At 43.7% G+C, this 144,179-nt stretch overlaps 1 protein-coding gene across 1 annotated transcript; it reads left to right on the forward strand.

The window, feature by feature from the left end:
* Positions 1–24,083: 24,083 nt before the first annotated feature.
* On the forward strand, positions 24,084–120,191 carry ADAMTS5 (ADAM metallopeptidase with thrombospondin type 1 motif 5). Its single transcript, XM_069204079.1, has 8 exons — positions 24,084–25,327; positions 48,438–48,570; positions 64,563–64,730; positions 79,352–79,635; positions 84,519–84,702; positions 88,971–89,146; positions 94,639–94,814; positions 114,264–120,191. Exons 1-8 carry the CDS (start codon positions 24,398–24,400, stop codon positions 114,826–114,828), a joined length of 2,616 nt encoding a protein of 871 aa, XP_069060180.1. The 5' UTR covers positions 24,084–24,397; the 3' UTR covers positions 114,829–120,191.
* The last annotated feature ends 23,988 nt before the right edge of the window (positions 120,192–144,179 follow it).

Here is a 144,179-nt window from a genome sequence, read left to right on the forward strand (position 1 = left end):
TGTGAGTGCTTGTGGGATGGGTGGTGCTTATGTTTGCCAGAGCCACCCTTGTGTGTTGAGGTGTGTGCATGCTGGTCTGATGGTGTGCTTGGGATAGGCTGAGGTACTGGGGATTGGGTCTGGTTGGAGGAAGTTGGAGGGGGAGGCTCGACACAGGGACAATGGCTGCCATCAGTGCTGAGGCCAGAGCCTGAAATGCTCGCTGTTGGGCTGCCTGGCCAGAATGAATGGCCTCCAGGTATGCATTTGTCTGTTGCAACTGCCTCGCTACACCCTGGATGGCATTCAGAATGGTAGACTGCCCAACAGTGAGGGATCTCAGGTGGTCAATAGCCTCCTCACTGAGGGCAGCAGGGCTGATTGGGGCAGGGCCTGAGGTGCTTGGGGCGAAGGAGATGCCCACCCTCCTGGGTGAACGGCCACGGGATATACACTGAGGGGCTGCTGGGAGGGCGGTGCTGGTAGGGGGGGTGGCGGCTGTACCTGTAGATGCAGTAGGCACAGAGGGGCCTGCCACCGCAAGGGCGCTCCCATCAGAAGAACAGTCGGTGTCGCTGGTCTCAGCTCCTGTCCCCGCCGTGGAGCTCCCCTCGCCCTCCATCCAAATGGTTACTTCAGATTCCGTTGTCTCGCCCTCCAGGGCCATGTGGGATGCAGCTCCCTCCTGCTCCGGTGGCACAGCTCCTCCACCTGATGATGCTAATGCACACATGACCAGGGAGACCACAAAAATGGGGGGGAGAAAGAAGAAAGACATGTTCAGTGCATACAATACCGCTAACGTTGGCGGACACTACAGACACAGCAGCACTCTGCACTACGCCATGCACTTAGAGTTACCTAATTAATCACAGGGACATGGGGTACATGGCCTATGCCCCATTGCTGCACACATGGAAGTCACAGGAGCCTGACTAGGTGTAGATGGCTCTTACCACTGGTGGGGATGGGGTGCCACTTAGCCTGCCTCACAAAGGGTCCTTGCTTACAAAGCTCGCCCTAGCCTAGGGGAACCCACTACCCAGCTCCCCCCACCCAGACACCTCCAATGCACGCAGAGTCAGATGGATGTGATGGTACTCACCCCATGTGGCTGCTGTGATGCCCTCAAGTGCCCATCCAACTCTGGATATGCCACCGCCAGGATCCGGAACATCAGTGGGGCCATGGTGCGACGGGCACCCCTCCCACATTGGGAGGCCATCCCCAGCTGGGCCTCCGCTGTCTTCTTGCTCCATCAGCAAATGCCCTCCCATCTGTTCCGGCAGTGGGTGCTCCGTCTGCGGTGGACCCCCAGGGTCCGGACATCCTTGGCGGTGGCAGCCAAATGTCCTTCTTCTGGTGGGCGTTGACCTAGAAGAATAGTACAGGGGAAAATGTTTAACTTTAACCGTCCGGACCGTCACAGTCATTGTCCCACGTTCCCACCCTTGCCCTGACTCACATACACTCACCATCCGATCATGCAGGCCTCATCTCCCCCCCATCTTCCATTGACACCACTCCAAACAGGCATTGCCCATACAGCATGCTCACAGTGTACTCATCTGTTTGTCTGGAGGACCGTAGAGTAGCGTGTACTGGGGAGGACCCCATCCACTAGTTTATCCAACTCCTCCGATGTGAAGGCAGGGGCCCTTTCCCCAGGCACATGAGCCATCGTCGCTTCCAGACTGAGGTCACAGCAGCACTTGCAGTGTAGGTCCTCTCCTGTCAAAGATCAGGTATCAAGTGAGTGAACAGACAGAAAATGCCGGTCACGTCCGCGGCGGTGCGTACCGTCACCACCGGCGTATATCATCATTGGCTCCTGGAACCCATAGGGCCCAATGTTAACCAATGCAGGATTGCACCGCGGTCTTCGACCGCCTACTGCAACGGTGTAGAACGCCAGCGCAGTTACCTCATATCCCCTTGTCCCACATTACAGGTCAGGCAGCCGCCATTTCAGGGGGCCACGTGGCATTAATTTTAAATGCGTCACACATATATAGGCCTTGCATATACACAGAGACAGGCACATAGCGTATTGACAAATGGGTGCAATAAATTTTTTATTTTACTACCTCAGTGTTGGCTGACTCTGTGCTCGCTGTTCTCATCCATAGGGCACCTCCACTGGGGCAGGTGAGGAGATGTTGGCATCCTCCAGTGTACAGGCCACTGGTGGACCTGTTGACAATGGATTAGAGACATGTAATAGTCACCTACAGACTTGATCGTGCCACAATCCAGGAACTGTGTGCTCAGTTGGAGCCAGACCTGATGTCAGCTATCCACCATCCCACAAGAATCCCCCCTCTAGTGCAGGTCCTGTCAGTACTCCATTTCCTGGCAAGTGGGTCTTTTCAATCAACAGTGGCCATAGCATCAGGGATGTCCCAGCCTATGTTCTCAAAAGTGTTGCCCAGAGTGTTCTCTGCCCTGCTGAAACACATGCGCAGCTACATCGCGTTCCCTCAGGTGGAGGATTTGCCTACGGTGAAAGGTGACTTCTATCCCCTGGACATATCCCCAACATCAATGGTGCCATTGATGGGACACATGTGGCCTTGCCCCCCCGCAGGAGTGAACAGGTGTACAGAAACCGGAAGAGCTACCATTCAATGAATGTGCAGATGGTGTGTTTGTCCGACCAGTACATCTCCCATGTGAACGCCAAGTTTCCTGGATCAATGCATGGCGCTTACATTCTGAGGAATAGCAGCATCCCTTATGAGATGGGGCAAGTCCAGAGGCACCGTGCGTGGCTAATAGGTGAGGACAAGGATCCTATACCCTGTGAATAGATGTCTGGGTCTGGGGTTGTCCCTAAGGGTTAGTGTGTGTCTAACAGATTTCCCTTGACGTTTGCAGGTGACTCTGGTTACCCCAACCTGTCCTGGCTACTGACCCCAGTGAGAAATCCTAGGACAAGGGCAGAGGAACGTTACAGTGAGGCACACGGGCGAACTGGGAGAGTGATAGAAAGGACCTTCGGCCTCCTGAAGGCCAGGTTCCGGTGCCTCCATATGACAGGTGGTTCCCTATACTACCCAGCAAAGGTGTGCCAGATCATCGTGGCCTGCTGGATGCTGCACAACTTGGCTTTGCGATGACAGGTGCCTTTTCTGCAGGAGGATGGTCCAGAAGGAGGTCTTGTGGTAGCTGTGGAGCCTGTGGACAGTGAAGAAGAGAAGGCAGAAGAAGAGGACATAGACAACAGAAACAACGTGATCCTGCAATACTTCCAGTGAGACACAGGTAAGAAGACATCACTGCCTCCTGCACCTGATAAAATTGTTAGACCTATAATCTGTCTGTCACTTTCACCCAGTGTATGGACGCTGACTTGTCACTTTGCCTTTCTATTTCACAGATGTGGGTCCCACTGTGTGACCTCTGCTATGTTATCTCATGGACTAGAGCTGTGTAACATAGGTATGTTGACAATAAAATGGACATTGCTATTTTCCTCAGTTATTGCAAATGCACTTTTGTGAAAGCACAGACTGTCTCCAGATTGTTTGGTGATTCAATTGTGTTTATTTAAGTGCAACATAGTGGAGGGGGTTGTAAAATGGTCAGGGGTGAAGGTGGAGGAATGTCCATGGCAGAGTCCAGTTATTAACTCACAGGTGCATTGTCCAAAGGGGCATAGGAAGTGGAGCTAGGGCCGTTTAAGGATGGACAGGGTGTCAAAGTGTGACAGAAGGATGACATTCAGGTTGGTCTCATTTCTTGGTGGGGGTCTTGGCATTGTTCTCTCTTTGTCCTGGATCTGAGTGACCGCTTGCTGGGTGGTTCTGCATCTGCAGGGGGTGGTGTGCTGGTGTCGTGGTCCTGTGGCGGTGCCTCCTGTCCACTAGTGCCGGCGGAGGTGGTGGGCAGTTCATCGTCCAGGCTAGTGTCAGGGGCCCCTTGTTGTGCCACAGTGTCCCTCCTGGTGTTCACAATGTCCTTCAGCACCCCTACAATGGTGCCCAGGGTTGTGTTGCTGGACTTAGGTTCCTCCCTGAACCCCAAATCCTGCAGCCGCTGGGTCTCCTGAAACTTGGCCAGTACCATTGCCATCATCTCCTGGGAATGAGGTACGCTCCCATGATGTTGGAGAGGGCCTCGTGGAGAGTGGGTTCCCTGGGCCTGTCCTCCCCCTGACACACAGCAGACCTCCCAGTACCCCTGTTTTCCTGGGCCTCTGTCCCCTGAACCGTGTGCCTACTGCCACTGCCACCAGGTCCCTGCTGTTCTTGGGGTGGTGGGTTTGCCTGGGTTCCCTGTAGTGGTGGACACACTGCTGATTGACATGTCCTGGGGACAGAGGTATGGGCCCGCTGGGTGGGTGCTGTGCTGGTGTTTCCTGAGGAGGGAGGCTCTTTTGGTGGCCTGTGACTGTGTAAGGGGAACCGACTGTCCCACTATACCAGATGGGCCGGGCTGATCATCTAGATCCAGTTGGACAGAGCTGCTGTCATCACTGTGGGCCTCTTCTGTGGGGGGGGGTGGACATGTCTGGAACCTCCTGTCCGGGGTAGGGGTAGGGGTCCTGCAGGGGTGTAAAGGCATGATTATTGCATCTGTGTGTGCCATGGTGTGCAATGGGTGGGTGACCCTGTACCCCAGTGCTTGCATTCCTGTGTAGGACCTAGTGTGATAATTGTTTAGTGGTCTGTGTGGATATCTGAAGTGGACATGCTTTGGTGATGGGTGTCCATGCTTTGTTTTTGCATGCTTGGTGTTGGGATATGTGGTTGTGATAATGGGACATATGTGAGGAGTTGGAGTGATGGGGTGAGGGCGAGGGTGGGGTATGTGATAGCATGCAGGTAGGGTGGGGACTGTAATAGTTAAGATTTGAATTACCAGAGTCCATTCCTCCTGCTACTCCTGCGAGGCCCTCATGATGCAGTACAGCCAAGACCTGCTCCTCCCATGTTGTTAGTTGTGGGGGAGGAGGTTTGGGGTCCGCCGCCAGTCCTCTGAACTGCAATGTGGTGTCTTGAGACCACGGAAAGCACCTGCCCCCGTAGGTCGTTCCACCTCTTCCTGATGTCATCCCGTGTTCTTGGATGCTGTCCCACTGCGTTGACCCTGTCCACGATTCTGCGCCATAGCTCCATCTTCCTAGCTATGGAGGTGTGCTGCACCTGTGATCCGAATAGCTGTGGCTCTACCCGGATGATTTCCTCCACATGACCCTGAGCTCCTGCTCAGAAAACCTGGGGTGTCTGCGGTGCCATGCGGTGGTGTGGGTGATGTGTGAGGTGGTGTGTGTTGTGATGTGTGAGGGGAAGTGTTTGTGTGTGTTGTGTGAGGTGCGTGGATGTTGTGTGAGGGATGATGTTGAATGCCTGTGGATGCTAGTTTGTTGATGGTGGTGTCTCTCTCTGGCCTTCTGTCGCAATTCTGGTCGTAAGAGTTTGTGGGTGATGTGTGTGTGTGTTTTATATTGTATTGAGTGTGTAGGAGTGGTGTGTGTATGTGTATCAGGTGTGTGTATTTCGAATTGTCCAATGTGGTTGTGTTTTGTAAATGTGTGTGTATTTTGAGCGTGGCGGTGTGTACTGCCAATGGTTTACCGCGGTTGAAAGACCGCCACATGGATTCATGGGTTGTGATAGTGTGGGCGTATTCCTGTTGGCGTGACGGTGGAGGTTTTGGTATCGCCAGTTTATCACTGACCTTTGGTGTGGCAGACTTGTGTGGGTGTCTGGATTTTGGCGGATTCCGAGCTGTGGGTCGTAATAGCTGTAGCGGAATTCCCCGGCCGCGGCGGTGTGTTGGCAGTCTTCTGCACGGCGGTAAGTGGGATTTACCGCCAATGTTGTAATGAGGGCCTATATGCCCTACCTTAACCATACACTGCACCCTGCCCTTGGGGCTACCTAGGGCCTACCTTAGGGGTGTCTAACATGTAAGAAAAGGGAAGGTTTAGTCCTGGCAAGTGGGTACACTTGCCAAGTTCAATTTACAGTTAAAACTGCACACACAGACACTGCAGTGGCAGGTCTGAGACATGATTACAGAGCTACGTATGTGGGTGGCACAACCAGTAATGCAGGTCCACTAGTAGCATTTGATTTACAGGCCCTGGCACCTCTAGTGCACCTTACTAGGGACTTACTAGTAAATCAAATATGCCAATCCTGGATAAACCAATCAACCATACAATTTACAAAGAGAGCATATGCACTTTAGCACTGGTTAGCGGTGGTAAAGTGCTCAGAGTTCAAAAGCCAACAGCAACAGGTCAGAGAAAATTGGAGGCAGGAGGTAAAAAGATTGGGGATGACCCTGCATAAGCAAAAAAAGTCCAACAATGACCAAGATGCATACGGGAAAAAGAACACACAATAACACCCAAGAAAGGAAGAACACACACTAGTGACATGAATGATACAGACATTGTGCCATTGAGACATCTAACTGGAAAGGATATATATATATATATATGGTGACAAGCAATATGTGGACACTGCTACGTGAGGTCCACAGACACAAAGACACTGATAGCTTCTATAGAACAAAAGGCACATACCTTAGATTGAGAAGACACACACCATAAAAGGTGCACAGCGAAAACTGCAGCATGGAAGCCTTAGCCACTATGATAAGGACACAGAGTCAAAGACCACAGTGAGATGGTGAGAGGTAGACTGCACTGAGACACGGAATCCACAGATAGTGACGAGATTCGGGGACTGTAACCCATCTTTCCTTTTTTTGGTTTCCACTTCTTGCCCTTACCCAAGCACCTGGGCAACAAAGAGGAGGCTATTTAGGAACTAAGAACGGGAGAAGAGGTCAACCTTGTGAAGCCTTCCATTGCCAACGGATGTGCGATGTCACCTTCATTACTCTATGCATTTTGGTGAGTAGATGTCCAGAATCACCAGGTTGAAGACACGTGTTCATGTTTTTCGTGTTTCAAAAAAATGGTCCCTTTTGAAAAAATCAAATAGAGAACACAAGATACTGTGTAGTTGTGGCACAGAAGTAATTGTGCGGGTATGGGTTGGAGTGTGGGCCAAAGTGGACATCGCCAAATTTTTCAAGTTTTGTATAAACCCAAAAGCCTGGAAAAGAAGGCTAAAATGACCTATGAAACTGTTCAAGAGAAGTATGTTTTTATACACGAATCGACGTTTTAGTTAAAGGACAATTGAATTCAAAATAACATCCATAGTTCGGTTCGGTCTACCTTACTACGACATTTCAGACTGAATGGAGAGATTAACTTGAACCTACGTCGTAAAATAAAATCTGAAAGCTTGGTCGAACATTTTCAATACATGGGCTCCATCAGGTCCCTCACAGACATTCCATTTCTGTATGTACCCAACACTGCGAACCCCTATAATAATGTCCAGCAAAAGAATGTTAGGATTGCCTAACCTGAATATGATTTATGTAGCCATCTGGGGTATAAACAGATAATTTTCACAGCCGCTGTATAATGCATTGCACTAGTGCAGCCAGGAGCCAGCTTCAGCCAACATTATGGCAGGGTTGTGAGTTATAAGAGTATTATAATGCCATGAATCAGTACATCTGATGTAATGTATGTTTAGTGGGTGAGTTTAAGTGAGGGTTCAAAGATATGCTGTGGTCAAAGAGCGCACACTCTGGCTTTTGACTTTCCAGGCAAATCAGGATACACAGGAACCATTCATAGACATCTTTTTGGCAATTTAGTACACCCACTGACAATAATGGGAGAGGTTTTTCAACATCAAATCTTGTGCAGGGCATTTTCTAAATAGCCTTCAATACATAGGCGAGATATCCCCTCTGAACTCAGAGTGATAGGTGTTCATGCTACCTTGCAAGGACGCAAAAAGTGCTGCTGAGTAAAGCGTCTACCTCACCAAAAACACCTCTGCATCTCTAACTGAAATGTGCATATGTGTTAGCTACAAGTGGAGTCGACATATTAGATAAATAGCAAAGATATATCATATCATTTTACTCTGTTGATTCCAAGGCTGGGGCTACGTTACAATCCCTGAGCAAACTCCGGTTTTGGCAGTGGTTGGAACCATGACTATTGCAGAGTTTTACGCATGAGCTGGTTACAGTTACCAGGTGTAATAACCACCAAACTACCACAATTTTCCAACTATAAATCTCTTCAGATTGAACCTGACAGAATTTTCTGGAGGAAAAATGTCGGAAGGTTACTAAAACATGTAGAATTTGGTGCAGTAGTGTTGTGTTCCATTTTCGAGTTACAATCAGAACTGGGGTTGTTTACAAGAGCGGGTTTGTACCTCACCTAGCTTTCTCATTTTTCTTCCAAGTCTGTTAAGTACCTCAATGTACTCCAGGACACTTTTAATCAAGGCCATATGGCTCTTCTTCAAGAAAAGGACAAAACATTGTGGGAAGTCGGAGGACTTCATGCATGCTTTTTCACAGTGACATGACGCATGCTAGCAGAGGTATTTAACAATAGACTGCACATCAGTCCAGCCCAGCCAATCAGTGTACTTTCAAGGTGAAGGTCGCGGTTTTACATGCAGAGGGAATAGCTGTCTATCTTCTCTAGTTTGCATATATTTTTATGACTCTCTTTTAAAATATGTTTAAGTAACTTTTCATGGACAAAAAAGTTTTAAAAAAGGCTGTAAGGCGTGCCAGCGCATGCTAGGCTGTGTTAGTCACTAAGTACAGGCCCAGAAGCAGAAAGCTGTTCAAATGCTGATGTCATCATTTCGAAGTTGATCTGCTACTGTGAGTGGTGCTTGACAGGGGCCTAAATCACGTCCACTTTAACTGGCAGACAACAAAAAGGATATCCCTAGGAAGCTCACGGTCTCGGTCACCATTCTGATTGGGGACCTTTATTGTGCATTAAAAAGTCTGTTCTCATTGTGCCCTGTCTGGAAACACCCAAAGGGCATGGATGCAGGAAGTGCAAGTGAGCGGCCGTCCACCCTCACTCGACTTTATTTGAGGAGATGTTAAACACCAGGATGGGGCTGGCTGGATTTAAAACTTGACACCACACGTTTTTAGTATGGACAGCCTGCAGCTTTGGTTATAGCGAGGGAGTGTTAACGACTCTGCTAGGATACAGTAATAACGGTGAATGATGGCAGGACAAGTGTGACTCCTATGAGGTAGATGCAGTGTGGAAAGGCATTGCACATTCCCTGTATGTGTAGAAGGGGCGTTTGTATCACCGCTCTAGGTGCAGTAAATAAGGTGCATTGTGGATGCATCGAGGACCTGTGTACCACCTCTGCTGTAGGTGAGTTGATAACAGGGGTACTAACTCCTTTGTGCCAAACTGGGTGGTGCACCACTCTGGTTGTATTTACAGAGATTTGGCTGAAAGTGCAGCGAAGATGTGGTAGCACTTCGGCTGGACTGAAGCAATGTATATGAACACCTTCACCATATAGGCAGGAGGGCATGGGTACCCCATCTCTGGTCGGTGCATTGAAAGCAGGAATATCAAATCTGTACTGGATACCAAGGGGAACGTATACCACCTAAGCAGTACAGCCAGAGAGGACAGATTTAACAGGTTCACCGCAGGTGCAGTGCAGATGCATGCTCCCCCGCCACTGTAGGTGCAGTGTGGAAAGGTATAACACTTTCCCGGTAGGTACAATCAGGGTATGTGTGTGCCCTTGGCTATAGGTGCATTGATAACAGGGGTACCAGCTGTATGGTTAACGGAGATGAGGTGGGTGTACCACTCTGCTGTAGCTGCAGTGAAATCAGTTATGCCACTTCACCTGTGGTGCAATGAGAACAAATGTAACAACACCACTGTAAGTGCAGGGAGGACACATAAAGCACTTCTACTTTTCTGTAATGGAGGCAAATGTAAAACCCTATTCTGCAGGTGTGGTGTGGTCACGTATAACAACTCTGCTGTAGAAGCAGACTGGAAAGGTCCTCCATCATTGTTGGTACAATGAGGGCAGGCCAGGTAACCCCTCAGGTATTACACCTACATTGTAGCTACAGTGAGGAAAGGTGTTACACCTTCAGTATAGGTGCAGTGAGGTCAGCTATAACACTCTCACAGCAGGCTATGGACAGGTATAGTACATCTGGGTTGGACATTGGACCTCTCTGAAGGTTCACCCTAAAATTGGTGCCTTCCTCTTTATTGTTTTCTGACCTCATCTTTGTTGGCTTTAGGATTCTGTGCAATTTACCACTGCTAAACAGTGCTAAAGTGCTGGTGCTCTCTCCCCTTAACATGGTAGTATTGACTCATACACAGATGATAGATTTAATTTACTTATAACCCCCTAGTAAAATGCACTAAAGGGGGCAAGGGCCTGTAAATGAATGTTACTAGTGAGCCTTCAGCACTGATTGTGACACCCACATAAGTAGCCCCTTAACCATGTCTCAGGCCTGCCAAACCTTAAACTCCCCTTTTATTACATATGTCACCCCAAAGGTAGGATTTGGGTAGCCCATTAGGCAGGGTGCTGGGTAACTAAAAGGTAGGACATGTACTTTTAAGATGGACATGTCCTGTTAGTGACAAACAGCCAAATTTGTTTTTCACTACTGTGAGGCCTTCTTCTCTCAGAGGCTAGCATTGGGAATTCCTTGACATCCATTTAAGCTTTAATCCCTGATCAGAAAGGAGTGGCTGCCTTATGTTTCATATCTTTGGAATGGTAACAATACATTCTCTTAAATGGTAAAGTTAGATTTAACATTACTATTTTAGAATTGGCACTTTTAGAAAGCAGGCATTTCTCTGCTCATACATCCGTGTGCCTGGAGCCTGCCTCTAGTACACACCAGGGGTAGTTGACAACAACACTTTGGGCATTTCCTCTAGACAGCTAGGAAGATTAGGTCTATCTAAGTACTCATATGCATTCAGATGGTGGTTCTTCCTGGGCTTGAAGGGTGGGAGGGTGTGACACTTACTCCTCAATAGGCAGTGCCTGTCCCCACACAAGGGGCTGATTACCCCCTACTGATAGTCTGGACCCGGAGCTGGGAAGAAAGGGCCTCTGTGCACTCCAAAGACCCTTCTTTGAAGTCTCCTCCACTTCAAAGGCACAACTGAGCATAAGTACTGGGTCTCTGACCTCATAAAACCAGACACTTCTGTGCCTGTAACTGGACTCTGTCAGAAGAACTGCTATGCTGCTTAAACGACTCATCTGCTGGACTGCCAGATCTGGATGCCTGCTTTTCTCTTGCGTTGCCCTCCTGACTGCTGTACTCTGACTCTGCTGAAGGAGAGACAGACTCTGCCTTTTACCTGGAGTGTTCCCCAAAGGCTTGTCTTCAGAACCGAGGCATCACCTTCACTGCGTGGAAAAGACCACCTCCGCACCATCCCCGTGAGGACCTGATTGATGCATCTCCATAAAGCATCCTACTATTGAACCAGAAAAGGTACTTTGTTCACGGGGCCTGGCTGGGTCCTATAGCTGGCCTGTGCTCCCTCAAAGTCAACCTGAACTTTGACTTTGCCCCGGTCCAGCATGACCTTGAGTAAATCCTAAAGAGCTATTTGTTTCTATGCACTAGAACTCTTTTATTCTTCTAAAATTCATAACTCGACTTTTACTTATTGGATTTTTGTCATTTTTGTCTTGATTTATTTATAAAATTGTCTATTTTGCGAAACCTGTTTGGAGTCTTTTTTCTGTTTTCATTGTGTTACTGTTTGTGTGTGTTGTACAAATGCTTTACACATTGCTTCTTTAGATAAGCCTGACTGCTCTGTACCCATTTACCAGCGGGTGAGCACAGGTTATCTTTTAGTGTGTATGTGCCTTACCCTGACTAGAGTGGCGGTTCTGCTTGTATAAGGTGCAAACTATGACAACCAGAAACCCCAGTTCTAACACTCTGCTATAGATACAGTGAGTACAGGAGTGCAATCTCCACTGCAGGTGCAATGAGGATAGGTTTCTAGCCTTTGTTGAACACAGTGTGAGGACTGGAATACTAACACTGCTGTATGCTCAACGATAAATGTATCACATCTACTGTGAGTGGGGCCTTGAGAGGAGTGCCATCTCTGGTGTACATGCTCTTTAGATATATGTACAATGTGTGCTGTGGATGCATCGTCCTCTGAGGTAGCACTTCAGCAGTAGATATATGTAGGCAGTGGTACTACCTCTGCTGTCTGTGTTGTGTGCTCAGAAGTACTCTATCTGCTGTGCATGCACTGTGGACAGGTGTACTACCTCCACTGTAGGTTGCTGTGTGCACAGATATACCACCGCTGTTAGAAGTTGTTGGAAATGGCCCTTTTGGCAGGGTTTTGCTTCTGACCTGTTTTTGATCCTGTGCTGAATTTCGTTTTTGCTGGCTTTAGGACTCTGGGCACATAACCACTGCTGACCAGTGCTAAAATACAAGTGCTCTTTGTCTAAATTGTATTGGTGATTGGTTTATCCATGATTGGCATATTTGATTTACTAGTAAGTCCTTATTATAGTGCACCATGTGTGACCAGGGCATGTAAATCAAGTCCTACTATTGAGCCTGCAACACTGATCACACTGAATATGCCACCCGCATGAGTAGTCCTGTAGACACGTATCAGACCTGCCACTGCAGTGTCTGTGTGGGCAGTTTTAAACTCCATTTTGACCTGGCAAGTGAACCAATTTGCCAAGTCCAAACCTTTTCTTTTACTACATGTAAGTCACCCCTAAGGTAGGCCCAAGGCAGCCCTATGGGCAGGGCGCAGTGCATGTAAAAGATAGGACATATACTGGTGTGTTGTATATCTGCTGATAGTGAAATACTGCTAAGTTCAGTTTTCACTATTGCAAAGCCTATCTCTCCCTTAGGGTAACATGGTATTGCCTTGAAATAGCTTCCAAGTGTAATTTCCCATTGGGAGAAGATATAGATGCTGAGTTTGGGGTCTTTGAACTCACAATTAAAAAGTATATCTTTTTGGTAAAGTTGTTTTTTACATTGTAAGTTTGAAAATGCCACTTTTAGAAAGTGGGCATTTTCTGGCTTAACCATTCTGTGCCTCTGTCTGGCTATAGAATACACGTCTGGGCCAAGATGACAATTGGGCTGTTTGTACATTCACTCTAGACAGTCACACAACAGGAGCTGAGGTGTGCCCTGCATATTCAGATGGGTCTTCCTGAGCTAGGTTGGTGGGAGCAGCTAACACTTTCACCTGAATAGCGCCGTGCCTGTCCTTAAGCAAAGCAGTCTCCAACTCCCTGGAGTGTGTCTGGGGCCAGGGCAGGAAAGGCAGGTTTTTGTGCACAACAAATACTTTTCTTTGAAGTTTGCCTACTTCAAAGGCTGAAATGGGTATAAGTACTGTACCTCTGACCACACAAAGTTGGAATCCTCCTAGCCTGAGAACATTCTGCCAGGAAGAATGCAATAGGGGGTACTGCCACTCTGCCTGTTGCTTTGCTGTGCCGGCCTGGTGTCTGCTGCTTTTGTCCTAGGAGTGAAAGGATTGGACCTTGCTTTCTACATCCCGCTTCCAAAGGTTCTCCACGGGCTTAGACTGAGCTTGCCTCTTGTTAAGAAGTCTCACAGACATCAAAGACTTCATCTGCCAGCACCTGGGTTCTCTTGCTGAGATTCCTGACTTGCCAAGTGGTGCCAAATCCAGTTCCTGGGCACTTGGGAGTGAGTTCTAGTCTAACCAAGGAGAAATCAGAACATAGACTCCATAGAGACTTTGGAACTGGCACCACTGTCTGACTGTGCGCCACTGCCTGCACCGGAGCTGTGGTCCCTGCTTAGTGCAATGACCGCCACCAACGATGCTGCCATAGTGCCCTGATGTCCCGCCACAGTGTGAGTCACGAGTGCCATGTCACCGACATCTGTGACACCTGACTCTGACTCCACCGCAGCCCCTGTGGCCCTGTGGTGTGATCGCAACATCATGAAGCCGATGCCTCACTTCTTGACCTGCTGGATTCATCTACGCGGCCTTGTTGTTAGGAACCGATGCCTCACCACTGATGCTGCATCACCTCCTCTGAAACTGTAAGGAACCAATACCTCACCACTGATGCTGCATTACCTCCCTGCAACTGTCAGGAACTAAAGCCTCACCTCCCCTGCCTAGTATTAAGGAACCAATGCCTCACCCCCCCCCAGTAGCAGTAAGTAACTGACGCCACACCAGCTCCAAGGACGCCTCACCTCCCCGAATCCAGGCAAAGTCTTTGTTTCCTAATTTTCCCGGGTACTGTAACTAGGGTCTATGCAACTCTGTTACTGGCCCCCATTCCCTCACTAGAGGCGCTGGACTGTTGGGGATAACTTTGTCAAGATGTTGTGATAGCCCCAGCTGCAGCTATTGTGTTTCCAAGCACTATACTAAGTTTTAATCTTTGAAAATGCATATCTTTGCTTGTGTATTTTTGATTTTTCTCGTTTTTACCTTGTTTGTTTGTTTTTTTAAACTGGTGTGGAGTACTTTTGTGGTGTTTTCACTGTGTTACTGTGTGTGTGCACAAATATGTTACACATTGACTCTGAGAAAAGCCTGACTGCTGGTGCCAAGCTACCAAGAGACGTGATCAGGGATTATCTTAGCTGTGTGACTCCCTTACCTTGACTAAAATGAGCGTGCCTACTTGGACAGGGGGCAAACCACTGCCAACTAGAGACCCCATTTTTAACAGAAGTGTTGCTTGGACAGGTGTATCATCTCTGTTTTGAGTGTAATGTGGAAATATGTGCCACCTTTGCTCTGGGTGCTGTCTTGATCTGTGTACCACTTCAGGTACAGATGAATATAGAAATGGCTGGGTCCAAACTGGGGTGGCATGGTGAGCAAAAGAGCAATGGATTTAACCCAGAACTGTGGCTGGGTGTGAGTGCTTGAAAAGTTTCAGCACTCTGTCCATCATCTTGGTGTGTTGCTATTCTTGCCCTGTTAGACTTGGCATCCTTGGCGTGGTTCCCCTGACTTTTTGTCTCTGTTTTCCAGGTTGTTGATGTGCGCTGGACTCTGTTTTTGTTATTTTTGTTATTGTTGGCACTTTACCACTGCTATCCAGTGCTAAAGTGCAAGTGCTCCTAACCAAAATGTGTATGTAATTGGATCATCCATGGATGGCATATTTGATTTACTGGTATGTCCATAGTACAGTGCACTAGAGGTGCCCGGGGACTGTAAATCAAATGCTACAAGTGGGCCTGCAGCACTGGTTGTGCCACCCACCCACATTAGAAGCCCTGTAATCATGTCTCAGACCTGCCACTGCAGTCTCTGTGGGTGTGTTTTAAACTGTCAATTTGACTTGGTAAGTGTACCTACTTGCCAGGCCTAAACCTTCCCTTTTCTTACATGTAAGACACCCCTAAGGTAGGCCCTAAGTAGCCTCATGGGCAGGGTGCAGTGTATGTTTAAGGTAGGACATATACTAATGTGTTTTATATGTCCTCACCGTGAAATATTGCCAAGTGTGTTTTTCACTGTTGCAAGCCCTATCTCTCTCATAGGTTAACATGGGGGCTGCCTTTATATATGATTAAAGTGTAGATTCCCTTTGGAAGCGGATTGACATGTGGAGTTTGGGGTCTCTGAGCTCACAGTTTAAAAATACATCTTTTAGTAAAGTTGATTTTAAGATTGTGTGTTTGAAAATGCCACTTTTAGAAAGTGAGCATTTTCTTGCTTAAACCATTCTGTGACTCCGCCTGTTTGTGGATTCCCTGTCTGGGTCAGTTTGACAGATGGGCTGTTTGCATCTCTCTCTAGACAGTGATACAAAGGGAGCTGGGGTGTAGCCTGCATATCCTGTGCTAGGAGGGAGGGGAGGTGTGGTCACTCACATCTGAAAGGGCTGTGCCTGCCTTCACACAATGCAGTCTCCAACCCCCTAGTGTGTGTCTGGGGCCTGGCCTGGGCAAGGCAGGATTTCACAAACAAGAGAGACTTTCCTTTGAAGTTAGCCTACTTCAAAGGCCAAAATGGGTATAAGAAGGGCACCCAAAACCACAGACTTTAGATCACTTCTGGACATCAAGAGGAACCTCTGCCTGGAGAAGAGCTGAAGAGCTGAGGAGAAGTGCTGCCCTGCCTCTGACTGTGCTTTGTGGAGCTATCCTGCAGTTGCTCCTTCTGCGAGATGAAAGGGGACAAAGGCAGGACTTTGTTGTGCACTCCTGCTTCTGAAGAAATCGCCAAGGGCTTGTCCTGAGCTTGCCTCCTGTTGTTGAAGTCTCAGGGCCATCAAAGACTTCCCCTGCTAGCACCTGGACTCTCTGCTGAGATTCCTGCCCTGCCAAGTGATGCCCTATCCAGTTCCTAGGGCCTTGACAGGTGAAGCTGGCAGACCAAGCCTGAAAATCCTTGCACAGACCGCCGTGCGGGGAAATTTTCGATGCAACCTCCGAGAGCGGCTGAAGAAAAGACACGCCGCCAGCTCGGCAGCTGAAATCGATGCAGCACTTGCAGCGCGGCTGGGAGATCGACGCACATGGCTGGAGAAACGGCAAGCTGCATCGCTGACAGAGGCTGGTATCATCGCAAACGACAAAGCGCGGTTTTGCTATCACCATGCAGCAGGATTGCTGGGTGTGGAAAAATGACACAACGACTGCCCGGACTCGAGTACTGCCCGGATCGACGCATTGCTTCCCTGTGGGAAGGAAAAATTACGCACGCCGGTTTGACCGTAGAAGGAGAAACGACCCACGTGCTCGCTTGCGGGTGAGAAATCGACACACTGCTTACCTTTTTCGACGCACATTCACCTGTGCGTGTTATTTTAACGTGAACCCGGTACTTTTCCACACTAACAGTGCTTTATCTGTTTACCAAAGGATTTTAGACTCTTTTTTCTTTTTTAATTAATAACTTGACTTGTGTATGTTGGACTTTTGTCATTTTGGTCTTGTTTTGTTTAGATAAATATTTTCTATTTTTCTAAACCTGTGTTGTGTCATTTTGTAGTGTTTTAATTAAGTTACTGTGTGTGTTGGTACAAATACTTTACACCTAGCACTCAGAAATTAAGCCTGCCTGCTCGTGCCAAGCTACTCAGGGTGTGAGCCGGGGGTCAGCTGAGGGTGATTCTCTTTTACCCTGACTAGAGGAAGGGTCCTGCTTGGACAGGGGGTAACCTGACTGCCAACAAAAGACCCAATTTTTAACATGCCCTAAGTGGCCAAAGTATGCTCAGACATGGGTCTGTTGCATACTGTGCCACTGGATTCAAGCTAGCCTGGGTGCTGAGGTGTGAAACCCTGAAACCAGTCCTAGAATGATTGTTTCTGGTCCAAGGCAGATCTGGCCTGGCAGTTCGGTCTGAACTGTTACCATGGGGAACAGGGTCAAGACTGATTTGCACATGGCTGGGTCCAAACTGGGGTGGCATGGTGAGCAAAAGAATGATGGATTAACCCAGATCTGTGACTAGGGGTGAGTGTCTGAAAAGTTTCAGCACTCCATCCATCTTTTTGTGCTGCTATAGAAATGTGTACAATCCTGATGTATTTGTTCTGAGACTGTGTGTACCACGATTGGTGTAGAAGCAATGTTCATCTGCGTAACACCTCTGCTGTAGGGGATATGTGGACTGGTTCACCAACTCTGTGGAAAGTGCTATGTGCACAAGTGTACCACTTCTGCTAAAAGCATTGTGTGAATAGGTGCACCACCCCTGCTCTAGGTGCTCCATCTAAAGTTGCACATCTCGGCTGAAGGTGTACTGTGCACATGTATGTCTCCTCTGCTTTTGAAGCTGTGGGGTCAGGTTCACCACCTCTGCTGTCAGTCCCCCTGCTGTGACTTTACAAGTACCACCTCAGCTACATGTTTTGCGTAAATAGATGCTCCATCCATGTTGTAGGTGCAATGAGTCAGGTGTACCAGCTAAGATGTAGTTGATTTATGGAAAGATTTACCTTCCTTGGTGTAGGAACTGTTTGGATGTGTGTATCCTTTCAGCTGTAGGTACTTTGTAGACAGGTGTACCCCCTTCCCTATAGGAGCTTTGTGGACAAGTGCACCATTTTAATTCTAGACGCAATGTGGACAGGTGTAATACCTCTGCTGCAGAAAGGACAGGTATACCAGCTCTGCTGTATGAACATTAAGGGCAGGTATAACAAATTTGCTAAAGGAGCAGTGAGGGCAGGTGTAGCCCCTACACCAGAAGTGTAGTAAGGACAAGAATAACACCTTTGCTACATTAGCAACAAAGTAATATATATCACTTCAATTCAAGGTGTATTGAACACAAGTGCCCTCGCCCACCTGTCTGCAGTACGTAGAGTGAGGACAGGTATAACACTTCTGTCCTAGGTTAACTGACTACAGGTATAACACCTCTTTAGATTTTTATGATGTCATGGGGAAAATCACTGCTGTTTGTGTAGAGTAGAGTGGTGTAGGTGGTAGGAGGTTGTGTGAGAAACCACTGCAAAACATGTTGAGGGGAAGGGCGTACCACCTTTTTCGCAGGGGCAGTGTAAAGCGGTGCACACAAGTGCTGTAGAATCCGTCTGAACAAGTGTGTTTTCCCTGCTGCATGGATGTGTGGACAGGAAAATCATTCCTGCTATGAGGGGATTGTAGACAGGAGCGTGGTCTCTGCAGTATTTGAGTATGGATAGGTGTAGAATCTCTATTTTAGATTCATAGCTTGTCATGCTGTGCCGTCTGCACTAAACAATACTATGTACCTTATTGCGATGTTGAAATAATACAATGCATTGAAATATCAAGAGTGGCCCTGTGGAATGGTAAGTTCTTTACTATTTTACCTGATTGGTGTCTAGATCTGTACATACATTTTACCCACAGAACAATTGTTTGTGCTCTGATTACAAATCCAGTTTCTTTACTGGACATAAGGGTCTGCCCTGTATGTTTGTATTGTAGATTCAGTGAAGACAGTTGTGCCACTTCTACTATGAAACCTGTCTGGAGAGGCACCACCTCTGGGTGGGTTCTGTATGGCCAGATAAACACCCTCTGTTATAGATATACTGATGACCAATGTGCCACATCTGCTGTATATGCAGTGTTGCCATCTGTGCCACCTCTGTTGTAGTTGCTGTGCAAACATGTATACTGTTTCTGCTGTAGATAAAATATGGGCAGATGCAACAAGTGTGCTACAGATGCATTGAGGGATGAGGTGTACCTCCTATGCTGACAGTGCTGTGAAAACAGGGGTAAGACTTACGTTTTGTGTGCTGTGCTGACGTGTTGAAACTCTGCTTTGCTGGTGTTTGGCAGGTGTGCCACCAATGCGGACTGGTGCTCAACCTCTAATGTAAGTGACATCTGTTTTGCTGTGTCATCTATGCTGTGGGTGCTGTAGGGGCAAGTGCATCACCTCCATCTACAGCAACTTCGGCGCACAGCCGAACACCATCAACCTTGCAATAAGTCTCCTGGTATTGGACAAGGTCAAAATCTTGACCACGTGGAAAAAAAAATTCTCGGAAGAAACCTCAGCAACCATGAAGATCATCCACTCCAATGCACTGTGAGACCTTTGCCCCCACCACACCTTCGACAAAGGTTCAGCCCCTACCAGCAAGTGCTCACTCCATCCTCAATACCTCCATCAACACAGACACGTTCCCAGAAACCTGGAAGCATGCAGTCATCAATGCTCTCCTGAACAACCACTCAGCTGACCCAGTCAAGCTCCTGAATTACCAACTGATCTCCCTCTTACTATCCACAGTCTTAGAAAAAGACATCAACAGATGTAGATGCTCACTGATAACCTTGACAACCACCAGCTCCTTTATGTCATGCAATCAGGATTCAGACCAAACCACAGTACAAAGACTGCCCTCATCACAGCTAGAGATGACATCCAGAGGGTCTTTGACTGGGGGAAAATCGCAGCCTTCATCCTAATCGACCTCTCTACGCCCTCCGACATAGTCTCCCATCCCATTCTTCTGTCTTCATGAAAATGGCACCCGAGGACCTGCCCTCCAATTAATCTTCACATTCATCACAGAAAGTTTCCAAAGAATCAACATGCCACCATACTACTCCTGCAGAGCACAGGAACTAAATTGTGGAGTGCTGAAGGGTTCCTTGCTCAGTGCAACCCCCTTCAATATCTACATGACACCGCTGGCAGATGTTATCCATGTGCACAACATCAACAAACTCACCAATGCAAATGACTCACAAATGCTACTGTTCCTCTCAGACCAAACGTCCAGCACCAGGATCAACTTAAACATGTGCATGACCGAAATGTCCATTTGGATGAATTCCAACTGCCTCAAGCTGAACACTTAGGAAGAGTTGCCTCGCCATGGGACTCTGCCTGAAGGCCTACAGATCTTTAACCCACTCCCATCACCAGCACACAAACAAGATACCTCAGAATTATTATTAACATCAGATTGGACATTTCAGCACATGTCAATGCAGCCTCCACGTCCTGCTTCCTCACCTTGAGGTTGCTGAAAATGATTTTCAAGTGAGTACCGAACAACACCAGGAAAACCATCGCCCAAGCCCTCATTGCATGCAGACTGGCCATGGGAATGCTCTCTACGTGGGAATAACCAGCCAACTCACAAAAAGACTTCCGACTGTTCTGAACACAGCAGCCAGACTGATCCTCAACCCCCCACGCCGGTCTCACATCACATAACACCACACGTGAGGGTACTTCACTGGCTCCCAATACATAAGCGTGCATAACTCAAGCTCCTCACTCACACATACAAAGCAATACACAACACAGGTCCAGCCTACCTGAACAGCTGTGTGCCTTCACTCAGCCAGAATCTCACTAGCACAAGTCCCACGCTTGTGCAAAAGCTGACTAGGAAATCATGCATTCTTGTACATCGCTCCTAACGCATGGAATGAACTCCCATGCCACGTTAGAGACTCCTTCCTCTACCTTCTTGAATTCTACAGGAAGCTGAAAACCTTTCTCATCGACTCCCCTCAAGGCTAACCTCATACACCTGCCAAAGCACCAGGATACCATCACAGATGGTAGAGAACCATAAAAATACACATAACATAGCATAAACTCTGCTCCAGATAGAATGTAGACGTTTACCACCCTGGTATATCTTCTGTGTTGACAGATATATAAGCTCTCCTGTACACAGGTGTAACATCTCTGCTGTAGTTGATGGCAGGTGCACCACCTCTGTTTATGTGGACCCAATGCGGACACAGTACCTCTTATGTAGGCACAGTTTTGTCACGTACACCACCTTTGCTATAGGTGCTTTGTGAACAGGTGTGTCATGTCTGCTGTATGCGCATTATGGAAACGTGTGCCACCTTTGCTATAGGTGCAGAGTGGACATGTGTACAACCGATTTTGTAGGTTCTTGTGCTGTCAGTATGAGGCCAGGTGTACAGCCACTGCAGTAACTGCAATGTAGGCTGGTGTAGCAGCACATCTGCTGCTGGCACTGTGTCAACAGATGTACCACTTGTGATGTAAATATAATGTATACAGCTGCTTCGTAAAATCTACAAGTGGATCCCTACCGAAGCCAGAACAGTCACCCAGGCCCTCATCAGAAGCCCCCTCGGCTACGGCAATGCACTCGATGTCGGAACCACCGCCAAGACCCAAAAATACTACAATACATCCAGAATGCCTCCGCCAGTCTCATCAAGAACGCCCCTTGACACAGCCACACCTCCGCCCTTCTGAGAGACCTACACAGGCTGCCTTTTGACAAGAGAATAACCCACAAGCTCCTGACCCACGCCTAGAAGGCCCTACATGACGTTGGGCCAGCCTACCTCAACCACAGACTCTCCTTCTACACTCCCACCAGACAACTCCGCTCCGCCGACCAGGCACTCGCCAATGTCACCTGTATCTGGAAAACCACAGCCGGAGGAAGATCCTTCTCCCACATCCCCGCCAAGACCTGGAAAGCGCTACCCATCCACTTCAGGCAATCCCCCACCCTGTCACATTTCAGGAAGGACCTCAAAACCTGGCTCTTTGACTGATCCTCAGCACCCACCCCACCCTTCTACCCCTGCGCCTTGAGATCCTCACGGGTGAGTAGCTGTGCTTTACAAATCCCTGATTGACTGATATAGCTGTACAACCAATGGGGTGAGTTGTATGGACATGTGTAACAACTCTGATGTAGCTGTTGAGGTGTATCACATGAACTTCCCATGAACCTCTACTGCATGTGTAGTGCGGCCGGGTATACCACCTCGACTATTTGAGCTGTTGATGTGTGAGGAAAGTGTTCCACCTGTACAGTCATATATCAAGATATATTATTTTCAAGCGTTCTGAGTACCGCTGGGGCCACTCGCTGTGTGCTGGAGAATAAGTTTGTATTAGGCTTGTGTATACGGCATTTTCGTGGTTCAGCACTCCGTTTGATTTTTTCCACGGCCCCTCAGCCCTTGCCAAGATCTGCATTCATGTTTTCACAGCTAGGAAAAAAGGGAAACGTTGAGGCGACGAATAGAACACCTTTTTTAATTTCAGAAAGTTTACAGCTGTTTCGAAACAGGAGTCTAGCCAAAGGCTGACAGGTGACACGAAAGTGCAAACTTCAGAAAGTGTACAGATTTACGACAAGGTTTTCTGAAAGTTATTCGCATGTGAAACAAACACGAGCGCCCCGCGGTCTTGCCAGATAAAGAGCTACTTTTTTGACAAAACACCATAAAGTATTCTACCTAAAGCGCTAGGACTCTACGCATAGGCACGCAGCGCTATAACATGCACGAAACAGTACTGAGAACAGCAACGCACTGCAATGGCACTTCGCAATTAATGTGACATAGAGGGATAACTCCTAACAGCATTAAAAACTACCATGTGGCTGTTTTGTTTATTACGTTTATTTTTGTTTGTGGGGCACTACATGCGGACAGGCTGCGAAAACAGACCACATCGTTCGTTGCAGGAGGGAACCAGCGGTTAGAGACATCAATGCACAAAATATCACAGACCCCGGCAAAGCCCATACATCACCGGCACGCAAGGTCCAGGAACGTTCGGCGAGAGGAGAAACAAACACTTCGTTCTGCAGCAACTTCCTCTCTATAAAAAAGCTGTAAATCTGTCCGAAGTGCTGAAAAAACACAAATAAAAAAGGGCCGAAGGAGGTGATGTAAGCAAGGTTAGCCAACGGGTGGCTGCTTGTGAAATAGTCAGCAGACGCGGACACTGTGGCTTTAAGACGTGATTCAAAGGAAATCTCATTTTTCCTACCCAAACATTCGCCCCCCCCCCCTCTCTCCCGCTCTCTTCTGTCTGATTAAATAAGAAGGAAGTGTGGGAGTGGTGGTTTCGAGGCTCTCCCTTTAAGAGGCAGCCTGCAGTGACGAATTGTTGAAATTGCCATTCCAGGATGGCATTCCAGTATAAATTCATTGTTCCACCTCCTCTCATCTTCATAATTCTCCCTCTTCTGTTCTGCTACACATCGACAGACTGGGGTTAGGTCTAACAAAGTAACGAGTCCGCGGAAAACCAGGATTATTTGGTCTTTTTGTGCTTTTTTTCTTACCCTGCTCAGCGAGGATTTGTGTGGGTTTTTTTTTCCCCATCCACGAAAAGGAGAAAAGAAATACTGCAGGCAGGGTGTTCTGAAAAGTGCCGCTGACAGCCGGTAGGAGTGATCGATGCAATAAAAAAGTTGCTGGTTGTGGAGCCGGGCACCTGACCTGCCGGGTTTCGCGCACTGTCTCCCCGTGGCCACCGGCGGGGTTTGGTATTGACTTGTCATATTTACTTCTGAGGGAAGATCAAACAGAGGAGAAGCGAGGGCGCCGGGGAGATTGGGAAAAGTTCAGACACGGTCTCTCGTCAGCGGAGCCTGAGATATCCCCGTCCTGAGCTGAACCGGAGGACTTTGCCGCTGCCAACCCCTCGGCGGTCCGCCGACTGCACTCGTAGGCAGCCTCCTGCAGTCACCTACCGCTGCCTGTCCTTTCCCTGACCCGCCCGCGTCTTCCCGGAACACTTCCGTGCCCTCTGCACCATCCTGCTCCCTGCCTCCTGAAGCCACCTGCATGCGCTCTCCTCCGGGCACCTGGCCCCTCCTCGCCTCCACCTCTGCTCTGTAACCCGTGACCTGCCCGCTAGAGTACCGACCGGCTAATCGCCTCCATCCTCTCTCATGTGCCCTCCTGTTTCTGTCGTGATCTCCTCCTGCCCCTCGGCCATCCCACCCGTGCCCCTTGCAACCCCTCGTGCACCTGTCTGTCTCCTTGTTGTCCGTGCCTGCCCCCTCTAACCCTGCTGGCCGCTTGTGTCCTCTGCGGTCACTTATCTGCCCCGGCCAACCCTGCCTGTCCACTGCCCCCTTCTGCATCTCAGATGTCCCTTTCTTGCCCTTCCTTGACAGTTCCTGGTCATTGATTCTTTTCTCCTCCTTCCCGCCAGTCTCTCTCCTGGCGCAGGCTGCCCCCCTAGGCTCCTTTTGCACATACAGTGCACCTCTCCGTCCAGCGGTCCCCAGGATGTGGCTCCTTGTGCTGTTCGGGATGCTGCGCTTGAACTTGGCCGCCCCTCCGCCGGGGAGTCCGCAGACTGCACCTGCCTATGATGATGAAGCCCTGGGCTCCCTCGGCCCCTCCCCGCGGCGCGGTGGCATCGTGCAGCGCATAGACCAGCTGTACGCGGGCGGCGGACGGGCCGGCTACCTGCTCTATGCCGACGGTCGCCGCTTCAGCCTTGAGCTGGAACGGGACGAGTCCCTGGCGTCCCCGCACTTCAGCACCGCCAGCCTGGGGCAGCGCCTGGCGCCCGGCCGGCGGGGGCGCTGCCTCTACCGGGGCACAGTAGATGGGAGCCCGCAGTCCCTCGCTGTCTTCAGCCTGTGCGGGGGCCTGGACGGCTTCTTTGCAGTGAAGCACTCCCACTACACCGTGCGCCCCCTGAGCAGGGCGGCGGACAACGGCGTCTATGGGGACCGCTCTGGGCCGGTGCTGCACGTCTTTAGCAAGGAGCGCTTCAGCTTCCAGACCGTGCCGCCCCCGCGGGAGAGCTGCGGGACCCCTGGCCAGCGAAGCAATGCCTCCACCGCCGCCCCTTTACCGCTGGCTGTAACCCGGAGCCGCAGCCGCAGGTCCGTGTCCAAGGCCAGGCACGTGGAGCTGCTTCTGGTGGCTGATGAGTCCATGGCCAAAAAGTACGGCAAGGAGCTGCATCACTACCTGCTCACCCTAGCCTCCATCGCCTCCTCCCTCTACGGGCACGCCAGCATCGAGAACCTGGTGCGCCTGGCCGTGGTGAAGGTGGTGGTGCTGTCCGACAAGAACAAGGGCCCCGAGGTGAGCAAGCACGCCGCCACCACCCTGAAGAACTTCTGTAAGTGGCAGCATCAGCACAACCAGCTGGACGACGAGCACGACGAGCACCACGACGCTGCCATCCTCTTCACCCGAGAGGTAGGTCAGGTTGGAGCGTGCCCCCGCGTGCTGCCCTGCTGGATACCCAGCCACCTCTCTCAATACCCTGTTCTTTGCTACCTTAATGGTTGCCACCTTACTAACTATCCAGGTGTACACCCAGCTGCCTCCTGCCTTACAGGTTCTTGGCTATGTTACCTGCTGGAGGCACCACTGCATTCTTTTAAGGACATACCCCTGCATGCGTCCTGACCAGAGGCCACACCGTGTGTTACCTAGCTAGAAACCCTCCTGCATGCTCTGCAATTAGAATTGCCAGCTTGGTAGGCCTCCCATTGCATGTTACCTGTCTGAATAGCCTGCTTCATGCCATCTAACTTGATATACCAGGCCTACTAAACCACACCTAGTTAGATATCTTGAGTAAAGCTACCTGGCTCATAGCTCACCAAATGCTCAGTGCTTGCGCACCCTGCTCAGTCCCGTCTGGTGGGATAATGTACTGAACGCTACCTAGCAAGATACTTGATGGAAAGTTGAATAGTCTAGTGAAGTTTACCTGGCTAGATGCCATAATGAAGGCATTCATGCTACATGTCCTTCTGTATGTTAGTTGGCTAGATTCTTTACTAAATTATGTATGCCTATACATCCCGCTGCATGCTACCATGCTAGATACCCTGCAGAATATTGCCTGACTACATACACTCCTAAACTGCATCAACCAAAATATACTTATTCATGTTACCAGGCTCCATATTAATTTTCAGATTACTCACTTACAGCCTCATTACAAATCTGGTGGTCTTAGGACCACCAGCCTCATGGTGGTGGTTGGACCGCCACACTCCATGTGGTCTGAATCCCAAATTACAATCTTGGCAGGCCATAGGGAGGCCCCTGCACTGCCCACGCTGTTGCAGGGGTCCCATGCCCCATACCGTCACAATGCGCACTGTCTTCTTAGCAGACAGTGTGCATTCCGACGGTGCTGGTTAGCCCCCTCTGTGCTACAGTATAGGACTCGGCTCCCTCAAGGGAGTTGAGTCCTATATCATAGCACTGCTCCCGGCAGACTTGGCGGAAGCAATGTAATTCGCTCGGGGGGCGACTTCACCGCCATGGCAGTGGCGTCCTCCCCATGAGTTTGGCGGTCCCTCTGTGGGACTGCCAAACTCATAATGAGGCCCTTAGATGCCTTACTGAACACAACATGAGTTGGTACTGTAGGAAAGGAAATGCTACCTGGTTAGTTACTTAACAGTGTGTTACCTGGACTAATACTTGAAAGCCTGTTGCCTGGCAAAATGCCACACTCTTAACTCATGCAGCTAGAAACAATGTCCAGATACCTTAAGCAATGTATCCTGACTCAGTAGTGCATCAAATACAACCTGGCTAGATGTTCTATTGAGAGCTTCCTGGCTAGATCCTCCAACAAATGTTTTGTGGCTGGGTGGTCTAATGCCTGTATATTCAAATGGATTCTATGTGGCTGGGCAACATAGTGTGTGCTACTTGCTTAGACTTCCCACTGAGTGCTGTCTTGTTAGACACCCTACTGTATGCTACCTCGCCACATATGGTAATGTTAGACCCCACACCTTATACTCATTACTACCGGATACCAGAATGCTTCAAAGTCATATACTTTGCTGTGCAAAGCCTGGCTTTTTGCCTGCTGTGTGTTGATAAACTGTTTGCCTACGTCAGTCTACTTGGCTAGGGACCCTATCACAAGGACATCAACTGCTTTTAGGTACCAAGAGGGAGGTGGGGCACTGAGAGGGGGACTCACCAATGAGAACTAACTATTGCCTGACGCAGAGGAATGGGATGGATGAAAGAAAACAAGACAAGCAATGTTGGGAGTGATACATTCAGAGATTGATAAGGTAAGTCATCATCAACAAAGCCCACTTCTGCTCTCAGAACCCAGCTTTCCCTCAAATCACTAGTTCACTGTAACTTTCCCTTTGACTATTTACAGTGCTCGCTGCCTATTGGCTTGGTTTGCTCTATACAAATACCACACAAATATATGCATACATGCAAAGTGCCTAATGCATTGCTCAGCTCAAATCCTATTGGAAAAGCATGGATCCCCAAATGGTAGATGTTTTGTTGCTGTCTCAGCATAGGTAACAGACTGTTCCAGACCTCTTACACAGAAGGCGAGCACCCTTCTTTAGTGCTGTAGCTTTTGTGGTTAAAGGAAACAGCCTTCTTTGGCACCCGATCTCAGCTATGGGGGGAGGGTTTTGGGGAGTAGGGAGTCAGCCTACTTGAACATTTGGGGCTGCAGCATGAGTACACCTTATGTATTGTGTACAGAATCTTCTTGACTGTAACTTTCTTCTACAAATATAAGAAATGCAGTGGCTTAAATTAGGATGTGCTGTACATAGCCCATCACAAATTCATACGAGTCTGGCTGCTGAATCGTGGATCATTTGTAGCTGCTTGAGGGTGGCAGGTGTTCATGCTGTTCCAGTAATTCACATGTGACGTAGCCAGCCTTATCATTGACACCAGCAGTGAGCACTTGAGACCCTCACAGGTGAGTAGTGCGCTTTACAAATTCCTGATTGATTGATTGATTGAGCACTGGGACTCTGATGTTTCTGACTTTGTAAAGTGGTATCTTGCAGTTTTCAAGTGATGAGGACTCACTTCTCACTGTGGATTAGCAATATACCAGACTGTATGGTAAGTGACTAGAACACCCACACATCCTACCAAGCTGCAAAGCCTGCTATTTCCTAAATAGTAAAGGCCCCACTGCTAGTTATCAGCTAGTCAAACATCTGATCTCGTGAACCTACTATATGTAATAAAAAGCACCCTAGCATATGTTGACTTTTAGGAGGCTTTAAATTCTAATGCAGGGGCCAACTAAAACATCATAGTATATCTCCTAGCTGAATTTAGCAAGCCTTAAAGTCTAGAGTAAAGAACAACCAGAGATCAGATGCAGCGAAAATGTGGCTTCTTCAGGGACACTCCCATAACCACAGGACTATGCAATAACCTCTCAAGATAGAACACAATTTACCTTTACATTAATCTACACAAACCACTTCTAAACATTGAATATAATTCTTACTAATCTCCCACAAGCATCAAAAAACCTCAGACACACCAAATTGATGGCTCTCATTAATCTACACAAAAGGATAGCAAGTTTGATAACGCGCTAAAAGCCTTGGAAATGGTGGTTTGCACTAATTAGATGTGATTCACATATAACATAAATCAAACATGTGACCTCATTGCATACATCTTGCCCATATATACTATATTATGAGTTGCATTTGACCTTTCAGCTTAATTTTCTGATTGTACATCTGACTGCATGTTTCAAAGCTAGAAATCACATCCCTGTCATACACCTGAAGCATAGCAGAAGATCCCACTCTATCTTACACGATTCAAGACCGCTCTTCATGTTACACGCCCAGAGATCCAAAGGTACATTTTATGGCCGGACACCCTATTCACATAAAACAGAACTGCTAAGGAGGATGTTCATGTCCATGTACTGTACCAATTGACAACAAATAAACCACCTACCACCAAATTAGCAGACATTGAATAACAGAAGAGATCTTCCATGTGCCACTGGTTACTTCTATTCCTACTTTCCTGTTGCGTGGACCGACACATTTGAGCTCATCTTTGGCTTATCACGGCCCTTTTCTTTACTTGACTTCACATCCATGATCTCAGAGACTCCTTGCTCGGAAATTAATAATTTTCACTACTACATCAGTACATGGTACATCCTTTACCAGATTTACTACATGAACCTTTTTGGATTCTTGGAAACTATTCAGTTTTCTCCATGAGAACTACCCACATTTAGAATCCTGCCTTGAAAAAGTCCTTGTGAGGAAACACGTGTCGGCTGTTTGCAGAATGTACTTTATCCACGAAGAATAAAATCTCTTCAACTTCTACACTGTGCTTGGACTTTGGACTCTTCTTTCCACTTTGGAATTGGTTTTCGGACTGCTTATGGTGTGCTCTGGCATTCTTTGATACTGCTAAGGAGGATGTTCATGTCCATGTTCTGTACCAATTGACAACAAATAAACCATCTACCACCAAATGAGCAGACATTGAATAACAGAATAGATCTTCCTTATGCCACTGGTTAATGGAGGATTTAAATGTAGTCCATCACTGCAGGTCCCAACTAGCTATATACTACAACCACTTCTTGACATCTCACAAAGGCAGTCAGATATGGGATGATATTAACTAAGTCCATCCCAGCAGATCTCTCCACCATTTCTCCCTCCAGTATATACCTATCAGGACCATTAACCTTAAACTAGGTATCTCAGAATTGACAACAATGCAGTTACCAGTTAAGTGAACTATGAACATAACAAATACCATTAATGCACCTGCAGAGCTGCTCAATGCTTCCAGCTTATTGAAAACCATAAATTGCTCACCTATCTCTCACACTTCATCATTCATAATGCTGCTAAGTGCTGCACCCCATTTCACAATAACTGCATCCCAGAGGTCCTCACACACAACACAGACACATTTTTCACTCAGAATCAGAACAATTACAACTCACTTCCAACTACACACCATACACAGTATAACCAGCTACCCATGTAGGCAATATTTTTAGCATCCCTCATAGGGTTAATATATGGTATATAAATATTACAGTGCAATTCAGTACTTCTTCATGAGTGAATGTGTGTGTTGGTTGAGTGAGTGAGGGATCATGCAAGTGAGACTGAGAGTTTTGTTATACAGTCTTGTCATCTGGTTCTATGTACAACCTGACCAGCAGGTGCATTGCCAAGATATTTCTAAAAACACTGTAGGGTATGGTCGGAATACGTTTATAATACACAATTGGAGGATGACAGTCTGACAACCTGTGACATGAGGAACCTTTTGTGTGCTCTGTATTCTTGAAATACCATGGAATACATCCTTGAAGGATGCAGACGGTGACATGACCTAAGGTGATGTGTGGTCACATGCTACATACAGTGCCGGAGATGGCCCCTTTCTGTTATGTCTTCTGAAATTCTGTGGTAGAAATGAGTTCTTGTAGATTCTTTTGCATAATGAACATATTAAGATGCCAATACATGACTGGCTTGGGCACCTGCATGTCTGATGACCTGCAGTACTGCTGCATTAAACACTCCTTGGAGAGAGAGGCTGAGGCTTCTTTCTCTTATCGTAACCTGGACTGAGAATTCTGGAACACGCTTTGGAAGCCACTCTTTACTAAACTTGACCTCAGATGTTCTGACAAGACACACAACTTCGGAAATGTTAATTCCTAAAATAAACTCAGAATCTCTAAGAAGCCTGGTCAAGCTTCTGTGTGTATTGAAACACGAGCATGTGTTTTTCCATGGGAGGCAGATGATTCAGGATCCAAGGAGCCAACTTGTAAAGTTTGCTTTCTGCCAGCCTTAAGAAAGGAGAAGGCCAATATACTGTCAAGGGATTCATGACAGTCAGCCTGCTCACAACCTAACAATTCCCTGTTTTTTAGCCTTTGCACTGTGGTGGTGGCTCCACTTCTACGTTCTTTTTCAGTATTGTCACACTACATACCTTTCTGTAAACAATATGACTGCATTTTTTTGCCTGGTGCTGATCTTTTATTGCTGGTGTGGTGGCTTCACTGGATAGAATTTGAACATATATCAGCAATAGAAAATAGAAGATAGTTTTTGTTGCAAGGTGTGATCTGTAAAATTTTTAGCATGAAAAATCATGGCCCGTTCCTTCAAATTGCAAGACACTTGACTAGATTGTTTGGACTTTTGAAATAATTTTCAGATATTTTGAAGAAAGTATAACTTTCATCAACGCAGCTTTGAACATTCAACAAAGATTAATCTAAAAGGTGAAGTTCATTGGAAAGGAGAATGAGACTGGTTTGGATAGCTTAGGAAGTTCAAACAAAGAGCAATTTGTGATTTCTCAAGATATTGGCAACAAAGCCCACTTGAGTTGAGGTTCAGCCCCCAGAGTGGACTTTTCAGATTCACTGACATTGCTGCAGGAAGAAGGTAAGCAAGTGAATCCTATCATCTCACCTAGGTTCTGACTGTCCCAAAGATGGTCAAATAGGAGAAAAGCACTATTATCACAATTAGTACTTATAATAATAATTCTTGAACTTAACAAACTGACCCAACTCTGGACGCAGAAACTAGGCAGCATTATTGCGCAGCTCAAGGTTACTCATTTTGTCAGTATATGAAAGATGATAAGTGCAGCCATCAGCATATTGACTTGTAGGCTCCAATTTATAAAAAAAAGTCTCTGCGTTGGATGCATTAGTGTACAGGGCTATATTGTAGGGAAGAAATTTCAACATCATAATAAGTAATACCAACTGCACTAGAGGGAAGTGGATTATTCCGCCATCCTCTGAAATTAACAGACATGTATAATGTACTTATGCTGAATCCTTCTACCAATGGAACTTAAGATGGATTGTAGGCTGGAAAATTGAAGCAGGAATATTGAGCGATACCAATATTGTGATCAAAATATTGAAAGCCACATATCACTGAGGTAAGTGCACAGAGGGAGTTATAGATTTACTATTCGTAATTCTAAATCTATGTACTTTGAAGGTATATATCATCAAGGTACATGTATATGGAGTTAAGTGTAGAACATTCATACATTCTTGCTTGTTGATATTTTGGTTTTCAATGTTCTGGTCACGATATTGTGACCATGATATTCCTGCTTTGATATTTAGGACCCACACCCTTAAAATGTCAAGCCAGTTACATATCTCCAACCATGCTATATGGGGTTTACAGCCTAGGTAGACAGTCAAGCAGTAGTGATATGGATACATATTTTATAGGGATGTTTTGGGCTTTGAAAGAGCATGGTAGGCGTTTGCTATGCCATCCTAGGGGAAGGTATTTTATGGCTATGAATATGGAGATCCAGAATGCATCAAGAGATGGTAGTTGAAAGGCCAGTGTTGAGAGGCATGGTTAAAAGCTGATTCTCAATGTAAGAAAGCGTACAGCATTTCTGGTTGTTTGGCATGGGAACTGGTGTTCCGAGGCGTAAGGTAACTACTCAGGTTTTTTTTGTTGATAGTTTTATAAATGATGTTCAAGTATTTGAAGCATGTACTGCAATCCTGGGCAACAAGCTGAACTGATCATTCATATATAAGCATTGAGGTAGCACTTCAGGGCAGGCAGCTCTTTAGAAGCAGAGATTTGGTCTAAGATGGAGAGCACCTGACTGTTCCCTTAGGTGTAACACTTGGTGAGAAGCCATGCAACTCCCATAGTGGAGCATGGCAAGGTCTCCCTCACACTTGCTTTTATACAGTTCTTCACTCAGAGTGACACACATTACAAATGTGTTCTATGTTTCTTGATGTCCTTTCATGAACATACACGCACATAGCTTGCCTTTTCCCTACAACGATGAAATGTTCTAGGCTTTTTTTCAGTGCAGAGTGAGCCTAAACGCCTTATCATAAGACAGTACAAGTGTTATTCTGTCAATAGACACACCTCTGTCTGGGCACAGCATATTGGTCTACAATAACTAAACGGTAAGGAAGAAAAGTACAAGAACAATTCCCACATAGGTAAGTATTAGCTTAACATGCTAATACATTCAAACTCAGACCTGCATACATGCTGTTTGTATGCATTATGTGCAAAAATAGAATTTTGTACATTGAAGCTCGACCTATTAGCTTTGCTAGTGCTGGAGAAAAATGTAATTAAAAATGTTGCATTTTCTATGGCATGCACATAAGATAAATATGTGATTGTGACAAACAGTGTGATAACTGAGTATACTTTTTAGATGTTGAAGGGTCCTTTATATATTGCCATGGATACACTCCCTATAAGGCTTAATGGTGCAGCAAACAGCTGATAGGACGAAGTGAGAATGACTGCTGTGGGTAGAGCCAAAACACACACTATGTATCCTTTAAATAATTGGTAACAGCAGGTTTGCAGATAGATCTGCTTTCAAACCAGACCTAAAAATGAATGCAAAAGCTAAAGCCTGCATGTAATAGGGGCCATAGAGTGTTTGGGTGTAGACGCTGGGTAAAGAGGAATGAGCAAATTTGATAGGCTGTACATTTAGAATTAAATCCCACCATGCAGCTGAACTGCGGACCTTAACTGGAACGTGGGCAACTGGGCGTGGACTTTGAGTTGTGGCTAGTGGCCGGGCATGAGAGGGAACAAGGCTGTGTTTCATCACTCCATAGTTATCAACAAAAATACACAACTCACCTTCGTAATGTTGTACAAAGTGCACAGATTTTCTTTTTGGTTTGCACACCACCTGATCTAAAGCACACCATGAAAAGTCAATATAACAGTCCTACAAACGAGGCCCTTCTACAGGACCCTGGAGACTTGAGACGCCGCCTGTTGTATTTGCAAATGCTGAAGAGACCAAAGAAGATGACAGACGTAAAAGTAAAAAGAAACATGCGACCAGTACAAAGTTCAAGAGGAGAATTTAAATATAAACCACATGCCCATCAATGGTGGTTTGCTGGTGTTGGCGGGTGGGGTAAGGAGGGCGGGTAAATTGAGTTTGTTTTTATTGCAGAATGGGTCATTTGCAAAGAACTTGGCAAGTCTGCTCAAGTCATTAATGGCTGTGAACTTTAAAGAATGTTGTCCTATGTCGGTATGTTCACAAATAGGAAAATACTCCGTGGGGAGCGGCACTTCGAAGAGCCCCTGACTGCTAAAGTTAAACATGGCCCGGTGTTGTTTTACTGCGCTCGGGTTCCCTTGTTGACCCTTTCAGGTAAGGATCAGATCATTGCTTGTTTAACAAGACCATGGCTAGGGCAACATTCCAGTCAGTGTCTGAAACACATTAAAAGCATAATATTATGCAAATATGCAGAGTACTATACTTCATGAAAGTTGTTGTTGACAGGCAAGCAGAGCTAATGTAACATGGTGATTAAAGTGAATGCACAATCCAGAGTATTTTATTATAACGTTTATATAGTGCTCCATTCCCAAAACAACGTCATAAAACACTCAGGTATCTGACTCCCACCATAAGTGCATGGTTAATGGGGTGTTGGATGTCATTTGGCTTCTCTGGGATAAGGCAGGGTGCAGAAAGTGCGGTTGAAAGATGCTGACAAACATGGTGCACTGAATGTCAGTGCACATAAGCATAACATATTGCAAAGAGAACCTTTTCCGTATAGCATCTTTGATAAGTTACATAGTCAAAAATCAAATATAAGTGTTTTTCTCCGATAGTTGTGAGGCTATTTTAGCTGTATGGAACAAATAAGGTGTAGGGTAGAACTTAAGTGAAGATCTTCAACTGTCAAACTTAAACTAGAAGGATTAGCCATCAGTGTGCATCAAACAAGCCAAGGCGAGGAGAGGAAGCGCACAGTTCATGAGCGCACATGGAAGTCAAGTGGCATGATAACAGATGCTCTCTCCATGGTGCTACCAGCTGACTCGCGCTTTGACTGGTGGACGGGAGCATTTTGCAGCAGCGCAATAGTATTTATACAGAACACGTGTGTCCAGGCATAGTATGTTGGTCTACAATAACTGTACGGTAAGGAAGAAAAGTACCAGAAGAATTCTCAGTTAAGTAAGCATTGGCAAAATCAATAGCTCTTGCTTTAATATGCTAATGTGTTAAAACCCAGGCATGCATAAATGCTGTTTGTATGTATTATGCAGCTGCCACCTGTATTGTGGTTGTGTTAGCTAACACCGCATGATAATCTAACTATGTGTTATCTAACCACTCACTTTAAACTAACTACCTAGTGTCAGATGAACTCAAGGAGCTTCTTCTAGTCCACTAAACTTGATGGAATAACTGGTCTTTTTCATCGAAGTTAATCACCAAACTAAGGTCAAGCATATTCAAAGGCAACTTACATTGATTAATTTTAAATTTATATTTTTGAAATGTGGAGTCAGCAGAGGTTAAAATGTAGTGTTGTATTGTGTACGCTGCAGTGAAGCAGGAACACACACTTCTGTATGTCTTGTGGGAGACTCAGCCCATAAGACCTATAAAGACCATTGCTTATTTCACAACTTTAAGGACTCGTCGGGTTTCCCAATTCCTATCCAGCCTGTGCCTGCTCCTCTGGGAGTAAAAGGTGAAGGCTTTGACAAATGTGACTCAGAAACATGAACTCCGCAACATCTCTGGTTATATGTCAGGATACCGAGCACACAAATGTCCTGTGGAAATAAAAGTAGCTAGTCAGAACATCGACCACCAAAATATTGTGAAGGAAAGTAAACATAGGTGAGTATGAATATATTATCATGAACTCCACATCTATGTTCCTTGATCAGATATATATTTTGTGATGGTACAGACAGGTGTAGTTAACCATACAAAACCTATTCTTACCAATATATACTCATTTGAATGAATGAATGAATGAAAGAGGGTTATAGAGCGCACAGATGCTTCTAGGAGTATCCCTTGGAGGCTAATAGTACAAAGTGAAGCGATTATGCTCGAGACAAAAAAACAGATTTTAAGCTTTTTCCTAAACAGAGACTCCGAGGAAACTGAACAAAATTCACTTGCGAGCTGATTCCAACCCTGCGCAGCAAGAAAAGAGGAAGAAAAATAACTATTTTCATGATACTTTTGTAGTTAATACTCTGGTGACAGTTTTGCAGCACAGTATTATTCATGTCAGCCATTCCCCTGCCACAGCCCAGCTGCTCTGTAATTGACGGACATGGACGGTGGCAGGTCTGGTTTGTGAATGGTAGGTTGGTGGAAGGGATGATTTCTTGAAGAAGGTGGTGCCCCTGTCCAGAACTAAATAAGCACCTCGGTGTACCAAAATAATGGCGTGGTTATGTACGTGAGTTACATCAATGCAGACATCTGGGGCAGTTTCATGCCCTTCTGAGTTAGTGAGAATAGACGCTGAAGGGCGGTGTGTCATTGTTTTCTACAGAAATCTTACTGTCTGTAGCCCATGCTCTGCAAGTAAGTTCATTCGCTGCAGAAAGAATTGGGCAAACCCATGAAGCAACGTTTGCTCCTCTGTGGCTCCTGGCGGTGCTGTCTATATTGCATTCATTAATTCAGGAAAGAAGCACAATAGTATTGAGTGTGCATAGACCTCAACAAGAAAACACGGTCCCATATACAGTGGCATAATGAAAAATGATGGCCTCCACTTGCAGAATGTGAAGGCTAGCCCCTTAGTGTCCCACATCTCACAAATGTTAATTGGCCTTGGGCTGAGTGAGGCCCCCTAAAGGTAGAAGTGCTCTGAAGAATTAGGGCCCCCCTGCACCACAGATGCTGCAGGGGCCCCCGTTAATCCCCTTCCCATATGTAGTAAAGGTTTGTACTGGCACTTGCGCAATGCGAAGGTATGCAAACAAAAGTGGTGATCAACTTTCATTCTCAAAATCTATTTAGCCCTAAAAGTTAATATTTGTGCATCCCAAAAATGCTTTGTGCTAGCCCCCTATTATTTTTTTGCAAAGGAGTGGAGTGTTGCAGAGGAAAAACAGTATAACCATATGTTTTGGTGCAATGCTAAATTTATTAAAGTAGCATTATCTGTTTTTTTTTTTGCCAAATCTTGACGCCAAGTGAAACCAGGTGCAACTAAAGGTTGAAGTGATATATTCACTGATACATCTATGTGTAATATGATTAATTTATGTTGAAGCACACATCTTACTCATCTGACCCATGTGCGGTTGCCTACAAATAGGAATTTGTTTTGAAGGTTGTACTCAAGTACAACTCCTATGCTAAACACTGATGCTTCACCTTTGGGTCACAATGCAAGAATTAGTGTTATGTAGAACAGCCATTTTTAGCACGAGCTAAATTATCAGCGGACAAAAAAAATTGTTACAATTTTTCACGCAGCACTCTGTTGCATGAAGAATTGTAAATCAGGGCCAATGAGTAATTGTTGCTGCTCCTCCATTTGTTTGTGCTGTCCTGGCTGCAGTGTGGCAGTAAGTCATACAGCGGATGCCAACCAGACATTTTCTTTAAAAAATACCTCCCTTTAGGCATGGGCGTCAATTCACCGAAACACCAGGGGTATCGGAAGTGACATCATATGCCCTTTGACCTCCAGTGTCCCTAACACACCTATACTTATACATACACACACAATCACATACACACACTCTGTCACATAAACACACTCACCCACAGGCACGCACACAATATACATTTAAAAGCATTTTTTACTTACCTCAGCTGTCATGTAAGAGCATATTCCAGCTATGTGTACAATAATATATTATTCACCATTAGTGGAATAACATTTTGACAAAAAACAAAAAGAATGCAGCCCCTACTTACATTCTTGAGCAGCCCTTGTGTTCCTAACAGTGATTTTGCTAGTTCTAAGGCCAGGGGTCGCACAGACAGTGCTAGAGGACGCAAGGAGCAAGCCAGGGGTCCCAGCTGAGACCTCTGGCGACCCCTAAATGACGTCCATGCCTTTAGAGTCAATGACATCTGTGCACATTGCCATAAAACCACATTTGGCCTCTGACTCCTTTTCCAGTTTCCCATATTCTAATAGGGTTCTGATAAAAAATGCTTAGATTAGGGTACCCCAAGAAGATAAAGCAAAGGAACACACATTAATTTTGTTTCTGAAGGACCAAGCGTTTTTACATGGGATTAGCATAATAATGAGTGACAAACTTTTAAGCAGTTTTTGGGTCATCCACTTACTTTGCTTAAAGGCATGGATTGCTTCTGATGATAGGCCTATTAACTTCAAGCAGGCTGATGCTCTCCGTGAGAGGCATGTCTCAGAAAGCACTGCACAGAGAGGATTTGTTGTCAAACCGTGCCCATATGGGAAGTATTTTGTTGTTAGCTGTGAATATGTAGCGTGGTTGGCAGCAGTTCCACATTACTGCACACGGGCAGCCTTTCAACATCCTGCTTAATCCCAGCCATTCTGCTGAACAGCAGCCTCAATGTCATTTTCAAATCAAAGTTGAAAGAGGTTTGGATAATTGTGGGTCCTGGCTCGGGATTGTGACTCGCCTAGAATTTGCTTACTGAAGCAATTATTTTCTTTGTGGCTATTTTTGTAGTTTTACATTATCTGGTTGCCAAGCATGCCCAGTCGCCAGTCACAATTATCAATTATCGTCATTTCTTTTGGAAGCAAGCGCGCCAGAGGCAGCAACATTTTGCATTCCTTGCTGGCATGTACATTTTTAATTTTATGTTTTAGAGGTCGCAGTACAAACATATATTTGCCCAGTTCGGCCACACATTGGGAAAAAAACAGTTTGAAGCCGGAGGCATTTTCCCAGGAAACTCACAGAAATCATTGCTTGGCCACTGTGCCTTACTGATGTGGGAAACTGCATGCATTTTCTTAACAGACACACAAAAAACAGTCCCGGGAGGCAGGCCTCTCTTTTAGTGAAAGAAATTCCACATTAACTGGGGAACCTCTAGGTAAGTCGATGCACCTGAAGTAGACTTTCTTAGTTTTTCGATGCCACATCAAGGCTCAAACATTTCGCACCTACAAGAATCCTCAAAATGTGAACTATGTAAAAATTTCCAGTAGAAATAAATGGCAGAAAAACGGAGCATTTCAGTCCAAAGTAAAGACCGCTTTCCTGTTTTTTTCAATGAGAAGTGAAGGAAATTGGCAGGTAAGTTCAGCTTTTACAACTGTGTTGTTAATGTATGAAGTAAGCTGCTTAGCAACTGGACGCCAAGCCACCGGCTTCATGTTTTGATGGGCTCTGAATGCTGCTCAACGTTCTTTTGCACATCCAGATGTCTTCTAACTGGCCTGTTTTTCTGCCACGGAGCGAATTGTGTGAGGTAGTTTTTCCATGCCTGTTTACTAGCTAATACCACCTTGAACTTTGTGTCTGTGTGTTCGTAGAATAATATTTGCGCTTCTTCTGTCAAGCCTGCACATTGCTACGAGTTTTAGTAACCCTATACTTGTCATGAAACTCTGGGGGAGGCAAACACAAGACCACATGGATGGCTGGCACAAAAACTATTTTCATCCTGGATTGTCAGTGATGCTGAATTTCTTACACTCGCAAGAAGACCTTCCTAGCGTATGAATGTAACCATCTCTTCTCAAACTACTCAGATTTTTTTTTAACTTTTCACAAATGATTAAGTGCCAGATGTACAACGCGATTCCGCAATCACAAAAAGCGAAAATCACCGCTTGCGACTGCAAAATGGCCTTGTACAATGTCCAGTTACCGACTCGCAAAATAAGGATTGTGACTCGCAATTAGGAAGGACACATCCCGAGGGCGTCCCTTCCTAATTGCGACTCACAGGGGGATGTATCATTGTTTTGTGACCATGAATGCTGTCACAAAACAATCACAGTTAACATCAATTTCAAATTGGTGTTAACCCATTCTCAAATGGGAAGTGGTCTCTTAGGGACCCCTTCCCTTTTGTGAATGGAAGCAAAAACATTTTTTTCATTGCAGGCAGTGGTCCGACTGATCGCTGGGTATTCCCTGAAAAAATGAAAAGAAGACTTTCCATTTTTATTTTTGAAACGCATCCCATTTTCCTTTAAGGAAAACAGGCTACATTTAGAAGAAAAAAAATGCTTTACTGAAAACAGTACCTGCCATGGTGGTCTGCTGACCTCAGCAGGTCACCATACCTGTGAGTGCGGCCATTCCCAAGTGGGTCGCAAATTGCGACCTGTCACATGAATATTCATGAGGCAGGTCCCTTGCAACTCTTTTGGGAATCGCAAACAGTGTGGTTATTCCATAGACTCATCATGCCCAGTGCCACTAGAATTATGTGACATTTGAGAACCGAATTATGCGGAAAAGAAAGACTGGTTCATGTAAAGCATAGTTTAAGAGTACATTCTGTGGTAGTATACCATTTGTTATAGTGACACACATTGATACATAAGAGATCCCAAGTCTTTGAAAAATAGAAAGTTTTAGTAGTAAAAAAAATCATCTTATTGATAACGTTATTGACAAATACATAATGAATTTGTATGCCATGGAAGCAGAGACACTTTTTTAAGCTCCTAACTCTTGTGCACAGGTGAAAGTGTTGCACTCAATGGAAAGCAAGCCCACGTTCACACTTTATATGAAAAATGTGTGTCTTTCTCATTCTGCGTAACCCATTTATGCCTTTGAACAGGTTTTCAGTTGTGGTTTCCTCTTTGTCCACCTTTCTTTGAAAGGAGAAGCATTTGTTTCCATTAGCAGTTAGGCTTTGTCGAAGAGCAGTTTGGTGTCACATTTCATAATGTAAGTAATGCTTTAGGAGTCAATGGAAAATGCAAGACATCACACCTTGATTTGAAAACTCAAATCTATTTGATACTTTGAGTATCTGCTGTTTTGACAATAGTGTCTTATGTGTAACACGAGTGTGCAGAAATAATGAAGCAAATATTTATATTGCCAGTAAACAATCATAATTTACACCCTCCGTGAATTACTTTTAAAAACGTCAGTATGTTTTCATGCTGCATACAGAAGGCTTTCCCCCAGTTCGTGAATTGAGGACACAAATAATGTCTGGTAAGGGTTTCACCTGATTGGAAGTCGTTTCATACCTGAACCTATGGCCAAATTTTAAGACTGTACTACACTGCAAGTGGCATGTTTTAGTAACTTCAGGTCAGTTTGTCCTGGAAAGAATCTTCTTTTTGCTGAAATATTCAAACTGTGCATCAGAAATTAGAACATATGTTTAGTACAGTACGCAAATACATATAACGAAAACACAACATGTAATCACTTTTGCCCAGTGGCCCTAATTATACATGACCCAACTACCAGACCTTTTTCCCTAAAATCGATATTCAGTCCACAATATATTGCCTGACGCTCGGAAGCGAAACATATGTTTTACATTCTTGTTTCCACTGTACCTCACTTCCGTTCCTGTCCCCACCTGGTATTAATCCTTATTTCTAATTCCCCTTTTAACTTCCTGTGCAATTTCACAATCCTCACTTTCAGATGGAACAACAGAATGTCTCAAAGGACATGCTGAACTTCCTCCTACCAGGCACGTGCACTGCCAAACAGAAAGTTTGTAATTTGTTCGTTAATGATGAACCTACGGTCAATGTAGTGCGTCCTCCTGTTATTCACATGTACTTGACTGACCTATAATCAGTCCTCAATCTAAACTTCATGCCCTACAAGAACACATGAACATGAGAAAGTGCTCAAGTGCACACGAATGCCTTTATTTCCTCATAGTGAATGTTCATGAGGCAGACACTAGCATCTGATCAACTGTACCTCACCTAGGAGACACAGCTCTAATTCCAGATTCACTCATATCCAGTCATTACACAATGATTTCCCATCTCAGATGCAAGAATGTTGCTTTCGTAGGCTATTCCTTGCGTTCCCTGAATCTTTCATCACATCCAGTTTGTCACGCAAACAGTGTTCCTTTGTTAAATTACTCCTTTGTTGCCTCTATATTATCATTACAATTACTCAAAGGCTTTGTCCATTACTTGTCAAAGCTCAGAAAAGAAGCAATTCATTCCAAATTTACTGTTCTGACTTCAACTAATGCAATCTTTTTCCAGTGCTATAGCCCAACAGATTGTGCCAACAATATTCAACTTCACGCTGTGTGAATGTGGACTTTTACTTATTCAATATGGTCAATGCTTCTATAGCTTACTCAGTAAAGCTCTTAACATTCTACTATGCTCTGCCTCATTTATTCTCGAACTTGTTAATAAATTAATATTTCTGGAATGCTACACGTTTAACATAATTCCTCAGAAAACAACAACAAGACTAGATAATAAAAGCCACGTACACAAAAAATAATACCCATCCTTTGTTACTAGGTTGGCCATAAATACTTTCTATTCCTCAGCCAGAACCAGATGAGGGCGTACACTGATAAGATATAGCATGATAAATACAGGCGTCATTGGAACTGTGAAGTCATCAATAGATGTGTAGTTATCCGAAATTCCACTTACACTTTGTTGTATATCAGGGGTACGTTTATTAAATTGTGCCTCACAATGTTTCTTCTTTCTCTTTGCCGACTTGTAGTCTAAACAGCAGTTTGCTCTTGTCAGCTTTTTTACTTTTATCATCTATTATTGATTTTGCTTGAGGCATTGGCCGCTTAATCACACGTCATTTTTAACATCGCCTGGTGTGATTTCTCAGTATGGTCAATCTCTACTATTAATTGCAATTTACAAAAAGACAGTTTCTCTTCCCCCTATTGCACTAATAAAAAAAGAAATGTCATACTTCATAGTCTCAAAATATTAGACGCTTATCACTTTGACTCAGAGGTTCATAATGCACTCACGATATACCATTTTCCCTGAAGATTTCATACGTTTGCAATAAGCAAATGATCTGTATTCAATAAAATGTTTATTTTGATTTGATTAAATGTGAACATTTATAACTTATCTTATTGTCTAAGTGCTGACTACGACTCTTTGGGATTAGTCTAGTTATAGTTAGGTCAGACTTTCTGGAGGAAAGGCATTTTTAGCTTTCTTAATAACTTCAGTGCTGTATGACAAATCTGCACAAAACTTTCCACAAAACATTCATGGAAGGGTTAGGTCTAATCCGTGAAGCGGGGGCCAAAAAAAGGAGAGGTCCCAAAAGTGATGTTTCCCATTTTAGTTCCCATAGGAAAGTTTGCTCTCTAACACAGAAAAAAAGCTGAACGGAATACACCAAGTGTGACACACATTTAGAACTTTAGTCAGAAAGTATGCATGCTATGATTTGGCGTTAATCCTTTCAGCCATTTCCAAGACGGAACCGTAGTATGGGATCATTCTGATTGGCCATAGAGCATTTTTATAGCAAGCAGAACATGTCCAATGAAGCATGGTTCATCACGTTTTCCTCATCGACATGTGATAAGAATGTTTGTGTGTGCTTAGCCAGTGTGTCCTCCAAATGGCCATTCTTTCCTCTACTGTGGTTCTCGTCTAGTATAGTGCCCAAATTATTTTTGTTTCTAAGGCGATTTCCCAACAAATTGAGACATGCGTATTAAGTCCCATATATTTTCCCTATTACACTGGTACTATGGATTTTACTATTATACTCTACTTTAAGGAACTACTTTAATCATCAACCTCACAAAAATTGCACCTTTTCTGTGCACAGCTGTTAGTTTAAGCTTTTTGAAAAGAAAGCAAGTCACCCACTGTTAGCTTTTGCTGCTGATATACAAAAGAAAGACTACAGTGTCTCATATAAACAGATGGGGATTTTCACAGTGTAATCAAATAACATTTATGTTCTTTTTTATTTTTCAGAGGGCTAAACTTTGATGGCTTACATTGATAGTAAAGATGTACACCCTGTGGCACTTGTCTTGTAGGGGTTTGAGTGATGATAAATCAGGCTGTTTATCATAGGTGGTAATGGTTAATTCTTTGCAGTAGGAATATCTATCCACAATTTTCCTTGATCATTTTATTACAAATCACTTGCTAGGTTGAAATCACACCACACAATCAAGTTCTCAGTCAATTAAAAAAAAATTGGATCCCAATCCTTTTGTTCACCTAATACTTTATTGTCTATTATAGTTTGTTTAGTGCTATTTATTTGTACATAGCTTTTACAACGCTGGTGGTCAATTCAGGTCAGTCTCTCTTGCAGTTAATGCAGAAGAGAGTATGCTGTAAAAGAAACAACCTGCTCAAAGTTGGCAGTTACACCATGGAGTGTTCTCCATGTTTCCCCCTTTCCCTTTCCTGTCTTTTAGCAAGATAAGATTCCAGAAATGTTTTTTGTTTAAGTGTGTCTTTTAGAGGCACTTTTATCTTGTGTGTCCATTTGTCCAAGTGCCAATTAAATACTATATATGTGGAGAGGCCCAAATTGTTTGTTGGAAATCTGCAACCAATGCTGCCGCATGCTGGGGTTGTTGAATATCAAAGCTTCCCAGTTTTGATTCCGCTCCATGGTTCCTTCTCATACTACAATGCTCTTTCTATCTTTTTACTGCATTCTTGCAGATTCTTCTTCATCCTTGAATTAGCTCGTCATCCTTTTTTTCATGTATTTCTCCTCCCGCTGTTATATGCCTTTATGCTTTTACTCTGGCTTTTACTCTGATAATGAAAGACGAGTTGTGGTCAACCAAAATGAGGGCCAGTGTCTACAACCTACAACAACACCACAAATTAAACACTCGTCTGCCCCATCAACACCCACTCACCAAATGTATACTACACTGCATTTACCTCCAGCAGAAGTTTAGCTCTTTCAGACTTGTTCACCTAATTGTGTTTTCTAAATTAAATTAGATTATGTCACGGCAATGTACTATTTCTGCAAACTTATTTAAACTCTTCAAGACGCGTGTAAATGTTTGTCTATTTTCAATATTTCTGTAGCATCTCCTCACACATATCACCAACTCTACAATTGTCGAGTGTCATTTACTGTTTGAATGCTTAGAGCTATTTGATATGTGTATGCGTGAAAATGTCAAATGAATTTTGAACAGCCGCCAAAATAAATAGTTACAAAATGACACAATATTTCACACAAATCTAAGCAATGTCAACAAGTAAAATCATAGGTCTGCAAATGTTCCGGTGCTATAATTTTCTTTAATTTACAAAAGTGCATCTCGACATGATGGTAGATGCTAGCAATCATCTGTAATCAAAATGGATAGACATGCATTAATAAGCAGATTATGGAACTTCTGGCCACCAGAATCTCACATTCTGGTTGAAATTGCATGTTTACTATATTGCAGCACACATTCTGTCCAGTGTATCTGAACAGGAGCGATGCTTGGTGTTTCATATTTTAGAAGCCTGCAGGAAGAAGCATTAGCAAGGGCTGTGTGTCTGGGTTTAATATGGGAATACATGCATCATTACCATCTAAGAGCGAGCCAGAAGGGAGAGCAGGCAGAGGACAGAGGGAGCAACAGTGGTAAGGTGGCCCCTCTTGTAAATCAAAGCAAGCCCTTGCTTGGAGGTAGTAGTGGCACCTCTGGGTGTGCCAAAACGTGACTGACAAATTCTTAAGTGAATTCCTGAAAGAGACTGGTTAGAGCAACCCACTGGTTTAAAGGGGCTGATCTAAAAGCCCACTTATGTGCGTTGTCAGCAATATGTCTGTATCACACATGTACTGTTGTGACAGGGCAAAAGCAGACCTCAAATAGTGCACCACATTGTATCTAGTGAAGTATCCTAACTTCTCAAGCACTGCTGACCCTAAGGAATCACACAACAGTTTGAGATGTATTAGAGATTTCTTGCACACACAAACACCATAATGCAAAATATGATCAAAGACAACAATATTTGTTTCCCATGTGCAGACGGTATGTTTTTTTCAGAGAGGTACTTAATGGCCACCTCTACTCCATTTCTTTTCATAAATTACGTTGCTTGTTCCTATTATTGCTGTTTGGCTAAATCTCTTCCCAGACTACTGAATCACCAATAAGAGTCCGGGTATGTAGACCAGTCCACTCAAACTTACTCCTTTCTACTAAAGGGATTCTCCTGCAGTGAATTTGTATATTTTAGCTGAAAGATGAGCAGGACTTTTTAGGAACTTTAAAAAATATATATATAGATGTTTTTTAGTGTATCCATGTCCTTATAAGCAGCTATTTATAGAAAAGAAAAATGATGGAAGTTGGGCATCCATAAATGCCTATTGCCCTTAGTACGAGTGCCTAGAAGGTCACTCGGTATTTATCAGGTTCAGAATTTATTGGGTGCGATAAATAGCATTTTTTTCAGAAATGTTCCCCAATAATAGGGAATTTAGTGCTGGGTTTGATGGTTACCACACCAAAATGTGCAGGTCCTCGTAATTGCCAGCCCTTTATTTAGAAGTGATTTCTGCCAGGTGTGAGTTGCCGAAATTAAACCAAAGTTGGGGTGAAGCCTTTATCGCACCTGTAATTTACCAGTTGCAATAGAGCCTGTACAACTTGAAATTCTGAGCCCGGAACAAACAGGAGTTTGCTCATGGCTCAGAATTTTCTGTCTCAGTCATAGTAAGGGCCTATATAATCTGATGTGCCTCTAAATGAGACGTGAATTAAGTTTAAAGTCGGGTGCATAATTTACAAAACACTTCATCTCAACACACCATTCTATCTTTCTACCCTCTTTATTCTATTTGGTAGCAAAAGCGGGTTTTAAAAGTAAAAACACTCTTATACTTAACGCCTGACATGCAGGACGACCCACACAACAACAGTCATTCTCTGGTGCAGCCATTCCTTCAAGAACCCCTTTGGCTGCAGAATTGAGTCATTCAGAAAACAGTTTTTTTTACATTGTATGTAAGCCATGATTACTAGCTGTCAGCATTGGGTATGTCATGAGGCAGTCTAGACCTGACCCTCTACTCAAGTGCACTCAAAAATACAGCTCATGTTTTATTTAGAAAATGCTAAAATTAGTTTTGGTACAAAAATGTAATGTCCTTAATCTGTTATTTGAGAAATATCCTTCACTGATCACTTATCAGTCCTTATCACCTCTCCAAATGTTCCATGGCTTTGTTGACCCTGTTCAACTTGTACTGACTATATGAATAACATATAGGTTTTGATGCAATGCACAGGACCCACATACTTTGGTGAGTGATTGAGCTCTATTTAAATTGTTATATAAAAAGATATTGAGAAAGGATCTGAGGAGCACAGAGAAACCAGGCTATACAACATTTCTCTGTTGTGTTGGAATCATGAGAGCTGTTCTTTTGAATGATTTGTGTGTAGCGTGTATATTATGGAAGGGTGAAGTTGGTGGAGAAATGTGATCTCTGTAAAAGTGTGGGGCAGCAAAGAAACCTTATTTGAACACACCTTCGGCTTACAAAGTGCCACAGGAAGTTGGGACAGTCAGGGTGAAGCTGTAGACCACAGACACCCTACATGGGCAGGGCTAGAATAGAAAAGGAAAGCAGCTCACTAAATGGGGCCGGTGGTGTTTACTTACTATCACTTACAATGTATTTATGTGTTTTTGTTTAAATGAGATTTGTTAGCCAAACTGTTAAGTCCCCTTAGCAGTGCTATTATAAAATGCCTTCCATAGACTTTGCCTATGTTTATGCCCCATGGTCACTACAAATCTTAACAAACATGTTCCTCCTGTTACAGTGCTAGCCATTAAAACAAATACATATGCCATGTAAGGCTAAGACACCATTATGTGCTTATCACAAATCACCAGAGGTTACTGATTAAATGGTTGCAGCAGAAATATATCAATTCAACTGGTTGTGTTTGGTTTTATAGTACAATGACTCTTTCTCTCGACATTAACTCTTCGGCGATGCGAGAATCATGTAATATAATTGTGGGTCTGTAATACTAGTATGACATGCCCATAATGTAATTGATTTGGATAATACCTTTTAGTTATATTGTATTTAATACAGAATGCCCTTCAAGCCAATCGGTGTCTTCTAGGAGGTCCTCGTTGTGTGTTCGCATTCACCTAGCAGCAACTGCTGGTGTATAATACTGTGTGTGTGTTGGTGCAGGTATTCCTGCTCTATGGACCTACATACAGAGAGCAGTGCAGGTGCAGTACGTCTGTTAGTGGTAGCTATTAATCATATCCTCAGTGCCCTGGGCCACTGGATCCTGAAAAGTGTGCCACATAATAAAACTCACCTAACTAGACCTGATATTCATGAAAGCCAGTGACTTGCTTGGTTACATCCCTGATGCATGCTTGTCACACTAAGGTAAGTACACATTGATGCTGCAAACATAGTACTAGTGTTTGCCCTGATGCCAATGGGCACATTCATCCTACATAGAGAATGGTACTACCACGTTTTTGGTGTGACAATACCACTTCACTCTCAATATAAATGTCCTGCTAAATGCCTGGATAACCACAGCCCACACATTTAGCAGGATGTGGTACACCACCTGGTCCCGCTCTACGTGAGGGCCTAAGCAGGTCTAATGCCACATGCGCATTCTCAGTCTAAGCTATCCAAGACCCTTCTCTGCTGACTGCAGGCGACATAATTTTGTTGCTCCCTAGTGGTGCAGGATTTGATTTTAATCATTTCGTTTTGGCCTCCTACTTCCACAGGACTTATGTGGGCATAATTCGTGTGATACCCTGGGGATGGCAGACATTGGAACCATATGCTCACCGGAACGCAGCTGTGCAGTAATTGAAGACGACGGCCTCCATGCTGCTTTCACAGTCGCTCACGAAATCGGTATGCTCCAACTTTTCTGTTCCTTTGCCAAATGAAACACTTGTAACAGCTGCACTAGTAACAGAAACACTGCTCAATTAAAGCCAGGCCCCATGGTTGCAGATAAACGCTCAGAGATTCCTACTTTCATATGCACTATGGGCAGGGCCACGGGACTTCTGTGCCAGGGTAGGACCAAATTATGCGGCGTAATGTAGGACATTTGGAGATAGTATACTCCGTAATTCCGTCGTTTTTACACATATTAATAGTGTCTGGGCAAAGGTTTCTCCTCATTAGTGCTAGATCAACATTAGATCCTGCAATAAACAACAGAGAGGCGATGCCCTTCCTTTGCAAAGGGCCTTCCATTGCGTCGTAACACGTCACAGTGATTTAAGTATCTTTTTATCCGTTTGGGCAAGAAACATTTCTTTTTGTTTTTGTTAAACTGCGCAGATTAGGCAGAATATGATGTATATGCAGCAAATATGGCAAGTCTATACTCCTGCAGAAAACGTCACAGCTCACGAATCCCATAATTCCAGTTGCCCTGACTACAGGTTACCGAATAAGGGTAAATAATTATATTAGTGCAGGTGGGGAAGATCTCCTGTAACATCATCTGATATGAGATTGACTGCTTCTGTCTGAAAAATGACAGTGCAGAAACCTTGCATTGAAGTTCTAGTGTAAAATCTATGCTTGCTTCCTTGAAATTTACATTACAAAACAAGAGTGGTGCAAGTTGGTTATCCTGAATCTTTTTGATGCAAAGACTTTTTAGTCCTTCATAGCTACATGCTTAGTGCAAGTTCAAAAGTGGACTAAATTACACATTAGTACTGCATGTGTAATTAAGAGAATCACGAATCTATCTAGTAGGACTGACAGATATCTCAATTAATATTCGTTTCGATGTTATTTACCCCAAAATGCACATTCCTAAACTATGTACATCTATTTTCAGAAATCTTGCTTGGCAAAAATAATAGAACACCAAACCTATTAAGAATACTTAATTTGTTCAGGAAACCGCAATACCGTGGAACAAAATAAGTAATATTAGATAGGTACAAATTGTTTACCAATAAATCTATTGGTTTAGTGGAAACTAATCTCTGTTGTTACCCCAACTTTTCAAACCACTCAGTGTCTGAGAACATTAGGAGAGTTTCATCCCATCCTAACCATCTTAAGCGAACCGCACCTCCTGTTCTTGGCAACGTATCTGGTATTTTTGATAAACTCTTTCTCAGACATCATGGATTAGTCTTGTGCTTTGGCAATTGTTAGAGTTGTATAGATTGTCAGCCTAGTCCTCATTCGACAGGTAAACTATGTGCAAAGATATGCATTGATTATATTTTAAGTGTACATTTATAGGATTAATTTTGACAAATTTGAGAAAAGCATTCAAAATCTGCTCATGTGAAACTAACATTCAGAGATTCATTCTGGTTTGTATTTAAATTACATTTAAATTACACGTCCTGGGGTTTCTCCGAAGCTGACGTAAGTCATCACGTCATCATGTAGCAACAACAGGAGAGGAATGATACTAAGGATAGGAGCTCAGGTGTGGATGTGAATAACATGAAAGCTGACTTAAAACAGCTTGAAGAGACCCTGAAATATATCAGGCAACCAACACAATGAAATATGTGTGGCACAAACTGGCCAGTCCAGCCCGGGCTTCAATCAATAGCCATTCGAACTGCTCCCCAAGGGCACCTCTTAATCGTAAACGGCCATCAGCGTGCCTATAAAAATGTAATCCAAAGTACTGGACAATGAAATCCAAAGGTTGGACATAAACATTAAACAGGATTAATGGCAATTCTGAGCCCTAAGGAACGACCTAGCGAAAGCATGAAAATAGTATGCATCAGTAGAAAGATAGATGGTCTAATGCTGAACAGAATTTACACAAACATCCAAACAAGATTGTTTCTGTATTCAACAGCTGCCAATAAGCCAAGGAACCTACAAAACGGAATACAAAACACCACCCTTGATTACCACCCTGATGTACTCTAATACAGAAAGCATCATTTTCGATTGATAATTAATAACTGATATCAATAGTACCTGTAATTGAAAGGTTACTTCACAAAGCCACAATCTCTTAAGACAGTGGAGCATAGTAAAGACATCGGGCATGTTTTAGTACTCTCTTTAGAAAGCAGTGCTGCACCACCAGTATGAAAGTGAAAAGGCAGTGACATAAGAATATCAATACCCACTCTAATAGCCTCTGCTACTCTGGCTGAGGACTCAAACGGGGTTCCACAATAGCTGATACCTCAAAGTCATCCATCAAATCAGATCAAGAGACTTTTGCAAGTGTTTCGATATAATTTACATTCATTAGCATAATCCCATATTTCTTAGTGATTGGTTCCCCACACTTCTCTTAAAAGCTTTGGGATTCAATAGCATGTGCTAGGAAGGTGTGCGAGGCCAGAGCTAGAACGATGCTCAAACTATACTTTTCATGATGCAATGCACTTACAAACTTAAGATGAGGGAAAGCCTGCATAAATACTGGAATCCAAAAGTGTTTCTCAGCTGTATCTAAGAACAACTAAGGATAAAGATGCAGTATTGGTCTAAATGCTAAAATGTGCAACCATCTTACATGGCATACATGCTGCATGGCCACACACTGGCCAGACCTAATAAGCCAGAAAGAGTGGTTTTGTACAGGATTGCTGCTAATGGAACTATAGTTTCATAAACAGAGTGGGGTTTTGCCACCAAGGGAGATATAAAAAACAAAAGGCATAAAATAAAGACTGGCATAGGAACTATATGGAAATGTTAAGTAACCTAGTAAAACAGATGATAAAATGAATGTGGGTATCATAGGCCATAAGAAAAAAGGCATGGAGAAAGATGATTAATTGAAAAACTATACAAATCTCACTTTCTGAGTCATACAGTGTCTTTCAGTGGATAGCATAGAGATTCCTAGGGATAGAGAAATGTTCCTATCATAACAGGGCTAGATTAAACTATGACTACAGGCTCAGACTTGGAGCAGCAGTTGATCAGAATTAGAGCAGCAGTTTTCAATTAATATTCGTGTGTGTGTGCATATGTCATTATACGTATACCGTACAACTGCAAATACAGATTGTTGCCAAAATAAGGGTCCCTAAAGTAGTCAGCAATGTCACTTAATTATTAATTTGAGCTGTTTTGTAAAAGAAGCTCACTTTATCTAAAAATATCAGCATGTCATTTCCACTGCACAGCAAGTTATTGGGGCCTGATTACGACCTTGGTGGGTGGGATGCTCCGTCACAAACGTGACGGACATCCCACCCACCGTTTTCAACATTCTATAGGATATAATGGAACTTGCAATACGGCGGAAAGGATATCTGCCACATTTGTGAAAGAGTATCCCATCCGCCAAGGTCGTAATCAGGACCATTGTCTCTAGCAGTAGTATCGGTTGCCCATTTTTTCAATTTCTAAAATTGCACTGTGACCCCCAAATACCGCAAATTCCTAATTCTGACCATTCTATATTAGCAATATTTGTTCTCTAATTAGAACATACCTCTAATATGTATGCTTGCTATATTCATACAATACACTAATCATGTCCCTAACAATCAGCTTTTCATTTATGAAAATGCTAATTTTGCACTCAAATTATGATGTTTTATTTTTGAGAAAATACTTATAATCTAGTTGTTGCTGTCATGTCCCCAGGTATCCGTAACATTTGTCAGTTGATGCCACCTTGTTCTAAGGTATCCCTATATGCCACTCAATGTCATAATGGAACTTGATATGACCTATTAAATAGCAGTCAATCTCATGATTCCCAGATTCACCTCATATTGCAAACAATGCCAAGTGGCCTTTTTCCCCAAGGCCACTCAACACAAATTAGTGTGGAGTTATGACTAGTGGTCAGATTCACATAAGCATTTATGAGTATGGGAAGTAGTGCCACAGAAGTACTCTTTTATGTACATGTATTAGAGTAGAAAGGACACAATAATTTCTATTTGTGCTAACTGTATATGAATAATCCAATGTTATTCTATTCTATTTCAATTTTAGATGCTTTGGGGGCCTATCCACAAAGACGTATAGTACAACAGGAATATTACTTAACATACTCTAAAACGCCTTTTTGTCTAAGTCCCTCAAAAAGTATACATACCCATGTATACTTACCATCACCTTATCATGGTAATTGATACCTTAGCAGGATGATATTTACAACTCAACATTGTGCTAGAATGCTGCAGCAGGGATCAAGTAGAGGCTGAATTACAGTCGCTGCTCTGTCCTGACTATGTTCTAAACCCCTTTGTTAGATTCAGCCTCTGAAGGAGGGAAGGCAGCCTCCTCCATGGCCAGACACAGACAGTTGGCACACTTAGGCCCTGATTACAACTTTGGAGGAGGGTGTTAATTCGTCCCAAATGTGACGAATATACCACCCGCCGTATTACGAGTCCATTATATCCTATGGAACTCGTAATACGGTGGGCAGGATATCCGTCACATTTGGGACAGATTAACACATTCCTCCAAAGTTGTAATTAAGAGCTTGGTGGACTGGATAGCCTGTCCGCCAAACTCCTGATAGGGTGGCTGCCACCATAGTGGCAACCACCCCTCCAGACCTATTTGGTGTTTCCCACTAGGTTGACGGGCCAAAACCTAGGTTTCTGCCTGTCAGCCTAGGGGGAAACAGCTGGCAGCATTGTCTCCGGCTCGAAATCGAGCTGGCGTCAAAGCTGTCACCTGCAGGGTGCACCAGCACCCTCACAATGTTCACTGCATTGCGATGGTGCTGGGCAGGGGGACCCCTTTACTGCCCATGCCAAGTGCATGGGCAGTGCAGGGGCCCCCCTTTGGCCCCTTGCACCTGTTCTCCACCAGCCTTTTCATGGCGGTTCAACCGCTATGAAAAGGCAGGCAGAGAACAAAGTAGTAATCTGCAGGGCAGCACTGCATGTAGTGCTACCCTAGCGAATTATGACCTCGTCCCGCCGTCAACCCATCGGGGTCTTAATGTGGCGGTCGGATGGCCACAACAGCGGCGGTCTTGACTCTCACCTTGAGGCTGGTGGTCTTAATGAGGCCCTTAGTTTGAGTGATACTTCTGTTTAGTCCTTTCCACTCCACCTACATGCAGACCATACCTGTGGATAGAGCTTCCTGCTCAGATTGCCTCCATTCACAGCCATGCACTGGGCACAAAAGCCAGTATCTGAGATCATGCTGTCAGCTTACTTAGCTAGCGGCAAGCATGAAGCCTTGTGGGTCTCTACTCCATGCATCTTAACCAGCCAGTTACCACTGAACATGTACTTTTATACCTCCAACACAGAACTGTGTTTCTCTTGATTGTAATACTTTTCTATTTGTATCTTGATGGTCCTAGTCTACATAAGCCTTTTTTATTATTTGATAAATTGTTGTCTCTCTTCTGCACTCATCTTTTAAACTTGACCGTGTTTGTAAAATATGTTCATGCCCCTTATAATTGTGTTGTGCTTCTTAACTACCTTAAAGAGACAAAATAAGGAAAAATTCAACACTTCAAAAATGTTCTCTTTAGAGAAGGTTAATTCTATTGTATTGTGTGCACTACTAATAAGCCAGGAATCCTGTGCACTTCAAAGGGGAACCTTTAGAAGCTTCTCCCACTTCAAAGGAGGCACCTGATATACATATTTGACATCAGACACCAACTCATCAGTACACATCTGGACCTGAAAGAAGTGCCACTCTGCTAGACCGCTACCCTGCTGCTGCTACCTTGCTGGACTGCTGCCTTTCTGGAAAGCTGCCCTGCTCATCTGCTACTGGATACAGAGGGATGGAACCTGCACTTAAACTCAGGGCTCCATGAGTGACTCCAAGTGCTAGTCTGCTGGCCTCCTGTTCCGAGCCACAGGGACATAACAGGCTCCCAACCTCCTGAACCAGAACCCAGATCCACCTGGAGTAAGCCTCTGACTCCCATGTGGTGCCTATCAGGTCCTAGACCCTTAGTGTAGCCTCAGTGCAGCTGAATTGGAGGACTCTTTGTGATGGCCAAGAAGCCTGTTAGCACTAGTCTGCCAACGCAAAGTTGACTCTTCACGCTACAGCGTCGACCACTCACAGGGAGCATCATCATGAAGCCCTGGTTCAGCTGTCTGCAATGAACAAGAGGATCTTTGTGCTACAGCGATGACTTCCTGCAATGCCTAGCCTGCACTTCGCACTACAACAGTGACTGTCCACGGTGCTTCCCTGCTCCTTAAGCCCACTTTCACCAAAAACTTGACTATTTGCACTGGACCGGGAAGGTAACTTTTCAGCAGGACTTACCGGGACCCTGTATCCAATCCACATCCATCGTGGTCAGCCTGAACTTGTTACTGTTTCCTGGTTTCACACAACCAGATTTATGTGAGTGGTGCTCTGGGCTTTTTGGTGCTATTTACTTACATATTTTTAAATTGATATTTCCTGTTCTACTGATTCTATTTTTGTAATTTTCATCTTGATTTATTTATTGAATTCTGCTCTTTTTGCCTAAATTGGTGTGGAACCTTTCTTTTGTTGTGTTTTCACTTTACTACTATTTGAAGTGCTCCATAAATACTTTACACATTGCCTGTAAGTTAAGCCTGATTGCTCTGCGCCAAGCTACCAGAGGGTTGAGCACAGGTTAATTTGATGTTTGCTTGTGCCTCACCCTGACAAGAATTGCCCAAGTAGCGCCGTCAACCAGTAACCCAGTATCTCACACTCATTCACTCCTTAAGGGCAGGGGTGATCTTGTAGGGAGCAGTTACCCATAGAATCAGCAACATGCAGGTTTTCCTTCAGTTTAGGATTTTTTTTTTTTTAGAAACAGATTGTATTCACTTGGCATGGCATGATATGCTGCATTTTTCTAATACAAGGATTAACTTCTTCATAATATTTACAGTATTTGATATTTCTATTCTCTTTGAAATATTGGTATTGTTTTCTTCTAATCATTGCAGAGAGATTGCAAAGATTCAGGCAATTAAAAGACAGTTGAACTTTAGGGGCCTTCAGGCTTCTCTTAACTAAATTATGCAACATTCTCATCATTCTCATTAAAAATGTATTGTTTTTTCCAAGTAATGAAGGAACGGTTTCGTTATTGTGTCAGTTAGCAAAAGGGAGGGTAATTATGATTTATGGTCAGGCTCTGATCTATAAATAACAATTAGAAGCACATTATATTCCCTCCTATTCATTTTTCTTTCAGACTCCATATGTAAGTTGCTTTTCTTTCCGTGTTATTTCTGGTGTGTTCTTAAAAGGGCCATCTAAGCATATCATTGCTTGTACACTGACAGAGCACAGAAGACTGGTTTGCAGATGTTAAGCATGCAAATTGGCAATTTGCATTTGTGACACCTTTACAAACAAGCAGAAAAAAAGTAAAAGTTCCCTTAATGTGTTTTTCTAAAATGCATTCCAAACATCTGTTCCTAAAACCGCAGGATTCTGGATCCAACATTAGCACATACCTTTCGAGAGCAAAGGGAAGTGCTAAGCACAAAATCCCTGGGGTGGGTGAGACATGGGACAGAGGGGGTTGGGCCTGCCCTCTCAAAATATAAACGCGACCTGCACGAAGATCGCTCACTAATGCTATTCCATTTTTTTTTTTTACAGAAAATTCTTTGCCAGCTCGTGAATCTTTTTATTAAACTGTTAGACAGAAAGCGTTCCACCTGCTGCACACGTGTGTTTAAAAATAACTGGGTTTATGGAGCGAGGCCAATTTGTAACTGATCCTGTGGGCTGAAAAGGTACAATGTCAACAAAACAACTTGATTTAGAATAATTTAACTCACTCTTAAAGGTGTCTACGTTTCCTTTTCTCTAATTCCCATTTCTGCCTGGTGTAACTGGAAGCCAAGTGCTTCCTCCACGGCAGCTGGGAAAATGATTATGAAGCAAAAGTGGGGTGATCTGAAATCAAAGCGAAATGTTCAGCCAAAAAGGCTTAGGAAGCGTCCCAGACACAACAAGAAACGTTGCTTTAGCTGATGCTGTGGTTTGGGGGTTTTCTGTACTTTTGCTGATCTCAGTGCAACTGTGCCACCCTGGACGGTAGAATAAACAATATCTTATTTTCAGAAGCAGTAACACATCCTGTGACCTTTCAGGTGCAGGATGTCAGGCAAACCGGAGTTGAAGGTCAAGGCCGCTGAGAGTCAGCTGGGAGCGAAAAGCCACAACTTGGCACTTTTTGCTCTGATTATCCCCTCGAGCAGGATGTCGAGTACAGCTGCGTTTGGAGCCTCTATCCTCTAACATTTCAAGTAACGGGGGCTGACACGTTGTTGCCATGCGACTCTTGCATCATCACTATGCTTCTGGGAGCGTTCTTGTGTTTGTGGCTTCCTTCAGGCTGCAGTGGGGTGGGATTCTTTTGCAGGCCTTCTGTTTCAACGAGCACGAAAAGAGGACCAACCCCGGAGTGCTGTGGGATCTTTCCAACAGTGACTCTGCACCCCAGAAGGGGACTGCTGTTAAATGGAATTCACAAAGAAACCCTTTTCTTGCCACTTCTTCATTTCGAAGCCGGAAACAGTAAACACTGTTGAATGTGACAGGATCCTGTTTGCCTTCTGTTAATTAGTCTTTTCCTACATTCATAATGTCGTTCATGTCTCTGCAAATCCAGGAAAATTAGAATAAATGTTCTTTGCCAAATACATCAATTTTCAGTTCTGGAGTACCTGCCATTTTTTAGACAAAAAATAATAGAGAGGACGTTTGAGTCACCCCTCCTTTAGTCATTGTTTTTTAGAAGCGTCATTCCCATTTTGAATCACCCCATAGGACAGCGTATATAGGGCCAGATTTACAAGGCCTTCCGCCCCTTCGCACCACATTTGTGGCAACATTTTGCCACAAATGTGATGCTAACTGGCCACTACCATAGCGCCGTGTTTACAAGGTGGTGCAAACTAGGTTTACGCCATCTTGTAAACACTTTGCGCCACATCATGCATAATATATGCATGATGTATGCAAAGGGGGGCGGGCGTTCCCTTGTTAGAGGGTCACTAAAAATGGTGCAATGGAATCTACAAGATTCCATTGCACCATTTCTAGCGTAATTTTTAACGCCTGCTTTAAGCTCCTATTGATTTCAAAGGGCCTTTTAACACTATACTGGATTAGCGTAATTCTTTTATGCTATTCCAGTATAGTGTCATAGAAATGACGCTATTCCCCCTAACATGCACCATGGTGCGCCATATTGTAAATACAGAGCTACCATGGTGGGGTTAGGAGACGTAATGGGGACACAAGAAAAGTAGTGAATCACTAGCGATGCGCCACTTTCTTGTGAATATGGCCCTCAGTGCCTATTCTCAAAAGCATTTAGGTGTACTTAAAGTAGCACTCTTATAGTATTCTTTTATGTACTCTTAAATGCCTTTGTGAATTGGCCTCAAAGAATCTAAAACTGTAAATGAGCTGCAATACTCACAGAATTTTCAAATAAATTATTACAAATAGAAAGGGCTGTGCCTTTTTTGTACTTTTACTACTAAAGAACTGCCTTACGAAGGCATGTAAGAGTATGCAACAAAGTATTACTTTAGTACCTTTTCCAATAATCATAAATGCCTTTGTGAATCGATCACATAGAGAGGGGCAGTGGGTAAAGCTCCTTCAGCCACTAGATTTTTGGAACTGTTATTTGCACTTTGAATCATCCCACAGGACGGGACGCAGCCTCTACCACGATGGCTGAACCACACGCTGCAGTTACAGCACGGCTGTTACATGGAATGCATCTTTACCATGCATTCCTTTAACACGCATGTTGTTACAACGACATGCCTTAGGGAAAGCAGCATTGGAATTTAAAGTCGAACACTTTTTCCAATGTTGTGCAGACTGGAGCTGTAATAATAAATTATGCCGCTCCAAAATGTAGCACTTTCCCCTAAGACATGTCATTGTAATGATATGCATGGTAAAGGAATGCGTGGTAAAGACGCATTTGTTGTAAAGACTGCAGAGTAATGGAATGCGTGTAAAAAGCTTGTGTTGTACGACATAAAACCCACAGGACAGGCATTTTGGTGTTTAAAGTGTCATCCATTATGAGTGATGGCCTTTTGCCTCTTTATATGTTTAGTGTACATGTTGAGGGGTGAATATTGTAAGGTGGAGTCCATCTACAGCCACCACCAAGGCGCACCACACACTGCATGCTTTTTTTGTGAGAATGTACCTTTCAGCAGGAGTAAATAGATTTTCACAGGGTGTCAGTGGTCAGAGGTTTTTGCACATACATGCAGAAACACTGCTGTGTATGTGGGTCTTCGTATTTCATTTTCCAAGCATGTCCTCCTTGCTGAGTCCTCTGGTTGTTTGCTGCTTGTCCCACCATACTAGGAGTTTGCCTTAGTTCAAGGCAATGCCAACCATCTGTAATCTTCAGGGTGTCATTCTGAAATTATATAGCAATAGCAGGATGGCCAAAAAGTTGAAATGCACATATGAAACCTGCAAAGTAAATGAAGTATAGTCTCACTATCATTTTTCTCAGTTTTTCTGCTGTGCACGCCGAATTACTTTTTATGTGACAATCTTAAGGACTGTGTGTTGTTCTAACTTAGTTAAAATGTTTAGCCTCCTTCAAACAACAGTCCTATAACAAATTGCTTTCTAGCAGAAGAAACAATTTGACCTCTGTTGCCATAATCAATTACCTTCCTAGCTTAGCCAATTGCGTATCCCTCCTTGCTAAATGAAAGTGTGTCAAAGATGAGTTATGGCGTTATTCCACGGTGACAATGTAATCAGACACTGCCTCCTCAGATTGTAATCTGTGCTCATTCAGTCTTTACCACAGTTCAGCTTGGCAGAATACTGGAAGTACAGAAAGTGTTAGCAGGGTTATATAAGCTATCATGGTGTAAAATAACATAGACACATGATATTTGAGGTTCTCGAGCAGCTCTGAAACATGATCGATGATGCCTTGGACAGTTTAAAAATCACAAAATCATATGCTATGGCACCGTATTAAAAATCATATTCTATGGCAGTGTACATTACAAAACTGTAAGATTTGGGCTATCCTTGTGCATGTTTTCTCCACATTAAAGTTGGTCAAGCAATGGCGTTTATGGCCAGAGTTCTTTTGAAGTGGGACTAAAATACGATGAAAACAGCAGGTTAGTACATTCATATGTAACAAGAAACGCCACTAGATCAGAAAAAAATAGATTTTTGTATGAATTACAAAGTTTTAACTGCAAGTGTCTGATTTATTCATCATGATAAAACATTTTAATATGATTGACAAGAGCAGGGGGATAGTTGCCATTGGTGCAGAAGGGGCAGTCCCACCGTGCTCAGGGAACTGAGGGACCCTGATTAATGCTATTTTTTACTACCCCAACAGAGGTAAAAGAGAGAGCAGCCAGTGAATTAACGCTGTAACTGATATCTTCCTGAGTCTGACAAAATGAGTACTGTAAAATTTGGTAACTGCTACTTTTTATATTTCTTACAGTAGAAATGTGGTATGAAGAGCTATTTAAAATTCACATTATAAATATGTAGTCTTTTCACAAATGATTATCAAGGCTAATACTGATTTTTGCAAGTGTCACAAAAAGGTCATGAAAAGTTTGCCAGCATCATTTACAAGTGCAAGTCACACCACTTCACAGGTCACAACTATTACTAGAAGAGTGCTGGCATTGTGCAGTTGGCTCCCAGATATCTGCCGGTCTGCACTTTGCATTCAGAACATGCTCTTTTTTATATTAGAACATTGGAATGCTGGGGGCTCCATTGAAAACAATGGAGTGCTGCAGGCTTTTACTGGCCGGTAAAAGCCCGCAGCGCCAACATTCCAATGTTCGCTTTGTTCACAGCAACAGCTGTGAACAAAGCCTCACGGAGCCCGAGGGGATTTTAATCCCCTCGGGCTCCGTGAACATTTTTTTTTTTTAATAGAACATTCTGCCCTGAGTGGCAGAATGTTCTAATAGCCTTAGAACCCGCCGTAGCGGGCTCTACCGGCTATTAAAGTCCCTCTCCCTTGTTAAATGCCCTCGCCTTTGGCTCGGGCATTTAACGCGGGGAGCGGGCCTTTAACATAGCCTTAGAACCCGCCGTAGCGGGCTCTACCGGCTATTAAAGGCCCGCTCCCCGCGTTAGATGCCCGAGCCGAAGGCGAGGGCATTTAACAAGGGAGAGGGACTTTAATAGCCGGTAGAGCCCGCTACGGCGGGTTCTAAGGCTATTAGAACATTCTGCCACACAGGGCAGAATGTTCTATTAAAAAAAAAATGTTCACGGAGCCCGAGGGGATTCAAATCCCCTCGGGCTCCGTGAGGCTTTGTTCACAGCTGTTGCTGTGAACAAAGCGAACATTGGAATGTTGGCGCTGCGGGCTTTTACCGGCCTGTAAAAGCCCGCAGCACTCCATTGTTTTCAATAGAGCCCCCAGCATTCCAATGTTCTAATAGCCGGTAGAGCCCGCTACGGCGGGTTCTAAGGCTATAATATCCCCGGTTTCTTGTGACAACCAGAGGTGGTCTTTCCTTTACTATGTTAGCTGCCAAGGCCTGGAACAAGCTCCCTTTAGCACTACGTCGCCTATAAAAAGCCTGTGTAGATCACAACTGAAGACTTCGCTTTTTGACCGGGATTAATACTTCTGTTCTAGCCCTAGTATTCATGTTAGCAGCTGTGCGCTCTATAAATACAATCACTGACTGATTGATTGAGTGATAACATTTTTAGATTCAGTTTTACTTGGTAACTTGGAAAAGTCAGTAGGTATAATGTTTTAAGACACAGCTGACAAACCTCTCCATCCTTTGTTGAAAGGTCCAACTGCCCACTAGTTTCTGCTCTGAAAACATGAGCAACATTTTGAAGTCTAAATTGACTTTTGATGTCAGGTGTGCAGGAACCACTGCACACAAACATTCAAGCAACCGAATTTAGAAAGTAAGATAATGGACAATGCATTGGAGGTGTATTATGATTTCAATCTTAACCATACCATAACTGGCTATGGTAAGAATATCATTTCAAACAAAGTTGGTTAAGATTTTTTAATATCTAAATATTTATATATATATATATATATATATATATATATATATATTTTACAAAACTTGCATTAAGAAAAATTATGGTTAAACATAAAATGTCAAAAAAATTGAAATTGTATAGTATTTGTCGAGTTTGATGTTTAAGCATACCATTTCTTTTAAGGCAGTGTTTGTTATGTTGAATATATATACAGTATATGTATATGTATATATATATATATATATATATATATATATATATATATATATATATATATACACACACACACATACTTAGAAAACCAAAGGTTACAAGGATGCTATAGTTAGGCTCACATTTTAAACATACAAGATCATCGAAATACACCTGTTAGAGTTATCTCAAGTATATATAACTTGTGCCCTAAGGTAACTATACCTCGCACACCCGCCATGCACAGTTTTTTCGTCAAAACTTTTACTGTAATATTACATTGATATTATCAATGATGTTATTAAAGGTGTCATGGGTGCCATAATTTGTGGGTTACTTAGCAGTGCATGGTGAGGGCGCAAGTTATAGTTACCTTAGGGTGCGAGTTATAGTTACTTGAGATAACTCTAACTATAGCAGATTCATTTCTGTGTTTTTTTATGTTTAAAATGTGATTATAATTATAATTATAATATCCCTGTAACCTTAGTTTTTTTTTTTTAAGTGAATTTCTATGCTTCTTAAAATTCTATTTCCTAACTATAATGTTCTTGTAACCTTTGGCTTTTTCAGTGAATTTCTTTTTTTTTAATGGATAGTAATTTTCATTACTATCTGTTAATACAAGCGCAGCCACACATGGCCGGCCGCAGGACCTGACCTGTGGCCAGCCCTGCAGCCATCCCTCCTAACCACCCAACCCTCAGAGAGAGAGAGAGACAGAGAGAGAGAAAGTGAGACATTGAGAGACACAGTGTGATTTAGTCTTTGATGAATGATGTATTTAGAATAAGATATTTCTGGACAACAATAGTTGAAAAGAAACTAAAGCAAGAAATGACCACAGACTCACCTAGACTAGAACCCTTAACCTTAAAGGTGTGCACGCCTGGGACCTTAGTCACTAGGCCAGAGGTGACTCCTTAATGTGCTGTGTCTAGACACACCTGTGACAGTCAACCCACAGATTTTGAGGGTAAAAATACTTCAATGTTCCATCACCTGGAATGTCTAACAGTGAAAACACTACAAAATAAAGAGACACACTGCCAAGGGATACTAGAATGTTCTGTGGATTGAGTGACAGCAGAAGACTTTGACCATTAGGCCAAAAGTGACTCTGTTCTGCTCTGCCTCCAAACGTAACTATAACATTCATACCAAATTCCTTGCTAGACTTAGGACCTGATTACGATTTCGGCAGAGGGAATTTCTATGTCCCAAATGTGGGTGATATCCTGCCCGCCGAATTATGAGTCTATCATATCCTATGGAACTCATAATACCGTTGGCAGGATATCTGTCACATTTGGGACAGAGTAATCCCCTCCGCCGAAGTCGTAATCAGGCCCTTAGTTTTTTAAATCATTGTATGGAAAGACCATTACAATAGCAATCTCTCTCTCTCTCTCTCTCTCTCTCTCTCTCTCTCTCTCTCTCTTTCTCTCTTTCTCTCTCTCTCTCTCGCTCTTCAATCAGTTTATGGGATGGAAGAGTGAGAGAGAGTGACAGAACCGCAGGTGGGAGCCTCAAGGCCCCTGTGGTCCTAGCTGGCTCCCTGCATCCTGCAGGAGCCGCCATTGCTACCAGAAGCAGGGAGCTGCTTTAAATAGCAGTTCCCTGCTTGTGGGAGCAATATTTTAATGTGTTACTCTGCACGCATATTTGAGTGCAAGGAAACACATGAAAACTTCACTTTCTGCCAGTGAGAGCTGTTTGACAACTCTCACTTGCAGAAAGTGAAGTGTTCTGTCTAATAACTCAAGGCTGCTTAGAAAAGTTACTATCAACTACATAGACATTTTCTTTTGTTGGAAACTTTTTCTACTTAATCAAAAAGTTGTGTTGAGCATAATGAATACACGTGAACTGTAACTTGCTCACAGAGCTACTCTTGAATACAAACATTTATAACATGTGCAATATACCTCTGCACAGCTATGTACAAAATTACGTCGAATTTATATGGTAGTTACTCGCCACTGTGTAAACTGTAAAATTAACTTGCATACTCATTGGATGATGTCATCAGTGATGTCATTTGAAATGTCATCAGTAATGTCATAAATGATGTCATAGAGCATGTCAGAAGTGATGTCATATGTGAGGTCAAAAGCAGTGCATGGTGTGGGTGAAAGTTATTGTTAGTGCTGCTAACTATAACTAGTGAATTTCTGTGTTTTTTAAAGTTCAAAACGCAAACATTGTCACTGAGAAATTCACCTGACTATAATCTTCCTTTAACCTTTGTTTCTTTTGGTAAATACATATATGTATATATATATATATATATATATATATATATATATATATACACACACACACACACACATATATATATGTATGATGCCCAACTTTGATTGGAAGTCCACGTACATTAAAGTAAAGTTGCGTTAAAGGTGGGTAAAGGAGTAGCAACATATTGCCTGTAATGAAAAGCAGTGGAAAGCATGATAAAGAGTAGGAGACTAAAAAAAAAACACCATTCATCTTTCCCCTAGATTTCAGTTGGTTCATAGTCAATAATATTTGGGATAATCAAAAGTATTGCAAAACATATACATCAACAGCCAGTAACCAGAGCCTATGCCTTTCGTACAGTCCATATGAAGAAACAACATATGTAGAATAAAGCTGAATGAAATCAAATAGCTGCAGCCAAATTAAAAGTAATTGTACATTATCTGACATTTATGATTTTTATCTTCATTTTACTTTCCTAGGGCACCTGCTTGGCCTTTCCCATGATGACTCTGACTTTTGTAAAGAAAACTTTGGCCCCATGAAAGATAAGCGTTTGATGTCTTCAGTGCTTACCAGCATCGATGCATCTAAGCCCTGGTCCAAATGCACGACGACGACAATTACCGAATTCATGGATGATGGCCATGGTATGCATGATTATTTTTCTTTCTGTAGAAGTGAATCATAAGTCATATAATGCATTTATTGATGAGCATATCATCCACACTCAGGCCCGTATTTATACTTTTTTTAGCGCCGCATTTGCGCCGCTATTTGACGCAAAACGGCGCAAACCTACAAAATACAATGGCATTTTGCAAGTTTGCGCCGTTTTTGCGTCAAAAAACGACGCAAATGCGGCGCAAAAATAGTATAAATACCGGCCTCAGTATTAGTTCATATTTCAGCTCAGGGCACTTTAACAGAAGTTATAAAACGAACAATTATCTCAAAAACAATTTGATTATATAGGTCAGGGATGTCCAGGATTGGTTCAAGAGAGCCAAATCTATGCCATGTTTTCAGGATACCACAAAGGACACATTTACGCATATCATATCTAAATATATATAATTTACATAGTCATTGATTATGCAGCACACTACTCATGGATTTAACACTCAGAATCCATCTTTGGCTACCCTGAGATACATACAATAGAGATATCTGCTGCTTGCTTCCTGAAAAGAACCTCATTCATAAATCACCACAATCTCTGCAGGAAGTCTTTCTAAAAAAAACAAAAAACATTCACATGATTTTCTGCCTTTGTGTTAAATATTCCCACCAGTTTATATGCTGTGATTCGCTTATTTTAGGGAAAATTTAAAAGGTGAAATTTGAGTTCTGTTTAAGAATTCTCACCAATTGTGAGCATTTTTGAAAGACTTCATTCAAAATGGCATAACACTGTATTCAATTCTGAAATTTATAAAGGTATAACCTACCAGGGGAAATTTGAGAACTAGGTATCTCCTCTTCACTGGCCCTAATGGAGTCACCTTTCAAGCATTTTACAAAAGATGTTGGAGCCAAAACAGATGACTGATACCCACATCAACTATACTGGTCAGTGGAGGGTTAAAGCATGGAATTGCTTTTGCAAATCTCACTAGTGGGAAACCTCAGAAACCATACTTAAGAATACCTCCATGGCAGGATGAGCAAGCTGGTGCAGGAAACTGTTACTTGTGAATTTCCCTGTCTGCTCACACTGGGTCAGATGTATCAAAGAGTTGTACCCATTCTGTGTCTATGGGAAAATGCGTTGGTACATATGGCCCACTGACTCGTAATTCAAAATAGGAAAGGTTCATACGAAAAAAAGTATAAATATAGTACTGCTAAACCAGTTTATTCGGAGGACTGACTTCATTTCAAGTAGAATTTTCTTTCTTACAATCTTGGTATTTAAAACTTAGGGCCAGATGTATCAAAAAAGCCTTTTGTGAAATTTAAGAAATCGCTATTTTTGAGACGCAAAATGCTATGTATCATATTTGCGATTCAGTAATAGTGATTTCTTAAAAATCGCAAATGCTATTACCGAATCGCAAATTGCGATACAGCCCCCATTCGCACCTATGGGCCTGTTGGCCCATATTTGTGAATTTTTTGCATTTCCCCAATTTCCGAATTCCTAACTGGAATTCTCAATTTTGGAAATGCAAACTCCAGGGTGCTGGGGGCCTAAGGCCCCCTCTGCTGCACCCCAAAACAATTTTGGAAGACATGTAAGGTGCACACATGCCAAAAGGGCATGTGTATGTTAAATGTCAATTTTAAAAATGCATTTTTAATGCATTTTTAAAATTTGCACATTGTTACCATCAAATTCAACTTGGTGGTAATAGCGATTCCTTAATGCCCAATTCGCATTAAGGAATTGCTTCATACATGTGCTTAAGAAATCGCAAATAAGGATTCCTTATTTGCGATTTCTTATTTAGAGAATCGCAAATTGCGATTCTCTAAATGGGTTTGCAATTATAAGGAATCGCTATTTTAGCGATTCCTTTAAATTGCGTCCAGAATGCCTTTCATACATTCTGAAAGGCCTTTTTGCATTCGCAAACGGGCATTTGCACCGTTTGCGAATGCAAAAAGGCTTGATACATCTGGCCCTTAGTCATGAACCTCCCTAACCTCTATACATTTGCATCTGCCCAGTGAAATCACTTTACCATACTGATTCTGATTCACAGAGTTTTGTCTGTGAATAGGTGTATCTTATTCCCCTAGATCCAAGAGTATATTATACCTACCTCTGTGGGAAGTCTCATCTACTCCCAGAAAGAACTTTGTGAACTAGGGTCCTTATTTTGCATTACTATACACACAAGAAAAGTATCCAAACCTATTAGCACAAAAAGTGGTAGCGTTTTACTTTAAGGTCTATTGTTTTGATTGTCAGTATCAATACAATATTCACTCCTGGGGTAGATTTAATTTCCATTCAGAGACCTACCGGGTCCTACGAGATCAGGACCTACAAGACCTACCAGGGATCGTGGTCCTGTTTTGCAAATTATAATGGAAGCTAAATGCATGTAATCATTAATTCATTTTATATGATAAAACACATGATGAAAAATAAACAACGTGATGATGTGACAGAATAAGAAAGACGGATTCACATTTGTGACGTATTAAAAGAACCGAAATCCACTTCATTGTCAGTTCGAAGCAGATCTTAAATGAAGGTAACACATCTTGGTCGGTTTCCTGAAATAGATTACCTGTTCCATTGTCAGGGCAGGCGGGAAAGGATGCAGACATTTATTTACTTTGTGAAGTCCCAGTGGCATGGATGTTATTATGTCTATCAACCAGTCGATCATTATAAACGTCTCGAGCATGAGATGACTCTCTTCTACTTTGACGTATTCTTTAATCAGTATAGAAGCCCTCAGTGACTTTCAAAGCAAGGATGAATGCACATTGTGCCTACTTGCTGTTGAGCTTAAACTCCACTGTACATCCATTCACTTGATATTTATGCAATTTCCATTTAGACTAAAAGTCTGTTTAAGTTAAGTGAACATGCACTTTTGTTGTGGGTTAGCTAAATGCACTAGTATTTTGAGTCAGATACCCACGTCACTTTACATTCTAATAATCAAACTACATTGAATGTGTCCTTGCTATCTTCAGGTCATTGTTAACTCTTGCTGTGTGAGAAAAAATGCAGTAAAATGTGGCTGTGTGTAAGCAAAGCATGAAGTTAAAAATATGAATCGACTTGCTCTATTGGGTGGGAAATCTTCAGAGGTGAGATGTACCGGGGATCAGGCAATGTATAAAGTCACCATCACACCTTGCTGCAGTAGCAGATCAGTTTGGAAATTAAATATATAGACAAATCAATAGGATGACAGAAATAAAACCTTACTATCGCTGCCTTTAACATTCACAAGTACTGCGTTCCTCAAAGGAATGCAGGCAACGGGTGTACTGCAAAATTCCTGGGCTATTGCTATTACATTTCCAAGGTTTGTTCTTGTGCATTCCCGAAGAATGGGTAGGTTGGTTGCGCTCTTGACATTGTCTAAGACTTACATAGTTGGGGTAATTGCTGTCCAAAGGACCTAAGTTTCAGTTTATGCCCTTATGGATTTGCATAAAGATGTGCCTGTGCCTGGCATAATCTCTGGCTTTTAGACAACACGTAGGAGCTTTCTAGTTTCTGGAAGTATTAAATCACTAGTGTCATGGTTTTAGGCAGATTCTGTGTGTTATTGTTTCCCCAAGTTACAGAACACCCGTTTCTGAACTCCTCCAACTTCTGGTTATACTCTCTGAGTTGAAAACTGTGTGGTATCGTGCTCTTATGGCTAATCTATTGGCTCTGCGGTATAGTTAAGGGTTTATATATACATATTTATAACACTCTTAGAAAGGAAAGGGACATTACATTTACCTTCATTGCACTAAGATCTTCTGAAACAGACTCTGTAAAGTACTGATCAAGACACAGTTCAGTGAAGTATAGTGTAAGGAACCTTACTAAACTAGAAAATATATGCTAGCTTTAGGAGGTCCGTGGGGTTTTTGCACCAGAGAAAGCATTTTATCTTTGAGGCTCATTGTGTTCATGGTGTATGCTGGACAGACACCAATAGTGCTCGTGATCTGAGGTTTATAAGTGAGACTTAAGAATATACTCTCCGTCCATACATATTGGTGTGAGTAGCCCCTGTAAGACTGGTTGTTCTTGGTTGTGGGCAGATTTTGGGTAATACCTAGGGGACACACTTTACACACGTTCACAAAAACAAACTTAAAATGCAAACTAGCAAAGAGTGGAAAGCATTTTGGTCTGTTCCAATTCACTCCTATAAATATAATGTGCTAGCTGTTACTTTGCACCACTTTTCAGAGCCCACTGTGCCTCCTCAGGGGTGCATGGCATATATTTAAGTGCTCATTTTCTTCAGGCAACATAGAAGAAAAAATATTAGCATCTGTATTCATTTTCGTGTGTTCGTGTTTAAATTCACTGCACTTACATTTAATTTATTTGTGTCATGAATGTGGGGATTATTTTGGTTAGGTCTACTTTATTATTTACTCATTAATAGGAGACACAGTCATGCTGTCACCCTGACACATTTTATGGCGCCCAAATGGCAACAGATGGCACACACATTTCCATAAGTGGGATGAGCACTGGAAATGTCTGGCTGCATCAGAAGAGTCCATGGGATAGATGTGATCATGATGTTTGAAATAAGTCACTGGGAGTTTTGTGCACATATCCTTCGTTCTTGACTCTGTTTAGTCAGTGGTCTTCTGTTAAAACATTCAAAACAGCAGTGCAGCTTCCTATAATATAAACATCACAACTCTACATCAGAAAAACCCTATTATTATACATGGAAACAAATAACTCTAAAAAGTGTAAAAAGAAGTTAAGCTGCCAAGGAGATCTAACTCTAAACTGCAGAAGGTGTACAATCAAGCTGTACTGAAGTGTTTGGAGACATTTCATGACATTTAGTAAAACTGAGATAGTGTTCTGCTGAGTACAGGGCAATGGCTTCAGAGTTTCAGAGGTGAGACTGAAAAATGTCAAGCCATATCCTGCAACATCCAGAGTGTACCTGCTTCTACTATTTCAGGCAAAATGTAGGCGATTGCATATCACACTGTAGTATATGGTAGAGACTTACGGAGCAGGACCAAAACACATTTTCCAGAGATGAGTTTTACGGCTAGGTATAGTGGGGGCCCAGGTGTAGTGGGGCCATTATGGCACACCTCAATTTGTTGATATTCTGGTGATAGCGTTAGGCATACAAATATTACTGACAACCTTATACACCCAGTCACATCTAAGTTGGGCCATTTCCACTTCTAATAGGCAAGCCTCGTGGAGCAGAGTGATGTCAAAGTGTTTGGCATTCCAGTAAGTGAGGATCTTCTTTCACTTCACAAAGTGAGCTAACTTATAAACATTCAGGGAGAAGACAGTCAGTGTCCCCGTCCAGGTTGATGTGGAGACAGTCTTGTGAATTGTGAGTCATGGTATTGGGGTACATCTCATCCCGGATCTTTGGGTACTTGGGTTTCAGTACAAGAGGGCATCTGAAGTTGATAGGATGATAGGATAGCCTTAGCAGTGAATGAAAGGGGCCTGGAAAGTGATGAAGGGGGAGCAGTGGTAGGAGTTGGAGTGAGCTCAGGGGGTGATCCCTACCAACATTTGGTGATCTACACTACACTTACTGTAGCCTATGGGTGTTTCCCCATTACTACAACTGGCTGGGTCAGGGCCATGAAGCTCAAGAGAAGGAGTCTTGAGGGAAGGGAATTTGGCACCTACCCAATCCCTAATGTCCAGTCAGATGGATATGTAGGGACCAAGGCAAGGGAGGCAGAGAAGTGTGGTCATGCAAAGGTTGCAGAAGCTTATGAATAATGCAGTGATGTCTAGTCACATATGTAGTTAGTGCAAAGAAAGAGACAGGGAGAAGTGAGATTCCCTCCTATTACTAACTATTGTATCTATGAGTCTAGCAAGTATAAAATATACAAGCAGATACATGCAGATATATAGAGCCCTATGAACAGAGAACATGCAAACACAATTCAAACTTTGAACAGAAAACACAGTAGTTCCGAACTAGGGCTCTACGGTATGTTGATTATTGCTAAGCTATGTACAGACATTCTTAAGTCAAAGATCAGGCAAAGCTCCATCTGTATACTTTGTGTTGCATCCCATTCCAAAGCAGCAGTTGTGGAAGCTTGGTACCTTGCCGAACCAGCAGCTTTGGTCAGAGCAAGTGGCATAGTTTAGTTAACGTTTTGAAGTTCAGAACTGACCTATCTTAGTGGAGGTGATAGTCCTCCTAATTCTTGGGTTTCTGTATTTGCTTTGTACCTGCTGTGGCATTGGCAGTGGGTACTTCCATATGGGGGAAGAATCTAGAAATCTCTTTGAGTCCTCAGGATCATCAACTGCTGTCGACTGTGATAATTATTGTAGCAGGATCCAGCAGGCCATATTTAATATCACAGAATTCTAAATATGGATATAGCACCAGAAAGCATTTTCTCCTTACATAAGTATAAAGCGAGTAGTCTGCCAAGACTTTCGTTGTGAAGCCTTTGAGACGGAAATGGCTGCTGTTTTCCTTGCCGCTTTCAGTACTGCATTTCCATCGTCATGCATATGAGATCAAAAGATTACAGGGTGGAGCACACTGGCCCTGTTTGGGCCCTTTGGATCACCAGAAGTTCATAAAAGTTGGTGCCCAGATGCCAGGGAATGATTGATGTCATGTAGGTCACCATTTCCTCTTGTTCTACTTTCTCAGGGATGCTATAAAATCATACCTTATGCCTGGAGCATTTTTTCAAGTCTGTCAACTTGCGTCACAGGAACCAAATCTCCTGGCCTCAGTCTGGTGCAGAGATTAATTTATTTTCCGCTTCCACCAGTCTTCCTATGCCTGATGCGTGAACCCTGTTGAGTTCTTTATTATTCCATTTTATTTCATCCAGCCTTACATTTCGGTGACTTTGGGCTCCACTTTCTCTATGCAAGAGCTGATGTTTGAGAGCTCCTTCATTTCAGTGTCCAATGTAACTTCCAGGGCTTTGGACATAGTTGCGTGTGGTCAGGGTTTCTCACCTTTGTAACCTTGGAGAACCCCAGCTGCCTCGCTAGTCTAAGCATAGACAATATTATCAAAATATTCCAGTGCCTTTGTGCGACTATACCATGTCTTCACGCAGTGAGTAAGGTGATGTATATATAGAATTCACTGTTTGCCACTGTACTCCCCTGAAGCTGCGGTCCAAATGAAAAGCTCCACTGAGAAGCTGCATAGTCAGTACCACTTGACTAATTTGGGGGTCACAGGATGGGATAGGAGGACCAGAGAGGCTGGGAGCAATGTGGGTGGGTATCTGTGCTACACCGCACGGGCACGTGCAGCAGGTAACTGTTTCGTCGTCAATTAATGTCAGTGCTGCCATTCATTGTAGGCCAGAACCCCGAGTGAAATGGCTCAGCCCAGATACTCTTTCACCCTCAGTCAAGGACGGACCTTCTTGACTAGCCCAGACTTAGTGGCGTAACAAAGGCCCCCGCAGCCCCCACGGTGCGGGGGGTAGGGGGGCTCCGAGCTCAAAGGGGCCTTCATCAGCACAGTACACTGTCCTTGGGTGGCAGGCCCCTGACTGAGTCCAGGGGAGAGGGGTGCCCTCAATGTATTTTGCAAGGGGACCATCACAGGTTCTCTTTACGCAACTACCCAGACTCTGCCGTCCAACTTTCACTTTGGAAAACCGCGTTTTGTGTTCTGGCAGTCTAGAATTAAGTGATTTAAAACAGTTAATTCAGCAACTGGTAGATTGCCTTATCAATTAGTGATTACATGTATCACAATGTTGGCAAAGGCAATGAGGCGCATTTGGATCAAAACAAAGTGCAATGAAGCACTGAACCCTATAATGATTAATCAGGACAAGCAGACACATCAATTAACTTGTGAGCTACGGTGTTAAACTTTCTTAAAGTGTTGAACTCTAAGGTCACTTGCATGCACACATGTAGTCACACCTATGTAAAAGGTAAATAGCAACAGCAAAGTTCCAGTTTCGTGAGTGGTGAGTCTTTTAAATAAATTGAACAATGATAAAGCTCATAAGCCAGTTAATCCACTTTAGTATCAGTGATGACAGACTGCTTTTATAGACTTGTAGAGGGTTGAGGGAAAACCTCTAGATAAAGGTTTTTGTCCCTTTTTTGCACCCTGGCCTAACTTTAGTTCTGATAGCTAGGAAAGACCACGCCCACACTATTTATTCTCCGAAAGCACACTGGCATTCACTCTAGCACGAATAGTTCTTCCATCACAATGAGAGCAGTGCACAAAGGCCTTTATATATCACGTAAAACAATCACTCCTCCCTCTGTCCACTGTTCCATGAACGAAATGCATTTTGATCTTTAAATACCATAGTCCATTTACTTCTTACAATAAAAACAGCCTTTATGTTACACATTGTAATTCTGTGTTTGATGTTAGCCAGTCACCTGTGTCTGTATTTTAGAACTATGTGTTTCTTCCTTTGCAAGATCACAGCACTTAATAGCCCAGATTTTTAACAGTTTAGTAACTGCAATTTTTATGTCTGTCACTAGGTAGACCCATAAAAAGGTATATGTGCTTTCAGTGAGCCTTCTTTATCCACTGGTCTGTAAACTGTGTCATCCATTTTGCTTCCTCCCACCATAAAATACATCATGAAGGAATGGACCAGTTTCCTTCAGCTATTGTTTCCCCTCACTGTTAGTGACAGGATTTTCCTGGTGCACAATGTGTATATATTCCACAAGTGTTGTACCCCTCAGTGCCATGGACTGGGGGCCACTGGGTAATTTTTTTAAAGAAAGATTATTTTTCCCCTTTCGAGGTTTCTTTATACATTTTTTATTTTGTGATGGCCTAGCTGTTAACCAGAAAATGTGTGTGCACTCAAACAGCATTCATCTTTAAGCGGGCTTTAATACTATTCCAAGAGGACATCCCATGCATGCCTATGCATACATACAATCAACCCACAAGATACTTGAGAAGTCCATTTCAATAATCTCTTCTCAACCAGGACCACAGTACCTGGTAGAAATTATATATCTTTTTTTCAAGACAAATGCACTGGTCCTGTTCAGGTTAAATAGATTAAGATTAACTAGGGGGCATACCCAAATAAATTCCATTATTGAGAGTACCCCTCCTAATAGTTAAAAAAAGAAAGCCTGGTCTACAGATCCAATGCCATGAATCATCTGACCATTTAGAATCCTTAGAATTCCCACATGTTTCGACCTGTACTCAAGCCCAAAGGGTCAAAGATCTTCATCAGGGTAACAGAACTCACTAGTATGATAACCATTCATGCCACACAGGAAAATCATTTTAGTTTCTACCAGTCCATCCTATAATAGGGCAAAACCTAGGGGAATACAACAAAAAAACATACCAATCACTATTGCTGTTGGTCCAACCCTAAACCATTACACGATCAGTAAATGGGGAGTGAGGGAAAGACCATGATGCTGTAAATCCCAAAATCTAACATTTATAACCTATGTTAAAAAACACAACACTGCCAAGTGACCACCATCAGAAACCCATGTCTTGCCTCTAGAGGATATCTACCGCTACATATAAGTGTCTGCTACCCAACATCCTTATACTAGTATTTCCTAGCAAAAGGTACTAGCAATATCATATGCTGGTGATTGGAGTATATAGCTATGCACTTACCCGAGTTTTATTGAACTACAGGCTTTATAGTACAGTATGGGGGAATGTCTCCTTTGTAGTCATACACTTGAAATATGCATAGAATATAGACCATAATGGAAAGACCGGAACAAAATTATGCCTCAGCACACTGCTCCCTTAAGTGCGTATACCACACATGAGTGTCTATAAATGTTTCCCCATGTCCTTTGTTCCTCCATCTAACCGCTTTAATAGTTTTATAATGGTGAGCAATTATTTGTGCACGCATGTCCAGAAAAAGATGCTAATTTTTTACTTTAATGCCCTTTATATCAAAACATTAATGTAGTCTTGACACTGATCGTAATTCACCCTTGTGCCCGTATCAACCATCTGACGTCACCATACTTTTGTTATAGAGACAACGTGCTTCTCGCACACATGTTAGAACAAAATGCTCCTTATCGACTCTTATGCCACTTCTGTAGATTGTCTATATAGTCATGGTTGAGTTCATAAATCAGCTGCCTACTTACACACACATGCCTTCATTGTGGCATTAAAGTCTCACTCGCCCACTTCCTTTATCAAAATGCCAGCACTAACTTTGTACATAGTAATGGACCCCATCCATTGCTGCTGTACATAGTCCGATGGGGTGGCATTGTTCCTACCTTAGGGTGGGAGGTTGAGGATGAAGCATGCCATGATAAGTTGGGGATGAGGCGACCTCTCTTTAATGACCCTACCCTACTTCTTCTTGAAAGGGATAAGATAGAGGGGTTATTAAACTGACCTTCTCAAGTATCTTGTGGGTTGATTGCTTAGCTAAAAGGAGGATATACATGAGACAACACCTCCTTCCCTCCTGTGGGTATTTGTTATATGATCATACACACACACTGGTAACCATCTTTGAATATTTTTTGTTACACTTTGCAAAAAGAAAATTAAACAAGGCTGCTTGGCTTGGGCGTAGGCATACACGGATGACCATCTTTGAATATTTTTTAATAAATTGTAGATCTTGTCATGATTTTTGTCATAGCTTATAATTAAAAGAAATTCCAAGATACCTCGTAGGTGCATACGTGTGCATGTGCACTTAAAGGCAGCCTTCTTAGAATGTTTTGCTGAAGTAAAACAGAAACCGTTAAAAGGGTGCCTCTAGTGTGTTTGATCTCATGTGCATATACGAACACCCATTTGTATGTTTGTTCTTACTTTAATTAAAACCAATCAAAAAAAATTTTTTAGCAAAGCCAAAACCAGAACTATTGGACTTTATAGTGATTGATAACAAAGCTGTGTTCCAAATCCGAACAAACGACAAGAGCTTTGTACGAAAGAGAGGCGGGGGCATCAGAACCTTCACTTTAAAAATAAATTAAGGGATAACATATCTCAAAACAAAAATAGATGAAAAATGCAGGTTAATGAACTAGGCCCAGGCCTAAGCTTTCTTCCTCCTCTCTCCTCCCGAACCATTCTGCACCTCTCTGCCCATTTCTGAGGGCTTGTCTTTCTCATTCTTGTGCGTTTTTTGTGCCTTTTTGTGTCTTTCCGAGTTCTTGTTTTCTCAATTTTTTTTTACCCCTTTTGTGCCTTTCCTAGTGCTTTCTTCCCTTGTTTTTGTGCCTCTTAGTCCATTCTGTGTGCCTACATGCTTGTCTTTCTCAGTGTTTTCCACCTGCTTTTGCTCAAGGCTGCTCCTGCCTTTTTCGCACTCCCGCCATTCTTTTGCTCTCCCATGCCAAGGTCCCCTTCCACCTCCCAGGACCTACCCAATGGAGCTGCAAGCTAGCCATGCCACTGGCTATAGTCAAGCCAGTCTATGCCCTTCCATGCTTGGACCACTCCCACCGCCAGGAACCCAGGATCCCCAACCCTTACTGCTACACTGCCACCAAACTCCACACCAGCAGCCCTGGATGCCGCAGCGAACACTGCTGGTGTGCTACCCCTCATACCTCAAAAGGCTCCTTCACCTGCACACATTACCACTTCACCTGCCACAAAGGGCACACCACTCACCACCACCCAGCAACCCACTCCAGCGCAACAACACCTATCGCATGAACCCTACTCAATACATGCTCAATATGTAAACATGCCACCAAGCTTTGGGACTTCATTGTCAGACTCATCCCAGACATTGTCTTCCTCACAAAACATTACTCAACTCAGCTTTGGCCCCTGACATTACCACTGTAGTACCCAAAGGTTTCAAGGCCATCCACTGTGACCGCACCTACAAACCAGGCAGATTGATTGCCATTATCCACAAAGTAACCATCCAGTGCACCGCAATCATGGATAACATCACAGTGGCCATGTAGCACTTAAACTTTAAAATCCAAGCAGGTGGCAAGTCTACCATCAGGGCACCCTTGCCTACTGACCACTAGGACCGAAATTCAGCTACTGTAACTTCATCACAGATTTCACTCCCCTTGCCATAGATTCCAATGACTACATGCTCCTCTGGGGACCTCAACCTTCACTTCGATGACCTCAATGACACAAACACCTGCACCCTCCTCCACAACATGAACAACAGTGGTCTCTGCCAACTCGTCCACAACCCCACACACACCATATGCCAGACACTGGACCCCATTTTCACCTCAGCAATTGAGCCACACTACTGAACTGACCTGGTCTGACCACTACATCGCCCACTTCAACATTGCCAGCTCCCAGACCACCGCCCGGACACCATCCAGCACCTTACATTGCAGATGGAGCAAAATCTCGGGGACCACATGGACATCAACACAACCCACAGCAACTCCTCCAACAACCTAGACCAAGACGTCAGACACTTCAACCACTGGATCTTGAACAGTACATACATCATCACTCCCATCGGTAAAAAGAACTCAAAAGAGCCACCAAACAATCAAGCTGGTACACCGAAGACCTCAAGACTGCCAAACGCTGCTGTAAATAACAGGGAAATAACCTCCTTCAAAGCAGTCCTCAACATCTACCACAGGCAGCTACCAAGAAAACAGCACTAGCCATGCGCATCGAAGCAACAGTAAAGAACTTTTCAAAATCATCAGAATTCTCCAACCCCACAACTGCAGAAAAAACCATCATACCCTCCCAGGAACTCTACAACAACTTTGCCCATTGTGCTGAGTGTGGTTGGGTTGAGGGAAGGATAAGAAATGTAAGGGAGGTATGTTACAGAGGTAGTGTACTGAGTTGGGATTTTGGAAGAAGGGGGCCGAAAAAAACAAGCCGGAAAGATCCTGTATGGAAGTAACAATGTTACATCAATGACTATTTACCTAAACTGTCAAACAAAAGGGCATTAATGAATCACATCAGAGCTTTCGAATAGTGCAAATATATGTCTGTTATGTTTGCTAGTTTTGTGTTGAATAAATGCTTTAATAGATGTGCTTAAGGAACTAATTGCTACCTCGAGCATTCTAATGGAATGGACTACACCATGTGTCAATCACAAGAACAGAGGCCATATTGGTCGCAAACAAAAGGCACAATGATAGAAATACAATATTTATGCATCCATAAGCTAATTTTCCAGCTTTCACATAAGTGACATTAGCTACCACTCAAGTTAAACTTCTACCAATTTTTCAAGTTGACAGTTCTTGCTGTCTTTCATGAATAAGTGCCTCCACGCCTCTTTAAAAAGTTCAAGACCTAGGTGTCCCTGCAGTAACGATCTGTTAACCAATTATAAGCAAGCTATTACAGCAAATGTTTGGCTCCAAAATCCAGTCATTAGAGACAAGAGTTCATTTTTAAACAGTGTTATCAAACTACATAGCAGGTAGCACAGTGCATCAGTATTGGATGTCTCCTTATTCGACAGCCACAAAGCATGCACTTTCACATGTGCATCCATATTTCTCCTTCTTCGTTGTGTGGTCACGTGCTAAGGCATTGTTTTTCACTAAGTCTAAAACCAATGGAACATAGACCATTCTTAACCATGACAAAAATGCTAGGGTGAAAATTATCTAACTCAAAGTTTAACTTCTTTGTGGAAAAAAATGTTTTTTAAATACATGGTTCTTTATCCATGTCACTTATTACTGCTTTAAAAGCAGAATTCAATTGTCATGTTTTGGTATAATACAGTATAATTAGCGATTTGGCAAGTTATTTAAGTAAAACTAGGAAAACTAGGAAACTCCCGTAGCAGAGTTTTCGATCTGTGAAGATCTTGACAGATTTACGAAATATAAGAAGATTGAGGTTTTAACATGTGATTCGTGACTATTTATGTGTTGACTTAATGTAGACTAGATACACTCGTGTGTGTGTTTTCTAAGTGCAGAGGCCAGTTGGGCAGCTTACTTCATAATACTAATTCTTAACACTTTCTTTGAGTGTACAATAGTGTAACTACTATGTTGATGGCCAGATGTGTATGTAAATATGTGAATGTGGAAGCTGTCCTCTGTCACAGCTATTTACAGACTGCAACATCTGGTTAATGTAGACAGCGTTGAGGAAGGTGCTTGAATGAAATATAAACTTGTTAGTAAATGTTGGAAAGTACAAGTGGACTTGGTTTTGTTGCATCTGGCACACACGGAGTGGCAGTGGCAGAGAGAGATGAAATATTAATCTAGCAAACTGAAATTGACAAGGCAGCGCCTAGTGAGAAAGTGAGTGTACCTTTGTGTGTGTGTGTGTTTGTATGTGTGTATGTGTGCATATGTACGTGTGCGTACGTTTGGCATCTATAATGCTGAAAACAAAAATACCTCTGAAACATTATGAGGTTGCCCTATGATTCTGATGAAGATGAGCCTGAATTACTGAGGAATATTTTAAGAAGTGTTCACGTCAACAAGTTACACATCATTATTTGTAATCCACGAATCCTATGTTTTACCTCGTGATACAAAGTGTTGTGTCAGTGTATATCAATTAATATGTAGTGAGTATGAAAATCAACCTACTGCAATAAACTTGTTAATCTGTATTCTTCATGTGAAACAACAAAATGTGATTACAAATTGTGATTCCTGTTACAGGCCACTGCTTGCTTGATCAGCCCAGGAAACAGATCTTGGGTCCCGAGGAACTTCCAGGGCAAAGCTATGATGCTATTCGCCAATGCAAGCTAGCCTTTGGCCCAGAATATACTGTGTGCCCTGCTATGGATGTTTGCGCCCACTTGTGGTGTGCTGTCGTTCGCCAGGGTCAGATGCTCTGTTTGACCAAGAGGTTACCTGCTGTAGAAGGGACACCTTGTGGAAAGGGAAGGATCTGTCTGCATGGAAAGTGTGTCGACAAAACAAAGAAAAAATACTACACGGTATGTTATACATGGAAATTTCACATAAGTGTTTTTATAGGCTGTCCTAAACCTTTTCTCTGAACTGCACCACTGTTTTTCTATTGTCATGTGCCTTCTTCCATCTTCCTACATTTTGTCTGTTATAACACAAGATAACTTAAATAAACTCTGTGCTTAATTCCTATCTAACTCTTAACAATAATCAATACGAAATATTAAGTAGTCCTTTCCTAGACTGCAGGTGCAACATGTCATTTGGCTTGTAATTAAGACCCAGAGTGTACTCTTTGAGGTATTTATTTTGTAAACTGTCTTAGCAATTCATAAAGCCACAGTGCACTTCCAAGGTTGTATTAATATTCCTTTCCATTATACTCTTGTTTGAAACAGCATCTCAACTCTGCTAATACAGTTAGTTCAGGTTCCACATTGTTGTAGCCATGTTGCTTCATTATGGGATTTTCTTTCTATCACAGTTGGGGATAGCCGACAAAAAGTTGCAAGATTATTGCCGAACATTCTCCTTACAAAAAGTGTGATCTATTGGGGACGCAATGATTGTTAATTCATCTCTCTCTCAGACTCTAACCAACGTTTGGGTATCAACATCCTCTGATATTGTGAAGTATGTGCAATGTAGAAAATGATACCCATTACCATTTTTGCAACTACTGAGCTAATTAAAATATTTCCAACACAGGTTTGCCTACATTAAAATATGTTTTCTTTGTCTATAGTGTCTTCGTTTATCACATTTTATGCTTAGCTATTTATATTATTTTATCTAATATTTACTCTCACATCTTTCCAATTTGTCATGCTTCCGCTGTCTAGCTATCTATTTTTATCTATGTTTTACTTTCTCGAGAGGCTGGGCTTGTGCAGCAGTTTAGCAGTAAAATACTTTCAGTATATCAGGTTTGTGACAAATGAATATATGTGTGGCTACTCTACATAGAAGACCTTCAAAGAAGGCTATTTCCATGCTAGTGGCCATATTATTACTATTTCCCTATAGTGAGTCTGATTCACATAATCATTTACTCACCTAGCTATCACTTACATATGCATTTACCACCACTTACTAGTGCAAATCCATATAAATGATTCACAGAACATGAATTTGCTCTCACAAATGAATTTAAACGGACAAGTTGTCGCTGTTCCATGGTGTGAACATCTATATATACAGGTGAACACCCGCAGATTTGTGAGTATGCTAATTTTCAGAAATATTTGGCACTCACATTTCAGCCCCATACGTGGTAAAAGAATTTCACCTGTTAAAGATATAAGTCCTCTTCAAGAGTGGGGCTGTGGAGATAATGTTCCCAAAATGTGTCAGGTGAATAGAAGAAGAGTTTCCCTAAAGGAAAAAACATTTTTTTGTGGGCAGAATTAACAGTGTAAAATGAACAACTGCAAATAATCATGCGCTTGACATTTTCATATTCTGAAATGTTGCTTTGCTAGATTTATGTGTATATAAACATTTATACTTATGAGAAACGTATACAAATTGTGCACCTATATTAATGAGCGTACATTTCTGACTGATGCAATCTTTTTGGTGTATTTGGCTCTGAGCCCACAAATACACTCTTAATCTCACCCCTTCTTCGCCACATTCCCTTGTTTTGTTATATTCATTTTCAAGCCGTTTTGTTATGAATCCATTATCTTCTTTGTGTCCTTGTCATATTTCATTTCCTTGTCACTCCATCCCCTCAGAATTGTGTTCTCTTCCACCTTTTCAATAGTTTTTGAAATCATTTGTATTGTCTTTCTCTTTTGATCTTTTAAATATCATATATTTATACCTATGATGTTTTAAATTGTTAAATGTGCCTGTAACTGGGGCTCTGTTTTTCTATACTGCAAAAATGTATGGTGAAGACCGCTCTATAAATGTGATTTATAAATAAACCAATATCCTTTTAATGCAAACATTCCGGATTACCAAATGCAATCTTTTTGTTAGCCGCCTTATTCCACTCTGATTTATACCTACCCCAGTGCCTCTTTTTATAAAAAATAACTTTAGATTTCAACAGGCTCGTTACACATAGTGTGTTATGTTCTTTCACTCAACATCCTTACTTGCATCCTGCCCAAAGACCCCTCTTCAGCAAAGGTTTTAATCTCTAAGCACTTTCTGTTTATCCACGTTGTGTCTGTCTCCTCCAGCACAGATCCATAGAGTGATGCTTAGAAACCACACTCCAAACCTGCACCAAACTCCACATCACAATGCTCAAAGGTCCACAGTCTCCTTCCAGCTCGTGTGTCTGCAGCTGTATAATCTCACTGCTTTGGTGGACCCTGGAAGAGAGTGGAGCCCATGGCTTCACACATAAGGCTAGACTTCACATGACCGGCCCCTGTTACTTTTGACTGCATTTTAAAGCTCAGTGCCTCATGTCTGTATTTTAGATGTTGAATTTTACAGCACTGGACATGTGGAAAGGCTTTAAACGTGTTAAATAAAAGTTATCTTGGAATGTTGAAGCAGAAGGTCTGTACCAGTCATTTTTGGCCCCGGGCCACACCTCTATCTTAAGTGGAGCAGTCAGCTTCCCAGTGTTACTTTAAACCAATTTAAGATTCTCTCATCTATTCGGGGTTAGCATCAAAGTCAATTTCTGGCCTGAATATAACGATTGCCATCTACACGGTGCAAGTAATGGGCATACGTTCTCTTTGGGATACTGTAATATTCTAATGCCAGCCTGAAAGTGAATTAATATCTGACAAGTGCCATGTAGGCCTTTCAGCACATTAGCAAAAGGTGCAGAGGCTACTCTAAGTGCCTAAGATTTTGGCAAGATCCACTTTATTAGGTCGCAATCTCTGTACATAAAACGCCCACGGCATTCCCTCCATTTCCCCCGTTACAGAGCAGAAATCAAATGTGCTTCTTTAGGAAGATAGCATCACTTCAATTAGAACATTCTCATAGTGAAGTGGTTTGAAAAAAATGTTCCCTGCCGGCTAATGGCTTTGTGAAAGGGGTGTATTGACATCTGACTTCCTCCAAACCGCGGAACTCCAGCGAACTCCACCAAGCCATGCAATAACTGTAGACACCCACCCCCGAGAGCAGACAGCTCTCTGTGCACCCCACGCCTCTGTGTGCCTATTAGAGCGAGTGTCTGACGCCAAAGCGACCAGTATGCATTACTTGCACCAGCGGCAGGGAATCAGTTACCATACTGCATTGCTATTTAAAACAATTCTTTCACATGATCTTGCAAGGGAGAGCGGCTGCGAGGAGAGGGATTGGCTGGGGTTTCTGAGAAGAGCCAAAAATATATTGATGAAACTCTTTTATTTTCAAAAAATGACAATAAAATGTCAGAGTTTACAATCATGGGGCTATATATATTTGAGTGTTATGCAGGAAGAGGTTCCTTGTGCTTTCACAGCGCCAAGAGGCGATATATTCTGCATTGTGCACTATAGAACTAGTCCTATTTACTCACATGCAATTCAGCATAATGCTTCTCAACAGTATGGGTTTTATTAGACTTATGAAAGTGAGGAGGAGGGTCCATTGTCTGTGGTTCGCTTAGAGGATGGACAGCTATATTTGGAGCATTTTTCTGAGCTATTAAGTGATTGTATTATTCTACGGTCTTCCAGGAGCTTTTCAAGCGTGGAAGCATGGATGAAGAATGTTCAACTGTAAAATCTAGACTGCTGGTAGCGTGGAATTTAGAGGAGTAATCTACGGGGCGCAATGTCCCTTTGTGTGTGTTTCTGCTGAGTTTACTGGTCAAGAAAGTGGGCTCATTTTCAAAGCTGGTTTATGAGCTATGTATATGGCCCTGAAAATGACCAGCTAATCATTTTTAGATCTGGTTTTTGCAGTGCAGCTGTCAAAACAGACCTATTGTTGCCCACAGCATACAATAGATGGGTTTTGTTTCGACTCCCTTCTGTCACTGGCTTTCTTCAATCGGTATCTTTCAGCTGTTTGCTTTCGATTTTGACAGTCATGGCTTGGCTTAGCCCAGCTGAGTATTCATCTCTCACCTAATGTTATTGGCTTTTATCCTCCAACCTACACTCCAGTGATTACATTAAACTACATAAAGTACTACCTGGTTGTCGGGTGCTGCTAGCTCTGTCTTGTTTGTTTTGCTCTACTGGGCAACTACTGTATGCTTTAACACATTACATACACTCCTTTTAGTTTTGCCAATGCTTACTTCTAATAGTGAATTATATTTCAGACAGAAATGTATACATTTTGACAGTGTCTAGTAGATTTGTTGTACTTTTCATGACTGTTTAGTGGAAATTATTAATGAGATTCCACTGTGACATGTTTGTTCCACACTCGTTAGGTACTTACCTCACGTATAACATAAGCAGTCAGACTGACTTAGGCTTTTGTCCGATTACTCCTCCGCTTCTCTTTACATCTGTTGGTTTATAAAATTAAGGGCCATCATGGAATAAGCAAGAAGCATTTGATATGGCAGCCAACACATATTTTTTTCATGAAATGTAAAATTATTATTTTTTTCTTAGTGGGCATGGTAGATGTCTTATGATGGGATATCTGGATAAAGGTCAGATTTAATTAGCAGCCACTTTTAAATATTTCTGTTTTTGGTTTCTTAACATAACTTGGCAAAGTTTCATTTTGCACCAGAAGTGATCGGTGCTTTCATAATTTTTTTCAATAGATAGAGTAACTGCTTTGCTTCCCAGTGTTCTACTGATATCCCAGATCTCTAAGCTCTGTGACATTGAGCCCCATTTTCCCTGGGATATTTAATATAGACGTGTAAATCTAACTTCAAAGGATTGTATTTGCTGAGTGTGCATACTCATTTGCTTTGCGGAAATTCCCATGGGACTGTATGGTTTATGTTGCATTGTTTCTGTTTCAGGCTTCACATCATGGCAACTGGGGACCGTGGGGCGCCTGGGGACAGTGCTCTCGCACATGCGGAGGAGGTGTTCAGTTTGCATACAGACACTGCAACAACCCAGCTCCACGGAACAGCGGGCGGTACTGCACAGGAAAAAGAGCTATCCATCGCTCCTGCAATGTAGTGCCTTGTCCTACAAATGGTAAGGTCTACTGCAGAGAAGAATCTTGCATTATTACATAGAACACTAATATAATGAACATTCAATTTTTCAAGCAGACAACATCATACAGATGGTATTGTCTCATTATATATGTGGTTACTTGAAATCACTGTTTAAAAACTGGTTCATAATCATAAACATTTTTCAATAGCTCCCTTATAAGAACGAGTATTGCATAGACTAACATTATAATTTGGTAGGTACAGGGTTTTTTAGGTGCCACTGCATATATGCAGATGCCTTTAATGAAACAACCTTTATACGTGCAAACAGACAGTCACTGACAACATAGCAGTGTTATTTATGTCACTGAACAGCCAAAGAATACCATTGCTGGCCCTCCTCACAACATCTCACGTGTCTTACTACTGGATTTATGTGGCACTGTTTCCTTAGGGTGGCTAGTCGCGACTCAACTCTGTTTTATTGTGGCCATAATATAGTGATTTGTAGGGCAGCTGTAAGGTGATAAGGGATGCTATACATGAGAAGAATAACACCTTCTGATCACCAGTGCTCACTTATGCTCCAAAATTGGAAGATTGGTCGAAGGTAGCAGACGAGTGAGGGATGTTGAGAAGATACTACAGGAGATGGTAACTGTTCTGCCAGATTCAACCCAGAGCTTGCTCTTTTTATGCCACCTTTTCTGGCTCCCACACTACACTGACAGTTGACAGATGCTCGAATGGGGTGAGCATTTTTGATGAATATGGCATACTATATTATACAAAGACTTTTAACTTAGAGAAACAAGGGTTCACTGCCAATGTGTTCATTACCAGTGACAAAACAAAGACTTTTACTTCATAGACATAGTATGTCATATTAGGGAGAGACATCTGCCTTAACATTTCACTCTGGTGTTCACTCTGTCTCTTTCTGCTCCATGTTGTAATAGTCACCACTAAAATCTAACTTATACAGATTTCTTACAAGTGATATGATTATCTGTTGACCCCTTGTGTCTTTGGACTGTTAATTTGTCACTAACATAATTTGTGAACTCCAGTACTCTTCCCTGGAATGCCTGCTGGTATTGCTACACTTCCCATTACAATGGAGGATTTCTGTATCTCCTGCCATACTGGATTTCTCTCTCTTCATCCTGCTACTAGTGAATTACACATTTTACAGTGTCTCTTCTTTTTTGCAGCCAACAAAGATAGGAGGTTTCTTCATCTCTCCCATTTGTTAGAGTGCTCCATCTTTATGGCAAATCTATTTGTGTCCCATCTTAAAAGACATTTCCTTCACTGAATTATCCATATGTTTTCTTGCCTTCCAAAGTCTCTCTTCTCCAGCCTATCTAAGACACCTACTCCTATGAAATCTCCATCTGTCTTCTCATCATAAATGTTTTCTTTGCTTAGGGCTTACGTGTCCACACTTCTTCATCATGGGTTTAGCCATCTGTTAACACGCCTTCCAAGGTTTCACTTTCTCAGGCATCACATTGTCTTTTTTTGTTGCCTTCTCAGCTCTGGGATTCACTAGGAGAAAATCACCAGACAATCACAAATTCTTCTCCTACTGTATTCAGTCATATTAAGAGGAGAAGCAGGGTGCTCAAACTATCTGGCATCTCTCTGTCCCACGTTATTGCACTCAGGCTGGCTCTCTTTTGGATTTGAAGTGGGACATATCATTTTGTTTCTAATGCAAGTATATTGTGTCACCTATAAATCAAACATTGCACTGCTGTGCTGGAGATTCTTAATTCATATTGTGTCAAGTGTAATGATCATAGGAAATGTGTACTTAACAAAATAACTAGATATTAACGTCAGACATTATACACATACTGGGACTTCTCTTTCGGGTACTTAGCACATACAGAAATGCCACAGTGACTGAAGGAAGGAAATCCAGGCTCGAAGAAGATGGCTTTAGGTTCTATTACAGACATGCTGAACCGTTTTCACTGAGAAGAGCCTAATGCATACATTGACATTGATCAGGTTAACAGTGCACACAGATCGGCCCATTCCTTTCGGTGTTAATGCACATACACTGGGTATAGGTAATTTATCACGTAATGGTAAATTGCACATGCAGTTCTTTCACATGTTGACACTATGCTTTGGGGTTTATGCATAATGTGTTGGGCATTGGACTAGCAGTGAAAGCATACTTGTATTATTCTTGGAATTTCTCTTGACATATTGGACCATTCCCATACCAGGACATGCCAATATTTTGACATAATAAGTCACTGTTGGAATTGTTGATTTACAAATTGTTGGTTATTGCTCTCACAAGTATTCCTACAGAGACATTGCTCTTTCAACCATTATGAGTATTATGGAGTTTTGCTTCATTAAGTATTGCACAACATATCACCTGCAGACCAGTTAAACAGTGCTGATTAAATCGAGTCACTGTTGCTACGTCACCTGTATCTTTCATAGCCATTGAGCAAGCCAGCAGTCTTCAGCTGACTTCAGTTTGACTTAAGGCTAACTACACTTTGGGGGTCAGTATGACCCTGGCGGAAGGCGGAGAAGCGGCGGTAAGACCGCCAACAGGCTGGAATTATGACCATGGCGGTTACCGCCATGGTCATCCGCCGGTTCTCCGTTCCGCCCGCCGGGCTGGAGACCAGGATCTCCAGCCGGGCGGCCGTCACTATACCGCCGGCGGTATTTGGACCCGGCTAACCGCCATGGATTTCATGGGGTTTGAAACCGCCATGAAATCCATGGCGGTAAGCACTATCAGTGCCAGGGAATTCGTTCCCTGGCACTGATAGGGGTCTCCCCCGCCCCCCACCCTCACCCGACTCCCTCCCCTACACCCCCCACCACCCCTGCCACCCCCCAGAGGTGGCAGGGCCCCCCTCCCCACCCGACCCCCAACATAACATCACTCATACACACACGACACACACGCAGGCACCACCACCATACATGCATGCACACACACCAACAAACATGCAAACATCCTCACACACAGTCAGACACGCACATCCACATTCGAACATACACGCTCACATCCATACAGACATACCTAAAGACATTCACGCACTCATTCCCAAACACACAAAACCCCCGCAAGCATACACGCACTCACACACCCCCTCTACATACACACACGCACACCCCCATGCACGCACACAACACACAACACCCTCCCCACCCCCCTCCCCTCACGGACAATCGACTTACCTGGTCTGACGATCCTCCGGGAGGGGATGGGAGCCATGGGGACTGCTCCGCCGACACCACACTGCCCACAGAACACTGCCACGCCGAATCACAGGACGTGATTCGCTGGGCGGGGTTCTGTTGGTGTGGCGGTGGAGATGGAGCAACCTCCACTTCCCCGCCGCCCGCCAGTATGGCTGTTGGCGGCTCTCCGTCTGTAAAAGGACGGAGAGCTGCCAACAGTCATAATAGGCCGAGCGGCAAACCGCCAACACTGGCGGTCTTCCGCACGGCGGTCCCTCGGCGGTCTTGGAAAAAGACCGCCGAGGTCAAAATGACCCACTTTGTGTTAATTCTTTAATTTACTTGGGCTTTTTTTCTCAACGTGGAGGTGTCATCACTCCTCACCAAAACTTGCGGTTCTCAAGCTGGGATTTGGGTAGTCATTTGTGATGATACTGAAACAGAGGGAACTGAACAGGAATAAAACCTCAAACCTACAGATTGTGATTCCAAATCATGGTGTAGGTTCTATTGCAACACAATAGGATGATGGACGAAGTGCTGAAACTTTTCAAAAACTCACCCCCAGTCACAGATCTGGGTTTAATCCATTTTACTTTTGGTCACCATGCCACCCAAGTTTGGACCCAGCCGTATGAAAATCAGTCTTGACCCTGCTCCCTATTAGAACAGTCCAGCCAGAAACTCCAGGCCAGGTCCTCCCTGGACCGGAAACAAACATCCTGGGAATGGTTTCTAGGTATGGTGATAAACAAAATGATGGATTAAACCTATATATGTGACTCGGAGTGAGTGATTGAAAAGTTTCAGCACTCCATCCAGCATCCTTTTATGTTGCATAGGTTCTGTTGTTCCTGTATGTAAAGTTCAAGTTTGCATTGTTAAAATGACTTTTGTGTGTTAATAAATAATCTGATTGTTTATGAAATTACTGATGTAAATGCTAGTTAAGTAAGAATATCAAACACTACATATTAAACACTGTAAACCAAATAAAATCTATCATAATTAGCATAGAGGACAAATCTATGAAATAAATTCGACTATCCAAAAACCTTTCTTGTTCTTCTTCTCTAGCCAAGTCCTTCAGGCAGGAACAATGTGAGGCGCGAAATGGCTACCAGTCCGATGCCAAAGGGGTGAAGTCCTTTGTAGAGTGGGTTCCCAAATATGCAGGGGTGCAGCTTGCGGACGTCTGCAAACTTACTTGTCGAGCCAAAGGGACTGGATACTTTGTGGTATTTTCCAGCAAGGTAAGTGCAGATTCTATTTTTAAAGCATGAATAATTCTTTAATGAAAGCCTTGACGTGGAACCAAAGTGAACGTTTTATTTTCAGTAAGGGTCAGAAAGTCCTCACTATACACTGTCTATTTTATATTATTTGGGGCTCGTGCGAGCAATTTGCATATCGTTCAGTACCACCCACTTGATCTTTCTAATGACACATTCCTGGTGCTGAAGCCAGGCCATCCAATCCTGCCTGCCTCAGATTGATGTTAGGTGACACTCGAGAGATAGCTTTATTCTGTTTTTTATTACTTCTTCCTATCAACATAATTAGTGCTGCAAGGCTGCTCATACGTTTTTCTATATGAGTGACCAGTAGTTTTAAAGTGCATTGCCAATGTAAACCAGTAGATTTCTAAAAAAACACAAAAAATAAATAACCAACGAAGAAAAAACAGCAACAGCTTCAATACGTATAAAAGAACGTTAAAGTGAATGTGTCTTGTTAAATCTTTCGTAAAACCAGTTTTGCAACTGAAATCACCACGGAGATAAAGAGAGAGTGGGGACTACAGGTGAGGACTGCTGTTGCTTATCAAAATGTTTAAGGATATTTGCCACAACGTTAGACCTTTGGGAAACTGAACAAAAAGCAACAAACATTAAGGATACCTTACTCTGCAATGATCCTTTCATATGTGAAGATAATAATGGTTTCAGATTATAGGGACTATGTCTTCCCTGACTGTACATTTAAGGACATTATAAGCAGTACCCATTGTGGGCACTGTCTCACAGAAAATCTGCATAATGGGGATGATATTGACCTCAAGAATAGATGAGACAATGGGGGTCATTGTGAGTCTTGAGACACTAGCCCGCCAGACTCGCGGACGGGGTTTGGATCGCTGCCAATGTGGCCGTCGGAGCGCCACATTACATCCTTGGTGGTCGGGCTGCTCGGGAACCACCAGTTCTGCCAGGTTTGGAGATCCTGGCGGTCTGGAGGTGGTGGCAGTCCTAATCCACCAGAGCAGCACGGCAAGGAGGTCAGCCTTGGGGATTACGACACCCTTCTCTGCCAGTGGTTTTATCGCAGTACCACTGCCATGAAAATGCTGGCGGAGAACAGGTGCAAGGGGCCCCAGTTGGGCCCCTGCACTGCCCAAGCACTTGGCATGGGTAGTGCAGGCACCCCCCTGGCCAGCACCATCACAATGTTCACTGTCTGCTTTTCAGACAGTGAACATTGTGATGGTGCTGGTACACGCTGCAGGCTACAGTGTTGCCACTGCTCGATTATGAGCCGGAAACAATGCTGCAGCCCGTTTTCTCCTAGGCCAGTGGGCAGAAACTTAGGTTTCTGCCCGCTGGCCTAGCAGGAGACTATTATTAACTGCAGCGGGGAGGTCGGCATGTAGGGGGTGGCCACCCTATCAGGAGTTTGGCTCGCAAAGTTTTCCATCTGCCAAACTCAAAATCGGGCCTAATGTGTCCCTAGAGGTAAGATTCAAAACAGCACTTCAAATAACACTCAATAATAAATTCTGAATTAAAATGCGATTTTGGGACCAGTAATTTAGAACACTATGAAGGTTTATCAAATATTAAAGTGCAGTATAGAGCAGCAAAAATATAGTTCCCTCAAATCAGTCATAAAGTTCAGAAATCAAGTGCCATTAAGCCACTCAGCTTTTCAAATAGATGCAGGAATGAGCAAAATCTGGGTTGCGGTCAGACCGCCACCAGTGTAGCGGTCCGGGCCTCCACAGTATGATGGCTGGCACGACCATGTTTCCGCTGGCTGATGGCCTGGTGTTGGCGGCAGTGTGGAGATTACGACCCATTCTCTGCTGGCATTCACGTGGCGGTTGCACCACAATGTAAATGCTGGTGGAGACAGGGTGCAGGGGCCCCCATCGCCAGCCCCATTGTGTTTTTAGTAAAAAGCGCAATGGATGTTGGTGCACACTGCGCACTGCAACTTAGCCGCCGGCTCAATTATAAGCCGGTGTCAATGTTGTGGGCTGTTTCACGCTGAGCCAGTGTGCGGAAGCTCTGTTTCAGCCCACTGATCCAGCGGGAAACTCATAATAGGGGTCACAGGAAGGTCACCACACTGGCGGTGACCTGACTGAGGGAGTTTGGTGGGCAGACTTTTCCACCCTCCAAACTCATATTGAGGGCTTAAATCTAGTATGAGCAGGAATTCAAAGGAGGAGCAGAAAGCATCCCTAGTAAAGACCCAAAAGCATATTACTCACCCTAAGAAATAGGGCTTTTTTAACGACTATCACCATAGAAAGCATGGAAGTTGTACAGTCAGCATGGGTTGAACTAATGTATCTATACATTGCCAGATCACAGTTCAACAATATAAATTGTCATGTATTGCCAAGATCCCGGGCCTATCCCCTAAATAGATAATACTTTTCCCCTTATCACCTAATGTCTTTGGAGGTGTCAGAACAAATCTGGTTACATAAACAATGAAAGATCTCATAATGAGTAGCGTGCAGAGAGTGAGCAGAAAGAGTCTTGAAAAGAATCTAAAGGCTTCTTCTTTGAAAACAGCATGTCAACACAAAGCAACAGTCCACATTTTGCTGTGTGCAGCACCAATGAGAAATAAACATACAAATAATAATATGGATGCTCCAAGAAACAAAATAGAGTGGGGCCTAGTTGAGTCCTAGTTTGGCCTATGCCAAGAAAACATAGTTCTATACATAATAACGTTACCAGTTCGGTTTCAAACATTTCATGTTAATAAGCCAATCAGAAATTAGCTCTAACACCTTGAAAAGAAATGTAAAGGTCTGCATGGAGATTGATATCTCTACCTGAAGGAACTATTGCTTTCTTTTCAGTTCACAAACATTCCCTGAATTACAGTTCATTTGGGGAATGTTGTGCCATTTTCCTTGGGCTCCTATTCCTCTACAGTATAGATTCCCACACATAGGGGAATGGAGCCCACTGTTCAGCAACATGTTTTACCTCCATGTAGAAATTATTTTTTCATGTGGAGAACACCCTAACTCTGCACTTCCCCCGCTCCCGGCAAATATGTGATAATCTGTTCCTTTTTCTATTCTAGAGGGGAGCTTCTCCTTGCTTTGGCTGGATTTACTTTCCAACCATGTCCAACCATTTGAATACTTATAAACATGGTTGTGGATATTCACAAACCAGCCAGCGAAACCATTTAATGTAATGCCCAATTTGTACACTTGAGATGGATCTACTACTGTGGTAAATGCCTTTATGCCTGTCAGGACTCCTATTGAGAATTCCTACCAGCGATAAATTAGATATTTTTAGACATAAACTTACCTCTGTGGGTCGGGCCTTGTGTAGCTTTGGGGTACATCACTTTCACTTAAGTGCACCTGAACAGGAGGACAAAAGTGGTTTGTATTTGCAAAAGTTAACTACAACTGTGTACATTAGCAAATAAAAATGAATACACCATGGCAAAAAAATCAAATAATAGCTATATCCACATGAGAAAACAGTTCATCCAAGTAATACTTCTTGAACTTTCTATGCAGCGGTTCTTCTTCAAATTGCAATAAACCATAGCTACCTGAGGTCACTTACCAAGTGGTGGCACAGAAGATAAACATGTAGAGCAATTTGATTATGCTCAGTTAAACTTTATTCATAAAATCATCATATAAGACACTTCCAGAGCATGTTTGCCGTCATTATATAGTGGGTATGAGAGACCCATTATGTTGTAACCTTTGCCATTGTCCACATGGATCCTAATGCATTTTAAGCATGTGGCAGCAATTCAGGAAGTTTGTACTATCAGGGTGTTGCATGCAGGGTAGATATTACCTGTAACTGCCAGCGGGCAGGCCATGTGGTGATGACTTCTTCATGGGGTGACCACTGAGTCCCTCCTACCTTCCACTAACAATGTCAGTTTCCATTTTGGTGCAGTGCAGATAGTGAAAGAACTGCTAAGATAAAAAGCAACATTTTACTCTTCTAAATGTTATAATTTATCTAGGAGCTAACTATGGGTCTCACCATAGACCAGTTGCTTTGTGTGGAGGGCCAAGGTATCCATTCCAAGCAGGTGTACATACAGCCCTAATTTTGCCAATAGAAGAGACGTCTACCAGGAGCAGCAGAATCAGATGAACCACAATAAGACAATGGCAAGAGGATTCTCTGCTTCCTACCTTTTATAGCTCAAATGCTGATGTGGTGCATGGCATGAGTTACTGTTCTAGAAATGGTTTACTGCTGTTTAGATGTGTGGTTGAACATAAACTGCAAAGTGATAGGATGTGAAAGCTTGGAACCGTCAATAAATTGTGTATAATTAAAAAATAAAAGGTGAACTACTAAGAATGTTCCTCAAACGCCTGCAAATATGTGCAAAAAGTAGTGTGGAAAACTTGAATGCAAAACGTTTATTACTGAGGACCTTAGTGGTGTATAAGTAAATGTGGTGTTTAAGAAAAAATGGTCCTCAACTCTACCCTTACTCTTAAATACCACATCATCAGGCACAGGAGGAAAATAAATAGGAACCTAAGGATTGTCACCTCCATGATGCAGCCACTGTTATAAAGTCTCAAATGTACTATGCATATTGTAAACTATTAGTTCATTTAGCAGTTTAAAAAATAAGAAAAGTCTATGTAATAAACTCAGGAGAATCAGGTCCTTTGTCATTGGCATGCAGACGGATTAAGATGTCACCCACCCCCCCTGGCAAAAGGTTTCAAAGAATAGTTGACAACATAAACTACTGTGCCACGAATCTTGAAACATTAATGTGGGAGGATCTGGGGAATTTGATCTAATAAATAAGGGCAACCCTGACATGAGGATCTGTGTGAGTACACAACCACACACTCTCTTTCATGTGCATGTCGTGGATGAAAAGTACTACCCATGATCAACTATGTCAACAGTACAAGTAGTAATGACAATGTAGAAGTTCATTGTATTTAGTATGAAGGCTGACTTTCTCATTTCTACGCAGGAGGCAAAATATAGAATAGTATAGTCTTAAGTGCTGTAAATTCTGACAAGCACGAAACAAAAGTAAGTAATTGCAAAAGTGGAGAATCTTGCTGCATGACGGCAGAAGAAGTGCAATTCGATACTCTACACTTTGGCGGCAGTACTTCATCCATCAGGGACATCTAGCACCCTGGCAGACTACCACCCCCAAATTTAGAGATCACTGCTAGCCCATTGGTGATATCGGTATCATGACAGGAGCCACCATCACGGTGATTCCTGTCAATGTACAAAACATTTGGTATACTGCCACCGTCAGTTTCGACAGCTGTCCACCAAACTTTTACAAACTGCTATTTGGGAGTTTGTTATTGAAAAATGAAAAACGAATGACTTCAACATCCTGGGACTTTTTTCAGACTATCGGCAGAAGCTTCCCGTCAACACAGTCAATGTAATGACTTTTTGCATTTGAATAACTTACTTTGAGGTTTAATTTTTGGAATATTGTTTCTTTTATTCTGTAGGTGGCTGATGGTACCGAATGTAAGCCATACAGCAATTCAGTGTGTGTCCGAGGGAAGTGTGTCCGAACAGGCTGTGATGGCATCATTGGCTCTAAGCTTCAGTATGACAAATGTGGGGTGTGCGGAGGAGACAACTCCAGCTGCACAAAAGTCACAGGAACCTTCAATAAGAAATGGTAAGGCACTCAAGGAAGATATTACTGTCATTTTTATATTAGGATAAACCAGATTAGACATATTATTTATGAGACTCAGGAAATTAGGGAAGATTTTGAAAAAGGACCACAGTTCATACAGTGCCTGTTTTCCACACCCACAAAAGTCCTGTCTTCTGCCATACAGGTCAATGTAGTTACCTCAGTAATTGCAACTCATTGGCCGGAGGCTAAGCTCCTGTAAATGAATCTCTAGGACACCATCAGCCATGTTATCGTTAGTGTTCATAGCTTTCAAAAACATAATGCAAAACTTTATAAACATTTCATTTTCACTTAACCTTGAGCAGCTAGTTTATTGACAACATAATCTGTTTCATTACATAGCAAATGGGCAGTACATCAAGCACTATCTGTGTTGCAAAACTCCAAATCAAGACATGTTAATTTTTCTCGATAATTAATCAGGTACATTAATGTCTCCAGACGAAGGTTAACTGATGTTAGATTATTAATTGATCATTTTAATTATGACTGAGGATGTGTGAAGCAGCTGTGGCAAGAGGGATTCGCATCATCATTGAATTTGTGCCAGAATTGTAAAATAATGCCAGCCCTTCTATTAATAACAGACTGCTCCTTATTCCACAAGAGGCCTAGCTGAAATTTCTGTTACGCATAATCTTGTGTAATTTTGGCAATTTCACGTTATGCTTGCTATGCAAAATGCCTGATATTATGCTATTAGGCAGCAACATTTAACTATGTGGTGTTCGTAGCAAAATATTTAGCACAAGGACACAGGAACATCGCTAACGACTAGATCGTCAGAGGCTTGTGTCCAAAATGGACGCAATGATTCATTTTGCGTCAAAATATAGGCCCACATTCATACTTTTTCATGCAAAACTGCGTTTGCGCTGGCTTGCGCCATTCCAGGATGGTAGCCGGGCGGCATATTAGTGGAATGGCGCAATCCAGCACCAAGGGTGGGCTAGCGTAAAAAAAATTACGTTAGCTGGGTTAAGGTGGCGGTATGAGAGAAGGGGGGTTTTGCACCAAAAAATGACGTTTGTCTGGTTAGAGTAAAAAAACGACTCTAAATAGACTAGCGTCATTTCTTGATGCAAAACCATCCATACCACATGACTCCTGACTTATAAAAGACAGGGGTCATTCCCACCATCTTAATTGCCAGCACAGGGGACAAGGGTCCCCTGGGCATGGTCATTGCACCCAGTGCCATGTAGGGCTAGGGCCTTGGAGTGATTTTGACTCACTTTGAAAAAAAAATTAAAATACTTACCTCTACTTACATATACTTACCTGGGATGGGGTCCCCCATCCTCTGGTGTCCCTCTTGTGTGGGTGGGGGTGTTCCTGAGGCTTGGGGAGGGCACCTGTGGGCTCTTTCCATGGTGTTTGACCATGGAAATGGGTCCACAGGTCCCCTAACGCCTGCCCTGACACAGGTGTTTAATAAATTGGAGCTAAGCAGTCTTAGCGCCATTATTTAGGCCCGCCTCCCTCCCATGCAACATTTTTGCACGGGAGGATAAATAAGGCGCTAGGGTCTTAGAGTTATTTTTGGATGGGAACGCCCACCCTGCCTCTCATTGACGCAAGGTGGGTTCACGCATCCAAAAATTGACTCTAACTTCAATATTTTTACGTTAGACTAGTCTAGCGTAAAAATATAAATAATGAGTTAAGTCTGAGCTGAATTAGCATTAAAAAATTACACTAATTCAGTGCAAACAGAATATAAATCTGGGCCATAGCGTCATATGCTAGCTTTGCTTTTTCAGTAACTCTACATAATTTCAAATAATGTGTATGAAATTTCATGCAATTACACATATGCAAATTACACAAATTTAATACACCCCTATTCCAAATATTGTACTGCAGATCATCATTTAATTATAGCACTGAGGGCTCTAGCTTGCTGGCTACAAGAAAAATAAAAAGCAGCCAAAGTTTGACCTTTACAGAAGAGACAGGTCACTTGTCTAATTATGGAGCACATTTGGACACCACCAGTGAGGAGAGACACACTGATCATCCACCACCCTGGTGAAGGGGCATGCTACTGTGTGCTTCAGAACATAATAGTCTTAATTACAGTTGCTGTAAACTCTGCTGCAACCAGATGATGCTCTTCAAAGTGCTGGTGAATGAAGAGAGCAACCCATTTTTAGTACTCTCCGAATTCAAGCAATATCTGACAATATGGCTATTGTTGATGATATATGAGGAGATTCAAGTAGGCACTGAAGAGAATCGGTGAAAGTGAGGGAAAATAGGGCAAAACACTATGTTTTGAAAGAAAAAAAACTAGTTTTGCCTGTTGAGTATGATTAGAAACAAACATTAGAACCACTAAATATTGATCATTCTACAGTAAATGGGGACTTGAGTTTGTAAAGACAAATGTTATGGACCTCCATGTCATAATATGCAGATTTGAAGAGTACACTATCACGCAGGATACCTGAGAAGGTATCCTTTCACTGAGCAAGTGTGAGTCTAGGTACACCTAGGGTTTAATTGGACTACTCAGAGAGCCAGACATTCAGCTTCTTGTGGAATTCAAAGAGTGAGGAGGAGGCTCTTATGTGTTGCAGAGAGTCGTTCCATGCTTTAGTACTGTAGGAGAAAGCTCAACATCCAGATCTGGTTTTTCGTTTGTGTGGGTTTGTGCAAGTAGGAGTCCAGATGAGCAGAGGTGTCTGGAAGATTTGCAAAAGCAGATGTAATTGTTGGGGTAGGCTGGACCAGTGATAATGCCTCCTATGTGAAGGTACAACAACGTATTGTGAAACATCACAGCCCATTTGGTGAAATTGCATGTCACTGTTTGACAAGCAATGCAATTATTTCCAGTGGTTCTCTTAAGAGTCAGATCTGGATATTTTTAATACCAGTATTCATTTAGTTATTGTTGCTGTAAAACTCTAATGCAGCCTGACAATGTTTGAAAGTATTTTTGGTGTCAAGGAGACGAGAGAAGAAGTAACAAATAGAATGACCAGTGCAAAAGATGCATTGTAAGGTGTTTACCAAAGTCCCTAAATTCAGCCTCACATGGAAGATGCAGTGTAAAAAAGCGGTAAACTGAGAAGCCTTCTGAGGGCAGGGACCTTCCCCGGACCCTGAAACAGTTTTTATCCCAAAGGTAGCAGTAACAAATTGTGTTGGGGAACAACATTAGGTAACTGTTGGAATGGTAAGAGAGAAACACTTTAACACATACTTGTTTGCTTTCCTGTGTCCTGTGACTTATTGACCAGATTGAGAGTTTAAAATCTGGTCTTCTGTTTGACTCTCAGCATATCAATTTGTATCATTGCAAGATATAAAATCTATTTCTTTAAGACCAAACATTGGTAGGCAAGCAAAGTAGATTAATGTATATACTTTTACACTAATCAACATGTGAAAGGGTCACAGTGAGAATGAGGGTGACTCTGGATTAACACTTTGCTTCTTGAGGAAGAGGATTACATTTTTTTAAAAAAAAGCAATTAGGTTTCCAACCCAGATATTAGAGAGGCATTGTTACATAATGTGATTATCAACTTTTTATCAGCTCTTATGGTCTTAACAACAGTGGCCTCTGAAACTTGTAAGAAACTGGTCTGTCACATACTGGGTTGAGGGGGGTTAAGGAGATTGGGCAAAGTTGAACTAAGTTTCACTACTGAAGAAATATATCTGACCATTACATATCTTTTGGAATTGAGGCACTTAAGTGTGTCAGAAGGAACTGTAATCATCTCTTGGGTAGACCCAAAAGAGTTCTGTACAAGAATTGTCTACTTTAGTATTGTGGGCCTTAAGGTAGGTTTCTTACTCTGACTTACAGTTAAGAAATGACTATGCTTCTGCAACCATATCTCCAACAGTACATTTTCACTGTTCATAGTTCTAGTTGGGGCAAAATGTGGAAACCCGATTCTATAGCATATGTTTTCATCTCCACTATCTCAAAATATGCTCAGTTATAACATTAAGCTATGACATAACCAGAAGTTGTGTATATGTCCATAACCTTATCAGTGTGATGTTTATTTGGGTTAGCTCAGTATATTCTAAGTGTCCCTCACCTTCTACTAGAATGGGCTACATATGGTAGTGTGTATGAATTACCCCTAACATTTGCAAGTCTCATTTAAGGATTCAGAATGTCTTGATTCATCAATAAATCTGCCACGCACTGCTTGACTTTTATATAACTGATTGCTCGGACTGTATATTTTCCTTTTATACAAAGCTGTCTTGCTGTCATGGCTGTGGTTAGTTCTCCAAAGTCTTAGAATGCAAAGGTTCGATGCTGCTGTGCCTGTAACCATCTCATCTGTTGACGAGTGATCTCCTGATTTAAGATTGAATCATGTAACAGGAGTGCCTGGCATGCCAAAGGTCCTGCTGTATCAACAGTTTCTCTCAATATCTCCTATACTTCAGTCCAGTAGTAGCTTAAAGTAGGGCAGTCCCAGAGCAGGTACATAGTATTGCTTTTTAGACGTGTGCATCTCTAGCACATACCTAAGGGATTATCCAGGCATTATTCAGCTTTTTTGGGGACTAATGCCATCTGTGTAGGATTTTGTGATAACCAGCATCCAAGCACATTTCCCTCAGGGGATTATCATTCTGTGTCATGAGATCTTACCAGTCTTCATCCAAGTAGCTTAACTGTAGACAGAGTGAACACCAGTCTTTCAATTGTTTCAATATTAGAACTGAGAAGATGTGGTCTATTATAATCTTGTAAGGCCCAGATGTCACTCCTTTATATGTTCCCCAGGTACACAAGTATTTAAGTGTAGAAGAATGATATAGTTCTTTCAGCGGCCCAAGGACTTGTGGAGGCAGTGGTTGAGACGCTGGTAGCTCCAGGAGTGACGGGAATATAGATCACATTCCTCCTTTGGATCTGCAAATGTTTTCAGATCACCATCCACTAGCAGGTCATTTGTTATCTTTATGCTTCTGAACTTAAAATCTTCCCTTTTCTGCTCTACTCCTATTTTATGTTACTGTTAATCCACAGAGGGTTATTCTGTATTCTGTCATTTTTCCCCATGATCTGTGCCAAGCAAAGGTCATTGCAGAGAGCACAGAGCTAGAGGCTATCACTCACCACATGTCTCCCTCGTGCAGTGTCCTGAAACCCCCTGCTTTGTGTCCATGGAGTCAGGTATCATGTGATAAATTTCTGCAAACCGAAATGCCAGTCAGTAGGTCTGTGAGGTAGATGTAGACCAGTACTTTCTATTGCTGCGTGAAGTTTGGACATTTTGAAGTGTGTTTTTCATCCACTCCAAATAAAGGTTTTCAGTAGTTTAGATATTACAACTCTCAGCAGAGTGGGATATGTATTAGAAGTATAAAAAGGACGTAATTGAGACAAGGCTTCACAATCATTTTGATCACTTTTGTCTTGCTCAACATTGACAAATTGAGTAAGGACCATCTAGCCAGATCAGATTTGATTGTTGTGAAAAGGGCTTATATTACTGTCTCTGTCTGCTATGCTAAACCCTAGGTACTTTAGATGATTACTAATGAAATGGGTGGTTTTCAATGGCAGCACTACTAGTGTGCTAGTGAGGGAAATTGTCCTGCATTTCTCCCTATTATTTCTGTAACTGGAGCATGTCGAGAAGCGTGAGATTACATCTAAGAGACCTTTGATGGATGTGGTTGCCACTGATAGGGTAATGAGGATGTTCTAAGACATAAAATAGAGCTTTATGTTTCCCTGCAAGTGTCATTACCCCCTCTATGTCCTTAATGTGATGAATGTCAAATTCCAAGGGTTCTCATGCTAATATAAAGAGCAATGGGGAGAGGAGTCACTCTTGGCTGGAGTTTCACTAGACTTAAAACTCTGGGGAGATATAGAAATTTCAGGTCATATAGCTATTTTTGGCAATAACTACAGACAGCACTGTGTACCGCCATTACACTTTTTGCAAATAATTTTCCTCCCAGTCCTATCTTCTCCAAGACCCATAACATGTACTCCAACTCCACCCTATCAAACGCTTCCTCTGCATCTTTCAAGACCACCAACCATCAACACACACTTTCTAGAAAGCATGTGTAAATGATCTCAGATGTGATGCAGAGAAAGGATGTAGAAGGAAGCCCACTTGGTTCCAGTTCATGAGAAGAGACAACACCGTTCAATCCATTGGCCAGAACTTTGGCCAAGATCTCGGGGCAGATTTACTTAGCATTTGAGTTTGCATTGCATCATGCAAGGTTATGCATGGCAACCCAATGGCTTATTTGTGAATTACAAACTTATGCAAGGCCTGATTTCCTTGGCCTTGAAAGACTTTGTAAATGGATGTAATGCAATGCAACAACTTGTGCTGCATCACGTTACATTTCTTAAATGTAGGTATTCCATGGGTGGACCATGGGCATTCCCATGAATTCACCCTTAGATTTAATGCAATTCTAGATCTACTAAGGTTTGTCAAGCTGGACTTGTTTGAAATTGGTACACCAATCGCAGAAAGGCATACTGTTTATCCTCCTTGTTCTTTCCTCTTATATTCTTGTTATTTCCTCTTTCTATGCATGATGCAGTCTGAATCAAACATAGAAAGAGGAAAATGCTTGTCTGGATTGTTTTGGTGTAGAAAAGTATCCCTTCCTGCACAAAACAATCATGCTTGTAATGCAGGCACCTTGCACTATAGTTCAAGGGTGCCTGCATTGGTGCTAGGCAGACTTAAGTGCACCAGTGAAGGGAGAGAGCTGCAAAGTGTCATATCATAGTAAATACAGTACTTCACAGCTCTCTCACATTCACCCAACATTTCGAACAACTTGCCTTCTTGCAGTCTGTTGTGTGACTTCTTTATAAGTCTGCCCCTTAGTATCTACATTAAGTAAGGAGATTGGTCTGTTTCTGGCATAGCTCATAAGATCCTTATCAAGCTTAAGTATTAGAGAAATCCAGCCTTTCTTTGATTCCCTCAGTGGGGTAGTGCTTCTGAATGTCTATAAAGATTTTAAAGACTTTGGGCTCCAATTATTCCTTATTAACCTTGTATAATTCTGAACGGTATTTGTCAACCCCAGGGGCTTTATTGTAGGGCAGATCATCTATCACTTCACTGAGTTTGTTTTCTGTTATGTCATCGTCCAAACTTTGTGCTTTGTTGTGTGGTCATTTTGGGATCAAAATGTTGGACACAAATGTGTCCACCTATTAGGTGTCATTGTGCCATTCTCATGAGAACAGAACTTTGTAGAGGTTGCTAAACGTTTTAAGAATGTTTATGAGGTGTATGGATATGTCATCTTGAATTTTGAATAGGTGGAATAGAGTTGCAGGCCTCTTGCTGTCTCAGCTGCTAAACCACCAACCATCCTGCTTTAGCTCCCTTTCTATTATGTAAATTATTGAGGTGTAATAGGCATTTTTGAGGTTTAGAGGTATATATATTATTGTGATAGTATTTTGTTCGAAGTAGTAAGCAGAGTACTTCTTGTGAATGGATAAGGTAGTAGCAAGCAGTTAAGCCATTCACCATTAGCTCCAAATTACATTTAGCTAGCAGTGCTTCTTATTTGTGTCATTCTGAATCCCATATAATTTCCCCTCATAAAAACACTTTATCGACCACCCAAACAGTCTGGGAGGGAGAAATTGTGCTCCATTAGGTGTATGCGCAGAATCACTATCAGGCTCTTTTTGTAATTTGAAAGCCTTTACCTGGCCATAGTCTCCATTGCCCCATTAGAGGTTTCATGTTGTGTACACCTAGCCATAGCTAGATAGCATAATAGTCTCATACAATATGCCTGTGTCAGTCACTCAGCTCAGAAGCAGAACTAAAGTTAGAAAATAGCCCATACTGTTGAACCTGACGTCCTTGTTTTCCCACAACATTTTGCCTTCCAACCTTCTGTTTTGCTGACTTCATTTTTGCTGGCCTCAGAACTCTGTGAAAGTTAGCACTGTAGTGCTAACTTGCTTGTGTGCACTCCTTTAAACATGGTAACATTTGGCTTGCACCCAATTGGCATATTAAATTAACTTGTAAGTCCCTAGTAAAGTGGTACTAGATGTACCTGAGGCCTGTAAATTAAATTCTACTAGTGGGCCACAGCACTGATTGTGCCACCCACTTCATTAGCCTTTTAAACATGTCTCAGGCCTTCCATTGCAGCCTATGTATGTAGTTTTAAACTACCTTTTCAACCTGACAAACTAAATCTTTTGATTGAAACTTTCTTTTTTATTACATAGAAGTCACCCCTAGGGTAGACCTAAGCAGCCTATAGAGCAGGGTGCAGTGTATATAAAAAAGGGAACGTACTTTTAAATCATTTTCAAATACTGCAAGGCCTACCTCTCCTTTAAGACAACATTGGACTGCCTTATTACATTCAAAATGTGCTAACTTCCAATAGGGAGGAGATAGCAATTTAGAGTTTAATGTCTAAAGAATTGTAACCTAAAACTCACTTTAATGACAAAGTCAGATTTTAAGTCACAATTCTAGTAATGCCACTTTTAGAAAGTTGACATTGTCTTATACTACCCATTTGGTTCCCGCAGCCTGTATCCTGGGTCACATGAATAGGTGCAGCTGGCAGTTGGCCTTTAAATATTCCTCCCAAACAGTGAGACAAAAGGGAAATAGATGGTGACAGGTTGGGATAATTCTGACTTGATTGAGGCGGGGGGAATTGAGGCCTACCACAACTGCATATCAAAAGGCCACTGCCTGACCACACCCACTGCCTGGTCACTTCCTCCAGCCATTTCATTCCTTTGTTTTGTAACTCAGAATACAGCTCTTCCTTCCAAGTTAAACATTGGTCTGTTTCTTCTTGCCCCTGACTAATGTATATATCAGAGTCAATTGAATCCAGGAAATATTCTAGTTGGACTGGGTCATCATTATCCATGGTTTTGTTTGGAAACGTGATGAGTCTGATGACAGGGTCCAACAAAGCATAGTGGATACCCGGTTCTTTAGGCATGGTCTCAGCGTCAGAAATCGTTTTCACCTGTAAACAGTTTCCAGTGAGAAATCTTACGAGACATATGTATGGTGATCACAATACATGAAAAGCCCACATCACTTTACCTATGCCATATTCAGGCAGGTGTGGTGGGGTCTCAAGATGCTGGCGATCACCTGATGTGTCTCTTCTTTACCTGCAGAGTGTCTAGTTCTACGTTGGTGGGCCTTTTGCAGTTCTAAATGGAGGTCAAACACTAAAGGCATCATTACGACCATGGAGGTCTTGAGACCGCCAGGTCACTGTGGCAGTTGGACCGTTGCCAATGTGGCTGTCTGGCAGCCACATTGTAACCGTGGCGGTCACGCCACGATCAGACCACCAGCACCACCAGATCATGACTTTTTGTTGGTCTGGAGGTGCTGCCAGTCCTAATACACCAGGGCAGAGCTGCAGGCAACGCTGCCTTGGAGATTACGAGCCCCTTCTCCACCGGCAATTAAATGGCAGTAAACCTGCTATGTAAAGGCTGGTGGAGACATGGTGCAGGGTTCCCCTGGGGAGGCCCGTCGCAATATGCAGAGAGTGAAAATCCTGACAGGTGCTGGTGCACCCCACGCACTACAGCATTGCCACCCACTCAATTATGAGCCGGCGTCAATGTTGTAGGCCGTTTCCCAGCAGGAAACTTCTAATGGGGCCAGCGGGAAGGGGTCAGCACTGTCAGTAACCTGACTGCAGGAGTTTGGCGGATGGCCTTTTCCGTCTGTCAAGCTCATAATGACCCCCCTAAGTTTGTAGTTTCTTGTAGAAGGAGGGCTATGAAGGGTATTATATCATTGCCTTCTACATTTTCAGGTATAGCAGAAAAGTGAAGATTGAGGTGGGTGAATCCTGTCTTTTAGCTCCATAAATCTTTTTTTGCATGTAGCAGTGGTCCTTATCCCATTCTATTGAGGCTGTTATCTTATTTTCAACTTCATCCAGTCTGTCTTCAGTTCCCTGTAGTTGCATTTGGAAGGAAGCAATACCTGACCTAATGGAGAGGATATCCCCTGATGTTTTGTAGTATTATATTCAGCAGTGGCCATTGATATTCTCAGAGCAGCCAGTTCCTTTGATAGAGTTTTCAGGGTGGTGTCTTGTAATGATGCACAATGGTCAGAAGTGGGTTTAGAAGGTTTTCTTGAAACTACTGCAGTGAAATAAAGTTGTCTAGCTAATTTCAACATTGTGTTTGGTTGATCTATTGAGTGTCTCTGTCCCCATTTCCTGAGTCTGTGGCATTTGGCGTATAACTGTTGCTAATGAGGAAGGTGAGTTACCAGGCTAATCAACAGTGCCAGATATACATCCTTCTTGGAATACCATGATTAGTCAAGGACTGACCTCATGCAGTGGAAGGTGGTGACACAGCAACTTCTCACAAGTCCTTATGAGACCATGAATCACACAGTCATTTTCAAATAGTCATCAGTGTGTTTTGAAAAAAAGTGTGGCTCATAGGTTATTGAGCAGATTACTCTGAGAGTTGGTTTTCCACAGTGAGACTGTCAGTGTAGGTATAGCACATTCAATTACATTATTCTGTGCCCATTGTGAATTTGGCCTAATTTCTGCCCCATTGTTCAGTTGCGTTGAATCTGCACTCCACTCCTATTCCTTTGCTTAATCACTCAATTGGTGTCCCTAATGAATAGGCCTTGTATCAGCCCTATTGTTTGTATGTGCCAGAGCTGCACACTGCTCCTTTCCTTTTTCTGAATTCCTCATTCAAGAATAGTTCTTTCTAGGATGTACTGCACAAGGTAGTCACCATCAGTCCCCTTTCTAGTCTGTGCCTCCCTTGGTGATCAGTGTGATCAGTCGGTGCTCAGCAGGGGTCCTAAGTTGGATGACCCTCCACCTTACATCTTCTGCCTGTTGCCATTGCCTGGGTCCCCCACATGGGACTCACCCGATCATTTTTACAAAGGCTGGAATCCTCAGTCTGCTGCATGGCTCCACGTCTCCCACTGGGTCACAGTGCATACCTCTGCCCCAGGCAGCAGCACGTCCCCACAGCAGTAACCATTTAGCACCTACCGCCTTTCGACAGGTAAGAGATCTTACACAACAAGAGGGCAGGCTGTTGCAGAGGTGTAAAGGGATGCTGCCATCTTCTTCGCTGCCTAGCTCCACTCCCATGAGGTTTCTTACTCTGTAAAATGTATTCATATGAGTCAGTCTTAGCTCTACACAAAGATTACCTCAAACTCTTGCTTAACACTTTAATTCAACTGAGTTTACATAGGTGACTGAATTACTTTGTGTCATAGTTTGACTTGTAGTAGTGTGGAAGAATAAGCACAGAATTATATTTTTAATTTAGCAATAAATATATGTTTAATACTCAAGCTACTAAATTACTTGAATAGTATACAACATGAAATACAGCACACAGATTGGTGCAAACATTTAATAGAGGTTAAAGGGAACTTGACTTACACTAAACACATATGTAAAATGAATGCATTACCTAAATGAAGATTTTTAAGAAAACGTTTACACCTTTGCACAGTAAGTCAGAACAATTAAAGAAATGGTTCATTTTGACTCAAAATACCATCTAAACCCTAAGTTCATTTAATTTGGAACAATTCTGAAATTATCTGAAAGTGACAATTACTATGCATACAGACCCTTGTTTGGTGCAATTGTTAATGTAAAAAATGAATGCGGATCCAGGCGACTACCCATGCATTCCCCACTGGCTTTTTAACTGACTGTCAGTCAAAAGCTGGGATAGAGATGCAAATAGTTGTTTGCTGATCTAATGCACACTGCTCCATATGCAGTGAAAAGCATTGCAATACTTGGTAGGATTATTTTAGTGCAATCCCCACATAATGTTGGAATGTTTGACTTTCATCAACAAGAACACTGAGCTCATCAGAGTCAATTTCCTACCAAATTTAAAGAGTATTTTATATTTCTTGGGGGAGGAGCCAAGATGGCGACCGAGTCGGACGCTTGAGAAAGTAGCTCCGACTCGGGCCTGGCCTACAGATCCTGGTGGGCACCCCCGGACAGGGCGCATCAATAAGTGCGATGCGTGCCGGCCCCCGGGGCGGCCCTGGACCCGAGGGGCAGTTGAATCGCTGCTGAACGCGGCTGGAGTCACGTCGACTCGATCGCGGGACTCCGGCGGCACAAAGGAGGCGCCCGGCGAAGCAGCACCCTGAGCCAAACGACGGAAACAGGTGAGGAGGGGGCTGCAGCGGCCGGTAGTCTTGCACCCCCGGGACACTGGTGAGACGGGGGGGTCCGAGCGCTGGTCCGGCCCTCTCGGGCCCTTGACAACCTGGGGCGGCGCTCCGCTCCCCCCCCCTCCCAACCAAGCAACGAACGGAGCAGGAGCTCCGCGCCTCAACCCGGGCCGATCCTGCTGTGAGCAGGATCGGCGAAATTAAGCAGAAGGGAGGGGATCCTCTCCCCTCCCCTCCCCTCCCCCCTCCTTGGGAGGCATCTGCAGCTTCAACGACGCACCCGCTGCCGAAGCGTGGCACTATACTGGCGCAGACTTCCTCGGCCTCCTCCTGCCGACCGCCGCACACCGCTCCCCCTCCCTACCTACAGAACACAACGCAGAGCTGAAACTGGCTACGGAGCTGTGAGCCGGCCCACAGTGCTCGGTCTGGAGACCTCGGGCAGGTGAGAGGGAGCCGCCCCGATAATAGGAGTGCACGGCATAAGGAGCGCTCAACTGCGGCCAGGGGGAAGCGCAATGCGACTGCCGCAGGCAGGCGGCTACAACCCCCTTTCCGCCCCCCCCCTACACGTGGGGATTGCGAGAGACGGCACCCGACCCCAGCAGGGACCAGCCGGGGGTACTCAACTCGGGGACGGACCTTTCTTCACCCCCTTTCCCCCCTACGCAGGAGTGCACCCAGAGACTTGTCCTCGACTCGTGAGTGGACGGAGGCGGTCCCACGCAGACAGCGCGGACCCCCTGGGTCTCCCCCCCCCAAAGGGGGACATCGCGAGGGGCACTTAACAGGGGGCGAGGTGTTCACACATTCAATATCTTGTGCCCCGCTGGACCCGTGGGCCCGGGGCGTCCCCGGGGGTGTGGGCTGATTCCCCCACTCCGCCCCCCCCTCCCATAATTGCTGCAGGAGTCACAGCGCCATCCCACATCACTCTTTGGGCCTGCCTCGCACAGTAAACGAAGAAGCCCCTCAAAAAAGACGCCGCATCCTGGAAGAAGCATAGTCGCACTCAAAAACACACGACCACCGAAAGTTATACCCAATCAGTCCTTCCATCTCTGGTCGATAGCGACATCCGTAAGGAGAAGAAATGGCTGGGAAATCTAGGACGTCAAAGAACCAGGAACGAAATACGCCGGGCCTGGCGCACATTGAACAACTGCAAAATACAACCCTGCAATCACTCGAAAACACACTTCAAACGCACTCGGTGCAATTCGAAAAAGTACTACACGCTATCATGGACACTAAATCATCCTTAGAATATAAGATAGACGCAGTAACGCAAGACTTAAATCTACTTAGAGTGGACCACCAGAAACTGTCAGAGAGGGTGAAAACAACGGAGGATACCCTAACAGCGACAGGCCCAATAGTAACAGACAATCAGAAACAAATACAACGGTTGGGCGCGGAAGTAAAGATCCTTTGGAGACGGGCCGAAGAAGCAGAAAGTAGATCCAGACGTAACAACATTCGCCTAGTGGGGATACCGGAATTCCCCCGGAACAAAACCCGGAACTAACAGCAGAGCAATGGCTAATCAAAGAGGTACTGAATGGCTCCCCCTCCAAGTTCCTCTCGGTAGAACGAGCAAATAGAATCCCGGGCAGACCTCCACTCCCGGGTCAGCCTCCTAGATCTCTCTTAGTGAAACTCCTGAATTACCGGGATCGAGACCTGATACTACAGCGTTTCTGCAATAAAGGTCTATTCCAATTTGAGGATGCAGTGATCCACGCATACCCGGACTTCACTCAAGAAGTACAGAACAGGCGGAACTCTTTCGTGAAAATCAAACAACGACTCCGGGAGCACAACATTAAGTACGCTCTCTTCTTTCCAGCTAAACTGAGGGTGAGCACACATATGTTCGCTTCCCCAGAAGATGCCTGGACATGGATGCATGCCAAAGGCATCATGCAATCAAACGAGGGTGCACCTGAGGAGGAGGAATGGACCACCGCCGCAACAAGGAAACGCAGCAAGAGATACCCAAGGGGCCAGCCCACTGAGAAGCAGGCGGCAGAAGAAAGAGCGAAAATACTAAAAGAAACTCCGATACTCATGCAAAACCCCTTTGAGACACTCCGGACGACCCCTACATCTGCATCAGACTCGGATTCGACCAACTCAACCTCAACAATCACGGAAGCGCTCAGGGGCCCGGATGTCACTCCAAGAGCAGCAGACGAACTGTGAACTGGACAATGCAGTAAAAGCGAGACTGTCAGAAACTGGCCAGGACATTAGGAATCCAGAATCCTGAAGCGGCTAAAGCTGGAATCGTAACACAAACCGCACTGGCTCCGAAAAGTATCTTTTTTAAACTGTTCACCAGTGATCATAGCGGTATAAGCGCAATAGGCGGCAGAAGGGGGAGGGGGGACAGATAAATGAGAGGGCCCTCCCAGGGGTGCTCACGCCAATGCACGTGCACATTCACAGACCAGGTCTGAGGAAGGGTGTGTGCTCCACACAGGTGACACACCCGACCCGAAATGAGTGCCCCCCCACGAGTGTCCGAACGGATACTGACCCCACCAAGCAACAAAGATGGGGTTCTTCTCTTACTTTTTTTCCTTTTTTCTTTAAGTTTGAGTGGTAGCAATCAGTTAGAGGGATTAGTAAACAGGGCGGTGGGACAGTGGGAGTTAAAGGGGTTAGACGAGGTCAACACTGCCAGCAGGGTAGACTAACGCGCTCGCCAGCTCTAGACAAAGACCTAGTAAAATGCGCAGACAGCTGGAAGGAAATAGGACCCAAGAGGGAGCAAATGAGTGCGACACCACACAGGGAAATATGGCTCAACAAACCGTCGCACACGCACAACAATATGAGATAATTACGTGGAATGTAAGGGGAATGTCCACACCGAGCAAGAGAGCGCAAGTGCACGCACGCCTCAAGCGCCTAAAGGCCCACATAGTTATCCTACAAGAAACACACTTAATGGAAGATGAATTACAAGAGATTCAGACGAAATGGGGCGGGCAGGTCACAGGCACAACACACTCAGCGTAGCCAGGGGGGTGTTGATCTGGATAGCAAGAGGTGTCCCGTTTGCCAGAACCTCGCACAAGATTGACACAGGGGGCATGTATGTGATAGTGGAAGGTCACCTAGATGGGAGACAATTAGCTCTCATAGGGATATACGCACCCAACAATGCACAGGTGAGATTTTTGGAGTCGCTCACCCCGGCATTACTAGACAACCCAGCAGAGCCCACCATATGGGGGGGTGACTTTAATTATCTCCCGGACGTAGAGTTGGACAGATCAGCTCCTCCTAAATCAGCAGTAATATCCAGAAGCACCAAGAACCCACTACAGAAATGGGCGGACGACATGAGACTACATGACCTTTGGCGAATACAACACCCCAGACAGAGAGAATACTCATTTTATTCTGTGCCACACAAGGTGCACACAAGAATAGATATAATCTGGGGCACCACTGACATATGCGCGCTAACTAAGGCATCAGAATATTTAGCTACGACACTGTCGGACCACTCCCCGCTCAAAATAACCCTTGGTTGGGGCGGGACCCGCCAGGTAATTTCCACATGGCGGCTGCAGCCAGAAGCGCTCCAAGACCAGGCCTACGCAGAGGGACTAGGCACAGCACTAAAGCAATACTGGGAAGTCAACTCTGACTCCGCAAACACAAGAGCAGCAGAATGGGAGGCACACAAGGTGGTGGTAACAGGGTTCTGCATGGCATCTACCTGGGGTGTCAGGCGCGCCCTACACTCAGAGATAAGCAAATTGGAGAAGGAACTGAGAACACTCGAAGTAGCGATAGCCGGTAATAAAGCACCATACGCCACACTAAAAGAAACATGCATAAAATACAAAGAAACGGACTCCCGCCTCCGCAAACATGATTATAAGTATCATTTAATGCGTCAACAATCTGAGGGGGACAGATCGGGCAGACTGCTGGCTTGGCTCCTAAAGGGAACCCAGCAACAGACCCCAATAGGGACTATAAAACTAGACAATAATGAATGTGTCTCCACGTAGGCAGATATAAATAGGGTGTTCAGGGACTACTACACGAACCTATACACTAAGCGCACGGATTTTACACCCGGTCAGCTCGTAACTTTCCTATCTGGCGCTCATTTAAAACAATTACCTCAGGAACACGCCGAAGAACTAGAAGCCCCATTGAGTGTTGCGGAACTAGAAGCCGCATTAACACAAATGCCAAGAAACAAGGCACCAGGTATGGACGGCCTTCCAATGGAATACTATGCGAAATACTCAGTCCTCCTGAAATCCCATCTATTAAAAGTATACGAAGAGGCCTGGAGACACAAGGCACTGCCCCCCACACAGAGAGAAGCAGTGATAGTGGTCCTGCCCAAGCAGGGACGGGACCCCACAGATGTCAAATCATATAGACCACTATCACTATTAAACACCGACTGCAAAATTCTGGGCAAAATATTGGCCAACAGGCTGGCCCCTGTCATCCATAAACTGATACACGAAGATCAAAACGGCTTCATTCCCAAACGCAATACATTCCTAAACAGTCGCCAACTACTGGGAGTGATGGGAAGCACCCCCCCGGAGGCATATGATGAAATCGTACTATCATTGAACATAGAAAAGGCTTTTGATAAGTTGGGGTGGGATTTCCTATTCGATACCATACGGGAAATGGGAATCGGCCCAAAATTCATACAAGGGGTGCAGACATTGTACTCCGGGCCACAAGCAAGGGTCAGAACAGGCGGAACGGTATCCGAAAGTTTCCCGATCGCAAGAGGCACTAGACAGGGATGACACCTATCCCCCCTGCTATTTACTATTGCCATGGAACTCCTGGCCACTCGAGGGAGGAGGAATGGGGTATACTAAGGAACGGGACGAAACACATAATATCTCTGTACGCTGATGATGCCTTAATATATCTCCGTAACGGAAGCGAGACAATACCATCAGTAATGACACTCCTTACTGAGTTCGGCATAATGTCCGGACTGGTAGTAAACTGGAAAAAATCGTGCGTATTTCCCCTTGTCGCACGGACACTATCAAACCGAGCTGCAACCCTATCCGGGCGCCTGAGATGGTGCTCTGATTCATTTAAATACCTGGGGGTTCAAATATACCATAAACCGGAGGACCTCAGAGACGGTAACCTGGGAAGAGCACTTGCCTCCATTAAGGGATCACTTCGCTTCTGGGGCAAGCTGCCATTGTCACCAATGGGCAGAGTTGCAATAGCAAATATGCTGATACTCCCCCGGCTCCTATATTATTTCTCTGCGTTGCCACTCCTAGTCCCCAAGAGCTTTTTCCATGAACTAAACGGTGCACTGCTGCAACTCATCTGGTCAGGAGGCAGAACGTGCGTCGCTCTCACCACACTACAGCGCCCAGTAGCCGAGGGAGGCATGGGTGCCCCAAACTTCGAGCGTTATTATGCGGCTGCCCAGCTCCAGTGGGTACTAGACTGGATACATAGACCCACATTAGCGGAGTCGGCAGGGGCGTTGGCCAACCTGAGGGGCACACCATTGGTCGCATGGATGGCAGCCGGAGCCCCGAAGGGAATAGCAGGCAAACCACAATTGCAGGTGGCGCATGCATGCTGGAAGAGATATATTCAAGGTGGACGCCGCACGCTACCCTACTCCCCTCTAGTGCAACTAGGGGCCCTCCCGGGCCGGGCTGGGAGAGACAGAGGAAGGTCCTTGGCGGTATGGGCAGAGGCGGGCATCGAGAAGGTCGGCGATTGCTTCGAGGAAGGGAAATTAATGACCTTCGAAGAAATACGCGACCTCACAGCAGTAAACCTAGGGCAATTTATGACATATCATGCCCTATGCCACACTATAAAGAAGATGTGGGGGTCGGGGGAACAGGAACCCACGACCTCCACTGCAGTACACCATATGTTGCAATACGACGGCAAACTGCAAATAGTGTCGAACCTGTACAAAGCACTGAATAAAGAAACGGTACCCGCCCTGGGGAAGGCACTAACTAAGTGGAACGAGGTGCTCCCACTCCCGATCACACAGGAGGAATGGCCTTGTGCCCTACTACACACTAAGGGAGTATCGAGAAACCCTAGGTTCAGATATACGCAACTAAATTATCTACACCAAACCTACCTCTCTCCAGCCAGGATTAAAAGTATGTTCCCTATCTCGGACCCAGCTTGCCCAAGGTGCCGAGCCCCGCTGGCACATTTCTACCACATGGTATGGGACTGCCCCCTAGTGCGTGTAAAGTGGAGCGCAGTACTGGAAAAGGTATCTGAATTGACGGGCCTGGCACTCACAGTAGAGCCTAAATCCTGTTTGCTAGGCCTGAGAAATAGAGACAAAAAGCACAAGCACCTATATAAGTTTATTGATCTAGCTTTCATAATGTACAAGAGATTGATAGCAATGAACTGGAAGTCGGCCACCGCCCCGGACCTGACGTACTGGCACAACACGACAGTAAGATGGGCCAGCGCAGAGTTGATGGTGCTAAGTAACATAAAAATGTGACCCCGGCAGACGGGCACTGAGGCGTGGGAGATCCTGATAGATAGACTAGACGCCAAAAGCGACGAGAAACCGCCTTGAACTAATGCACACGAACATCTGCAAATAGTAGTCAGCCCTGACGGCTTTCCACCCTGCCCAACTAGGGACTCTTTAAATGAGAATCACCGGAATGATTGGCACCTCCCTGCGCCCGAATGTAAGCCAGAGGTGTTCCATTACGATCGCCCACTGAGGAGCTGTGTTTCCAGATCATGATGCAAGTTATATACCCTACACTCAACACGCACATCCACACCGCGCTAGATCTTCCCCCACGCAGCGCATAAGCGCCAGTTCCACAAGAGTATATACCTGATGTAGTGGAAAAGTGCCCATATTTATATTTTGGCGAGCGACTGTTCAGGAACCATTTCTGTACCCCTCATTTAATGTGCGATAATGACCTCAGTTAAGTTGTCAAGTTAATGTTTTAAACTGTGTATCAGCAACGTTATTGATTTAATATATCTATACAATGTAACTATTAAATGTTGGAAGCAGAATTAAAGCAAAAATGTAATTAAAATATTTTTTTTAAATAAATTTATATTTCTTATTTTTAACACCATTTGCGGAATTATGAGTTCAAGTATGTCTGATTATGAAAATTAAACTAGCCATTGCATACTTAATATGTGCCTCTTCTTATTTCAGTAAGGGCTACACCGACATAGTGAAGATACCAGAAGGTGCAACTCATATCAAAGTCCGGCAAATGAAGGCCAAGGATCAGAAGACATTTACAGCTTACTTAGCCCTTAAAAAGAAATCTGGCGAGTATTTAATTAATGGGAAATACCTGATCAGCACATCTGAGACAATCATTGACTTAAATGGAAGTGTCATGAACTACAGTGGCTGGAGTCACAAGGAGGATTCTTTTCATACAATGGGGCATTCTGCAACCAAGGATATTCTTATAGTACAAATTCTGTCCACTGATGCCAGCAAACCTGTGGACGTGAGTTACAGTTTTTTTGTTCCCAAAAAACAACTTCCATCGTCGAACAGCATTACCAGCATCAGCAACAAACTAGTGCCACAGATTACTCAGCCTGACTGGGTGACTGGACCATGGCTCTCCTGTTCGAGAACCTGTGACACAGGCTGGCACACAAGAACTGTTCAGTGCCAAGACGGACTTGGGAAGTTAGCAAAGGGATGCCTTCTGTCTCAGAGGCCATCAGCGTTTAAACAATGTTCTCTAAAAAAATGCTAACCCATGGCTTTAGTCATTCCACAAAAATGTCTCCTCGAGCCATTACTGACACACAGCTATATGGCATACCCAGATGAAGAGAACACTGGTCTACATTGTAGTTATCAAGGGAAGCTACTTAACCACAGAGGCTGCCACTCTGGGCCACATGCTGATGTGCACACTACTTTACATGGTAAGAGAGTTGATTCTGGGATGTCAGAAAGCAGAAGGAACTGCTACAAGTGCTGTGAGATATTTGAAGATTTACAGCACCACCTTCCCAATGTCACCTACCTCCAATACTTACAGTTCATGATCAGGTGTCATTTTCAAGTCAAACTTAACATGATACAACAGCAGCATGTATTTTCACAAGTTGTAAATACTTGCTCTTTGGTATGTCACTTTACACCCCTAGGTCCGTGTAAAACATGATATTTATATAAGTAACTGATTGACCAAAGTATGTCTACAGCCATTGATACTCTCAGTCGATTTATTTCCAGGAATGGCTGCAGACGTTTACTGGAAAACAAAGTGCTTGCTGCCAATTTTATTATTACATTTTCTATTCAACTTTTTTTTCTTGACAATAGGAGAAAAATTTCCTCCTAGGACCTTCCTGTTGAAATAGTTGAGTTTTCTTTTTTAAATAAAAAGTGGTGTCTTTCTAGCAAAGCTATCTCAGAGAGGACTTGCACCTACCCTCAAAGAAAAACAAAGTAAAAATACTCTTTCTTTTTATAGAGAGAGTCAATATTTTGATCCAACTGGTCTTGTTTAAAGTGACTAGTTATCTTCCCAACCCAGGTGTTCCTCAATTGTTACCACCGCATTGTCTTTTATTACTTACTGGCTTCAAGCTGAAGAATGTTTGCTTTTTTAGGCAAATGCATCAAAGATTCCCTAAATACCCCCGTAACGCTCTTACCAGAAAAAAAAGTGCAATGTGTTTGATAAGAAAATGCAAGTGCTTTTCTTTAGTGTACAAAGTGTATAGTTTATTTCAATCAAAGAACTTATCATCTTTTAGAAATAAAAAATATACCACAATGTGGTAGTCATAAAAGTGAGTCCTCATAGAAAGCATTTTGGCAGTTGTTTGTGATAATCAGTACCACATGGAAGTACTGTATTATTTCAGTCATCAAGTAAATTATAACAATTAAATTTGATTGAGGAAAACATATTTATAAATAAAAAATCATTTTTTCCTCATAATTTCCATATACAATAAACTTCAGGTTTCCCTCAAAGACATTGGTACTATGTATAGATACAGAGAGAAAGAGCCCTTTATTCTGAATAGACAGCACGTTTGACGCATTCTCACAACCAAAATGTATATAATCATTATTTGATGGGCAAACAGAGCTCCAACTATTACTATTCGAGAGTTTGATGTCCATAAAGTACTTTAAAGCTGAGTGTGAACCACTGAAAGTTACTGTTTTAAGTGCAAGGTATGTAGGCAACACATTCTGAATGCATGCTTGGTTTTGTTGAGCTAGCCATCACAGCCATAATGATGTTGTTTCATACAATCAAACAAAAAGCTAGATTTATTCTAGATGAAAAGAATGCTTCAGCGTGACAATCAAAAGAAGGACTACTGCATTTTAAATTATTTCAACGGAGGCAAAGGCTCTTCCTTCAACATACTGGCTATGTCTGCTAATAACACAGCCACTATTCTGAACACATATGTAGTGTTCAGTTTGCCCTTTTATGTACATCTTGGGAAAGCAAAGATAAATGAAGGTGCCAGGTGCATGAATGTTAAATGATGAATAATATATTGGACGACATTGTTGAGGTGTAATTAGATTGAATTATAATAGGTTATCAGAGTGTTGTAAAGTGTGCAACACATGCAATCCACTAATATTTGTAAAGTAGGGGTCTTCCCTTTCTTGAAAAGAATGTGTTAAGTAAACATAGTAGATTAGAACCTTGGCTAGTTGGGCATTGTAACGCAAGTTATGATCCTTTAACCATTCCCTGAACCTCAGGTGGGCTGTTCCACTCGCAGTAGTTAATGTGGATTGTTCCAGGCCTGAACAGTCAATGTTCACCTGCCTAATTTAATCTTTCTAAATTAGGGGCTTCCAAAGTCGAGTGGAGGTGGGACATTAAACTGCTTTTGATCAAACTCTGTGGTGTATTATAAAAGGATACATTTTATGAGACAGATTTTAAAGTTCTTAAAAATGAACACTAGTAGACTATACCACTAATAACCCATTTGGCACCAGTAGGGTATGGCATGTTCCAATGCAATTCATGAAAAATGTTGTGTGCTCACAAATACTGATTCCAGCATTTTGCTTGATTGCATCAAATATACTGAAGTTGTCTGCCTTCATGTGGAAACAGTCCTATCCCATCCAGAGACACAAAAACAAAAATGTGTTGTGGGTTAATTGCAAATGTAAAATAAGCAACTCAGCACTGAAGAAAATAATTTATTTTTGTACAACTGGTATGTGAACAGATGTAATACATTTATTTATTCTAATTTAAAAAATACACCAGTTGGGCAAATGTATCTATATTTAAATGGTTTACTATCATCTTTTTTCTTATTTATGCTTCTCTTTTGTGTGGAAAGTACACCTTGTAAGTTTACATATTGTACAGCACTGTCTAATTTTGTATTTTTTTAAAGAACGCTTTCTGTGTGAAATATGTTTGTATGTTCCTGTAAATATAGCCTGTATAGAACCTTGTTACAATTCCAGCATTTTCCCCATTCCCAAAGGAGATGTGTATTTCACCTTGTCTGACATTTAGTGTTGTAGTCTGTTTGCTACACTTATTAACCATATGCTATCAATTGCAACTCACTCAGTGTTTCCTTAACCTCCATTGCACTAACATTGGGCACAACATGGGCATTCTTTAGTCACGCTGAGTTACAACGTGATGTGTTGCTGAAAGTCACACAACAGAGACTCTCTGACACCAACAAGCAATTTCCTGATACTTTGGGCTTAGTTGTGTACTACAGGATGTCTGCTCAAACACTTTAAAATGCTTTAAAAGTAAGGGGCACCGTTGGCTTTATGGTGGTCAATGCTTGCCTAATATTCAAAGTTATGTCCACACATTTCCGTACCTGTTAATACTCTGGCAACTGCATTATTTTATGTTATGTTTTGTTATTTGTCATTTATATAATTTGCTTTCACTCGTAGAGTGGCATTGGAGCTCGCTTTCTTTTTGCATTTGGTTGAAAACAAAAACCTGCCTGTTTCACTTGAATGATACAAGCTGGCCAAATGGAGTCAAGCCAGAACCTTTCCAGATATTCTGAAAGCTGGAGAGTGCATGCATGGTTGTAAGACCCTCTGGCTGAAAAGTAGCCTAGATGGAAAGAGTAAGATGATGTGGATGAGGAAGCAAAGCATCATATTCACTCACACATTTTAGGAAGGTTCCAGTTACCTACCCAGAGGCCTTACTATCACGTACCCCAATTTGTAACAGACAGAATTACAATCACTCGTTGTACGACCAAAGTAATTGGGTACCCCAATAATTACTTGTTGTCTTGAGCACTGTCTTGTTCACTGAAACTCTAGATTTCATGCACAACACAGCAAATTATTATGGAAAAAGCATGAACCACATCACAAAAGTATGTGTAAAATTAAGTTGTATTTTACAACTGATAGACAGGCTCAACATGCATGTATAGGAGTATCATTTCTGTACCACAATGTCCCAGGCAATTGAAAATGATCACTTGTCTGAAGTATTGAGATAATGCTTTGCATTTAGTGTAAATGACAGCAGGGAAAAATTCCACCTTTGACATGTCAAATGTATGTGTGGTCGTTCAGTCAATGCATGTTATCGTGCGTGGTGGGAAAGACATAAGCGTAGACTATGGAATATTAGGTGATCACACATCTGTGTGCCATTTGTCTGCATATTTGAGCAAATCCAATAACTAGAAAGGAGAACTGAAGAAGGGACGCTTTAAGCAGAACATGAACGAGATCTTAAAAATATGATGGGAAATGCAAATATACCACAGTGTGTAATTAACAGGGTTAATTTAATCAAGATTTTGTTTGCGATCAGATTAATGACAGATATTATAAAGGTGATTGTACTTGGAGTGAAGGGAGACCTGAATCCATTTTGGGTATTATTGCCTACCTTTAAATCTCAGGAGGAACATTCGCACACAAATGTGTGTCCCACTGCTCTTGATGGTCAAAATCACCTCCTAAAGAAGAAGTTAAAAACTGAACTCTTGGGACCAATTAACCCTAGTAGCAAAGAAAGTGTATTTTAAATCTAAAGTAGTGTGGTACATGTTCTTGTCATGGATTTTATAATAATGTACTAGTGCTCAACAGTTGTACACATCTAGCTATTATAAATATACCTGTATACACTGAGAACAGGAGACAATCATACGCTGTCGGTGTTCTGTTTGAAAATGTCCAGGTTGCTTTTTTCAGAGTAAAATGACAAAAATAAAATAATATACCCAACACTGGCATGTTTAGATGGGTAACCAACATATCCCAAATCATAACGTATTTTTTTAGCAAATAAAATAACACAACACATATACGATTTATCTAATTATTAATTGAAATGTCAGTGTGTAAGTGTGCAACGATATTGGTACATTATGGCCAGATATTTAGGTTCACCAGTAAGACTTATACTGCTAACATGTAACATGAAATTATGAGGATAACAAATAATGCATTTCCAGTGAAGCTTGCTATGTGCACTGGAGTAAAAAAAACAAAGTTCATCTCCTTTCTATTGAGAAATTGTGTACATTTAGTTGAGAACAGGACATTAATATAAAATACATTTCATTGAGTATTTAGCAAAAATACAATTTTGCTCGGTTATTATTAATAACAATTAAAAATACAACTACGTTGCAATATAAAATTTAGGAATAACTGGAATAACATTTATGTTTGTGTAGCACCAAATAAAGAAGGTGCACATAGATAAATGAAGGAGACACATGAAATAGTATTGAGTGGACTATATTTACTTTAAGGCAATTGATAATCTAGTTTGCAATAAAGGCAATGAAATGCCTGCCATGCTAAATGAAGTTAATTGTTTCTTTAACCTTTTTGAATAAATTAATTTTCTAAAGGGTCTTAGAGCGTTATCATGTCAGACCATGTAAATATGTAAAAAATTACACTGCGACTTACTCTGTTACCAGGGCTTACTCTACTCGAAATGAACTGTAGAAGAACGTACTGTAACAGCACTGTAACAGAATTCATTAAAAGCAATATTCTGTTTCATAAATCTATCATGTATGTATAATTTACAAATTGTACTGGTTCTGTGGTTTAGTGAAAGTAATAAAAATGAATTATATCCTGCTTCAGAGTTCTACTTGTTTGAATTTTTGGGACTTTTTTTAACTAAGGCTGTTAAAGCCATTTAGAGACACTGCAATTATAACATTAAGTGATTTCATATTGTGACAAATCCAACTATAGAAGGTGTACATTGGTACATACATTTGTTTGTGCTACTGCAACACACAGCACTATAAATTGATTGTACACAGATTGTATTATTTTTTTCTCATTAAATACTTATATGTTATTGAAATTATTTTAAGTCTCTAATCAAGAACACAAGTGATATTGCTTAGAGTAATGTTTGGGGTTTTATTATTATGGGCCCCCCAGGCAGAAAGGAAATGTATGATGCCCCTCCGATTTGCATAGAATGTGTGAGCAAAGTAAATTACATCACAATAAGTGCTATCAATTAACTATTAGTCCTCATTGAAGTGTCTTTGTGTGAAGAATGTTCCTTGTGCTGATATCCCTAAAACAATAAAGCGTAAATAATGCTATAATAAAATAATTATACAGAGCAGTGATGAATAGAATGCTTTAATTAATTTCAGTCACTGGTAATCACCTTGTGCCACATCCCTAACCATTGTTATTTTGCACACCATGCCACCTCACTTTAGACCCAGCTATATGCAAATCAGTCTTTACTCTGCTCCAATAGAAACAATCCAGTCAGAACTGCAAAGTCAGGTCATTCCAAAACCAGGACACAAGCAACCTACGACCAGTCTTGCCCTAGTTATGGGCTCATCAGCTGGGTACAGCTTGATTCTAGTGACAGTGTGCACAAGACCCACGTGTAGAGATACCTGACCCACTTAGGGTGACACAATAGCTATACAAAACAGTGATGAATGGAATGCTTTAATTAATCTCAGCCAGTGGTACTCAATTGATGCCACATCCCAATCCATCCTTATTTTTCACACCATGCCATCTCAGTTTGGACCCAACTATATGCAAATCAGTCTTGACTCTACTCCAGTAGGAACAGTCAAGCCCGAACTGTCAAGCCAGGTCCTCCCTGAACCAGAATACAAGCAGTTAATTAGGGGCTCATCAGCCATGCACAGGTTTTGTTCCAGTGACACAGTGTGCACAGGACCCACTTCTGGGCATATCTTTCCCACTGAGGACAACGTAAAAAATATACAAAACAGTAATGAATGGAATGATTGAACTATACTCACCCACTGCTAATCACTCAGTGCCGCATCCCAATCCATTGTTATTTTGCACACCATGCCACCTTAGTTTGTTGCCAGCTATATGGAAATCAGTTGTGGCCCTGCTCCAATAGGAACAGTCCAGCCCAAACTGCCAAGCCAAGTCCTCCCTGAAGCAGAACACAAGACACTCAGGAATGGGTTTGCCCAAACAATGAATTAGATTTCAGCCCAGAGGAATTGTCAGTGGCTGAGAGTAATTCAAGCATTCCATTCATCATCTTGTTTTCTATGCATTAGCAGCTTTAAGTGCTCTGGGTATACCCGGCCATAGGTCCCAGGCTCCCGTGCAACTGGAACCAAACTGTATCTGAATGAAGAGCCCTGACTAGGGTGTAACTAGTCCTATGTTGCTTATGTTCTGGTTCAGGGAGGTCCTGGATGGCAGTTCAGGCTGAACTGTTCCCATGAGGGACAGGATCAACACTAATTTGCATATTGTTGGGTCTAAACTGGGGTGGCATGGTGGGCAAATAAAACATTTATTGGGATGCTGCCCTGAGTGATTGCCAGTGGCTCAGATTAATTCAAGCATTCTATTCATCATCTTGTTCTTTTTGCATTTGCCACCCTAAATGTTCCGGGTATGCTCAGAGTGGGACCCAGGCTCACTGTGCCATTGGAACCAAGCTATTCCCGGCTGAAGATCCCTGATTAGGGTAAAACCAGTCCAGGGTTGCTTGTGTTCTGGTTCAGATAGGACTTGGCAGTTCAGGGTGCACTATTTCTACAAGGGGCAGGATCAAGACTGATTTGTATATAGCTTGGTCCAAATGGAAGTGCCAGGGTGGGCCAATAAACAATGGATTGGTATGTGGGCCCACGCGATTGCCAGTGGCTGAGATTAAGTCAATCATTTCATCCATCACCTTGTTCTTTTTTTAGAATAAATTGAGTACACTTCAAAGTTATATTATGTGGGAACCATTATATTAGTCATACTGGATGGAAAGGTTTGACTTAGATTGCTCCGAAACTATCTCTACTGAAATGGTAATTGTTTCCAGATTAATGCATTATTTTGCATGTATGTATGTGGCCTCTACATAGCACAAACCTAGCAGTAGAGTCAGGGGAGAGCTGTACTGAGACAGCACTAACATAATAGGAGGTTAGGTGATTTGTGGCCTGTTTCTGCATAATGATGTAGTGTTCTTTATAGAGGTGAGTATTCTGCTTTTTCCTGAATTGGAGCTGGGTTCAAGGTGTCTGGATGGATATGGGGATATCATTCTAGATCCTTGGTGCACAGAAGGGGAAGACTTTTCGCCTAGTTTTTGTTTCTTGTTTGCACATCTTCATCTTCTGTCTGAAAGGTGTCCTTATTTTGGGCCTACACTGAGCCACCAGAAATGGCAAGCTTCTTGTCCATTTAAGCAAGGGTGCCTGTTGTGGCAGCTTTGTAGATGATGCTTCTGGTTTTGAAGGCGAGCTCCATAAGGGTGGGGTTATGTAGTCATATTTCTTCAGGCACTAATGAGGTGTGAGCAGCCATGTAGGATGCCTTTGGGGGGTGTATATTAAAATTCCAATTTGACTTGCCAGATATTGCATACAAGATAAGGTATGTGTCACACAAGCTTTTAAGTAAGAAAGATATGCAAGCAAACCAAACAATCGAAAATAGCTTTACTTATATTGAAGGCATTGCTCAAGTTACTGTAAAATACCCAAAAGCACCAGAATATAATGATATGAGGGCTAAAACAGTTTACTGCATCGCCTTGAGCCATGGCCCAGTCAACACCCTCTGCAGCCTTTAAATATTCTGATACTAATTACTAGTAAATGGTTCAACAGTATATGCCCATTTATAAGTTAAATGGATGCAGATCAATTTAGCAATTTTGTGATGTATCTCCTTTCACCTACAGACAATGATGTTTCCTAATTTGTCAGCACACCTGGGAAGCACACGTTCAAATGCATTTAAATGGTTATTTTTATAAAGAGCATGGCTACCCATAGGTAGGATGCTGCAAACCTTGCCTATTAAACAATCGGTTTACTTTGGCCTCCCAGTGTTCGACTATGCTGGAAGACTCTAGGGAGGGAGACAAGGGGCCAGTTTTACAAAGGTTTTGTGTCTGAGTTGTGTAATGTTTGTGGTGCAGCCCTGACTGAAAATCCTTTTTGCCATTTACTAAGCCATGCAAAGTTAATTTGTGTGGCTTTGCCTGGTTTAGTAAAAACAAAGTTTGCATTGGGTAGGCATTACATGGGTGGAATATAGCCAGTCCCCTGTCCATATATTTTGATTCAAAGACTTATAAACATGGATCTGTGCTAAAATAGTGCACCTACCCGAAAGAAGTGTAACAATGCTCATTGCTTTCTCAATCCATGTGTGCGGCACTCTGTAGCATGCATAGATAGAGGAATATTCCTCAAAGGATTGTTTCTGTGCAGGAAGATATCCTTTCCTGCATAAAACAATTCTGCCTTTAATGCAGGGACCCTTGCACCATGGTGCTGAGGTGCCTTCATTTGTGCGAGGCAGCACACAGTGCACCAGCACTGAGACAGAGCAGTAGTGCACCCTATCTTGGTAGATATGGTGCATTTCTGTTCTCTCCCATTCATGCAATGCAGCACAGAAACTTTCTTTGCTCTATTGCATAAAATAATTGTATATCCTGCTTGAGGTGTCAAGGATTGACACTTGACCAGTATCCTACTAGCATGGTCAGTATTTTCATGTCTCAGCCAAAAGAAAATTTGGGTAAAGGAACACAAGCAGATATTTTCTACCTTTTTTCTACTTTGTCTGCAGGAAGATTAAGACTGACGTGCATATGGTTGGTCCTCATCTCTAGCACACTAGGCAAAACATTATAGCCTTGAATGTTTACTACGATAATTACAGGTCTGGTAGGGTGCATTCTCTACATCACTAAGGAGGCCTAACAAGGCTGAGACCAGTATGGGGTTGCTTGTGCTTCCATTGACGGGACTTGACTTTACACGTCTGGTCTCCTACTATCTGTGCACAATCAAGACTGATTTGAATAAGGTCAGCCCCTGACCATAGTAACATGGTGAATAAAAATCATAGAGCAGAAGTCCAACCAACTAATGACCAGTGTCTAGATTCCTCATATCACATTTTGTTTTTTTGTGAACAGCAAAAGATGAGTATAATAGAAAAGTCCCACCAAATCTTCAGGGGATATACCTATGTGGAACACAAAACCGTTGTTACAATGATGAAGTAAAATCTCTGAAATTGGACAAAGTAGCAGAGCATAAAGACATTTGTGTATAGACTATGCCTCATTATGAGTTTGGCAGGACGTACACCGCAATGGCGGCGGTGGCAGTCCGACCACTGTATTACAACCCAAGTGGGCCCTTGGACCAAAGACCCCAGTGGTTCCACCAGCACCGCCAGCCAGAGTGGATCACCGCATACGAGGCAGGACAAACAGACCAGTGAAGCGAGTGTTTCTGCTGGACACATTATGATGTTGCACACTGCCAATGTGACTGTGATAGTCCAACCACCATGTCCCAGCAGGTGGAAACATAGAGTATAAAGGGAGCAACTCACCTGCAGCCAGCTTTATAAGTCCTGTGCAGCAATGGAGCACATCACACACGTCCTGCAGCTGGTACTGCTCATTGAAGGTTCACAAATTCCACACTACTGTGGACGCAACTGACAGTAAATACACCTACCTACCTGTGCCATGACCCTTAACAACAGATCATTGCGGCATCATCCACATGATATGAGAGTGATGCTATGGGCACCAAGTTCACATGTCATTGTGTCCACAGTCGGAGTTACTCACAAAGAAGGACTCATTCACTGCCATTAAATGCCCCCCTTGGGCAGGTCACTCACACTGCACTGCTACACTACATAAAACCACACATATGCACATCTTAGGCATAGGGACAGTGAAGTTTATACAACATTGTGTCACACAACAGCAACATAACATCTACCAATACAATTGACACCCTCACATTGTACACATGCCATGGACTGTCATCAGATTCAACACACATATGTATGGATGTGTCATCTAACACAAACACCCCTCCCGTTAAACATCCCTGTAATGGAGCCACACATCACCCACATTGCAATAGCATGGAAGGTCAATGGGATGCACAATAGTCAGAGAGACAAATATCCAAAGCTAATTTTGCAAACAATACCTGCACAACAGGGATGGGGCATCAGGAGGACTCAGGGAAGGATGCTGCCCTGGAACACATTACACTTTATACACACCACTAAAACAAAATTTTCACAGGAATGGGCCCTTCAGGTATCTCATGTACAAAAATAGTAGAGCCAAGTGACATGCCCATCTGCATAGTGAGGAAGTCCAAAACAAGCAAGCACATACAACAGCAACAACATGTGCCATACATGTAGATGAATTAGCTGCAAGGTACACATAGCAAATTAGACACATGGTCAGTCAAATGCAAAGGAAACTATCACAGTTGAATGCCCTCTATGTCTCCACAAAGAAAACTCAACCTGCCATGTATGAGACAAACCTACTATCCATATTAGGAGGACAAACCTAACACCACGCATGCTGACATTGGACAACACAAAATAAAATACTTACTACTCCACACATAACACAATGGCACCCCAATTGTATTACCACCCACATATTCATACAGTCAACATCCACCTTTGTCTTGGGTGACACTAGCACTGCCCAAAAAGTCAGATATTGCAAACAACACGGAATGGATCAGCAAGCAGTCTGAAACACAAACAACTCTAGGCAGACATCACAAGTTACTCAGGAGCAACATAAAGGTAGAAACAGAATTGCACGGCAACCGTGTACCCCAAAAAACAACAATTTGGGTTTATTATAGTCAGAATACATAATAGCAAATGCCATTGGCCAGACAATTTTTGGCACATTTCTAGCCCACACCTGACTCCTATTACTGCCTGGAAACCCCCACAGAAATGGGCATGAAGTAAGCAGGCAGGCGCCTTAGGGATCATCATGGGGGGTCGGATTTTAGATGGGTGGGTTTGTATTTGGGAGGGATGAACTATTTCTTAGGAGGGGTGAGCTTCTTCTTGTGGGGTATGGGTGCTGGCAGGGGTGCAGGTGTGACAGGGGAGGACTTGGATGTGCAAGGGATGAGTTGGTATGTGGCTGGGGCCTTGAGTTTGGGAGGGGGGTTGGAGATAACATGGGAAAGGGTAAGGTCAAAAAGGAAACTCTCCTTTGGAAGACAGCAACAGTCATCAGAAAGACTTGGGAAGGTTGAGGGAGTGGTCATCTGATGTGTGGGTCTAGATGTCTGGGGTGTGTGAGCTATGCTTTTGTTTGGGCGGTGTGTGTTGTGTGTAAGTGTGGGCATTTGTATGTCTTGGGGGCTGGGAGGTGGAGGTGCTGGGAGATGTGGGAGTGGTGGAAGTATGTGTGTCTGTTGGGTGGTGCCTGTAGGTATGCTGAATGTTGTGGATGTTTGTGTGTCTGTTGGGTTGGTGTCTGCAGGTAAGGTGGGTGTGGTGGATGTGTCACTGGCTGTTATAGTAGTGCCTGTGGGTATGCTGGATGTGGTGTGTGGGGCGGTGGAGATGGTGGGGGATTCTGGGGAAGTGGTGGCTGATGTCATATTTGTGGGTGTATATGGAGTGCCAGCATGCTGGTGTGTCATGTGTTTGTGTTTATGTGTGCTGCTTGTGAGTGTTGAGGTGAGTGCATGCAGACCTGTCTGTGTGCTTGAGATAGGTAGGAGAATGGGGAATTTGGACTGAGAACAAGGAGGTGAAGGGGACAGGAATGTAGGGGGTGACTGGTTGCCATCAGTGAGAAGGCCTGAGCCTGAAAATATCACTGTAGGCAAGACATGGCACTATGAATGCCTTCCAGGAAAGCATTGGTCTGCTGAAGTTGTCAAGGCCAACCCCTGAAAGGCATTCACAATGGCAGTCTGACCCACAGAGATACTTCTTAGGAGGTCAATAGCCTCTTCAGTGAGTACAGCAGGGGTAACGGGCAGGGGTGGAGGTGCCTGCAGCAAAGGGGATGCCCACCCTCTTGGGTGAGCAGGCATGGCCAACTGGTTGGGGAGCAATAATAGAACAGGGGGTGGCAGACAAAGATGATACAGGAATAGGTCCCAGTGGGTCCTCCACCACTATGGAGTGGCCACTGGAGGTTGAATCCAATGATTAGGATGTAGATCCAGTCTTCTCCATGGCACTCCCCTCACCATCTGGGCCACTGGGTCCCTTCCTGTCAGTGGTGTCTTGACCAGAGGTGCCATGGCAGGATGCTTCCCCATTTGGTTGTGCCTTGTCTCCTGAGCTTGGCTGGGATGATGCTGAAAATACAATGAGAAAGAAAAAGGGTCACCACGTGTTTATGAACACACTTGAACTACAGCTGTGATTAGCAAACATCATGACAACATCAAGTAGGCCCCAGCAACAAACTACATCAAAGTGGCTTCTACGTGTACTATATCATAAGCATGCATGCCATCTGAACTTTCAAAAGTTGCCCACAGGAAAATCAGGATCTCAGACAAATACAATTGCATGGTTGAAGTTGTTCAATCACAGTAACCATTGAACAAATAGGAAACCACATAACCTCCAAAGCTGTGCCTCGTGGAGTGTACCTCAGTTACCTGTTGTCATACAATAGTAGCCAATCCCAAGTTCATTCCCACAGATCCCACACAAGGTCATGCAGACATCTATTTGGCACACATACAATAACACAGCAATGTGGAATGATGCTCCCAGAACATGCCATGCTGTTGACAACAGTACAGTAGCCTGGAGAAGGTGAAATGGAAATACTCATGTCGCACTGGAAACATATCAACAATGCACACTTCACCAAGTGAAATTTGAGTCATGGAGGTAGTAATAATGTTGCTCATATATGCCACACATTTGTCATGGAAATGTACACTGTAGACAAAATGTGCAAATTGACAGGTAGATATGTCCCTAAAATCTACAACACAGTGAATCAGCAAGCCCCAGAGAAATCATTACTAATATATTGCAACCCTTACAATGACATACTCTGATTGCATCATTAGACGCAATTAGTACTTTATATGTGGGAGAGGCACAGAGATTCGTAAGTACTTGTAGAAAGCCCTCAACATGTTGCCCAATGGAAAGCTACATCACTGTCCCCACTTTGGTCCTACAAACCCTGATGACTGTGGATCAATGGGTGTATCCAAACACATATGATTCCAACATAACTGCAATTCACTCCATGATGAACAGTCAGGTTAAAAACATTCCCCAGTGCACTTTTGCACACACTGCCACATCAATGGCATGGAAATGCACATTTTGGCAAAATTATCTAGTCCCACCAGTCCTGCTACTGTAGTTGTACATGCCAAATGACATGCAGTCATGGTTGAGGGTATGTGTCAGTCAACAATCAATGGTGACACACTCCTGTCTGTGGCACCACATGAAATGCAGCCTTATTGCAAATGTCCTGTTCCAAACACAGGTTGGCATGCACATATGTGAGGGAATACAGAAATCATCCCATTAGCACAGGTAGACCATGCACAAACAGCAGTGCGCACATTTTGTCAAAAGAGAAAGGGACTCATGCTAACATGTAGGCACAAGGAATGTTGGTTACAGTGATGGTACAAAATTATGTCAATGGATATTCCCCACTTACCAAGAGAACAATGTATGCTCTGTTACATGTATTATCGCCATATTCACATTATAGACAATAGTGAGGCACCAGCACCCATCACATGCTGCAGACACGTAGCTTCTGGATGGCAGGAGCCAATATACTCATTTGACCAGATGCATGGCTTAGGACAGTGATCCATTACTTCCTTTTCGTTGGCCTGTAACACTGAGGAGTAGTGGTATGTAGCATAGAATTCACACCCACAGCAACACCAAACATTAATTGATCGATGTACACAGCCATGTGTTGTCCATGGAGAGCAATTTGTTTGTGGATTGTTCACAGTTGTATTCTAGGTCTCTGGGCCAATAGGCATGGCACATAAGTATTCACCACATCACATATCTACACAGTCACTCATCTACTGTGTCACACATGGCTCATCCCTAATCGTCAGGGGGAGATCACAGAACCCAACACATTAACTTGGCAATGTGACAGGCAGGAATATGTCCTGTACTCACTCCTTTGTGGCAGCTGTGCTCCCCTCATATGCCCGTCAAGGTCTGGGTACGCCACCGCCAGGATGCAGCAGGACCTCTGTGATCTTCAAGGTCCAGTGTCTCAGGTTCTTCCACCTCTTGCGACAGTGGGCGCTCCACCGGCTGTCGACCCCCAGGGTCAGCACCTTCCAGGCGATGGCTCTCCATATTTCCTTCTTCTGATGACAGTTTACCAGTATGGATGCAAGAGACAAATCAAGAGATTACAGTCACTAGTTTTGGCACAAATGGTTGAGTCACACACAAGTCAGAAACACCAAGCTAGAACACACTACCAGTGTACAGCACACAAGCTAACAAGTACAGAGACATGACTACAGAAGTTTGTGTCTATCTGCAGACTAAACGACTACCCTGCTCAGGGCCTACAAGAACTAAGCAAGTCTACTGACATCAGGTAGCCCAGGCTCCAGCAACATGTACTGTGATGTGACCACAATCAAACACTACACACATACGTGGCTTCTGAAGGGTAAACTCCATAGGCCTAAATGGACCAACACATTCACAGTCTGTGAGAATAACTCACTACATAGAGTCCCTACAGGCACCTTCCATAGTATGCCATTATACTTGGGTGACAATGAAGTGGCTGGCATGGTGGGTACGGAAAGTATCCTCCCTGTGCATGTGAGGACCTGTGGACTACCAAATGCAGACTCATGTCACTTCAGGGGGTGGGAGATGGCATCCAACATACAAAGGTATGCATTGTACAATTTCTGCTATGTGACCAAGGTACTGACTAACATGTCATGGCCTCCCAGGAATCAGCACACTGTCTGCACTGTGAGACTGTCATTTGTGCAATTAGCTTGTACAGTACAACTATGACTTATGTGAAGGTGACAACAGACCTGTGGGAGTAAGAGACCTGTCATGAGTCAAAGACACACATTGACAATGATGCAAAATGCACACATGGACTACTCCTGGGATGCACCTCTGTATTCATTCCTAATCTAGTTAATGGACTGAGGCATTCAGGGAAAGGTTTGCCACTACAGCATCATATTGTCCACATGCTATGAGCTGCTGGTGAACAGGGAGTGGGCACAGTGCCACAGTCGCATAGCCAAAGTGGGTCCTCAAACGCCTGGACTAGGTCCCAAACAGGGAGGTACACGTGACAGGCTCTGGTCTCTGCATGCTGAGCATACAGAACCCACATATCACTCACATTTCCATCACTTCCATGCAAGACAGTACATCAGGTGACCATCAGCAATTTGGCATGTGGTTTGTGTGGCAACCTAAAGGGCAGAGTAAGTCATGATATGGCTTCCAGGCATCCGTTTGTCAAGGCCAGATGTGGGTTGAAAGATCTGTGGTACTACACACATTGCTTACAAGATCCTCAAATGACTCAGACAAGATGCATACACAGCTCATGCATATACATGTAATCCAACATTTACAACAATCATGAAGAAAGATATGTCATTGGATGGCAGTAAAATATCTTTGCCTAGTTATGTGCATCCAACCCAAGGAGGATCTAGGACCACAAAAAACCTCACACAACACAATGTGAATGAACACAAAATATAGTAATCCCCACCAATACCTGCACAATGTACATCCCATTGATGCTACACAGACTGCTACAACAGGCACACAAGAAGACTAACTAGTACATAGGGGCACATTGTAGCCTGTGAGGAGGAAAAGGATGGTGTTGAACAAAGTCAGTTATGCCAATGAGGTTCTTACCTGCTCCTCTGGTGAGCCATAGAGCTGTCCATACAGGAGAAGGAGCTCAGTAACAAGCCTCTCCAGCTCCTCTGGAGGGAAGGCAGAGGCCCTATCACCTGCTGGATGTGGCATGATTGCTCCCAGAGGCAGCACACAGCAGCTCAGGTTGTGGAGGTATTGTGGCAGCAGTGTCAGGAATCAAGTGAGGGAATTTTCATGACATGGTGGTCATGTCCATCATGTATGCGGTCATCACCACTGGCGGACACAGCCATTGAGCCACAACTGCCACAGGCAACAATGTTAGCCTATAGCTGTGTCTGCCGGGGTTGGAACTGCCTACTGCACAGACGACGTCTGCCAGCAGTCACGGACGGTTCCTAATGTCCAGTGGAGTAGGTCAGGCATCCGCTATTTTGGCAGCCTGAAATACTGTATTTGGCTTTCTAAACTGTGCCACACCTACAATATATGTGTTGTAGCATCACAGACATGCTTATTAAGTCTTGTCATGTAGGTCCTTCTATACAACAACCAGTGTAGTGTTTTTGCAGGGCACAGATGTCATTTGACAGCAGTGAGCGGTCCACTACCGCCATTGGTCTTTTTGGCAGTTGGAAAAAACATTTTGAGAGGTAATATTGACCGGGGGAGGGGGGTCACATGTGACCCTTGTGCAGTTGCCAACTGCAATGTGTACTGGGTATCATGCCTATCCAGTCAGAAATGCTTTGTCACAATATATTATTGCCATGCCTCACGTAAGTTGCTGTGGACACACCGACTAACGTTACAAATCATGTCTTGCCACACATAGGTACCATGGGAGAAAGAGGATGCAATGACCTCTTGTCTGCCATCCACTGCCAGACCTCCAGACCATGGAGCAATGGCATATAATTATGTTATACTGCCTGGACAGGCAAACAACAGTGGACTTAGGCCGTCAGTTGAAGCCAGCTATAACTAGCTATAAGTTATCCAACAAGACCACCCTTTGTACAAGTCATCTCAGTATTGCGCTTCCTGGTCACAGGGCCCTTCCAACATACAGTGGCCCTATCTGCTGGTAAGTCCCACTCTATGTTCAGTCTGGTGTTTAAAGACTTCCTCTCAGCAATGGTGAAACACATTGACAGCTATACCAGCTTCCCCCGATGTGAGGATTTAGCCAATTTTAAGTCTGACTTTTACGGTTTTGCCTGCCTCCCACATGTGGTGGGGACCATTGATAGCACACACGTTGGATTGGTGCCACTGCAGGACACTGCCAAGTCCATTGCAACAGAAAGAACTTCCATTCCATCAATGTGCAAGTTGTCTGTTTGGTGGATCTCTACATCTCATGTGTGTGACCATTATCCGGGATTAGGTCATGATTCCTTCATAATGCGGAACAGCACCATACCCCAGCTGGTACCTGAACTGTACCCAGACGCTGCCTGGCTGGATGGCGAGTTATGTCTGTCCTGATCGTGTGTAAGCAATGTCATGTGCTACAATCATGAAATAAGAGACTCATTGGTTCACTTATGTCCCATTCCTTAACACCAGACTCAGCATATACAAACCATCCTTGGTTGTAGACACCTTTAAGGAATCTTACTACGCCAGGGGAAGTCCACTTCAATACGGCTCATTAAAGAACACAGAGGCCAGTTGAGCAAGCTTTTGGGCTCCTGAAGGCTGGATTTAGGTGTCTGTTTAGGATTGGTGGAACCCTCCTCTAATCACCCGGGAAAGTGTGTCAGATCACTGTGGAATGCTGCATTCTCCACAACATCACCCTGCAGAGGAATATCCTGTACATCCCAGAGGAGGGGGAGCCTGCAGTGCCACCAGGTGTGAATCCCAAAATGCCAACTGAAGATGGCAGTGGTGAAAAGGAAGCTGACTTGCGAGAAGATGTCATCCACAGCTACTTCTCATGAGTGTAAGTATGTCCTGTGATGTCATGACTATGACTGTGTGATGAACTGTAGTTGTGAGAATGTTTAGAGTTAAGGGTTTTTGATACAGCTAGGGAACTAATACTTTGCAATAATCAGCAAAAGGCAGCTTGGTGAGATAGCTTTTTACACATCCCCACTTTGATGATTTTGCTTTGTTTGTGTCAGTTTCCTTGCAATGTACATTGTTTTCCAGATGCTTACTATGAGACTTGTGTCATACACATGGTTTCAAGCCTATACTCCTTGTTTTGCTTGTTGTACAGGTACCTTCACCACAAAATATGCACGTGGGCATTGCAGAGTTGTGCCATTGGCAGGTATGTGATGCTGTTCTGACATATGAAGTGGACATGGATTGTTCCAGGAAATGTAGGTGCACAGTGTTTGGGTGGAAGGTCAGAATTACCCCTTGGACTTGTTTTGGGTGCTGTGGTGGATCAATTGCATCATGTGTGTCATCATGTGGCCATGAAATATGTAGTCATATCTTATGACTAAGTCATTTTTCTCTCACATTTCCTAAACACTATTTTTGTCTGACCTATATGTAGCTGTGTATGTTTCATCATTGTAGGCCACAGTGCCTGCACCACAACACATATCTTGGTGTCATACCACCAGATGCATTTGGATTATGATGGACTTGTGTTCAGGGACTGTTGTACTGCCATATGTCTGTACATGTCAACATGTTTATTTACTCAGTATGAGCCAATCATTTTTGCTTTCAAATAGTCCTGACAGATTAACAGCCTATGTGCTGCACACTATAATAAAATGTTTAGTTTGAGCAGACACTTGTATGCATGTGTTTGTGTGGGAAGATTTTAATCCTGAGCTGGACACTATGTACATGCAACATATCTTATCATAGTCAAGTAACTTGGATCATGATAGTATGGTTCACCTTGTCTGACATATCTACTTGGCTAGATATGAATTCAAAATCAGCAGACAGAGTTAGTGAAGGGTGATTTTATTGTGCAGCTATGACTAACAGAAATATATATGACATGACTCAACAAAAATTCAAATGTGAAGGGGTCAGTCATGGTGAATGAAATCATAGGAGTAGATGCCACACCAAAGTATAGAGTACTCCTACCATTGGAAATGGTCGGTGGTTCAGGATTAGTTCAGAGTGAATGTGTAACACACAAAGGTAGTCCTCAAAGAAGAGGGTTGTTACTGGCAGTGGTGGGTATCTTGCCACCCACACCTCCTGGATTATTTGCTGGACGACCCTGCTGGCGTGGGGGTGAGGGAATCTTCTGCTACAGAGGTTCCTGGGCCTTGGTGTTCCTCTGGCAGGGCCTCCCTTCAAGAAGCCGGCACTGTTGTTGCTGGGTCTGCTGTTGACTGGCCAAAGGAAGGGGCAGATTGCTGTTGAAAAGCCATGCTCAGGGTGGTATTTATGTCCCGAAACACCCCTGTTAGGGAGGTCATGTCTTTATTGTGGGCATTCATCTGTTCCTGCATGTCCTGATGCATGTCCCTCTGTAGTTGCTTGATTTCCCGGGGTTCCATCCACACCTGGCACATCACATCTTGAGAATCCTGATGAACCCCCAGGATGTGGCTGATGGTGTCCTGGACAAGAACAGCCCCAGTGGCCATATCCCCCTGGCCCATAATATCCCTCCCACACACACCCTACCCCCACAGGCATGTGCCCTTGCCACAGGGTGCCACATCCTACTTGTTCCTAGACTCTTATTGTCTGAAGTGTTACACTGCATCTCAGGATCTGGGCCTGGTGGGCACAAGATGGTAGAAGCTGTGCTCGGGACAGAGGTTGGGGATGAATGGTTGCCTGTGATGTCGAAGCAACAGGGCTGGGAGGTGATGGGGTGGTCACAGTGGGACTCACTGTTGCTACCTGACCAGGTTGCCCAGGTGGGCCAGAACCGTCCTCCACATCCAGATGTCCAGGAGTGTCATTGTCACTGAGGGATTCATCCAGGAGGGTAGTGGCCATCTGTTCCGTAGCCTCTGTGTGCCCAGCGGCAGATCTACCTTTTGATGTCAAACGTACATTCTTTCTGGGTGTATTGTGACATCTACCTCAAAAGGCTTAGAGTTACTGTAAGCAGAGAGCTTGTACAAAGGTAAGTTGTAGTTAAACCAATTGTGGCAAGTATCTGTGGTATTAGGTATTGACATGACATGTGTGAAGCATGCCAAGTCATTTTTAGACTCAAACAGCTGCTGAGGTGTGCAGATCAGTTGCACTTGGGAGGATGGCCTGAAAATGACATCTTGCCACCAGTGAAGCCAACACATTTGAGGGGCAAGATATGGCTTGGTCATTTGAGGCTTAGTTGAGTGGGATGCAGGCAGACCCAGGACTTGGTTTCATATGTGACTGGATTCATCATGTGCACAGTGCTGTGTTAATGTGTCTGCTGCTGACAATTTGGTGATGCATCTTGAGAGCTTAGGAGTAATTCTTGCACATAATGGGCAACCTGTACTTCCTGTCATCAATAGTCTCATCTTGGATTAGCAAGCCAAGATGAAGCTATGTAGAAAGACATGTTTCTGATTTGAGCGTGATCTGTGCTTGTTCACTCTCAGGTGAGTACACTTCCTTTGTGAGTTGTCAAACAGGGTCTTTTAACTTGAGGATGCTGTGCTGGTGGTTGGATGTGCTGAAACAGGGCCTGTGGGGAGATGCAAGCAGGTTACTCCCTGTACCACACATACTAGACCAATGTTATCTCCCCAGGTGAGTACACTACATTTGAGAGTTGACAAACAGATGTTGTGGGGCATGTGACTACTGTGCTGGTGGTTGGAGTAACAGAAACAGGGCCTGTGTGGAGTTGTAGTACTACACACACCAGGCCAATGTTATCCCCCAGGTGAGTACACTTCATTTTAGAGTTGAGAAACAGACGTATTGGGGCATGTGACCACTGTGCTGCTGGTTGGAGTAACAGAAACAGGGCCTGCTGGGAGTTGCAAACAGTTCACTCCCTGTACTACACACACACTTGACAAATGTTATACCCCCAAGTAAGTATACTTCAATTGAGATTTAATGCACAGGAGTATTTGGACAAGTCAACACTGGGCTGATGTTTGGAGTTACAGACACAAGCCCCCCTGGCAGGTGCAGCCAGGTCACTCTCCCCACTTCACACTCTAAACAGAAGGGTAATTGAGCAAGTGAACCTGGTGCTGGTGGTCAGAGTTACTGAAACAGGGCCTCCAGGGAGTTGTAGTCATCAGTCACTCGTCTTCCCAACACTTGACAAATGGTATCCTCCCAAGTGAGTAAACTTCATTTGAGAATTAACAAACTGATATACAAAGAAGTGAACACAGTGATGGTGGCTAGATTTGCTGAAACAGTGCCTCCTGGATGTTGCAGTTAGGTCACTCCCTATACTACACACACTTCACCAGTGTTATCCCTCTAGATGAGTACACTTCATGTGGGAGTTTGCAAATAGGGGTCCTTGGACAAGGGGACACTGGACTTATGTTTGGAGTTGCTGAAACAGAGCCTGCTGGGAGTTGCAGTCATGTCACTCTCACTACCCCCCAATACTTGTCAAATGTTTTGTTTTACATATCTGTATGCAGGCTGCATTTATTGTGTGCAAACATTGTCATTTTGGGACATGCCATGGATCCTCCAAAGTGATTTTGGTATGGTGAGATTTCCAGACCCCATTTGGACATATGCCATGTTATGGCTCTTGCTGTGATGTTGGGTCCAACAACACAGAATGACAGTGTAACACTCAGATACTCTGGGTATTGAATGATGTTGAGGTACATGAATAAGGCAGTGGGCAAAGCTGAGCTATGAGCATGCATGGCATTTTGATGACATTTTTTGTGTTGTGACTTACCAGAATGCACTCCCCCAGGTATTCATGTCAAGCCCTCAGGATGCAGGATGACCAAGACCTTCTCCTCCCAAGGAAAGAGCATTAATGGGGGCACTGGGAGGGTCACCACCAGAGTGCTGCCTGGAGACCAGGGAAGGGACCTGATGTTCTTCATTGTGCGCAGGGTGGTGCCTACAGCAGCTCTGTCGGTGATCCTGTCCCATAAATCCATTTTCTTTCTGAGTGGAGTATGCTGGACTTGTGCTCCAAACAACTGTGGATCTACTCTTATGATTTCATCCACCATGACTCTTGACTCATCTTTGGAAAAGCAGGGGTTTTGGGAATGTGACATGGTGGAAAGAACACTAATGAGGATGACAGTCACTTACTTAACATGGGAAGTGCAATAGGGTGTCAATGGTCACAAGTGTGTGCAGGGTGTTCAAAGGGATGGTGAAAAAAGGTGTGTCTAATCTAGTTACTTGATGTATTTTAGTTGCTTAGGCTTCTTTTGTCTTGCTGTGTAAGTGCAAAGGATTGTGGTCTGTGAAGGGGTGGGTTTTATAGTGTCCTTTGCAGTGTGTGTCCAATTGTCCAATGTGTATCAGCAAGGTTGGTTTTCATTTCATCCAATGTGCAGTTGTCTATTTCTTTGCTGACCGCGAACTGCCATGGTCCTGTCCACCATTGGCTGACTGCCAGAAATGGAATGTCTTGGTGACTGAGTGCTTGTAATAAGCTCTATGGTTGGCTGCGGTGCTGACGGCACTGGCGGTTGGACCACCTATATTCAGGCTAACTCCACCATTCTTACCTATGGACGTATGCGGTTTGGGCATCCACCTCAACACCAATCTGTCACTCGAACCATGTTGGAAATTGGATCTTTGGTCAGCAGTCAGGTTACCCTCTGTCCAAGCAAGGGCCCTCACTTTAGACAGGGTAAAGGAGAATCACCCTCAGTTAACCCCCGCTCACCAGTTTGGTAACTTGGCACAAGCAGGCAGGCTTAACTTCAGAAGCAATGTGTAAAGTATTTGTACCAACACACAGTAACTCAGTGAAAACACTACAAAATGACACAACACAGTTTTAAAACAATAGGTAATATTTATCTAAACAAAACAAGACCAAAATGACAAAAATCCAACATACACCAGTCAAGTTATGAATTTAAAAAGTGAAAGAGTCTTAAATCCTTTAGAAAACAGTGAGAATGTGGATAGTGCTCTAAAGTACCTGGGTAGCATCAAAAGAAAGCCGCACGGACGAGTGTGCGGCAAAAAAGGCCAGTGATGCGTCAATTTCTCACTCGCAAGTGAGACCATGCGTTGTTCTCCTCCGGTCGGGTCGGCGTGCGTTGTTCCTTCTCTTCCGCAAGAGATCGATGCATCAATCCAGATAGGCACCTCGGCTCCAGCAAGCTTTGTGTGTTTTTTCCTTGCCCAATGGTGTTGCGTTGAAAATCCGGTTTCACATTATCATAAAACCACGCTGCATGGGGTTTGCGTCGTTATCAGCCTTGGTTAGCGGGTGTTGCGTGTCATTTCTCCAGCCGCATTGCATTGATCTTCCAGCCCCGATGCAGGTGGAGCGTGGCGGCATGTCGTTTATCAGCTGCGTCACAGAAGGTGCGACGAAAATTTACCCGCACTGAGAACTGTGCATGGATTTTCAGTCTTGGTCTGCCAGCTTCACCTTTCAAGGGCCCAGGTACTGGATAGGGCACCACTTTGATGGCCCTGAGACTTCAACAACAGCAGGCAAGCTCAGTTCAAGCCGTGAGAGAGTCTTAACAAGTGGGAATGCACAAAAAAAGTCCAGTCTTTGTCTCTTTCGCAGGCAGAAGCAGCAACTGCAGGATAGCTCCACAAAGCACAGTCACAGGCAGGGCAGCACTTCTCCTCAGCTCTTCTCCTTGGCAGAGGTTCTTCTTGATTCCAGAAGTGATCTAATTTAAAGATAGAGATTTGATTTATAGTATGTAGTTACTGTTAAAACTGTGTTTGAGTAAGCCTTGCCTGCTCATTGTTGCAAAGTTTGAGAGAAAGTATTAGAAAATGAACAACTCTGGAACTGAAATTAAATGAAATCTTGCCATGTAATCTCTGCTTTACTCTGTATTCTAAAGCTAGGCAGGGATCACAACACAGTGACTTTTACTTGGCAAAGGCAGCCCCTTGGCCTTGTCAACAGAATCATTATCACCCCAATTGATGGACTTGTTGGAAATGTGGAACCAGGAGACATAGGCCCTCATTATGACATTGGCGGTAAATGACGCTTACCGCCACGCTGACATCTGCCAACATACCGCAGCGGTGGCGGATATCCATTCTCCATATTATGAGACACACACACCAATCCGACAGAATACTGCCATACACACAAATCCACCAGCCCGAAGGTCAGTGGTAAAGCACCCATACCGTTACACCAACAAAACAACGCCCATCACATTATGACCCATGAATCACCACGGCGGACATTCAATGGCGGTAACCCATTGGCGGTATATACCTCCGAGCTCAGAATGGACACCCTAAAAAAAAACAACACTACACTGGCCAATACTAAAAACACACACCTGACATTCATACACAGACCACGCCCACACCACTATAAAACACACACCCACATTACCCACAACCCTTTGCCAACACCAAAAGACTGCAAGAGCTAGCAATCGATATCACAGCCTACACACACACCACTTACATCCATACATCCCTCGAGGACCCCACATCCCACACCCCACCACATTACTCACCACACTCTCAACATCACACAACATACAACACCCATGGCCCCACAAATGCACCCCTGTTTCACTGAAGAGGAGTAAAAGGTCATGGTGGAGGAAATTGTCAGGGTAGAGTCACAGCTGTTTGGAGCACAGGTACAGCAGATTTCCATTGCCCGGAAGATGGAGCTATGGCGGAGAATCATGGGCAGGGTGAACGCCGTGGGACAGCACCCAAGAACAAGGGATACATCAGGAAGAGGTGGAACTACCTACGGGGGAGGCATGTTCAATAGCAGCAAGGCACCAGCTTGCCATACCGAGGACTGGCGGTGGACCCCCACCTACTCCCCCACAGCTCACAGCATGAGAGGAGCAAGTCTTGGCATTACTGTATCCTGAGGGATTTGCTGGAGTAGCTGGAGGACTGGACACTGTTAAGTCAACATTTACTACCTATCATCCCTTATGTCCCCCTTGTGTCCCACACTGTCACCTTGTCCACTTTGAACTCCTGTTGCTCCCCTTTCTATGGCCCTTTGGACACTGGACCTGTGCTACAAACAGACTGGAATAATACCCTGGACTTTCCTCCATCATCACCCCCATTCCACTGCACTTAACCCTCAATTTCTTAGCACTACAATAAACACCCTTGGACACAACTCAACTACTTGTATGTCATGGGTTGAAAATGTGTATTCATGGAAACAGTTTCATCCATTACAAATGTACTGTACATTGTGAGAGCATAGAAAGAATGACCTGTAGCTGGCTGTAGTCAGCACATCAGTACACAGTTGTTATATCACCAGCATCTGCAAAAATGACAAACGATAGGTGAAAGTAAGTAGAGGTAAAAGGAAGTGAATGCCATCATGCCACACCACACAGAATACACCAATAGTCATAGAAATGTTACGTTGCACTGTCTCATTTGTGTGTCTTTGGAAGTACTGACGGATAATTGATGTTATGTTGCCCTGATCCTTATCCTCAGCCTCTTCATCCTCACTGTCATCAAAGTATACTGATGCCACAGGGGCATCTCCAGTCTCCTCCTCCTGGAGAAAAGGTACATGCCGTCTGAGGGCCAGGTTGGTGCAACATGCAGCATGCCACTATGATTTGGCAGACCTTCTCGGGTGAGTAGCACAAGGATCCACCTGTCAGATGGAGGCACCTGAACCTGGCCTTCAGGAGGCCGAAGGTCCTCTCGATGTACCGTCTGGTTCGCCCACGTGCCTCATTACAATGTTCTTCAGCCCTTGTCCTGGCATTCATCACAGGGGTCAGCAGCCACGATAGGTTTGGGTAGCCAGAGTCACCTGCAAGTATTGAGGGACAACATTTAGCCACACACAATCCTATGGGGTTGATACCAGAGGCATACACTAACCTACAGTGGGTGGGGACCAATGTTCACCTATTAGCCACACCCTGTGTCTCTGTAGTTTGCCCGTCACATTTGCGATGCTGCTATTCCTCAGAAAAAAGCCATTATGCACCAACCCGGCATACTTAGCATTGATGTGGGAGATGTACTGGTTCACTAGGCACACCATCTGCACATTCATTGAGTAGAAACTCTTACGATTCCTGAACAACTGTTCATTCTGGTGGGGGGAGGGACAAGCACAATATGTGTCCCGTCAATCACCCCAATAATATTGGGGATATGTCCAATTGCATAGAATACGGCCTTCACAGTGGCCAAATCTTCCACCTGTGAGAAAGCTATGTAGCTGCACATGTATTTTACCAGAGCAGACAAAACTCCTGCCAGCATGATTAAAAACATTGGCTGTGACATTCCTGCTGCCAAGCCCACTGTCACTTGGAAAGAACCAGTTGCCAGGAAATGGAGCACTGATAGAACTTGCACAAGAGGGGGGATCCCAGTGGGATGACGGATAGCTGATATCAGGTCAGGCTCCAACTGGCTACACAGCTCTGTGATTGTGGTCCTGTCCAGTCTATAGGTGAGTATTATGTGCCTGTCCTCCAGTGTAGCCAAGTCCACCAGAGCTCTGTACACTGGGGTATGTCTCCACTTCCTATTCATCCACTGCAGTAGGTATCTAAGGGACACAAGAATGAGTAGGTTGTCACATATGGAACAACAAAACCACAACTGCAGTCCACATGGTGCACTTATGTACTGGGACAGTGTAAATGGCGAAGTATGTGGCAATCTAATCTGTGACGCAGTAATTGTCGATAGGCCTGTTCTACCCCCCTTAACTGGCGACCACCTGTCCAGTATGGAGGGACAGGTGGAAGTGAGGTAATTCCACTGATGTTGGCAGTCGTGGCGGAAGGCGTCTTGCACTGCCGTGCAATTCCTCATTGGATAATATGGGGCTCTATGGAGTACAGTGGAAAATGGGGATCTACGCCAAGAGTGACGGTGTACACCGCTGCGGACATGACCGCCATTTTCTATCTGATTCCTCACTTGTTTCCTGACCTTCAACAGGAGAACACCTATACTGCGTGTGCTGCTGTGACCTGTGTCTGGAACCTACCATGGCCAGTGTGACCGGGAAAGGGGCCCCAGCCTTCACTTCTGAGGAGTTGGAGCAACAGGTGGATGGGGTCATTTCCCAGTACGGACAGCTGTATGGGCCTCCAGACCAACAGGTGAGTACATTTTAGGCACGATGCATGTGGGAAGGATGCATGGAGATGAGTGTGCAAGCATCGTGTAAGGGGGGTGGGAATGTCTAGTGGCGGTGTACATGCTGTGCGTTGGGTTATGTGTGTGTGCCAATGGCGATGGGTATGGTGGGCCATTTGTGTGACATGCTGGACTGTTTGTCTAATGGTGTTCTCCAGTCTGTATTGCCTCTGCAGGTCAGTGCCCATCAAAAGAAGGGAATATGACGTGCTATCGCCAAGAACGTGAGGACCCTGGGTGTCTATGGCAGGGAGAGCACCCACTGTCGGAAACAGTGGGAGGACCTGAGACACTGGGCACGGAAGACCGCGGAGTCCCAGCTGGGGATGGCCTCCTAACGAGGAAGGGGTGCCCGTCAGACCCTGACCCCCTGATGACCCGCATGATGGCAGTGGCCTACCCTGAGCTGGATGGGCGCTTGAGGGAATCACAGCAGCCACAAGGGGGTGGGTACAGTGGGTATCATTACATATTTTGGCTGGAGGGGTGGTATCCGGGTGGTGGATGTGTGTTAGTGGGTGCCCCCAAGGCTGGGATGGACATTGCAGCATGGGTCAACTGAAGGGTAATGGGTGTATGGCAAATACAGGTAACCTAGCTTGTTAGCAGTCCATTTCAGCCAGGGCATCGTGGGTCCCAGGAATGCTGCAGTTGGCGGTGTGTGGTCCTCATCTTCCTTAGTGACTAGCCATATCTCTGGTAGTGCAATGCATAGTGCTTAGGCCTGTTCCCTGTGTGTGACGGTAATGTGCATGCCAATAGTGTTGGTGCAGTCATTGACTCAGTATACCCATTGTCTCCCCCTCTTTCTTGTTTTGTCATCCTGTCCTTGTGTGCATTAGCATCATCTGGCAAAGGAGCAGGGGCACCAACGACAGATGGAGCTGCATCCCACAGGACCCAGGAGGCAGAGTCCACTGACGCTGATAGAATCAGTGGGACGGAGGGCGAGGGGAGCACCAGGGCGGAGACTGGAGGAGACAACACAGACTCAGATACCTCCTCCGGAGGAAGCTCCCTGGTGGTGGCAGACACCTCTGTGACCACCCCAGCTGCTGGTACAGCTGCCACCAGCACCGCCCTCCCAGTAGCCCCTCAGCGAGTTGCCGTACCCGCTCAACCAGGAGGGTGGGCATCTCCTTCACCCCAGACACCTCCGGTCCTGCCCCAGTGAGCCCTGCTGCCCTGAGTGAGGAGGCTATTGACCTCTTGCGATCCATCTCAGTTGGGTAGTCAACCATTGTGAATGCCATCCAGGGACTGGCAGCCCAAATGCAACAGACAAATGAATTTCTGGAGGGCATTCACACTGGCATGGTGGCCCAACAGAGATCAATCTAGGCGCTGGCCTCCTCTCTGATGGCAGCCATTGTCCCTGTTTCTAGCCTCCCCCCTCCAACTTCCTCTACCCAATCCCATTCTCCTCAACCCCAACCTATCCCAAGCACACAGGCAGATCAGCATGCACATAAGACAACACACAGTAGTGGTTCAGGCAAACACAAGCTCCACACATCATCCCACAGGCACTCACACAAACACCATCCAGAATTGGGACATACCAACATCCACTGCCTCCACTCTGTCCCCCTCCTCCTCCTCCTCGTCCACCTCCCTCTCAGTTGTGTCTACACTCACACCTGCATGCACTACATCCTCATC

The sequence above is a fragment of the Pleurodeles waltl genome, chromosome 8 (assembly GCF_031143425.1).
Source record: "Pleurodeles waltl isolate 20211129_DDA chromosome 8, aPleWal1.hap1.20221129, whole genome shotgun sequence".
In the NCBI taxonomy this organism is placed as follows: Eukaryota; Metazoa; Chordata; class Amphibia; order Caudata; family Salamandridae; genus Pleurodeles; species Pleurodeles waltl.

What these genes read in the sequence shown, in the direction of transcription:
- ADAMTS5 (XM_069204079.1), top strand. Translation starts at nt 24,398, where the DNA reads ATGTGGCTCCTTGTGCTGTTCGGGATGCTGCGCTTGAACTTGGCCGCC. An exon ending in CACAGTCGCTCACGAAATCG is followed by an intron (nt 48,571 to 64,562) that starts GTATGCTCCAAC and finishes TTACTTTCCTAG; the next exon opens with GGCACCTGCTTGGCCTTTCC. An exon ending in AGTGCCTTGTCCTACAAATG is followed by an intron (nt 84,703 to 88,970) that starts GTAAGGTCTACT and finishes CTTCTTCTCTAG; the next exon opens with CCAAGTCCTTCAGGCAGGAA.